The sequence below is a fragment of the Thamnophis sirtalis genome, unplaced genomic scaffold (genome assembly GCF_051295495.1).
Source record: "Thamnophis sirtalis isolate CommonGarterSnake01/CBP01778 unplaced genomic scaffold, rThaSir2_p1.2 scaffold_6, whole genome shotgun sequence".
Classification (NCBI taxonomy): Eukaryota; Metazoa; Chordata; class Lepidosauria; order Squamata; family Natricidae; genus Thamnophis; species Thamnophis sirtalis.
In genome coordinates, this window is record NW_028261386.1 from 12,427,092 (window position 1) to 12,562,968 (window position 135,877).

A 135,877-nucleotide genomic window follows, 5' to 3' on the forward strand; every position below is an offset into this window, starting at 1 on the left:
CTGGCTGGCCCCTCCCACCTTGCTCCTCCCCTCCCAGGAGTCTCAACGTGGCCCGTCTTGGATGCCAAGTAGGTGCACGGAGGGTGAAAAATGGACCTCCCGGAAGCTCCTGAAGTCCGGAAACAGGCTTGTTTCTGGCCTCCGGAGGGCCTCTGGAGCCTGGAGGAGGATGTTTTTGCCCATCCGGAGGATCCAGGGAAGCCTCCAGATCCTGGGGAGGGCAAAAAATGGGCCTCCCAGAAGTCTGGAAACAGGCCCATTTCTGGCCTCCAGATGCTAGGGAGGGCACCCCCCCCCCCAGTGCAGGAGGCCGATTAGGCCATGCCCACCATGGCCACGCCCATCCAGCAACCGAGCAGAAAACCAGTTGCTAAAATTTTTGAATCCCACCCCTGTTGTTAAGTGAATCCCTGCAGTTAAGTGCTTTTTATCAGGGCAACCTGGTCTAACCAAATATGGGAGGGAGCATACTGCTTTCGCTTTCACCTTTCAGCTCCAATAAGATAAGATAAGATACTTTATTTGTATGCCGCCCTTTTCCCTGGGGGGACTCAGGGCGGCTCACAGTTCAGGGGGAGGGGAGGACAAACCAAGTTACATATAAGATAATACATCATTAAAAGCACAACATTCATACTATTCGGGCAGGGTTAAGGTCTTTAGCCCCAGGCCTGTCGGGACAGCCAGGTTTTAAGGGCTATGCGGAAGGTCTGGAGGGTGGTGAGGGTACGAATCTCCACGGGGAGTTCGTTCCATAGGGTCGGAGCTGCCACAGAGAAGGCTCTCCTCCGCGTGGTTGCCAGTCGACACTGACTGGCTGATGGAACTCGGAGGAGGCCTAATCTGTGGGATCTAATTGGTCGAGTGGAGGTGATTGGCAGTAGGCGGTCTCTCAAGTACAATCAGGAGTCTTCGCAGGCCAGTCACTTTCGTAACAACCATTCAGTGCTGGACCTTATGATTCTTGATGAATGTATCTGCTCATGTCTTTTATGTACACTGAGAGCGTATGCACCAAAGACAAATTCCTTGTGTGTCCAATCACACTTGGCCAATAAAGAATTCTATTCTATTTTTGTGTTAAATTTATATTTATTGACAAAGAAATAAAGGGAGACTAGCATAGATCTATTTCAAGCTATTTAGCTCTCATCAGCTAGCCATGGCCAGGTTCGAATCCCAGAAGGGTATGGCTAGCTGATGACAAGAGCTAAATAGCTTGAAATAGATCTATACTAGTCTCCCTTTATTTATTTGTCAGTAAATATAAATTTAACACAAATCCCTGTAGTTGTTAAGTTAATGGGCTTTTGTTAAGTGAATCTGGCTTTCCTTCATTGGGCTTGTCAGAAACTGGCTGGGAAGGCCAGAAATGCAAATCCTGATTCAGAGGTGGTATTCAGCCGGTTCGGACCGGTTCACTGAACCGGTAGCAGAGATCACGGGTGGGCCTGCCCGCCCTGGCTCTATGCCAACCTATTTAGCCATGTTTTTGAGGCCGGGTGCATGCGCAGGAGGCCAGGTGCATTTGTGCCGAACCGGTGGTAAAAGTAAGTGAAACCCACCGCTGATGTGATTCCAGCAACTGTCATAAACTAAGGGGGATGCTTCCATGATTGTAAGTCCAAAGACCAGATGTAAACCACTTTTTTCAGTGCTATTGTAATTTTGATCACTAAACAAATGGTCGTAAATCAAGGACTACCTCTAACTGATAACTTCCAATTTTTTGTACCAATAATATCCCGGAAGTCCTCAAATTACAACCATTCATTTACCAAGCATTAAAGTTACAACAATAAAGGAGTATATTTGTAGCTCAGGGGTTAAATTAGGGGTCCTTAGTGGTCTCTGAGCTTGATTGATAGAGCCGAGGTGGCGCGGTGGTTAAATGCAGCACTGCAGGCTACTTCAGCTGACTGCTAGATCAGCAGTTCAGCGGTTCAAATCTCACCGGCTCAGGGTTGACTCAGCCTTCCATCATTCCGAGGTGGGTAAAATGAGGACCCGGATTGTTGTTGGGGGCAATATGCTGACTCTGTAAACCGCTTAGAGAGGGCTGAAAGCCCTATGAAGCGGTATATAAGTCTACTGCTATTGCTATTGATTGTTTTCTTGCAGACATTTCGTTACCCTTAACTAGGTATCAACTTCAATGCTGGTTTAGGATGATGTTACTGTCAGGCCATCTTTTACACTGGGCCTTCAGGCCTGCCACATTTTCTACTGTGGGAAAATGGGAGGTGGGGATTATATGGATCATAGGAGATATATAGTCTAAATAACATTGAGTCAAGGACATCTTGCTCTGTTCATGGAGTGGTGTGACTGGGAGGCATCTCCAATTGGGACAGTGCCTGATTGGGCCATGTCACGTGATGGACATGTGGGTACTGGGCAGGGACACCAACTTTTGTTTGGGTGGGGAAAACCTAGAAGCTTTCAGATTCGGGTTTTCCCAGATGTGCCAATATGACATCTCTAATAAAATGGAACTTTGAGGAAACACAAGCCTTGGAGTCTTCTTTCGTTAAGGGTGTTACTTGGAATCCTTATATTTACTTAGTTAAGTGTAATGAAACGCCTGCAAGAAAAAAACAAGAAGGAAGAAGAAGGAGAAGAAGAGGGGGGGGAAGAGTAGGAAGAGAAGAGAAAGAATCCTTTCAAAGAGCCTCCACCTCTAATATACACTACGTAAACATGACAAAATAAATAAATACAAAATTATACATTTACCCGCATATATTATACGACACAGAGAAACAACACAGTGTAGTTTGGATGTATTGTTTACATCTACATGGCGAGAGAAACCAATCAAACGAATTTACCAGAAAGCACTAAGGACTCCTCAAAGTTAGAAAAACACGAAAAAAAGGGACTTACAACCAGTCCTCACACTTACAACCTTTGCAGTATTCCTGCCCATCAGATAATCAAAATGTGGGCACTTGGCAACTGGCATGTTTTTACAACTGTTGTAGCATCTCAGAGTCACATGATTGTCACTTGCGACCTTCTCGGGCCAGTTTCAGAGACAAGTAAAATCAATGGGGGAAGCTGGATTTGCTTAGTGACCGCATGATTCACTTAACAACTGCAGCAATTCAGTGAACCGCCATGGCAAAAAAAAAAGATTGTAATATTGGGTGTGGCTCACTTTAACAACTGCCTTGCTTCGCAACAGAAATTCTGGTTCCAATTGTGGTCATAACTTGAGGACACCTGCTGATTTCAGTGTACTCTTCCTGGTGATGCCCACCTATATAGCAGGGGTGGGTTCTGGATTCTTTTACTGCTGGTTCCCTCTGGGACGCGCTTCGGGCTCTGAGGAAAGAACTGGTTCGGAGGTGTGGGTGGCCAAGTTACTACCTACTCAGCCAAACTGGGCCGAACCGGGCCGAACCAGTAGGAACCCACCTCTGCTATATAGGCATCATTTAGGTTAGTTGAAAACTCTTGTTAGTAATGATGCAATAATTAGATTGGCAGAAGTTGATATGTTGTTCCTTTGCTGCATTTCCTGGGCCACACAGTCCAGCTACAATACATTTCTTCCTTAATATTTCCAGTTTTGGCATTCTCATCTCCAACCACAAGCAGAACATCTTGCTTACATGCTCTGTTGATTTCAGATTGAACTTGACCATAAAACTCATCAACTTCTTCTTCTGCATCAGCAGTCGGGGAATAAACCTGGATAATCTTAAAGGGCCATCCATGGAGTCTGAGTGATTTTATTTGGTCACTGAGTGACTACAGATAGTCCTCAACTTACAACTACGGTTGAGACCCCAATTTCTATTGCTAAGTGGGACAGTTGCAAGGGAGTTTTGCCCCGTTTTGCATGTTCAGTAGATCACTTCAGTTGTTAAGTCAGGAACACAGTTGTTAAGTGAAGTTGGCTGCCCCATTGACTTTGCTTGTCAGAAGGTCGCAAAAGGGGATCGCATGACGCTGGGACACTGCAACCGTCATAAATATGAGTCAGTTGTCAAACGTCTGAATTTTGATCACACAACCTTGGGGCTGCTGCAACACTCCTAAGTCACTTTTTTCAGTGCTGTTGTTACATTGAACAGTCACTAAATGAACTGTTGTAAGTTGAGGACTACCTCTATAGCCAAAAGTTGACAGAAAAGGCAGCATCATTTATTTCTTTATTTTTTTCATAGTGTTTCTCAACCTTGGCAACTTGAAGATGTCTGGACTTCAAGTCCCAGAATTCCCCAGCCAGCAAATTCTGGCTGGGGAATTCTGGGAGTTGAAGTCCAGACATCTTCAAGTTGCCAAGGTTGAGAAACACTAAATAGTATACAGTATGGTCCTCTGACTCGTGTTCAATCCCAGCCCATCTCAATTTAGGGTTTCCTGCCTAAACAGGGAGGTTAGACTAGAAGACCTCCAAGGTCCCTTCCAACTGTGTTATTCTATTCTGTTCTCTTCTAATTCTATTGCTGTCAGTGTGTAGCTGACTCATTTTGCCTTTTATTGTGTTGAGTTTCCCCATCTTCATGCTGCTTACATCACATGTTCCCACTGTCATTCTCTTTGCAGCTTCTGATTTTCTTTCCCTGCATGACAACATCAGCAACTAGACACCCCAAGAGCTTTAATCTACCCATGTCATAAACACCATCACTACTCCAAAACATCCTCAGCTCGTCCTCAGTAGCAACGTTGGGTGTTAGCTGGCCTGAGAGGCCCATCATCCAGCACTCAATGTGCTTTATTGGTAAAAACAGAAATGGCTCACCATTATATAAAATATATATTTAGACTCTAGAAAGAGTGCAGAGAAAAGCAACGAAGATGATTAGGGGCTAAAACATATGAAGAGCGGTTGCAGGGATTGGGTATGTCTAGTTTAATGAAAAGAAGGACTAAGGGTGACATGATAGCAGTCTTCCGATATCTCAGGGGCTGTCACAAAGAAGAGGGAGTCAAGCTATTCTCCAAAGCACCAGAAAGCAAGACAAGTAATCTAGAACCAAGAAGAAATTTCCTGACAACTAAAACAATTGATCAGTGGAATAACTTTCCTCCAGAAGTTGTGAATTCTCCAACACTGGAAGTTTTTAAGAAGAGATTGGACAGTCACTTGTCTGAAATGATATAGGATTTTGTGCCTGAGCAGTGGGTTGGACTTAGACTAGAACAGCGGTCTCCAACGGGTGGTCCGTAAGAAACTTTTGGTGGTCCGCAGAAAAATTATTTGCATTTTTTATATTGCATTAAATTAGGGGTCCTCAAACTACGGCCCCTGGGCCAGATACATGCAATGAACACTTGTGTTGCTTCAGAGAGTCTCCTCTTAGAGATCTTTTTGTGTGGGTCAGAGGAGGACAGAAATTACAACTTGGGGTCTGCTTTAGCCTCCTGGTGCAGGGCTTTGGGCAAAGGCCGCTGGTGGCGAAGAGCCAGAGGGCCTTGTTCCAGTGGGACTGTATCATGGCCTGGAACTGGCTGACCAACTCAGCCCACTGAGCCTCCAGGATGCGGCACTGGCCTTGCCCTCCCGCAGGTCTTCCCTCTGCTTGGAAAGCCTACGCTCGTAGTCCTCGAGAGGTGCTTCTGCTGAGCCTCCTCTGGGTCAGAATTTGAACTGAGCCAGCTGTTTTGCCAAGTCTTCCTCATGGTGGCTGCTTAGCTTCAGCAACTGCTTTCTGTTGGGGCGCTAAGGAGGCCGGGCAGGCAGGAGACGAGTGACGAGTAGATGCTGGCAAGGCGCCCCTCGATGTGAGTGACATTGAGTTGCCACACCCACCCAGTCACATGACCACCTTGTCATACCCACCCAGTCATTAGGCAGATCATATTAGTCGTCCATGGGATTTAAAATTATGAATTTAGTGGTCCCTGAGATCCAAAAGGTTGGTAACCCCTGGCAGGTCAAGCACACATGCGCAGGGGGCATGGCACGGTGGGTGGTGGCATTAAATTATGTGGTGGGCACGCGAGCACATGAGATAGCATGCCCACCCCCTCTTTTGGCACCTGAGGCGAAAAAGGTTCGCCAACACTAGTCTAGGAGCTACTCTATCATTTTCCACTCTTCACAAAATTCAGGCACTAAAGTTGCACTTAACATAGTATTAAGAAAACCATTTGTTACTTTTCGTAATTTTTTAAAAAAACAAATCTTGAAACCGCGACAATTGACTCAGCAAAAAAAAAAAAACTAACAGAGAAAGATATCATGCATCCTTTTATTTTGAGAAGCAACCGCCCTCTTTTTCAATTTGCTTATTTAAAGGAGGGGCGGAAAAAAAAAAGCTTAGCTGCGCTCCGCCCTTTGAACTACATTTCCCACAAAGCTCCGCTCTACGCGCATGCCCACTGGGGCTTCGTTTGACTGGCAAGTTGTTTGTTACATTCTGAAACAGCAGCAGCTTTCCTGCACTCTCGAGCTCCCAACTCTCTTCCCAGGTTCTGCTGCCCCCCCCTCCTCATTTCCCCCCCTTTCTCCCCTTTGCTTTTTTTTTCTTTCCTCATTCCTTCTACTTCTGGACTTAGCAATAACTCCTTCCCTGCATTTCCGCCCCCCCCCGTTCCTTTCTCTCCCTTTTTATAATAAATACCATATCCCACCCCCTTTCTAAAGTCATTATTAGCCTCCCCCCCCCTCCCCTGCTTCTCTCTGCCTGCGCTGGAAAACGTAAAAGGAAAGACAGTGGAAAAATACTCTGGTTGAGTAAGGGGAGGGGGGCGAGAGAGAGACAGAGAGAGAGGGAGAGAGAGAGAGAGAGAGAGAAACAGCCCACAAGAAAGCGGAGAATCGAAACAGATGAACTACAAATGAGAAAGAAAAAAAAGATGGAATTGCACATTTTAGAGCACCGCTTAAAAGTAGCGAGCATAGCGAAGGACAGCATCCAATTGTTTACCTATGGATTGATCAAACTGGCGTTCCTCTCCTCCAAGACCAGGTAAGCCGGCTAAGGGAACTAACAATTTAATTGTTGACACAGAATTGGTTAAAAAAAAAAATAAGGTGAGAAGCAAAGGAAAATCGCCCTGCAGAAGAAACGACACAGAAAGAGCCTTTTTAAGATAACAATAATGCTGATAATGATGATGATGATGATGATAATGATAATAATTACTTGCAGGCACCAAGGGTTTTTTTGGGGGGGAGGGGAGGTTATAGAGGGTTTAGTTTTAAGGAGATGAACCTCCCCCTTTAACACACTTGTGTGTGGCTGCGTCTCCACACATAGGTATCTCGTACCCCAGTCTGTTTGCTTAGAGCCCTCAATGGTTTCTTTCATTTTCTAGTATCTTTTCAATAGAGGCTCTTGAGTTTCTGCACAAACACGCCCCCTTCTTCCCTTCCCCCCCCCCCAGCGGAGTCGATTTTTTAAAAAATTCTTTAAAAGATGTTGCTGAAGGGGAAACTGGCTTTAGGATTTGGGGCTCGCTGTTCCATACATGTCCAAACTCACCTTTAAAAAGAATCGTAATAGTAATATGAATAAGGAAGTGTAAGTGTCTAAACAACAACTCAAAGAGAGGGATCAGCGCCCAGGACAACAAAGAGCAGCAATAAGAACGGGAGGAGGCAAAACGAGAGATATTTGTGGGTTGCCTATTTTATTCCTATCTGTTAAAATCAATGTCAGGTTTGGGGAAGGGGAGGATTTATTGATAAATGGGGGGGGGGAGAGGTTGTTATATTCTCTGCAACATTGCCTTATTTTTTTTTTCCTCTTTTTGAATAATGTTCTTTTTGGAGGAAGTCAAGAGGTCTGGATGAAATATATGTATGTATGAACAAGAGGAACAAAATAAAAATGTTGTGTTTTTTTTGTTTTTTGGACCGTTGAGTTCAATCCCTGGATTCCTTCCTCTCCCTCCCGCCCCCTCCCCCCACAAATTATTTGACTTGCAAATGCATAGTAAATAGAAAGATAGGTTTCCTCACCCACCTCTGCTCATTTCGTGCAGTTGGAACAGGAGATGGGAGTTTAAGAAAAACCATTTCTGAACTCAGTCCTTTGCCTCTTGACGGTGGTAGCCTTTTTAAGTATGCGGAGAAGAATCCCCCTTCAAAAAAACCATTTTTAATAACCACACACCTCTAATGGCTCCAGGGAAGGCTGCTAATAGAACTGAGTGTGCGTATTCATGTCGAAACTAAATTGCAAATTAAAAATGCAAAGATAATCTTTCTTCCCCCCCCCCACGCCCCCCCACTCCACCCTTTCTTTCCATCTTACAATCTGCCTGGTTAAATGGGGGTGTTTTTGCAATTGAATTTCATTATTGTCCTTTATCTCCAATGAAAACTTCACTGGGTTGAAATTTCCCTTTGATTTGTGGCTTGGCAGTTGATGTGGTTTGCTGTGTAATGTTACCACGGCTAACTTGTTTACAGCTTCTTTTGAATAACTCAACTGAGTATTATGCCTACAGTACAACAAAATTGTTTTTTTTAAAAAAAATACAGGTCTGTTGATGGACAGCAACGGAACTCCCTTTTTTCATTGTATTCTTAATCTTTGGTGTTATGGGAGAGGGGAAACCATCCCAAAGGTTGGTTGTTGTTTTTTTAAATGTCACCAATAACCTTTAAATCCTCCTTGTCTAAAAATATTGCATTTCAGACCTCGGCAAGCAGCCTTTTATATCCTAGCTTAACGCATTGCAAATCCTTGAAAACACATGCCAAAGGGAATGCAGAAGTTGGATTCTTTGCCTTGCTAGGAGCTGGGTAACTGCTAACTTTTTTTTCCCCAGCGATTTTCTTTAACTTTTCAAATCAGTGTCTAAAAAGGCAATTTATTATCAATAAGTTTTTTACTAGGCTGCCCCCGCTCAGTTTCTTGGATGAAATTGTTTAAGCTTGTGATGGAATGCTTAACTCTGATGTTATAGGCTTGCCAGTAGAGTTGTTATTCTCCCTTGTGCTTTTCAATAATGTAATTGCTCTAGGGACAGAATAATTATTCTATGACCTGGACAGATGCAATTGAAAAACAGACTCCTGACTTGTGTTAACAACTGCATATTTCTCTAGAAAGTGCAATAGACACTTTGATCATTGGTAACTATTTGCTTCTGAAAGTGCTTTGCCATTGTCTCCTGAGAGGTGGTGGGGGTTTTGTTGTTGTTGTTTTTTACAATCTAGCCTACAGCTCTGAGATTTCCTAGTGGTGTTCCATCCTAGTATTACCAGTTTATAACCTTGTACTCGTTTAGATTCTCCATCAAGACTAAATTGACCCAGTGCTGCCACCTACCGAAAGAATTCTGCAGTTCCTTCATGAAAAACAACTCCCTGTTCATTCAGAATTAAGCCAAGGGTGATCCTTTCTCTGGCACACTAGTGCTCTCTGAATAGAAATCGTGTCCACTCAGCCTGTTAAAAGTGCATTGAAACATTTCAGCTCCCACCATCAGTCTGATGTGGTACAGCCAGGAACTGCTGCTTTACCAATCCTTTCTGCTGGATACAGCCATTAACCAATAGAATCCTGGATTGTACCAATTTGTAGTGTAATGCAGGTTGAAATTCTCAGATTTGAACACTTCATGTTTTTTTCTTAAAACTTATGAAGTTAGAGTATTATTTAAAGAGAGAGAGATTTGGGTTTTCTTTCATCTATTGGGGGGGGGAGAGAAAACCCAAATCTCTTTTTACTCATCTCCTTCTAAGGAAGGGCTTCTCCCATTTTAATATATTATCATTATAGAATGTTTTTATTGTATGGTAGAGTTTGTAATGAGCTCCCTTCCCTCTTCCTTTTTATTCATAACAACAGCCTTGCAAGTTGACTAAAGGCCAAATCATCATTGTGACTTTATTTCTATAAAATAAAGGCACTTCAACAAGCTCAAAATAGAAAGGCACATCTCTTGTCCTTTTTCATCGCGCTTTGCAGACAATTGTCTTTAAGATATTTTCTCTCTAGTCTCAGCTCAACCTGCCTCGCAGGGTTATTGTGGCAAAAACAAGGGGCAGGAGTATTAGTTATGCTTGTCAGTTTGAGTTATACGTATAAAAATGATAATCTAATAATAATAAACTGACCAGCCTAACTTTTCTGATAGCAGCAAAAATTGGCTAGCTATTTCAAATTAGAAAATATATTTAATTCTCTTCAAATTAAATTTTGTTTTGACTCTGATCCTGTCCTTGACAGATGAAATGTTGGATTGGCACCAGCAAGACCCAGGTTCAAATCAATTGCAGAAGGTCAGTGACTTTAGGCTGCTCATTTGCCCAACCTACCTCACAAGGCTGTTGTGCTCTCAAAGGAAAGGCATGATGTAAATCACACAGATCTATGATCTTCAAGCTTAAAAGAGGATGCTGTAACCCCAAATAGCATAGTATATATTCTGTAAAAGTATAGGTAGTCCTCGACTTACAACCATAATTAAGCCCAAAATTTAGGTTGATAAATGAGAAATTTGTTAAGCGAGTTTTGCTGCATTTTACAACTTTTCTTGCCACATTTGTTAAGTGAAGTTTTTTTCTTACTTACCTCTTCGAAATCTTGGTGCGACTTACACACTGGTGCTCCTGATAGTCTGAAAAATACGGTAATGATATTTTAGAACTAATGGTATTTTCATTAGTTGTTTTAAGGAGTAACTCTTTCATTTAAAAAGAAAAAGGTTTCTAGGACTCAGATTAACTCCTTGTTTCTTTTCCCTTCCAAATCACGTGGCTTTAGACTGATAATCTGATGCAAGGTGAAAATCAAATTCCCCACTCCAATTTTCTCCAATCCTAAACAAGCCACAATGTTTATGCGCTCTAGCTATGGTAGATTATATGTGACAGAAGAGAAGAGAAGTTTCTGTGTAATTCTAGAAACTGAAGTCTGATGCATCAAGAGGAAACCAGTCTTAAACAATAACTCATTGCTTCCCCATACTTAGCATTCTTTGCTAGAGGTAAGGGAGACAGGCAGAGAATGTGATAGCATTTGTTTTAGTAGCTACAATAGGCTGACCACCTATTCATCTGAATCTTTGGCTTTTTATTTATTTTATTTTGTTTATATTCCGCCTTTATTATTTTTGTAAAATAACTCAAGGCAACAAACATATCTCTTTCCTCCTCCTATTTTCCCCACAAGAACCCTAGGAGATGGGTTGGGCTGAGAGAGAAGGACTGGCCAAAAGTTACCTAGTTAGCTTTCATGCCTTAAGTGGGACTAGAATTCACAGTCTCTTGATTTCTAGCCTGGTGCCTTAACCACTAAAAGGCTCTTCCTTTTCTTAGAGATACTATAAATCCCAGAATTCCCAGTTCCCATGACTGATTTTTAAAAGGGACGCGGTGGCTCAGTGGCTAAGACGCTGAGCTTGTTGATCAGAAAGGTCGGCAGTTCAAATCCCTAGCGCCACGTAATGGAATGAGCTCCCGTTACTTGTCCCAGCTTCTGCCAACCTAGCAGTTCAAAAGCACGTAAAAATGCAAGTAGAAAAATAGGAACTACCTTTGGTGGGAAGGTAACAGTGTTCTGTGTGCCTTTGGTGTTTAGTCATGCTGGCCACATGACTATGGGGACATCTTCGGACAGCGCTGGCTCTTCGGCTTTGAAACGGAGATGAGCACCGCCCCCTAGAATCAAGAACAACTAGCACATATATGCAAGGGGAACTTTTACCTATGACTGATTGTACTGTGTTGGAATTCTAGCTGTTGTAATCAGATTAGATCTGGTGTGTGCTGAGTTGGGGAGAAGGAAGTAGAAAACCTTGGCATAGAATTTCTGGGGAAAACAATTTCATAAATCAAAGTGAGACAAAAACCAGTGATTGTTCTGTAGAAGATATGACACATTTTGTGGGTTTTTTTCCCCCCACTGGTGGAAAAACTTGATACTGTCCGGGCAGAAGTAACTACAAATAGTCCTCAATGTACGACCATTCATTTAGCGACCATTTGAAATTACAACAACACTGAAAAAAAAGTGACTTACAACTGGTCCTCACACTTACAGCTGTTGCATTCAGCATCCTCATGGTCAGGTGACCAAAATTTGGGCACTTGGCAATCACCATGTATTTACAACACTTGCAACATCGCCATTTGTGACCTTCCCAGCTGGCTTCCGACCAACAAAATCAATGGGGGAGACCAGATTTGCTTAATGCCCATGTGATTCATTCAGCCACTGCAGTGATTCGCTTAACAAGCATTGCAAAAATAATTAGCATGACTTATTTAACAACCACCTTGTTTAGCAATGGAAATACTGGTGTGGTTGTAAGTCAAGGACTACCCATGCTATAGAATACTTGTTATGTGCTGAAATTGATTGATTGTATCATCATGTTCTTTTAATGACCCCATAATCCCTTGCAGGGTGGAGTCTGGGCAAATGAATGGAGCTAGTAGAGTATTTTAATGGCCGGATGCCCTTCCTGTCGCCAGTGCGGAGTTTTGTTCAGCGGATATATTCTCAGTGTGCTCAGAGAGAGAAAATATCTGCCTCTACCTGGGATCAAACTCACTGCCGCCTGACTGGCGAGAGCTCCATCTCTAGGCCACCACAACACTCCTGAAATTGATTATGCCATGAAGATATTAACTCTTAGTGACCACATAGACCTTCTCCAGAAGATCTCTCCCTATCCAGTCCTACACGCCTTCCAATACTGCATTGATCATTATTGTAATTTATTCCATCCACCTTAACTATTGGCTGTCCTTCTTTTCCCAGGATTATGGGACTGGCCCACCCCATCCATGTCAGCAGATAAGGAATGCTGTGGACCCTGGATCCTGTCAGTCAGGGTATTCTGGCTAGCAGGGTAATAGAACAGCAGAACAAAAGAGTTGGGAGGTCTTGGGAGGTCTTCTAGTCCAACCCCCTTGCGCAGGCAGAAAACTATATACCATTTCAGACAAAAAAACTCAGCAACTTTAAGATTCATGGAGTTCAACTCCCACCCTGCTGGATGGGGAATTCTGGGAATTGAAGTCCACACCTTTTAAAAGTTGCTGAGCTTACGAAACACTGCCCTGTACCATTTCAGACAAAATTAGGTCCAAGAGAAGAGCTTTCTCTGCCGTGGCTCCTGTCCTTTGGAACACCTTACCCCATGACGTGAGATTGGCTCCCGTCCTTCTGATCTTCCACAGGAGCCCAAAGACCTGGCTATGCCATTTGGCTTGGGACCAGGGATGGTTTTCACTTACCTACCCTACCGGTTCGCAAATGTGTGTGCTCGCACATGCCCCGTCTGCGCTTGCGCCGGGCCTTCGGTCTTTGCTCGAAAAAACATCCCTACATAGGATGAAATAGAGCAGTGGTTCCCAACCTTTTTTTGGCCGTGCGCGGTTATATATAATTCTTACTTTACTCAAAAAGTGAACTTTACTCATGCGGAGGAAGCCTAAAAGGCCTAAAACTTGGTTTAAACAAGGTTCAAACTGCCCCCATTAAAAATCAGATTGCCTCCCTATGGGGTGTGGGCCCCACCTTGGGAACCACTGAAATAGAGCCAGGGCTGGTGGGCGGCCATCCGCGATTTCCGCTACCAGTTCAGGTGAACCGGTCCGAACCGTTAGAATACCACCTTTGCTTGGGACCCCAATGGGAGAGCATCACACTGGAGGTGGTTGATAGACCAATAGCAGATCCCACCTCTCCCCCACCCCCATACACATTCCCTCCCTCCTTCCCCGTCTTTTAGTTATAATTTGTATTCTTATTGTGCTTAAATATATTTTTTCTCTATAGTGAGGGAGGAAGAGTATCCAGACTGGGTTGACCTTGTCCTCTCATTGATTGGATTGAGTCAAATAAGCTCTTTGGGCTCCACCCCCTGGCCACCAGGTAGACCCCAGGTATTGACTCCATCCACTCACTGGAAAGTGCACCATTCTGGATCTCCAGCAATTAACAAAGGGTTAAAGGGAAATTAAATTGGACCCGACGAATCTTGCCTCCCTGCACCGTGTACAGCCTCCTCCTGCAGGAACGGGACTGCCACAAGCCCCCTGGGGCGGCACGAATTAAATATATAAAAACTAGAACTTTCTCCAGAAAGCTGAGTTGGGGGGGGGGGGGGAGTAATAATTCTTATCTTATTGCTTACTCTTTTAACTGGCATGATTTAGATACACTGGTGTGTGCCTTTAAACTTTAAATAACCAGAACAGTAACTAGCACCAGCAGTGAATAATCTGTATATTACCCAATCTGTAGTTTAAACAGTTTAAAAGCCATAAGATTATTACATTTGCATTTTTATGGTTATTTTGAATGTGTTGGTTCGAGATCCTGCTTTACAAGGCCTAGTAATAGAATGCTTGGGTATAAATTATTTCAGTAAGTACAATCTTCTTTCAACTTTCACTACCCCAAAACTGACTCGGTAACCTAGAGCATTCTTCCATAAAAGAGCTTATTTTGTAAACCTAACTCTTGTGGTTGGCAGGCTTTTGATGAATGTAACCTGTGAGATTATACTATGACAAAGCAAATCATGGACTTAGTGGTTAATTTGGTCCAGTGGTTAAGGTAGCAGCAGGATGGAAACCGAGAGACTGTAAGTTCTAGTCCTGCCCTTAGGCATGAAAACTGGGTGGATGACTTTAGCCAATCATCAGGAGACAGTTAGATCTTATCCTGCCTTAGGCATGAAAATTGGCTAGGTGACTTTAGCCAATCACCAGCCAACTGTGAGTTCTAGTCCTGCCTTAGGCACAGGGGTGGGTTCTGGCAGGCACTACTGCACGCATGCGCAGTGCAATTAATTTTTTTCTGCACATGCGCAGAACTATAAAACAAGATGGCGCCAATGGCACCGCTCGGAGAACCGGTTCGGGGGCATGGCAGGCCTGGATTGCTGCCGGTTCCAGCGGCCCAGGCCACCAAACCACTACCTGTGAAAACCGGCTGGGTGACTTTAGCTAATCACCAGCTGACTGTGAGTTCTAGTCCTGCCTTAGCCATGAAAACTAAGCTGGGTGACTTTAGCCAATCACCAGGAGACTGTGAGTTCTAGCCCTGCCTTAGGTATGGAAAAGCGGCTGGGTGACTTTGGGCCAGTGTATTCTCTCTCAGTCCAGCTCACCTCACAGAGTTGTTTTTGGAGAAAAAGGAGAAAACAGGAGGAGGAAGGAGTACTAGGTATGTTTGCCACCTTGGTTTATTTATAAATTAATAAAGTTGGGTTAAAACAAATCTTAAATAAAACAGTGTGCAGAGTAAATCCAAACCTAAGCATGGCATTGGATTGGGTTGAGACGAGTTTTTCCCCTAATTCTAAGATGCTTTTAACTGCTTGTAGAGAATAGAATCTACAAACAGCCCTTGATTTACAATCATTTGCTTAGCAACTTCAAGCACACTGAAAAAAAGGGACTTTATTATCATTGCGTTATCCCCACCATCAGTGGATGGTTGCAGTATCATGGAATCATGTGATCACCATTTACGACATTTTCAGCTGACTTCCAACAAGCAAAGTCAGTGGGGGGGAAACTGGATTTCCTTAACAGCCGTGTGATTTCCTTAAGAATTGCACCGATTTGCTTAACAGCTCTGACTCACTTAACACGTACTTGCTTAGTAGTAGAAATTCTAGTCCCTGTTGTGGTTATAAATCAGGATTATCCGAATCCCTGCATAAGCGCACCAGTGTGCCTACCGTCCCGATTCTACTGTCCCCCATTTATTTGTACTCATTTCCTTTGTTCATGCCCAGGTTTATACTTATACCTGTTACCTTGTAACATGTTTGACAAACTAAATAAACAAAATAAAATAAATACATAAAATCTGGTAAGGAGGAATTTGGTTTGGGCTTTTTCTGGGCCGCTGGATATTTCAATTGGTGCTTTGCAAGAAAATGATGTCTCTAATTTTTTTTTCTATCCCTATTTCTATTCATAAAGTTACAATGTCTGGTTGCTTTCTTTCTGTATTTATTATCGTCTTTTTTCAAAATTTCATCTCCTGAATCAGAATAAAACCCAACTCTCCAACTTCATAAAACAAAACAAAGCAACATAAAAGAGCAGCAGCATAGGGGGGGTTGATGGTAACTTTTTTGTTGGTGTGTGCCAAAAGCGCGCCTGCACCCATATTGCAATGCACGCATGACCCCCTCCGCGGGCCCACCCCTGCACATTCGTGTACAACTGTCCAGCCCCCCCATGCCCATGTGACGCCCCCCCACATGCTCATGACACTCCCCATGCTCCCCACACATGCAGGCATGACTCCCCCCCACGTGCACATGTGACACACACACCCGATCCCCTTGCACGTGAGTATGTCTCCTGCATGCACTCTGTAAATGCGCAGCAGAGACCTGAAGACCTGGCTGGTTGGCGGGAAGCACACCCGCACGCGCGGTAGAACTGAGCTGGGATTACGGCTCGCATGCCTGCAGAGAGGGTTCTGCATGACACAGGTTTGCCATCACGGGCATAGGGCAAGGAAAATAGAAGAAAAAGAGAAAAAAGAGCTAAAAGTATGGTCTATACCATTCAGGCCTGGATAGTCTCTCTTTGTTCAGGTCCTTGCACCAAAGATCGATTAGTGGTGCCTATTCCTTTGCAGACAGATGGGGGCATGGGCTGTCTCCTTCATCCAGAACAACTGAAAACTCTTCTTTCTGACCAAGACAGAGAAGTAAGTTCCTTGAAACATCTCTTTTTATCCAGTGGATGGGGGCCAGGTGTTATTCTCCAAGCAGCCCCATCTGAATCCTAATATTCAGTGCTATTTGTTCTTCCACTCCTTCTTCCCGTAATGCAACTTCAATCATAAAAGGAACTTGAGCCAGCAGTGTGATGAAGTTGCAAGGAAGGCTAATATGATTTTACATTGCCCTACCAGAACTGATTGTGCTTCCCACTTGAATAGGAGGCGCCTTGCGAATGAGTTACTTGAGGATGATCTGGGTTTAACTTTTACTTATTCATTAAAAATATTTGCAGTTTACAAATGGTCCTTTGCGTACAACCACAGTTGAGCCCAAAATCTCTCTTGCTAAGCGAGACATTTGTTAAGTGAGTTTTGCCCCATTTTTACTACCTTTTCTTGCCATAATTGTTAAGTGAGTCACTGCAGTTAAGTTAGTAACATGGTTATTAAGTGAATCGGGCTTTGCCTATCAAACAGTCACAAAAGGGATCACATGGCCGCAAGACACTGCAACTGTCATAAATATGAGTCAGTTACCAAGCGTCTAAATTTTAATCATGTGACCATGGGGATGCTAATGGTCAAAAGTCACCTTTTCCAGTGCCGTTGTAACTTTGAACGGTCACTAAACAAATTGTTGTAAGTCAAGGACAACCTGTATGTCCTCCCTTAAGGACAGAGATGCTACCACTATGGGTGGGTTACTTATAAACGTACAATAAAGCGGTGGCAAATATTGCAGCATTTTATTGAAAGAAGCGTCAGTTAAAGCTAAAGTCAGAAAATATTCCAGTAAAATCTTTCAAGAAAAACATAAGGGGAAGCTTTATTAAAAACTTCAAATGATGGGGCCACGGTGAAAAAGGCCCTGTCTTTTGTGTTAACCAATAGCAGCAATAGCAGTTAGGCTTATATACCGCTTCATAGGGCTTTCAGCCCTCTCTAAGCGGTTTACAGAGTCAGCATATTGCCCCCAACAACAATCTGGGTCCTCATTTTACCCACCTCGGAAGGATGGAAGGCTGAGTCGACCCTGAGCCGGTGAGATTTGAACCGCTGAGCTGCTGATCTAGCAGTCAGCTGAAGTAGCCTGCAGTGCTGCATTTAACCACTGCGCCACCTCGGCTCTTAACCAACTGGGTAGCACTCAGAGGAATGGAAGGAGAAGGACTTCAGTTACTCATTTTAAAGGGTGACTAGGTTGGTACAACTCTGCTCTTTTGGGAAGCACATTCACCTGAGAGGACACACAATGTATTTAAACTAAAGACTCCTGGGCTACAGCAATGGTGGGGAGCATTCTCATTTATTTGCTTTTGGGTAAATGAATGTTCACAACCCTCCCCAAATTCCAGATACGCCCACTGATTCTAAACCAGGGGTCGGCAACCTGCAACTCTGGAGCCGCATGTGGCTCTTTCATTCCCCTGCTGTGGCTCCCTGTTGCCGGTCGGCTCCACAATTGATAGGGCTTTCGGTTAGGACAGGTAGAAGAAAAAGGATGCTGCCCTAGGAGGGGATTCAATGGAGGGGGGGCTTCCGGTTAGGACCTTTGTAGCTCTTTTGAGTGTTTAAAGAAAAAGGATGCTGCCCTAGGAGGGGATTCAATGGAGGGCTCCGGTTAGACCTTTGTAGCTCTTTTGAGTGTTTAAGGTTGCCGACCTAAACATTGCTTCAACTTAGCTTAGTTCCAGAACAGGTAGGAGAGAAATGTGGTGGACTTTTCTCTATTCTTCTTTTCCCTGGCTTGCTAGTTTTCTGTTTCATTTGGTTGGTCATCTTAATAATTTACCAATTGGAATACAATAAAAAAGGAATGCAAATCAACAAACATTGGAAGTAAACAGGACATTGGTGGTGTTTTTAAAGGAAAATCCATCAGAAGCACCGTAAAAACAGTAGGTTTCTCATTAAAAGCTAACCTGAAAACAGACTTGGTATCCATTTGCAAAACAGGAAATATAAATCTTCTTTCTGTTTTAGATGGTAAAACAAAACATTAAAAGGGTATTGATTTGATAACATTTTATCAGTAAAGTACAAAGATATGTATATTTATTAGTCATTCAGGTACTTGGATGAATAACATCACACAGCCTTGGCACTTTAATCTGGGCTTCTCCAATAAGACGTTGTCCTCTCCTGATTAGGCCACCCAGCTACCTTCCCCTAGGAGAGAGGCCTACATAGGTAGTCCTCGCTTTATGACCACATTTGGAACCAGAATCTCCCATCACTAAGCAAAGAGGTTGTTAAGTGAATCGGGCCTGATTTTTCTGTCCTTTTTACCGCAGTTGTTAAAGAGAATCGCTGCAGTTGTTAAGTGAATCGGGCCTGATTTTTCTGACCTTTTTGCCACAGTTGTTAAGTGAATCATGCAGTCATTCATTGTCTCCAGCTTCCTTCATGGAGTTTGCTTGTCAGAAACTGGCTAGAAAGGTCCCAAATGCTAATCAAATGACCCTGGGATGCTGCAAATTTTATATATACTGGCTGGCTGCCAAGCAGCCAAATTTTGATTATGTGACTGTGGGGCTGCCAAGACAGTGTTATGTACAAGGACCATTTGTAAGTTCCTTTTTTCAGTGCCTTGTAACTTGTAACCAGGGGTGGGTTCCAGCTTCTTCTACTGCCGGTTCATTCAGGGACGCGATTCGGAAGCACAGCAGGTTAAAAAAAATGCTTCTGCGCATGCACAGAAGCAAGAAACAAGATGGCGGCACCTATGGCGCTGCCAATAGAACCAGTGCGGGGGCATGGCCATCCGAGTTACTACCTACTCATCCGAACCAGTCCAAACTGGTAGGAACCCACCTCTGCTTGTAACCTGTAGTGGCAGTACTGTACCGGCAATGAAAGCCCACTCAATTATTCTTTGCCAGCCATATTTTATGTTCAAAAACTCAAGCAGGTTCTTAAACAGCTACTGTAGTTTGCCCAAGAAAAGTCAAGGCCAGAATCCTTTCAGAAGTTGAGCTCTGCTGAATAGATCATCATCCTATAACTCCCATCCCTCTGGCCAAATAGCAGTAGCACTTAGACTTATATACCGCTTTGCAGTGCTTTTACAACCCTCTCTAAGTGGTTTACAGAGTCAGCATATTTGCCCCCAACAATCTGGGTTCTCATTTTACCCACCTTGGAAAGGATGGAAGGCTGAGTCAACCTTGAGCCGGTGAGATTTGAACTGCTGAATTGCAGCTAGCAGTCAGCTGAAGGAGCCTGCAGTACTGCACTCTAACCACTGCGCTACCTATAATGCATTTATAAGAACTACAGACAATCCTAGTGACCACAATAGAGCCTCAAATTTCTGTTGCTAAACAAGACAGTTGCTAAGTGAACTTTGCTCTATTTTATGACCTTTCTTGCCACCCTTGTTAATCCCTGCAGTAGCTAAATTAGTAACACGGATGTTAAGTGAATCTGGCTTCCCCATTGAAGGTCACAAGAGGGGGATCACATGACCCCAGGACACTGCAACTGTCATAAATATGAGTCAGTTGCTAAGGGTCTGTATTTTGACCACGTGACCATGAGGATGCTGCAACGGTTAGTTAAGTGTGGAAAATGGTCATAAGTTGTTTTTTTCAGTGCCGTCGTAACCTCAAACGGTCGCTAAGTGAACTGTTGTAAGTTAAGGACTACCTGTACAAGCTTGGACTGAAGGCTGAAAGAGTATTTCCACTGTTGCTTCCCAACAACTAATATTCCAGGCCTCATTATGCAGTAAAACCTTGATTTTTCCAGAATTTGCATGCAACACACCAAATTCTGCTTCAATTTGTGTTATTTGCATAATGATGACATTATGCAAACGACATATATTCTTTGATTCAGTGGACTTTCAGGAATAACAACCACCTCTCCCCTAGTTAATCATTTGAAACGAGGTTTCACAATGGTATTAATGGCCATTGATAGTCTGATCCTCCATGAATTCATTGCGGTCTCTTTTAAAATCTTCCATAGGCATAGCAATTGGCTGCCGTAAACACAGCTGCGGGCAGCAGATTGCATTCTACTTCCTATTACACTTGCTTTGTGATATGCAGGAGCTTCAGATTATATATGGAATTTATCTTAACGATATCTATGAAGTCACCACCAAGCTGAAATGCTGCCTTTGTCTTTGCACGTACAATTGAAGTAGCAACCCTGAATCTATTTACTGGAGCAGTGTTTCACAATGTCAACAACTTTTAAGGTGTGTGGACTTCCATTCCCACAATTCCATTCTGAAGTTGAAATCCACGGATCTTACAATTGTTGAGATTGAGAAACACTGTGTTAGAGTCAGAGGTGGGTTGCTCTTACCGTCACTACCGATATACTGCTCGCGGTCCGTTTGTGCATGCGCCGGATGTGCGCTGTGCATGTGCCTGATGTGTGCTGCACACACATGCACAATCCACCGCCCCTGCGACTACCTGCTGCTTGTTGGGGCTTGTGCAGGCACCACACGCTGTGCGCTCGTGCACACTTTGCCATTTCCTATAAAAACAGTCTATAGAGCGCGGGCAGGGTGGCCCAAATGAGCCACCGTACCGGTACATTCTGCTGGCCACTGCCCATATGGCCATACTGGGTCGTACCCGGAGCAACCCACCACTGATTAGAGTGTAATTCCCATTGAATCCAGTGAAATCAGCTTTGGAGTAAACAGATTTGAGGTTGCAAGCAGACTCGTATTCTTAATTGTTTCATTACAACTCTTAAATAATTGGTAGCACTGATCACAAAGCCCTGATGATGTTACATAGTTTGGTAATGAAACATCTGCAAAAAGCCAACCAAGCTCAGAGAGCACCAAGGACCTCACATTCTTAAATAACTTTTGAATTCTTAACTAGATCAATTGAAGAAAATGTTGCCCACATAATTGTTCCATGCCCAAATAGCAAAAAAGTACAAATAGAAAGTTGGGGATGTTAAGGTTTTTATTGCACATGACTGATACAATGCCAGTTGCATTGAATGTGATTAAGCATGGAATGAGAAGCTGCAACAGTGGGTACACGCAGAAATAAATATCCTGATTTCCACCAAAAAGAAAAGAAGTATGTCTCAGAGGCCATTGTCTTCTCTTGCTTGGCAGGCAAGATCTGGATTTATGTATTTACTTATTCCTTCCACTGCTTGGCTTTGTTAAATGCAGCCAATTTAGTTGCTTGACTTGGTAAGTGAGAAAAATATTAGCAAAGGCCAAAAAAAAAAAAAAAGGCTTGGCAGGATTAAGGATGATGAAGTTTGCAGCCAGCCAACACCCCATTTTAGAGTTTATGTTGGATCTTCAGTAAACCTTTTCAAAATGTTTGGGGTTGCTGCTAGTCGCCAGTGTCCTAACTATTGGATATATTGGACATCAGCATGATGAAATAAAGATGGAAATCTGTGTTTTTACCTTGGAAAGAGAAAATGAGGGGAAAACAGTCTGGGATTTGGATTATTTTGGATTGAAAAAGCTGTCATAAAGAAGAGGCAGAGACACACTATCTCCTGGAATTTTATGGGTGTAAATTATAGGTGGACACACTTGAGTTGAATCTTAAGAGAATTTTCTTGATGCTAAAAGTAATTTGGCAACAGGAAACCCTTGGCTAGAAGAAGCACTTAACTTTAAAGCTTGGACAATTATGTGGCCAAGGTGTTAGAACTCAGTTGAGCCACCAGCTGTGCCCCCCGATACGAGTAATGTCAAGCTGGCCACGCCCTGCACCCCCACAGGTCAAACACAATGTTGATGTGGCCCTCAGTGAAATCGAGTTTGACACCCCTAATCTAGAGGGCACCAGACTGGAAAGGACTGTCATATGGGTAGTCCTTGACTTACGACCACAATTGGAACCAAAACCCCTGTCACTAAGCATGCTTATTAAGTGAATCACACCTGATTTTATGGCCTTTTTTGTCGTGGTTGTTAAGTTAATCCAACTTCCCTTGTTGACTTTGCTTGTCCAAAGCCCCTGGGAAGGTCATAAATAGTACTCACGTAACCTTGGAAAGCTACAACAGTCTTAAGTTTGGTTTGGTTTGGTTTGGTTTATTGGATTTATATGCCGCCCTTCTCCCAAGGATTCAGGGCGGTGTACAACATTAAAAAAAACACATATTACAAAAGCTAAAAAAAATTAGATAGAATATCCAAAAAACAAACCCAATTAAGATTAACAATAACATTTTTTTTAAAAAACGATTAAAATTAACAATAATCAATAATTTATTTTGTTTTGTTCAGGCCAGGCTGGCTTGCTGGAAAAGCCAAATTTTTAGGGCGCGTCGGAAGGAGCGGAGGTCGGGGATTATATGAAGCTCTGGGGGCAGCTCATTCCAGAGGGAAGGCGCTCCCACAGAGAAGGCTCTCTCCCTGGGGGTCGCTAGCCGACACTGTCTGGCCGACAGCACCCTGAGGAGGCCAACTCTGTGGGATCACACTGGATGGTGGGAGGCTACCGGTGGCAGTAGGTGGTCTCGCAGGTACCCTGGGCCTAAACATGGAGCGCTTTAAAGGTCATAATTAGTACTTGAATCGCACCCGGAAGACAAGTACATGTCAGTTGTGAATTTCCCAAATTTTGAACACCTGACCATGGAGATGATGCAATGTTGTAAGTCACTTTTTTCAGTGCTGTCATAACTTCAAATGGTTGTTAAGCAAATGGTCATAAGTCAACAACTATATGTGTTTGAAAGTAGGACTGTGGAAGTCTGTGGAGGTTCTTAGTCATCCTGGTCGTAAAAATCCAGTTGCCGCCTGTAAAAGCACCTTTAGGACTAGAAAATTTAGTAGGAAGATAAAGGATTGATGCCGAAGCACCCATTGGCACATATCTTTTCAATATACCATCTTACAAACATTATTCTGTGAATATTTTTAACAGCATCTGGTTGATGCAAAGATGTCATAATATTCTGAAGGGCTCACTTGCAACTGGCATGTTCATTACTCAGCAACAGCTAGTTTCTTACTTGTTAAGTTCAGGAAAGTTCAAACTGCATGCTATTTTTAAATTACCTTCCTTTTCCATAGAAATAGTTTCAAGTAAATAAGTTCAATCTTCAGTCTGTGAATGTTCAGGCTGCAATAAATAAATGTCTTTAGACTCCGGAACATTCAATCTCTCTCAAAACACAAATATCTTTCCTAAATCTGTAACGCTGCAATTTTAAATTTTGAATTTCACAACAATTCAGCGTGTGTCGGGGACTCACTAGGCTGCAAAATACAGCTTCCTGCTCTATAGATGGTTGAGGACAGAGGAGCATCCAGGACAAAAATTGAGATCCAATTGGATTGAAATAGGATTGATGTTTGTTTTCACACTGCAGAGTTCAGGCAGGAGGTGTTTTTTTTCCCCTCTCAGATCTGTAGGGAGATTCCAGGAATCCAAGATGATATTTTCCACAGACAAAACAAATACTTTGCCTTTTTGTACTTTTGCCTCCTTCAGTGACTGATTTCAGAGGAGCTTCAGCAGAATGCAGCATATGACCGTAGGGCAACATTATAAAAAGTATAATAATAACAATTTATTGAATTTATATGCCACCCAACTTCCCATCCCAGAGGGTAGCTATGCAGGTATCCAAAGAGCTACCTTGTAAGCAGATGGAAACACCTGGCCAACCTAGGATCAATTCTGGTTAGTACTTGGATGGGATACAGGTAGTCTTCGACTTACAACAATTTGTTTAGTGACGGTTTGAACATCACCACTGAAAAAAAATGACATGACCATTTTTGGCACTTAAGAAGGTTGCAGCATCCCCATGGACATGCAATCAAAATTTAGACGCTTGGCAACTGATTCATATTATGACGGTTGCAATATTCCAGGGTCATGTGATCCACTTTTGCGACCTTCTGACAAGCAAAGTTAATGGGGAAGCCAGATTCACTTAACAACCAGTTTACTAATTTAATAACTGCAGTAACTCACTTAACAAATGTGTCAGGAAAGTTCATAAAATGGGACAAAATTTACTTAACAAATGTCTCACTTAGCAACATGATTCAAGATTTAATAAATTTGTATGCCGCCCAATCCTGAAGGACTCCGGACGGCTTACATAAAAACAGTTTTAAAAATACTAAGAAAATTTAAAATACAAAGACAAGCAAGTTAAAAGAACATAACATGCACTCAAGCTTAGTGGGGCTGGAACTCAAATCAAGTGTCAACAGCCTCAGGCCTGCCGGAATAGCCAGGTTTTAATAGACTTTCGGAAGGCCGAGAGAGTGGGGAGGGTCCGGATCTCAGGGGGTAGATCGTTCCATAGGGCCGGGGCTGCTACAGAGAAGGCTCTCCCCCAAGGAGCCGCCAGACGACATAAATTTGGGGCTCAGTTGTGGTTGTAAGTCAAGGACTATCTGTACTATAAAGTAATCTTAGATCTATAGGTTAGAATAGGATTTTTTTTAAATCCCAGAAAACTTCAGACATTAACATTAAAACATTAAGAAATTATTTGGAGTTTCTATCAAGTCTCCAGGAATCAAGGTTGATTTGGAGAGTTTATTTCCAAAAATGAAGACAATTTGAGCCTTCCCCCCTCCCTTTAAAATCTGCTTTAAAATAGTTGTTTCAATATCCACTAATCAGATCAGTTCAGCCGATGGGCGTAAGAGACTGATCTCTTATTATTCTTCTCAGTTATATGCTCCCAAGTGGATCAGGGTTTTTTTCTCTTAAAACAACTCTCTTTTAGGCATTTTTTGAGAATATATTTTGTGCAGCTGTGTGATTCCTAGCTGACTATTTTATTTATTCTTTGGAGCTGGCGGATACATTTTGGTCATTAGCGAACATTTGATGTTCCTGAATTCCTATTGCGTTATTCTCTCTGCTGTTTTTAAAATATTTTTCTACTTTTTTAATAACATATTTTGATGAATTGCTCACCGCTCTGAGAACTATCATTGGGTAGCATAAGCATGCGATAAATACACCAGCAAATCAAGTGGTGATTGCATTGAGCATCTGTCATAAAATGTCTGCCACCCAGGTGGGTCCTTTTGCACAAAATGGCTGCCATATTGCATGTGCTCAGCCACAAAATAACCATTTTCTACAAGGAAAAAAGCAAACAGGTGAGCTAAAGATCTTCCCAGAAAGTTTGAGTACAGGTAGTCCTCAACGTACGACCACCATTGAGCCAAAAACGTATGTTGTTAAGTGAGAAATTGGTTGAGTAAGTTTTTACAACTTTTCTTGCCACATCACTACAGTTGTTAAGTTAGTAACACCGTTGTTAAGTGAATCTGGTTTCCCCATTGACTTTGCTTGTAAGGTCGCAAAACAGGATCATATGACTCTGGGACACTGCAACCATCATAAATGTGAGTCAGTTGCCAAGCAACCAATATAAATCACATGGCCATGGGGATGCTGCAACAATCATAAGTGTGAAAAATGGTCATAAGTCGCTTTTTTAAAGTGCTGTTGTAACTTTAAACAGTCCCTAAATGAACTGTTGCAAGTTGAGAACTACCTGTACTAGAAAGAGAACATTATGAATCAGGAAGCAGATCTGTTGAACTCCTAATTTTCTTTTCATACACCCATTTTACAGACACATGCTAGTTTTTTCCCAAAGAAACTTTCCATTCATTCTGTCCTGCGGCATTTTGTCATTTTGATCTTCCGTGAATGTTTCGGTGGTCTTTATTTTATTTGGAAAATAAAAACTGCCGCTACAATTTAGACGTTCATTTTGGAGCATGACCACTTTAATCAGCAAGGATCCATGGAGGCTTGCAGATATTAAGAAAGGTACTTTAACTTTGTTCATACCCACGAGCATCACTTTGGGAAGCTCAGCTTTAAAGAAATGCTTTGCTTTTGAGTATTAAAATATGTTGCAATGTGTTTCATGAATGCTGCCTCTTAGCATATGACCCTGAATTGGTTTTTTTTTGGGGGGGGGGGGGCGAATCACCTTTGAGCAAATAATGCATTGAAACTGGAAGCACAAAGAGCACAAATACTTCAGTAGCATTTCTCATGCTTTAGATCCTGGTTTTCCATTTAAAAGAGGTTTCAGCCTCAAGGATTTTAGTTGCTAGAAAATTATTACTAAGCATCATTGCTGATGCTGAACTATATTTTACCCCACTTCTGTGTGGAAAGTATATTGCATATAATTCCCAGATCTCATTCTGATATGGGTGATGTTGTTGGCATGCATAAGCCTGTCCTAGATATGAGATGTTCAAGGGCTTTACCAGAAACTCACCTCAGAGTTGAAGGATGCCATTTTTATGTGGCGTTGAACACATTTGGGGAGATAGTGCTTCTCCAGATGATGCTGGGCTGTGATTGGAACTGGTGTGAAATTGTGGTTGAACTGTGGGGTTAGAGTTGGAAAAGCACAGCTTTAGTTCCCCTCGGGAGCTCACTGGGTGACTTTGAGCCAGTCTCATGCTCCCAGGCTAAAGCATGGATCAAACGTCTCTGTCGCTGCACATCAGGAAATGTAGCATCTGTCATTCGGAAACGGTTGCATTGCTTTTGCATCTATGCATCTAAGAATGTTCATTCTGGCTAGGGGGAGCTCAAACAGCAAATCATGGGACAGAAAGTCTCATCAACCAATCAGCAGGCAGGATTTGCACCTCTGCACATTGCACAGTTGAGGTGTGTGCATCAGCCCACCTGCAGCTATCTGCAAACTAGGTGGTCTTTTCCTTCTCCTTCTGCTGTGGCCCTCCGGCGGCCAGCAGATCTTGCAGCAGAGTCAGACAGTGAAGAGGTTGGGGCGGAACATGGGCCAGTCCTGGAGGCTGGGGAAGGCTCGGACGAGGGCTCTGTGTCGGAGGCAGAGATGGGACCAAGGCCGTCTGACAGTTTTCAGCTGCCTTCAGAGCTAGACAGCAGTGAGGCAGAGGAACAGCTGGAGCCTGTTCCCAGTGAGTGCATGCACAGAGCTGCCAGAAGAAAAGAACAGCTAAGAAATCAGGATCAACTTGGGAGTAAAGCCATAGATGGACGGTGAATGGCCCCTCCCATAGGAAATAAAAGAGGGGCGAAAAGGTAGTGAGTGGGCTTTTGCAGGAAACAGTTCGTTCTTTCGTTTCAGGAGTGTGAATCCAGGAATCTCAGAGACTCTGTGTCAAGTCTTTCCTTGCACAGCACTCCTTGTGGGAAATATTTACATGGCAGCTGTCCCAGCTAGATAAGGTCTGTGGTCATAAATTCACCTTTGAAAGACTGTTTGCTGAATGTGAATGAGATGAATTCACATTTGTTTAATATAAGGGGTTTTGTCGGGACCAGGAATCTGCTTCGTGCTTTTTGGGGAAACCTAGATCAGAAGAGAAGGTTGCAAAAGTTGATCCCATGACCTTTGGACAATGCAAACGTCATAAATATCAGCCAGTTGTCAAGCGACTGAATTTTGACCATGGGGGATGCTGCAGTGGTCATAGATGTGAAAAACTTTTTTCAGTGCCATTGTAACTTTGACCGGTCACTAAACGAATAGTCATAAGTCAAGCAGTACCTGTAGTTCAATCTGAGGTAAAGAGGCTAAATGCTCCCATTATGGAAATAGAAGCAATTTGGGGAAATTTGGGTTCTGTCATAGACCAGAAATCTGCTTCCTGCTTTTTGAGGAAGCTTAGGTCAGAACACCTTCACCTTCTCCTCCTCCTCTAGATCAAGCTTTAAACTGCCACAATAAAGCCACCTTCTTGGCTTTGTTGTTGGCCAAAAATAAGCCATTATTGGTACACGTTTCTGGTAGTAGCCAACATACCAGCAGATGGGCTGGGCTCTGTGTGTCTCCACATTCACATAGCTTGCTTTTAATCTGCTAAGAGCCTCCACTTGAGCACATTCATTTTACATTCACGAACTCCAACTCTCAACCTATTCAGGGTCCTCCAAATAATAATATAAGGGAGGTCAGATCCTTCAGCCATATCCTCCTTCAATGCTATTCCTTGCTAGATTATTCCTTACCTAGGCTTACTCATCAAGCCCTTTGCAGCTTGAGTATGTAGCAATGCCAACACATAGTTATGAGCTACCCTAAATCAACCATAAGAGCCAATGCAGTGTAAGGATGAAGATACTGGACAAGGAACTAATTGGTTGATTGATTGGTTATATGCTATCAAGTCAATGTCAACTCTTGGCAACCACATCAGTACAGTTTCTCCAGGAGGATCTATTCCAGAGGTCTCCAACCGTGGCAACTTTAAGACATGTGGACTTCAACTCTTGTTCAGTCCACAAGCCTTAAAGTTGCCAAGGTTGGAGATCCCTGATCTATTCCAACCTAGTCCTTCAGGTGTTCCAGCTGTTCACCCATCTCTGCTATAATTGAAGTCCTCTGAAGGACCAAGTTGGGGATGGATCATTATGGAGAAATCATTAAGAGTTAACACCTTCTTGATGACACAATCAAAAAAGGTCAGAGATGGCTTTATTTTGAATCCAAGCCAGACCAAAATACTTAGGTATGCATACACCAGGCTACTTCTGCCAAGCTGTGTAAGACGATTCCTTTGCAAAAATAGCTGAAGCATTTGGGTAAACAACTTGGGAAGCTTGATGGAAGTTTGCAAAAGGAGCAAATAACTAATTAAGATAGGCAGAGAGATAGTGTTTCCCACAACCCTTGGAGGTATCTGGTGGAATTCGTGAGAAGGAACTAGAGAAGGAGAAGAAAGCGTGAATCATGATTAACCTGTAGAACTTGCAGCCACAGGATACAGTAAGGATTACTGGAGATAAGAGTTTACACTGCTGGATTAGGGCACTATCTGTTTTAGAATTCCCTCTTTAAAAACTGAGGTCCCCACATTTTGAACTAAGCAATGTCCTAAACATTTTAACCCAGATGGATATGGATTGCAATGCCTGAAGCTAGTTATAACTTTAAACTATCCCAGCAGCTCTGCTGGGAACATGTAATAGAGTTGAAATACTGCTTTAATCCCTGGCTTGTGATATCTGATTGCTCACTCTTGGAAAGCCGTGCAGTGAATAGATGGACCTTTTGCCTGATTTATCCTGGCTGTTTTGGGGTATGTTTTGAAGCCAGGGAGATGGGAATTGATCGTTGCCTTAGTCCATACAAACTTCTGGTGTCTGCAATTTCCCCCTTTTAGATGTGCACTTTTTACATATACAACTTTTGAAATTCAGCCAGCCACAACCAAACAGTTCGGGAGTTGTGTGCACGCACAGCTAACACATTCCAGGTGCATAGCCTGGTGGCATTCATACAACTTGGTTACAGACTTCACTTTGAGTTTACAGAACAGACTGGTGTTTCATCATCATCAAGCTACCCAAAAACACTAAACAGGTTCTGCAAATGTATTTGTTGGTTCTTAACCACAATAAATATGTTTGTGGGAAGACAGCCTTTTAAGTCTTTGCACTTACTCAGGGTATATTTGTCCTTTTTTTGGCTCCTATTTGTTGCTGCGTCTTTACAGCGGAAAGGACTAACTCTCTTTGAATGGCCTGGCGTTCTAAGTGGAACTCCAGGCCAAGTGGAACATATGGTTTATCTTTATCTTTCATTTTGTATGTGTACTTTTGCATTGGAAGAGCATGTCGATCTGACACACTGGGCTACTATTTATCTCCATGCAAAGAAGTATTTCCCCCACTCTTTAAGAGATCTTTGGAAACTTGGCTGAGAGAGCTTGAATTAAGTCAAGTCACCACAAGGGCCTTTTCCCACTTTCCTCTTTATGATCCTTTTTCATTTCAAAAAGCAAAGATTGAACTTAGGACCTTCTCAAAGTCAAATAAGATGATTTACCTGCTGAGCTACAGTATATCGTGCATCAGTACAGGTAGTCCTCAACCTAGGACCACAATTGATCTCAAAACTTCCAATGCTAAGCAGGAAAGTTGTTAAGTGAATTTTGCCCCATTATACAACCATTCTTGCAACTTGTTAGATGAATCACAGTTCTTAAGTTACCAACCTGGTTGTCAGGAAAATATGGCTTCCCTGTTCAATTTCCTTGTCAGAAGATGTTGTGGCCCAGGAGCGGCCCCTCAGTGAGGAGGTTGGGGAGGAACATGGGCCAGTCCTGGAGGCTGGGGAAGGCTCGGACGAGGGCTCTGCGTCACAAGCAGAAATGGGGCTAAGGCTGTCTGGCAGTTCTCAGCTGCCTTCAGAGCTGGACAGCAGTGAGGCAGAGGAACAGCTGGAGCCTGTTCCCAGTGTGCGCATGCGCAGAGCTAGCTGGAAAAGTATAGGCCAAACTTCATGGAAGAAGAGCCCACCTTGATACGAAGCCACTTTTCATTCTTATGCAAAAAATAATATGATGATGATGATGATGATGATGATGATGAAGAAGAAGAAGAAGAAGAAGAAGAAGAAGAAGAAGAAGAAGAAGAAGAAGAAGAAGAAGAAGAAGAAGAAGAAGAAGAAGAAGAAGAAGAAGAAGAAGAAGAAGAAGAAGGAGGAGGAGCTAGATGAATCAAAATTTGGAATTAAGATTGCCGGGAGAAATATCAACAACCTCAGATATGTAGATGATACCACTCTAATGTCAGAAAGTGAAGAGGAACTAAAGAGCCTCTTGATGCAGGTAGACAAGGAGAGTGCAAAAGTTGGCTTGAAACTCAACATTAAGAAAACTAAGTTCATAGCATCTGACCCTCTCAATTCCTGGCAAATACATGGGGAAGAAATGGAGCTAGTGACAGATTTTATTTTCCTGGGCTACAAGATCACTGCAAAGGGGGACTACAGCCAAGAAATTAAAAGAGGCTTGCTCCTGGGGAGGAAAGCTATGGCAAATCTAGACAGCCTACTAAAAAGCAGAGACATCACCCTGCCAACAAAAGTGTGTCTCGTCAAGGCTATGATTTCCCCAGTTGCAATGTATGGCTGTGAAAGTTGGACCATAAGAAAGGCTTGAGTGACAAAGAATTGAGGCCTTTGAACTATGATGCTGGAGAAGACTCCTGCGAGTCTCTTGGATTGCAAGATGATAAACCGGTCAGTCCTAGAGGAGATCCATCCTGACTGCTTCTTAGAAGGCCAGATCCTGAAGAGGAAACTCAAATACTTTGGCCACCTAATGAGAAGGAAGGATTCACTGGAGAAGAGCCTCATGCTGGGAAAGATGGAGGGCAAAAGAAGAAGACAGAGAATGAGGTGGCTGGATGGAGTCACCAAAGCAGTAGGCGTGGGCTTAAATGGACTCCAGAGGATGGCAGAGGACAGGAAGGCCTGGAGGAATGTTGTCCAGGGGGTTGTGATGGGTCGGACATGACTTCACAGCTAACAACAACAATAATCAGTGGCTGCAGCAAAACTTCACAAACTTGATTATAAGCAGAGTCATGACAAAATTCCCAGAATTATTCATTGGCAACTTTGCCAGAGGTTTGGATTTCAATGTAGTAAAAGCTATTGGGACCATCAAGTCGGGAAGGTTTTGGAAACCTTTTGGAAAGTTTTGAGCAGGTTAAGATTCCAAAGGAGTTCAAAGTTTGAGAGCTGGACCAGATTTCTTGTATATCCAAAGATTCTGGAACTAGGAGTACATTATCTTTGCCTATAAAAGTTCCAGCTTTAGCTATTACAGATTAATATCAACCAGAAGATGCTTACTGGATCATGCAGAAACTTTATCTGGGATTCACTGAAAATTTGGAATTTCAAGTAGAACGTGAAGACAGTACGTCTCCGTTATCGGCAGACTGTCCCTAAAGGGGAAAGTTTTGTGGCTAGTGGACATTGAGAACCTCCTTCTGTTCTGACCCAGGCTTCCCCAGCGGCACGAAGCCGAGTCCGTGTCCCAATAAACCTCTTTTATTTAATGTACAGTGAATTCCTCTCCAGCAAAGTCTTTCCTCTCCCACACTCTTTCAAGTTAGTTCACAATTACCAACCTTTCTCAGACTTGGAGAGTGGCCAGGCCGAAATCTTTCAGACGCCGCAATACTTGGCAAGAATGCAGGAATGAACTAATTGTCTCCTGCAAACACCCCTCCCCTTTCGCTCCTCTTTTATTCCCTATGGGAGGGGCCATTCCCCGTCCACCTGCGGCCTTACTCACAAGTCAACCTTAGCTGTTCCCTTTGTCTGGCAACTCTGCGCATGCGCACACTGGGAACAGGCTCCAGCTGTTCATCTGCCTCACTGATGTCTGACTCTGAAGGCAGCTGATAACTGTCAGACGGCCCTGGCCCCATCTCTTCCTCCGATGCAGAGCACTTGTCTGAGCCTTCCCCAGCCTCCAGGACTGGCCCATGATCCTCCCCAACCTCCTCAATGTCTGAATCTGTTGCCAGCTCTGCTGGCAGGCCACAACATCTTCCTAGTCTTTTGAAAGTCATCTAAGCTGTCAGCTCTTCATGAAAGTTGGAGGAGCAAATTCCAAACATCAGTTATGCAGTGCATGAAGAAATGGTTTCTGAATCACTGAATGTCTTTCAGCATTGTAGGGGTATCCGGGAGGGCGGGAGAGAGAGATATTTTCCTGCCTGCACTTTTCCATACTGTATGCAATGCTTAAAGTTATACAGTAGGAGGTTAGGAAGGAGAAGTGAAAAAGGAAGAAGCATTCAAAGATTGTGTGTAAGGGAAGAAGGCGATTCAGGTTTGCAAGCTAGAGGAAGGACGGAACCTGATGGTTGTAGGTAGACCTGAGTGCCATAGACTCCATATCAGCTCCATCTTCCTGTGTAGGTTGTGCACTTAACACACAAGTCATTCCACTACAGAGGTGGTACGCTATGTGGTAGTTTTTAACCTTTTGCTAATGATTGGCTTGAAATTACTTACGTTCCACTTGTTTATTCATTCTTAATCTGTAGTTGGCATGTCCCTTGAGCTATTTTTAATTCATCCTCTTCCTCTGTTGTTGCTTATTTGGCTGAAAAGGGCAGTGTGGCTTCCAAGCTGTTGCCTCAGGAAGAGCAAATGAATTGAGTTATTTTGTATGGCTGCAGGGGAGCGGGGCGGGGGGAAGCTTTCCAGTTTAGCTTGATTTGGTTTTGCTTTTTACGATTCTGTTTGGATCTCAAGCCGCAGTGAAGTTTCAATGTGATGTGTCACGATGCCAACTCAAACTGTGGTTTCCTACCAGTCAGAGAAAAAACGTGGTTTGAACTGGGTGGTGTTTGTAACTATGATTTGGATTGGCTGCCTCCGAAGAGAAGTCTGGATTAGCAAGAGAAAACATTGGGTCATGAAAACATGGTAAAATTGATGAGAAAGTAATAAACAAAAGTGCATATATTGGTCTAGATATGTGATGGCGAACCTGTGGCACGCGAAGCCATGTCGCCCGGCACGCGTGGCCTTGCCTCTTGGTCTTCCGGATTTCTGGTGAGCATTCACACACCATGATCAACTGTCCTTGTGCGCAGCAATGCCAAAAACCAGTGTGTGCATGCGTGCTGGCCAGCTGATTGTCAGGCGCGCATGCGTGCCAGAAACCTGGAAGTTCAACTTTTCCGGGGAGTGATCCCTTCGCATACGTGGCAGTGCCGAAAACCGCCCTGCGCATGCGCGCTGACCAGCTGAGCATTGCATCCGCATGCACGCTAAAATCCGGAAGTTCAGCTTTTTCCGAGTGTGGCCCTGATGAGCATGCACATGCGACGTTTCCGCGCAATCTTTTTTGCACTCGGTGTCAAAAAGGTTTGCCATCACTGCTCTAGATTAGCTTGAAATATAATTTTAAGTTCTAAACTAAAGCTACCCTAATCTGTAGTCTGATAAACCAGATTTCCCCATTGATCTGAACTTGATCTGCACGTAATTGTCAACTTACAAGCATTTATTTAGTGACAGTTCAGAGTTATAATGGCACTGAAGAATGTACACTATATTGCCAAAAGTATTCGCTCACCCATCCAAATAATCAGAATCAGGTGTTCCAATCACTTCCACGGCCACAGGTGTATAAAATCAAGTACCTAGGCATGCAGACTGTTTTTACAAACATTGGTGAAAGAATGGGTCCCTCTCAGGAGCTCAGTGAATTCCAGCATGGAACTGTGATAGGATGCCACCTGTGCAACAAATCCAGTCGTGAAATTCCCTCGCTCCTAAATATTCCACAGTCAACTGTCAGCTGTATTATAAGAACCTGGAAGTGTTTGGGAATGACAGCAACTTAGCCATGAAGTGGTAGGCCACATAAACTCATCCAACATCAGTGTGTGACCTCACAAATGCGCTTCTGGAAGAATGGTCACAAATTCCCATAAACACACTCCTGAACCTTGTGGACAGCCTTCCCAGAAGAGTTGAAGCTGTTATAGCTGCAAAGGGTGGACCAACGTCATATTGAACCCTATGGATTAGGAATGGGATGTCACTTACAGTAAGTTCATATGCGAGTAAAGGCAGGTGAGCGAATACTTTTGGCAATATAGTGTAACTTACAACTAGCCCTTGCATTTAACAACCATTGCAGCATTCCCAGGTCATATGATCAAAATTCAGGTGCTTGGCAACTGGCATGTATTTACAATGGTTGCAGATCCCAGATCACATGATCACCATTTGCAATCTTCCCAGCTGGCTTCTGACAAACCAAGTCAACAGGGGCGTTGGATGCACAACCAGATGATTCATTATTAACTGCAGTGATCCTCTTAACAACCGTGGCAAAAAAAAGGTCATAAAATTGAGCGTGACTCACTTTAATAGCCGCCTTGCTTAGCAATGGAAATCCAGGTCCCAAAAGTGATCATAAGTACTCGAGTGACATTAAGAAATCATTAAAATGAAAGACTGCTAGGCTGCATTTGGCGAAAACCTTTTGCTCACTCTGTTGAACAGATACCAAATTTCTGCTCCAAAATCCTCCTCTGACGGCACCATCAACTAGGCAGCGTCCATAAATATGTTTGTCTGAACATTAAAGGAAAAAGAATGTTTTATTTTCTAGAGAAATTGGAAGGGGAAAAAAACTGAGCTGTGTGAACAATTTTAAACACTCACTGAAAGATGCATTGTGAGTTAATAATTGCTGCTTGCTAATCTAACAAATTATTACTCAGAATTAAGTGAACGACAGTTTCCTGAGGTGTGCTGTCAATCCAGGTTTTAGAAATTGTGCACCCTTCCCCTTCTGAGTGAAAAACTGGCAACCTTCATTTGGATATCTTCTACTAATGGAAAATGAACAAAAACTTCAAAATGTACTGTATGCACATTTTAATTGACAGGAGAATAAAATGATTGCTCTCCAGGACTATATGTAATAATTTCTTTGTTAGGCAAATTTTACAGCTCCAGCTTGGTTGTTTAATTATTGTATGTATGTATGGAGGGTCATAGTTGGGCTGAAAATTACGTCGGGCAGAGCTGACTTCAGTCAGGTACATAATGACATGTTGCTCCTAATAAATAACTGGATTTCTTTTGAAACTTGGCTCGAGGCTCATGAGTTAATTAGGGCATCTGTGAGAATACTTGACAGTATGTATGAGCCCTCTCTGTGGGCACGTGCGCCAGTCACCCCAGTTCAGCTCTCTGTGGCGTTTCTTTCATGAGTTTCCATTTCCCTGCGAACGGCAAAACAGAAGCTCATGAAAGAAAAAGATCTCACCTCTGGCAGAGCTGCTGGTGTTGGGATGCCCTGCCTCCCACTGGCCAGCTGGTCTTTGGGTCTCTGGTGCACATGCGGGCATGTTCGCGTATGCGTGCGCCTTGCCGTTTGGGCACATGCACATGCACAGTTTGGGCACTCGGTGCCTAAAAGGTTCGCCATCACTGCACTAGACCAAAGTAGCTCTCAAATAATCTGACAATTATCTTTCTTTCAGGTGCTTAAGATGGTACCCATACCATCTTCTGGTGATGGTTGTTTTTTCCACAACAATCCTGGTTCCACCAAAATGTGCGAACGACAAAAGCGCGTCTGATTAAACCGCGGTGACAAAACCGCGCCGTCAAAACCGCGGCGACGAATGAGCGCTGAAGCGCGCTGACAACAGCGCGCCGACAGAAGCGCGCTGTAACATAACCCTAAACCTAACCCTAAACCTTACCTTAACTTAAATCGCGCTTCTGTCGGCGCGCTGTTGTTGGCGTGCTTTTGACATCGCAGTTTTAGCACCGCGGTTTTGTCGGCGCGCTTTTGACGTTCGCGCTTATGTCGTGCCACGAACAATCCTATGCGGGAAGTTTGTCTGAGAAAGAATGAAGGGTCTAAAGTTACGAGAGACCTTCCATAAAGGAAAGGGGATTAAAACCTGAGTCTCCCCACTCCCTGACCGACACCTTAACCATACCATGGTACTATACTATACTGGTTCTTAGGTTGAATAAGAGTGCCAGGCCCAAACTTAGCCAGTGAGCTTCCATCGCTGAGGGTGGACATGAACTGTTCTGACCCCCCCTCCGTACGGTGAGTCACGCCGACACAAGCTTACTACTAGACAATTTATTCACAGTAAATTAACACACTGACAAGACTTTGGCAGCAACCCAGACTTCCACAGATAAGAAATACACAAAAGAGCTTCTCCAGCTTTAGTATAACGGTTGTGTCCTGCAAAAAGCCTCCTCCCAAAGTCTCTTCTTATATACTCTCTTGGGAGGAGCCTAATCACAACCACCTGGCCCCAATTATCTTCTATATCTCCGTAGTTGCTGTCGGTGCTTATCTGCCCGTCTTTGCCTGGCACCCAGGACCACCTCCCTTAGCTCCTCCCCACTGCTCCAAGGCCTGACATCAGGGACAAACTCCCTTTGGCTTTCACTGCTGGTGCATGCCTCAGGCACCTCCTGGTGGCCAACCAGCCCCTCTGGTCCCTGCTTGGAGCCTGAACCCTGTCCAGGGCCCTCCACATCTTCCAGAGCCGACTCATAGGGTCCCTTGCTATCGGAGTCTGTTTGCAGCTCCAACGGCTCCTGCTGGGCCACAACACAAACCTATATCTCTCTGATGTCAATCAAATTCCTTAACTATTATACCACTTGGCTTCTCAAGTTGTGCATCTCCAACTTAAAATAATGTGCAAATCCTGAATTTGTTCTAAATGGCAGACTTTGTCTGAGCAATCTTGGAGTTATCAGTAGAAGAAAAACACATTTTTTTTTAGTTCTGCAGTCCATATCACTACTGATGTAGATGTCCAAAATGTTAAAGTCAACATAGCCAACCAGGCTAAGAGTCAACAGCCATTATTGGTGAACATGGGATGAGGTACATCTGAGACATATTCATAAATCAACTGTTGTGTCCAGGCTTAAAATAAAACTTGTTTCTGATCTTCAGTCTGGTCTTTTCTTGAGAATGCAGGCAGAAGAAAGAATAGTGGTGGACACAAGAGAAGTCAGATCCATTGATAATAAAGCAGATGGAAGAGAGCAGTGTGTGATGTTCCCCCTTTGCCATACGTTCTACCCAGTGGTGGGTTTCAAACTTTTTTACAACCTGTTCTGTAGGTGTGGCCTGCTTTGTGGGTGTGGCCTGCTGGCCATGTGACCAGATGGGAGTGGCTTGCCAGCCATGTGACTGAGTGGGAGTGGCTTGGCAGTCGTGTGACTGAGTGGGCTTGGCCAACTTGTAAAATGTGGTGAAACTCAACGCTCTTGCTTGTTGGCTCAAAAACTGGCATTTGAAGCATGCAAGTCTTAAAACTGTCAAGTTACAAGACCCTTGCACCCCTAACCCTTTAGAAAAAAAACCCCAGGGGTGTTCAAACTTGACAGCTTTAAGACTTGTGGACTTCAACTCCCAGAATTCCTCCTCTCGCTCTTTATCTTGATAATGTGCAGACGGGCGTCAGGAGGGAGCTGGAACCAGTTCTAAATGGCACTGTAGATTTGTGGAACCTCTTCTATAGAAGAGGTTAGAACTGGCAGGAACCCACACCTGGTTCTACCAAAAGCAATGATGCCTCTTATGTATGGAACCTTCTTAAACAACACAGTTTTCTTCTCAAGTGCTTTCTTTATGAAATTATGACATTTCCTAGATCTTTTCCATAGCTTGATTTGTAGCATTTTATTATTCAAGGAATGAAGCTATGCCTGAAAGCTGAAGGAACTGCTGACCTTCAGCTGGTATCTGAGCTCATAGGCGTTTCTTCCCTACAAACCTTTGTTCTGGTAGGGATGTAAAGTTCATCTGTGTATTCATTTCTCATATTTTTCTTGAGCATCCTCTATAACTCTAGTTTCTTCTACTCTGGTTGAAAACAGGAAATCCTTCCTTGCTATAACTAAATCAACAACAGGAGGAGGGTGATTAAGCCTGTAGAACTTTACTAAGTCCAGGTTAAATCTCATTTAGTACTTTGAGTCTAGCTTCTGAGTAAATGTGCTTCCTGAAACATGCTAATTAAGCCAAAATCCATTACACGTAATCCTCGACTTTGCAACAGTTTGTTTAGTGTCCATTTGAAGTTACAGTGGCACTGAAAAAAGTGGCTTATGACTGTTTTTCACACTTATGACTTACAATCGTTGCAGCATCCCTGTAGTCATGTGATCAAAATTTGGACACTTGGCAACTCGCTCTTATTTATAATGGTTGCAGTGGCCTGTGATCATTTTTGTGACCTGGGAAGCCAAGTCAACGGGGAAGCCAGATTCACTTAACAACTGTGTTACTGACTTAATAACTACTATGATTCACTTAACAGCTGTGGCAAGAAATGGGGCAAAATTCACTTAACTGTCTTGCTTAGTAACAGAAATTTGGGGCACAATTGTGCAAGGACTACCTGTACTTAAGTAAAGGTTCCCCTTGCACATATGCGCTAGTCGTTCCAGACTCTAGGGTGGTGCTCATCTCTGTTTCAAAGCCAAAGAGCCAGAGCTGTCCGGAGACGTCTCCATGGTCATGTGGCTGGCATAACTCAACACCAAAGGTGCACGGAACGTTGTTACCTTCCCACCAAAGGTGGTTCCTATTTTTCTACTTGCATTTTTACATGATTTTGAACTGCTAGGTTGGCAGAAGCTGGGACAAGTAACGGGAGCTCACTCCATTATGCGGTGCTGGGGATTTGAACCACCAAACTGTCGACCTTTTTGATCAACAAGCTCAGCCCTTGACTTACAACAGTTTGCTTAGTGACCAAAGTTATAAGGGCACTGAAAAAAGTGACATGACCATTTTTCACACTTACAACCGTTTCAGCATCCAGACGATCAAGTGGTTTACATTCGGTTGCTTGGCAACTGGTTCATACTTAGGACTTTAGCAATCTTCTGCCAAGCAGAAGCCAGATTCACTTAACAACTGCAGTGAATCACTTAACAAATGGGACAAGAAAGGTCATAAAATAAAGCAAAACGTCTCACTTAGCAACATAAATGTTGCACTCAATTGGGGTCCTAAGTTGAGGGCTACCTGTACATTGAGTCTGGCTTCTGAGTAAACATGCTTTCTAAAACATGCTAAGCCAAAATCCATTACTTAAGAAAGCATCTTTACAGTCCAGTCCTCTCCTTCCTTTCCAAAATGTAGAAAGAATAGAATAGAATAACAGAGTTGGAAGGGACCTTAGAGTTCTTCTAGTCCAACCCCCTGCTTAGGCAGGAAACCCTATACCATTTCAGACAAATGGTTATCCGACATCTTTAAAACTTTTATTAATGGTTTTAATCTCTGTTTTATGGATTTACTAGCCAATAACCCGGCATTGCCCAGGTATTTATTTATGGGGAGAAATGTCTGGACCAAAGGTACTGTAATTTCTAATGTTGGATTTTCCCCCTTACCAGAGGGAGCCCCCTTGTGGAGTACTGTGAAGCCGTTACCATGCAGCTCCACTGCTGTACAATAGAAGCCTTTTTATGGCAGTACAGTAGAAGCTATTTAAAGGCACAACAGGATGCATCTTAACAGAACACACACCCCGAGGGGTGTTAGGGGTGTCTTACCCCCACAGTATTTTTTTCCAGAGAGTAAGCTATCTGTGTATCAAGTTTGGTTGAAATTACTTGGGGCGTTCCAGAGCTTTGTTGGAACATACACACACACAGCCATTTATTTATCTATCTATCTATCTATCTATCTATCTATCTATCTATCTATCTATCTATCTATCTATCTATCTATCTATCTATGTATGTAGTGTCACAACCCCTGGTATGCCCAAATATGGGAGGAAGCCTACTGCTTCCTATCTCTGTCTATCGCCTCGTCACAAGAGACTATCCAGACAGAAACCCAATATTTTTACTGTTGCCTTTGTTACATTTTTGTTGTATTTGTGCTGATAAATAAAGGGAGACTTTATTATATTATATTCGTGTGTGTGTGTGTGTGTGTGTGTGTGTGTGTGTGAAAGAAGAAGATGGTGGACCACCTTGAGATGTTTTTAAAGGTGAGTGGTATAGAAAGAAAATAAATAGGTAAGGAGCATGCATTTTTTTAAAAATGCAGAAAATCACCTAGGAGAGATCCACATTTTATTTGGCCATGCTGGCACAATAGCATCTGTCTAATTCATGATTTTCATGAGGCCTTGCCCCACTCATCATCTTGGCAATATTTTGTTTTCTTATGTCTGCTTGCTTTTATGACAGTTCTGCGGTCCAAGAGTGACTTTTGCTGAACCTTGTAAAATGAATTTCTGTGTCTCGCAGGAGCAATTGGGAAATTCTTAATCAGAAAAGCAAAAGGAAGCTTCTGCACAGTGTTTGCCATTAGAGGAGAGGAAGGGAAGCAATTGGGTATGGTGAGGGCAGGTGTGGGGGCATCTTCTTTGATGGGGTGGTTGGGAGTGATTCACCAGCAGTTCAGAGTTCAAGAGAGCTAATGATGTCTGGGAAGTTCATCAAGATAGTCTCCACTTCCAAAAAATAAATAAAAGCTTGCAGGTTTAAGGACAGTAGACATTACCTTCAAATGAGGAGCAGGTTGGCTTTTATGCCAAAGGTGCTTTTTCAAAAGGTAACTGGATTTTCTTTGGTTTTGCTTGAAGACATTTCACTTCTCACCCAAGAAGCTTCCTCAGTTCTGATTGAATGGTGGAGAATGGAAGGAGTTATATTCCTTGTAGTCATCTGGTCGTTAGCACTCTTCTTGAGAATCCCTGAGGCCACTTGGAGGTTTATCTGTGCCCTCAGGGTCACCAGAATAATGCAAATGGATATGGAACCTTCTTGGAACTGCTAAAGCAGGGGTGTCAAACTCGATTTCATTGAGGACCGCATCAGGGTTGTGTTTGACCTCAGGGGGCAGGGGTGAGCTTGGCCAGCTTGTCAGGGTAGCCTGTGGTGGCAAGAATGCTGTGCCAGCAAAAATGAGCTCCCGAGCTCCGTTTTCAGCTACAACGGCCTCCTGCAACCCTCTGGCAGTGAAAATGGAGCTCAGGAGGACCACTTGCGACCCTTCTGAGTTCTGTTTTCACTGACAGAGACACTGCGGGCCGGTCCTTTACTGTTTCCAGGGTGGCTCCGTGGGCCGCATCTAAACACCCTGCGGGCCAGATCCAGCCTCTGGGCCTTGAGTTTTACACCACTGTGCTAAAGGACTGTGTTGTAAGCAGGAGATAGGTGATGTCATATCCCTCCCCCCTCTGTTGAAAAAGGGCTGTTCAATCTTAATATAGATGGCCTCTTTGACCCCACTTGCAAACCAGTGGTCCTCTCTGTCCAGAATGTGGACTTTGCTGTCTTCAAAAGAGTTATCTTTGTCTTTCAAATGCAGAGGGACTGCCGGATCTTGTCCTGATGGGTTTGTTCTCCTATGTTGTGCCATGTGTTTGTGAAGTGGTTGTTTTGTTATTCCAGTGTACAGATCTGCACATCTCACTGCATTTTATCAATTCTTGAGCATGTGTAAGTTCTGTAATTTGTTCCCAAGAATGTCAACCAATAGAAGAAGCTGAGGTTTAGATGTGTAGAAGAATATGGGCAAGGGGTCACCTTCAATTCAACCCTTTAGAGACATCCTATTCATAAGTCTTGTCCTGGTGTCAAGCGCTTGCTAGACCTGTGAATGGAATGGATTTTCAACTGCATTATTGTATGAGTTCATGGAGTCGAACTAGGACGTCAGCAAGATTCTACCACCTATCTGTCCTTAACTGAATTACCATATTGCTAATTTTATGCAAATCTGAGCTTGTGTCCTGTTTCTCCATTCCGCTTCAGCAATGCCATTACTCTCTTTTTTGAATAATGAGTAACTAGCTGGAATATGCATGCTGAAATGTGTTCTTAAATAGCAACAGCAATAGCACTTAGATTTTTCACAGTGCCTTTACAACTCTCTCTAAGTGGTTTACAGAGTCTGCATATTGCCCCCAACAATCTGGGTCCTCATTTTACCCACCTTGGAAGGATGGAAGGCTGAGTCAACCTTGAGCCCCTCAGGATCGAAAATCCAGGTTGTGGGCAGAGTTAGCCTGCAATACTGCATTCTAACCACTGCGCCACCACGGTGCACTTTTGAAGGTGCGCTTGTAAGAAAATAATCTGTTGCAGAGTAAATGGGTACGCATAAATGCAGACAGTAACACAGGGAAGTTAGGCACGCTGGTGCGCTTATGCACGCCCCCTTACAGAGCTCTTAGGAATGGGGTGAGGTCTACAGTAGACAGTGTAAGGTTACAATTATGGGGGTTTGGGGATGTAACAACAGAGTCAGGTAGTGCATTCCAGGCATTGACCACTCTGTTACTGAAGTCGTATTTTCTGCAATTGAGTTTGGAGCCGTTTACTTTGAATTTGTATCTGTTGTGTGCTTGTGTATTATTGTGGCTGAAGCTGAAGTAGTCATTGACAGGTAGGACATTGTAGCAGATAATTTTGTGTACTACATGTAGGTCAGACTGTAGGCGGCACAGTTTTACATTGTCCAAGCCCAAAATTTCAAGCCTGGTGGCAAAGGGGATTCTCTTATGAGTAGAGGGGTGAAGTACTCTTCTCGTGAAATACCGCTGGACTCTCTCAATTGTATTAATATCTGATATAAAGTGCGGATTCCAGGCAGATGAGCTGTATTAGAGAATTGGTCTAGCAAAGGTTTTGTATGCCCCAGTTTGCAGTACAATATTACCAGAGAAAAAGCTTTGCAAGGTTAGGTTTGAATTTGTATCTGTTGTGTGCTTGTGTATTATTGTGGCTGAAGCTGACGTAGTCATTGACAGGCGTGGCACGACAAAACCGCGCCCGATTAAGCCATGCCCGATTAAACCACGTCGCTGACGTCATCAACAGGGCGACAACAGCCAGCGCGGAGAAAGAAGGGTGCTTTAAATAGCGCTTTGAAAGCAAGCCGATTCAACTTAAGGTAAGGGTTAGCTTTAGGGTTAGCTTTAGGGTTAGGGTTAGGTAAAGGGTTAGGTAAAGGGTTAGGTTAAGGGTTAGGATTAGGTTTAGAGTTAGGTTAAGGTTAGGGTTAGGGTTAGGGTTAGGTTAAGGGTTAGGTTTAGGATTAGGTTTAGGGGGGTTAGGTTTAGGTTTAGGGGTTAATTTTAGGTTTAGCATTTACAGCGTGCTTCTGTTTCCGCGCTGTTGTCGCCCTGTTGATGACGTCAGCTACGCGGTTTCGTCGAGCGCGCTTTAGTCGAACGCGGTTTTGTGGTGAAACCATTGACAGGTAGGACATTGTAGCGGATAATTTTGTGTACCATGCTTAGGTAAGACCAGAGGCGGCGTAGTTCTAGATTGTCCAAGCCCAAAATTTCAAGCCTGGTGCCATGGAGTATTCTGTTGGGAGTAGAGGAATGGAGGACTCTTCTCGTGAAATACCTCTGGACTTTCTCAATATCCAATTCCACTGAGATCTATTGGATGAAAGCCAACTGGGCAACTTTGAGCCCGTTACTCTCTCTCAGCCCAACCCACCTCACAGGGTTGTTGTTGTAGGGAAAAAAATGGAGGAAGGAGTATTATGTATATTCAACTACTGTACCTTTGGTTACTTATACAAAAATAAAGGAAGGATAAATACTTAATAAACAAAAAAAATTGGAGAGAGTGGTTTCTGTTCTGACCCCCCTCGTCCTACACCAAAGCACGCCAAGACAGATACTTCAAGGATTTATTAACACAGAGACAAGACCTTGGCAGCAATCCAACACAGTCCAGACGTTGGCAGCAATCCAGCACAGGCTAACCTTGGCAGCAATCCAGCCTGCCAAGCTAGCCACGAGAGTTCTCCAGCTCTAGTGAATATGTTGACTCCTGCAACAGGCGTGTGCACAATCATTCCTTTTATAGTCTTGAGAGGAGCCTAATTACCACCAGCTGAGTGCAATTATCTCCTGTAACTGCGTAACTGTTCCTTATGCCTATTAGCTCTCCGTTTCCGGGCATCCAGGACCAACTCCCTTGTCTCCTCCCCACTGTTCCAATGCATGACGTCACGATCACACTCCCTTGTCTCCTCCCCATTGGTCCAAGGCTCAGGCGCCTCCTGGTGGCCAACCAGCCTCTCTGCGCCCTGCTCGGAGTTGGAACCCTGTCCAGGGTCCTCCACATCCTCCAGAGCCGACTCATAGGGCCCCTCGCTGTCGGAGTCTGGTGGCAGCTCCAACGGCTCCTGCTGGGCCACAACAGGTTTCTAAATTAATCATGTATTAATCTTGATTGTTGGATGAGAGTTAAACATGCCTTTTTTTCTCCTGATTTTTCTCTTCCAGGTGCAAATTTTTCAGCCTGACTGAGACACCTGAAGACTACACGGTCATAGTGGATGAAGAAGGATTTTTAGGTGAGATACCGCATTCCTCTTCCGTTTATTGTGTTAGCCAGCCGAGAAGATTATAATGTTATTTATATTGTTAGACTAAAATATATAAAGAATGGTTGTCAACTCTGAAGTGGGCCTGAGCGAGGCCATTTTCTACCTTCAGCGTTGCCACACTGGAGCTGAGGGTTAGGGAGGGGGGAGGAGAGATAGAGGGGGTTTGTAGCCAAAACAAAATACTTTCTCTTGGGAACCAAGGACATTCCCATAGGTGGTCAGAGAGAGGCAGAGTGACATTACCAGGCAACCGGACAACACAGTGATTGGACCATGTGACTGTTTTAGGACAACTATTTTTCTGAAATATTATAAGCTGCGATGGCGAGCCTTTTTTGGCGTGCGTGCCATAAGTGGGGGGAGTGCAGGGGGGTTGTGCATGGGCGTGCCACACCCATAATGCAACGTATGCCCCCCCCATTGCGCATGCAAGGCGCTCCCTCCCCCATTTTTGCATGCTTTTTTTGCCCTCCCCAGGCTCCATAGGCTTTATAGGAGTCTAGGGAGAGTGAAAACAGCCTCCCCCCCCCCAAGGCCCTCTGGAAGCTTCAGGGATGTTCAGGAGGCTTCCCTGAAGCCTCCAGAGGGCAAAAAACAACCCTACGAGCAAACCGGAAGTCAGGGAAGCCTCCTGAAGGTCCCTGAAGCCTCTGGGCGGCTTAAACCGACCCTATGAGCAAACCGGAAGTCCGTTCCAGAACTTCCAGTTTGCCCATAGGGCCGTTTTTTTGCACTCCGGAGGCTTCAGGGAAGCACCTCCCGGGGGGGGGGGGGGGTTCTTTTCACTCTGGAGCCAGGGGAGAGCGAAAAATGGCTTTTAAAAAGGCTGAACTCAGCTGACAGGGCAACGCCTCGTACCATAAGTTTGCCATCCCAGTTATAAGGTTTTCTGAGCAGCGGCTTGGACTAGAAGACCTCCAAGGTCCCTTCTAACTCTTGTTATTCTTTTCTGCTATTCTACATTCCATCTTCACCCCCAACTGATTCCCTTCAGTAAGTTTAACTGCCTTTTCAGTCCCAGCCAGCATGATCAGTGGTCAAAGGCAACAGGAATATATCGGAAGAGCATACCGATTTAAGCTCATTCCCCAAACCTGAATCAATTCAGTAGCCAAGAGACGCCATTAATGCAACAGTGGATGATTTAGGAAAATATTTAACATTTTCAAAACTGTAGCATGAAAAATCATTAAGATAACTCTTTAAAGAAGATTCCCTCCCACCCAAGAATTCAGCCGAATAACCAAAATACAATATTTTGAGCCAGGTCATTTGTGTCTTGGCTAAGAACTCTGGATTGATTTGTTCTATGGTACATTTGTTTGTTTTCTTTGCTAGGATGATCATTGCATGATAAGAAAAAGTTCATTATTATTAAGACCTTTGCCAGATGTTTAGACTTTATTTGGCATTTTTATCGATCTACCAAGTATTTCCCCGAAAGCAGATGGTGTCTGAAGGTATTAAAGGCATCATGGCAGGATGTAAGTTACTGTTTCAAGTAAAGCTGTCATTTGTAATTGAGTAGGGTTTTGTCAGTGCCAATGGTGTTCAAATAATGCTCCAGATGTTTTGAGGTTGCACCCAAGGCACTTATTTATATTGGTACTATCTTTGCTTTCTTTTGTCATAGTCATTCTCTTTCCATTTACGGGTCATTGTATTTTGTTATATTCTCCAGTTCTTTCTCTCCTATTTTGCTCTCTCCAAGTTCTGCCACTTCTACTATCCAGACTTTATTGTCTTTCTTATCAACAGTTGTTAAGTCTGGGTTGTTATGTGGCAGACGCTTATCTGTTTGATTCTAAAGCCCTAGAGCACTTTAGCTTCTTCATTTTGATTGCTTTCTCTATTTTGTGGTACCACCAATTGTTGCTTGCAGGTATTCCTTGCATATATTCCAAGAACTGTTGCTACTTCATCATGCCGCAGCCCTCCCGAGCTCTGTTTTCGTTGGCAGAGGGTTGCAGGAGGCCGTCTCAGTCAAAAACGGAGATTGGGAGTCCGATTTCGCTGGCAGAGGCACCGTGGGCCGAGCTTTCACTGTCTTCAGGATGGCCCGGAGGGCCCAATCTAAGCACCCCGCGGACCAGATCTGGCCTGCGGGTCTTGTGTTTGACACTCCTATTTTTAACCAGTGGTTTTGGTTTTCTACGTCATGTGAACCTTGCCCTTGTAAACTATAGGTCAGAGCCTAGTGTTTTGCCCAGCTCCAGCTGTGTGAAATATGATATAACTATAGTATTCCTGATATTATGATACTATACATTACTATCATAGCAGTGGTGGGATCCTGCCGGTTTAATAACCGGTTCACTCCACTCATTTGACACATAATCTGACACACGCTCTGCATGCATGCGCAGTTTTAACAAAATGTAACATCCACATTACTTCTGGGGAGTAACACAGCTGAAGCGCAGCAATTTGCTCTGCCGCACAAATCAGCTGAGAGGATATAGGTAAGTAAAGCGCAGGGGCAGGAGGGAGAGTCAAACTGATCGTTGGAGCAAACCGGTTCCCTCCCATCTGATCGTCGGAGCTAATGGTTCACCCGAACTGGTCCGAACCGGCTGAATCCCATCCCTATATCATAGCATTACTCAGGACATCAATAGTCTAAAGATGTTATCATTAAGCTTTCTAATACACCATCATCCCTGGTGTATTCTTCGAAGGAGGTCTGCTATATTGTGTAGCTTTTAATGAAATAGATATAGCCAAGAAGAATGATGTAGATCAGTGTTTCTCAACCTTGACAAGTTTCCCCAATGCTGGCTGGGGAATTCTGGGAGTTGAAGTCCACCCATCTTAAACTTGTCAAGGATGAGAAACACTAATATAGCTCATTGAGTCTTTCCCCCTATAAGTGGCAAAATTAGGAGATCTAGAAACGTAGAAATCTAGGGGCAAACCTCTCTGCTAATAATATCTTTTTGTGTATAGTCAGAGAAAAAGCATCATGTACTGAAGCATATGAAATAGATGGCTACTACTGTTTCTGATTAGAATCAAGCTACATTTAGCAAATGAGAGGAAATAGATTTTTTTTCTTTTCTATTTATGAATGTCAGGGAGAAATTATGTGGAAAATTCTTTAAACTAATGGCCTGAGAAATGCTCTGCTAAAGCTATTTTTTACCCCTCTTCTAATTGCATCTTAAACATTAATAGCCTCCGCAGCCAGAAAGTCGCCCTCACGCAAGAGTCACACTTCACTTGGAACAATTTATTTCCCGAGATAATGAACTGGATCAGGAGAAGTTGGAGGAGGAAGAGGAAGTGGTGCTAATCAGTTGGCCCTCCTGTAGAAGTGAATCTGCTGAGCTTATAAGGAAACAATACGGAAAAGTTTAGAGGAAAACATTCTTGTCTAGCTTCAAATGAGGTTGGATTTGATGCAACACATTTATGTGTTCATCCTTCTCTGTTCCCTTCCAAGTATGGTCTCATCCTCTGGTGATTCAATAGGTGACAGAAGTCTAGACAGAAGTCTGAAAGCTTCAGAAAGTCTGAATGAGAAGCGAAACATCTTCAAGGGAAAACAAAGAAAGTCCAGTTCCTTTTGAAAAAGCATCTTTGGCTCAATAGATAAGAGTTCCAAGTGAGCCTAGACTGCTGTAGGAAGCTAAGCAGGGTCCATTTGGTTAGATTCAGGACCAGCAAGTATTCCAGGACTGTATGCTAAATATCTATCTATCTATCTATCTATCTATCTATCTATCTATCTATCTATCATCTATCTCTCTCTCTATCTATCCATCTATCTATCTATCTATCCGTGTGTGGATGTTCCAGCATAACTTTGTAACGCCCCAACAATTTCAACCAAACTTGGTACACAAATGAGTTACTCTCGAAATAAATACTGTGGGGGTAAGACACTCCTAACACCCCTTGGGGGCTCTGTGTGTGTGTGTGTGTGTTTTCTAGAATAACTGCACTACCTGGGTCGCAGAAATGAAAAGAACTGAATTATATCTATAGTGTCAAGTCACAATAATTTTGACAGTGATAGTGTGCATTTTAGATTCAAGTTCTGTTAAGATACAGCCTGTTGTGCCTTAAAATAGTTTCTACTGTACAGCACAGTGGAGTTGCCATGGTAACGACTTCACAGTACTCCATAAGGAGTTTCTCACTAATACAGGATTTGGATAAATGCATACCCAGGCAACGCTGGGTTATCAGCTACTAGTAGTGACTAAAACTCCACAGAAGCAGACAGTGGCAAGCCACTCCCATACTGTTGCCAAGAAAAGTAGATGAAAATATCTATGAAGACATTAGGAGTTAAGTTCAATTCCAAGGGGACGTTACTACTTTATCATTAAATTTTCAGCTGAGAGTCAAAAGGCTTACCTCCTCCACTGCTTTTTCCACATCTCTGTTCTTCATCAAAACAGTGAATAGTGAAAAAGGAATTGGAAGCAGAAGTTGGACTTTAAAGAATCAACGTAGTGAATTTACGTTTTCAAACTTCGATGTTGGGCGAAGCCTCCAGAAAATATTGTGGATGCCCAAGAAAACAACAAATGGATCACAGAAAACATCAATCCAGAATTTTTATTTGAGGCACTAACAACTAAGCTCAGATCATTATATTTTGGACACATTATTCAAAAATCCAGTTTTGATAATTCCACAATGCTGGAAAAAGTGGAAGGAAAGAGAAAAAAGAGAACAATCTGCGCCGAGATGGATAGACTCAATTTACCCTGGCAGTGGTAGTGCACCACTGGAAAACCTGAAAGATCTCCTGGAGAAAAGCCGCCTATGTGGCTCCTAAGAGTGGACATCAACTTGATGGGACAATCAACAAATCAGTGGTGACTTTTCATCACATTTTATGGCAAAGGCTGTGGATTAGATTAGCTTTACCCATCCAAGCATTCTCTAGGTTTGTTGGAATTGCAGTTTCAAGGATGCCTAGCTATTGCTTTCTTTAACACACCGATAGCATACCAGATTAGTGAAGGTTAAATTAAGTCGCGTGTATCCTCTATTGTAGAGTCTTAGACTTAACTTTAAAGAAAAAAAAATCTACTTAGATTATGAGAAGTATTTACTAGATCAAGGCAAAAAAACTGTAATTACTATTTTTAATTAAAACGGTGTTACCCATCCTTTAAAAATGGAGGGGAAAAAAAATACATTTTGCAAGTCCCTGCAATTTTCTTGCTGAGATTTTTTTCAAAAGTGGTTTGCCCTTGCCTTTTTCCTTGGGGGGGGGGGGGAGAGAGCTCACTCCATTACGCGGCGCTAGGGATTTGAACTGCCGACCTTCTGATCGACAAACTCAGTGTCTTAGCCACTGAGCCACCCTTAGGCATTTATTAGTCAACAAAAAATAAGTATTTTTTCATGGGAGTTTGTAATAAACAACTTGTTTGCCAGGTTTGAGATAGCAAGCAGTTCTGGAATAGGAGTGTGTGAGGAACTGATAATAATAATAATAAACTAATAATAGGTGTGTGTGAGGAAATAGACATTCCTCCTTCATATGAAGACTTGGAAGCTGTAGTTCCACGAGTATAGGTAGTCCTCGACTTAGGACCACAATTGAGCCCCAAATTTCTGTTGGTAAGCAAGACAGTTTAGTAGGTTTTGCCCCCTTTTACGATCTTTTTGCCACAGTTATTAAATCACTGCCGTTAACTTGGGGACACATTTTTAAAGTGAATCCGGCTTCCCCATTGACTTGGCTTGTCAGAAGGTCGCAAAATGTGATCACATGAACCCGGCATACTGCAACCGTCATAAATGAGAGTCTGTTGCCAAGAGTCTGAATTTTGATCACATGATCATGGCATCAGTTGTAAGTGAAAAAATGGCCGTGTCACTTTTTCAGTGCCGTCGTAACTTCAAATGGTCACTAAATGAACTGTTGTAAGTCAAGGACTACCTGTATATCTTCTCATGGAAACTTGTCAAATATATCACCAGTACATGTAATCCTTGATTTACAAAAGTTCATTTAGTAACCGTTCGAAGTTACAACAGCTCTGAAAAGCGTGACTTGTGACCCTTTTCCACACTTACGACTGTTGCAGCATCCCCATCGTTGCATGATCAAAACTCATATGCTTGGCAACTGACTCACATTTTTGACCGTTGCAGTCTCCCAGGGTCATGTGATCGCCTTTTGAGACTTTCTGACAAGCAAAGTCAATGGGGAAGCCAGATTTAATTTAACAAATATATAAGTACTGCAACTTCACAATTGCAGTAATTTACTTAACCACAGTGGGGGGGGTTGTAAAATGGGGCAAAATTCACTTAACAGCCGCCTCACTTAGAAACAGAAATGTTGGGCTCAATTGTGGTCGTAAGGACTACCTGTATGGCAAAGTTTCTGATGTTTAGTGTCCTTTTAACAATGCATTTTTCTCACTGGAGCTGGGAACTCGTGGTTAATCATTCAGAAATTTCAGGGTTTGCAAAGGAGTGGCTGATGAATAGCATGTCTTTGTAATCTCTGTGCCTTTCAGGTGATAAGTTGTTGTTTTTTTAGTCAATTATATATATTAACTATTGATGTACCATACTACCATAAAATCCTGCTGAAGAATTTGCTTAGAGCAATAAAAATTGAGACGTGCCTGATCTGCTATCACGATTGAGTTTTTTGCTGGCTTTGATTCAACTTGTCCTATTCCAGGAGCTGTGAGGAGCCTATGGCTAATTTTTAAGTCTTTTTCCCAAGAACCTTGTCTACTACTGATATCCACTTAGATTTAGAAGGGCCTTTGTAAAGTGCTGTGTAATATAAGAAAGGCAGGACAAAGTGGATGACAAAAATTAAATCTGATTTATTTTAAGTGAAGTGGAGTTAATGTAATAAATAGGTTCATTTTCCAAGCATTTACAGTAATACATTCCTCTTGTGTCACTTGGAGATGACAATTTGGAAGCAATTTTTAGAAGAGACAGATCCGATTTTTACCAGGGAAGGATGGTTGTGGCCCGCCAATGGCCACAGATGTAGCAGCAGATTCGGACAGTGAGGAGGTTGGGGTGGAACGTGGGCCGGTCCTGGAATCTGGGGAAGGCTCAGACGAGAGAGCTGTGTCAGAGGCAGAGATGGGGCCAGGGCCGTCTGATAGTTATCACTTGCCTTCGGAGTCAGACATCAATGAGGCAGACGAATAGCTGGAGCCTGTTCCCAATGTGTGCATGCACAGAGTTGCCAGACGAAGGGAACCGCTAAGGAACAAGTGTCAACTTGGGAGTAAGGCCGCAGATGGACAGTGAATGGCCCCTCCCACAGGGAATAAAAGAGGAGCGGTATTTGCAGGAGACAATTAGTTCATTCCTGCCTTCTTGCCAAGTATTGTGGAGTCTGAAAGATATCGGCTTGGCCACTCTCCAAGCCTGATAAAGGTCAGTAATTGTGAACTATTTTGAAAGACTCTGCGCCAGGACTCTGCTGGAGAGGAATTCACTGTAAATTAAATAAAAGGGGTTTATCGGGACGAGGACTCAGCTTCGCGATGCTGGGGAAGCCTAAGTCAGAACAAGGATACTATTCTGTACGGGCCCCTTCTTACTTCTTGCTGCTCAAATAAGTTCAGATGTATATGAGGAAAGGAGGAGTATTTTTGGATTTACAGGTAATTACAACCATTCATTTAGGGATCATTTGAAGTTACAAAGACACTGAAAAAAGTGACATGACCATTTTCCACAGTTATGACTGTTGTAGCATCCCCATGGTCACGTGATCATAATTCAGCCGTTTGACAACTGGCATGTATTTATGATGATTGCAGTGTCCTGGAGTCATTGACATTTGCGACTTTCTGACAAGCCAAGTCAATGGGGAAGCAAGATTCACTTAACAACTGTGTTACTAACATAACAGCTGCAGTGATTCACTTAACAGCTGCTACAAGAAAGCTTGCCAAAATTTTTTTGGGGGGGGATCACTTAATAACTGTCTTGCTTAGCAACAGAAATATTGGGCTCAGTTGTGATCATAAGTTAAGGACTATCTGTACTGTACCAAATAGTAATTGGCCCACATTTGTGCTGCAGTGTGATTGTGATAGCAACTGGTTCAACATTCATGTGCTGGCATGAATTTGTTGTGTAGATTAGTACTATCCTGATAAGATCTAGTTATGCCTTTAAGGAAATGCCCTACAATTTGAAGGGATGGAAAGTCACACTTATTTATAGAGTAGATGGCGGTCCCAAAGTGAGTTTCAGTAAGTGAGTTAATTGTAGTGCAAAATGAAAACATATTTTCTTCTCCATCTTCTTCCTTCCTTCGTGTCCACAAACACTGGTGCTCAGGGCCAGCGACCTTCAGGTGCCTTTAATATGCAGGAATCACATTTGGTGCAGATTCTATGTCTCTCAGTCTTCTGTTTAAATTGAAACCTGATAATAACTGGCAAGCAATAGGATGGGGGATGAGCCCACCCACCTTTCTTCTGCTGCGACCGATACATTTTCAGAAAGACAGGTTTACTACGGCTACAAAGAGAAATCCAAACAATAAGTAGAATTTTGGGGGAAATTGGATTGGTATAGGTCAGTGATGGCTAACCTTTTTTGCTGTTGCATGCTGAAAGCTCATGCCCACACCCATAATGCAATGCGTACGTGACATCACCTACTGCATCCCCACCCTCGCACATGCACACAGGACCCCCTGTGCTCCCCACCCCCCCACACATGCGCGCCCCCGTGTCCTGTTTTGCACCTAGTAGGCCTTCCTGCAGCCTTCTGGGTGCATCCCATTTTGTAAAAAAAAAAAGATAAGCAGAGTTCCAAAACTAGCTTGTAGATTCCCAACAATTTCATTTTCTCTTTGCAGGGCTCAAAAGCATCCATGCATCATTATTCCAAAAGCTCCTGCTGCTTTGCAGCATGTCAGATTTCCATTTAATCTCACTGTTAATTTAAGATCTAAAAAATAAATAAACTTAAAGTCAAGGGGAACAAGGAATCTGCTGGCAGCCCAAGGTTAGCATGGGAATCCATCATCATGCTTCATTATCCTTCAGTGGGATTATTAACATCATGGAAGATTTCCAACAAGATCAATATTCTCATGGATTCTGTGGCTGGATAGGAGGGAGTACAAGTGGTTCTCAATTTACAACAGTTCATTTAGCGACCGTTCAAAGTTACAATGACACTTTCTAAAAGTGACCTAGGACCTTTTTTCACAGTTACAACCTTTGCAGCATCCCCATGTTCATGTGATCAAAATTCAGATGCTTGGCAACTGGTTCATATTTATTACCGTTGCTGTGTCCCAAAAATGTGGGATCATCTTTTGCGACTTTCCAACAAGCAAAGTCAATGGGGAAGCCAGATCCATTGAACAACTGGGTTGCTAACTTATTAACTGCGGTGATTCACTTAACAACTGAGGCAAGAAAGGTAGTAAAACAGGACAAAACTCATTTAATGTCTCACTTAACAACAAAAATCTTGGGCTCAATTGTGGTCATAAGTCGAGGACTACCTATAGTTCTCCAACAACTGTGAGTCACCAGCCTCCCTCTAGTTCAGTAATGACTAACCTAAACCTGTGTGCGCATGCCTGTGCGTGCCTACAACCATAGGGCAATGCGCATATGATCCCCGCTCCTCTATGCATGCACACATGACCCTCCACCCCATTTTGGGCCTAGTAGAGCTCCCTGAAGCCTCCTGGGACCAAAAACTGGCTGTGGGGGGGAGCAACTCCCCCCACGCTTCCCTCGCCCACACATGCACACGCGACCCCACCCCACCTCATCGCGCATGCGTGGCAGTCCCAAAAATCAGCTGGAGGCGCGCGTGCATGCACAGGGGAGCTGAGTTGAGGCAATGGCTCACATGCCCGCAGAGAGGATTCCGCGTGCCAGAGGTTGATCATCACAGCTCTATTTTTTCCTCTCTGTAAACTGAGCACATATACTATATTGCCAAAAGTATTCGCTCACCCATCCAAATAATCAGAATCAGGTGTTCCCATCACTTCCATGGCCACAGGTGTATAAAATCAAGTACCTAGGCATGCAGACTGTTTTTACAAACATTGGTGAAAGAATGGGTCCCTCTCAGGAGCTCAGTGAATTCCAGCATGGAACTGTGATAGGATGCCACCTGTGCAACAAATCCAGTTGTGAAATTTCCTCACTCCTAAATATTCCACAGTCAACTGTCAGCTGTATTATAAGAACGTGGAAGTGTTTGGGAACAACAGCAACTCAGCCACGAAGTGGTAAGCCACGTAAACTTGTCCAACATCAGTGTGTGACTTCACAAATGCACTTCTGGAAGAATGGTCAAAAATTCCCATAAACACACTCCTAAACTTTGTGGACAGCCTTCCCAGAAGAGTTGAAGCTGTTATAGCTGTAAAGGGTGGACCGACGTCATATTGAACCCTATGGATTAGGAATGAGATGTCACTTACAGTAAGTTCATATGTGAGTAAAGGCAGGTGAGCGAATACTTTTGGCAATATAGTGTAGGAAGCCTTAATGAGTTTTCCAGCGGAAGTAGGCAATCAGCACCAGGTGTGATTTTCTATAAGGCAACCCTGTTTTCCATAAAGGGGGGGTACCAAGGCGATAAGGATGTGGCAAACAGAAGAGCCAATCAATCATAGAATTATAGATCATTCCCTGGCACATTTCTAGGCAAATCTCAGTATTTATAATACGTTACCAATGTTTGGGAATCACTGATCACACTGATTTCCCAGTTTGGTTCTGCTTTGGTAAAGAAGACAACAGAGCCAGACGGTATCAGGGCCGCTAAAGTAATATTGAGACAATAAAGTTTAAAGTCCTCATAAAATTTCATCAGCATCAGAGAAGAATCATTAAAGAGCAGAGACATTGTTCAAGCGGTTTAAAAATTGTGGAGAATAAACAGGTGCACGACTTGTGTCTGCTCACTCGGGAACAAATCCCATCGCCTCTGATGGAGATTAAGGTGAGAAACGATTGCAGTCTAAAATGGCACCTAAAAATCAGTGTTAGGTATTTGCTTGTAGTGACATGGTGATCATTGTCAAATGCAAGAGTTTATACACAAGGTAACTTCCAAAATTATTCTCCCAAAGAAAAGCCTAGAAATAGGCAGGCAGGCAGGATGAATACATGTATATTAATTTATTTAAAAGAATACAATTAATACTCAATTTGCAGTTGTAAACTGAGATGGTAAAGCAAACACTGCTTTACACTGTAAGTAAACCAATTACAAACTGATTTTCTATGGGTTGGTTTTACTAAAAACCAGAAGTAAGTACCAGTTTTTAAGCAAAAATGTCATAAAACACAGTCATGTAACCATACTGAATAGCACAGGCGGAATACCTGAAATGCAGTCATGTGACTGCAGGGGGAGTGGTTATCGGAACTTTGGAACTGGGTCGGAAATATCCCTGGGGAGAACTTCAAATGGTTGTTAAGTAACCAATCATAAGTCCAGGACTACCTGTATGGCTAGATCCGTGATGGCGAACCTATGGCATGCGTGCCACAGGTGGCACTCTGAGCCCTCTCTGCGGGCAAGCAAGATGTCATCCCAGCTCAGCATGTATGTGCGCCTCCTGCCAGCCAGCTGATTTTCAGGTCTCTGCTACGCATGTGTGGGACGCATGCAGGAGACACACACTAATGCATGAGGGGCAGAACACATGAGGGGGTCACATGCATCCGTGGGTCGTGGGGCACATGGGAGGGTCATGCACACATGCGTGGGAGTGCACATGGTGGCACGTGTATGCGCCGGGGCGGGGGGTGCAGGAGGGACACATTGCATTCGGCACTCGGCAACAAAAAGGTTAGTGATCAGTGGGCTAGATGTTCCACTGTATGCCCAATTTTCTTTGTGGTGCGTATGTCTGTATGCCTTCTCTGCTGTTTATTTAGATGGCATGCTAATTTAAAAACCACATCATAAAAACAGGCCTTACAAACATGGTCATCTGAAGCAACAAAATCTAATGGAACAGTGCAATTAATTCCATGATGTGTGATTGCGAGGTTATGCATAGTTATTTGAGAGTAAACACTGGAACTCAGCAGAGCCCTTGATATAACCTATTAATTCATCTTCCCAGAACCATAAACATTACTAAGCCAATCAAAATGCAACCCTGAGTTTTTAATTAGAAACATATTATTATTGTTGTTGTTGATGATGATGATATTAATTAATTTAATTTAGGCTGCAATTATTTTCCATCCTATATAGATCCAGACAGCTAAATTTCCTTTTTACAACCCTGTAATCCCTTAATTCAGGGTAGAGTCAGGGCGGCTGGATGGAGCTGAGCATTTACTAGCTGGATCCCCTTCCAGATGCCACATAGGGTTCTAGGGCAATTCAACATAGCCAACTCTCCACGGGATAAGAATTGCACTAATATCAAAGAAATGATGGAATAGAATCATTTTAAAAAGGATGCAAAAAGAGGGACAAAATGAAATGTGAATGACACAAAATGTTTTTTAAATTAGTTTAAATGCTCAAATGCTTAAATTGAATCACTGAATTGTCCTGCAGCAAATTGTCCTGCTGTGAGTTGGCCACGACAAGTTGTCCCAGAGTGAGTTAGTTGTCCATGCCGAGTTGGCTGCGGTGAGATGGCTGCAGCAAGTTGTCCCCTTCCTCTGTGTCAGTGGTTCTCAACCTGTGGGTCAGGACCCCTTTGGGGATCAAACGACCCTTTCACAAGGGTCACCTAAGACCATCGGGAAACACATATTTTTTTAAAAAAAATACGGAAAACATAAAATAATTTTATGGTTGGGGGTCACCACAACATGAGGAACTGTATTAAAGGGTCATGGCATTAGTTTCTCGCCCCGTTCCAACCGGTTCGGTTGGAATGGGGCCGGCGGCGTCCTCGCGCACGTGCACGTCACAAGCATGCGTACTAGCATCTGTGCGATGCTCCAGCTGCTCCTGGAGGATTGCGCAGGCGCTGTATGCGTCCTGCGCATGCGTGGAAGTGCAGAACTCGTCAAAACCGGGTAAGGAACGCGGGCGCGCGGGTGGGCCCTTCACCGTTCCCGGAAGTTACTTACTTCCGGGTTCGCCGACCAACCGGTTCGCAGGGACCGCCGCGAACTGGTTGAAACCCACCCCTGGTTTGCACCCACTGCTCTATGTGGAGTTTGCAGTAGATAATTTTTCTTTGCGCCCTAGGAGAGGAACATCTGCCTCTACCTGGGATTGAACTCACAACCTTCCGAATGGGAGACGAGCGTCTTCACCACTAGGCCACCACACCCTTTTAGGATGTTATGAATAAACAAATAGAAAATAATCCTACAAAACATGTTGCAATGTGAATTCCTCTGGTGAAAAATTCCATCAGAGAAACAAAAAGAGCCACGTTTGGGGGCACGCACACCCAAAAACTACTTGACTCTTTTCCCAGTCTCTTCTCTTTAGTTAACTTGAAATACTCACTCCAGTCTCCTTCCCTTGCCACAGCAAGGAGAACTTGTCAATATCCTGGGAAGTGATTTATTGCTCCTGTTTCAGAAAAACCTCTGGAAGTTCATCCTGATAATTGCCCAGTCCTCTGATGTCAGAGGCCACTAGAAAAAGTTTGGGGGAATCGATCATGAAGAAGTGATAAGCTTAATTATCAAAAGCAGCCCTTTTCAATATTATTGGCTTTGAAATCCGGTAACAGAATTGCGCTTGTTGATGAAACCTTCATTTAGTAATAACGTGGTTTTTATTTTTAGATCACCAACACTGAAATAGCCCCTTCTTGAAAACGGATGTTTTCTACATCTGATTTGTGTTAAAATCTCATGCGTGGTTCGGGGCCAATTAAATGTGCTCCAATTTGCACTGCTTCCCATGAACATCTGGAGGGAACCTGTTCCTCCTGCTAAATCTCTTTCTAAGTCAAGAACGTGCTTGTCCTTTCATGGTTGGTTTTCACAGATACCAAACCTACTCACAGGGCAATGTCAAGCACAGAGTAGCTTTATTGAATGAGGCTGCCCTTTGTCCTTTGATTAGTGTGTAGTGCTAGACAATTCAACCACTTCCACATGACCTGCCTCGTTAGAATGCTGAGGATCTGGTGGCAGAACAGGGTGCCAGACACAGAAGTCTTCTCCAGAGCAGGCCAGCCATCAGTTCACACCCTGCTGATGAAAGCCCTGATATGCTGGGCAGGCCACGTTGCAAGGATGCCAGACCCGTTCCACCACAAAACCGTGGTAGACTAAAGCGCGCTCGACAAAAGTGCGTACCTGACGTCATCACAGCGCGACGAAAACATCACGCTGTGAGCGATAGTTAAAATTAACACGAAAACCTTACCCTAACCCCCCCCAAACCTAACCCTAAACCTAACCCTAAACCTAACCCTAAACCTAACCCTTAACCTAACGCTAAACCTAACGCTAACCCTTAACCTAACCCTAAACCTAACCCTAACGCTTAACGTAACCCTAAACCTAACCCTTAACCTAAACCTAAACCTAAACCTAAACCCTTACCTTTACGTGAATCGGCTTGCTTTAAAAGCGCTTTTTAAAGCGCCCTTTTTTCTCCGCGGTCGTATTTGTCGCGCTGCTGATGACGTCAGGTACGCGCTTTAATCGGGCGCGCTTTAGTGGACTGCAGTTTTGTCATGCCACGGCCAGACCATCCCATCCCTAAACTGCTGCTCTATGGTGAGCTGTCTCAAGGAAAGTGATTGTGATCGGGGGACAAAGAAAGTGATGCAAAGGCACATTGAAAGCCTCCTTCAAGTCCCTGGATATCAACACCACCTCCTGGGAAACCCTGGCACAAGATCGATCAACATGGCGCACGCTGATCCACCAAGGCTGCCGGACATCTGAGGACAGAAGAACAACCACAGCACAAGAGAAGCGAGCACTCCGCAAAGCCACCGCTGCAAATGCTGCAACAATGGTGCCCACACATGTCTGCCCGACATGTAGCAGAACATTTTGTGCCCGTGTAGGTCTTACCAGCCACTTGTGGAGACTTCGTGGACAGCCCACAACCTGTTAGATGGCAAGGTCGTCTTCGAACATGATGAACGACCATCATCATCCTAGTGTGTAGGGGGAAAGATGGAAAGGCCAAAGGCAGGACAGAAAACTAAACTACTATTATAACTACTGAATTAAATGAAGTACGTTTAAAAGCTTTCTATTTAATGTACTTCTGTCCCAAGTGCGATTCAGCAAGCAATGTGCTGGGGAGTGTAATTAAAGACTTATAGAGCACACACCTGTCTTATTATTATGGTTGGTCACGCAGTCAGCCAGATGTTTAGAGTGAATTTGGCATTTTTATCCACCTATTGAGTCCTTCCCAAGGTTATTTGATGGTGTTAAAAGGTAATCGTACCAGAATGTAAACTGTTCCAACTGAAGCTGCTTTTTACAATTGATCTTGACAATGTTGATGGCGTTCAAGTGGTTTGGGGATTAGATGGATTTAAAACATATAAAGAGAGACAAACAATGTCATGAGGATAAAGAACAAAGATTAAGTTGCAAATAAATAAGGGATTTAACACATCATGGAGATCAATGTACCTTTAATTATTGTATCTGGCCATCCACATAGAAAGCAAGATAGTGTCAGAACCTGGGACTGGAACCTGGGGGAGGGGGGGAAGTGTCATAACTTTTATTATAAGTCAAGGACTATCTATATGCAAGTTTGTGTTGCCAACATCATCTACACTAGGTTTACTAGTGGCCTTAGCTGTGTGTGTTCTACTAGGACTGCCTCATAGCTAGTCAGTCTTCTGCTAGGCCAGCGATGGCTAACCTTTTTGTTGTCAAGTGTCGAAAGCGCGTGCACGCCCATAATGCAATGAGCCCATGACCCCCACATATGCATGCGCCCCCTGCATGCATCCCGCACATGCGTGTGCAACCCCTGCTCCCCTTCGCTGCCCCCGCACATGCATGCATGATCCACCGCCCCATGTATGCATGCATGACTCCTATACATGAACAGCCCCCTGCGCATGCACATGTGTCTCACACATGCACCCCATGCACATGTGGTAGAGACCCGAAAACCAGCTGGCTAACGGGAGGTGCGCGCGCCTCATGGAGGAGCTGAGCCAGGGCGATGGCTCGCATGCTTGCAGAGAGGGCTCTGCATGCCACCTGTGGCACTCGTGCCATAGGTTCGCCATCACGGTGCCAGGCTATGTTTTAAGATAGGACCATGCTCTTCAAATTAAATCAGATCAGCAACTCCCTAATATCAGACAAATTTGATACCGTGGTGAGCACGGTATTTCAAAATAAAACGTTTTCAACTCTCAAGTTGACGTTGTACTGGGTGAAGAGAAAAGGTGCATGGATCAGAGACGCTGGACTTAGGAAAAGGGAAATTCAAGTGCTCAATTAACCATATTGTGCAAAATTGCCCACAATGTGCATCTTCTGGTTCCCTAGAAGATCTGCACTTCTAGGTGCAGATCTTCTCCTCCTAGTAGAACACCAGAGATGATCACCTGGATAGCTGACTTGGACATCCAGTCATGAGGCCACTGTCGTACCTCTTTAGCAGTTTTGTATATAATTATGTGGACTGTGTCTCTATGTTTACTTCTGTCATGTTCTCCTCATGTGCTAAATAAATAAATAAATAAATAAATAAATAAATAAATACTTCTGTCACCATTTTAAAATATCCTTATTTTGTTTATTTATGTTTTAAAGTTCTTTATTTTATTTTAATACAAACATACCATTTTTCATTAAACAGTGTGTATCCAGGTACAAATATTTTGTGCAATAACAATTAAATTTACAGCCATATTCATTATTTTAATCTATTCTTAAATTAATACTGATACATAACATACTATTATAACAATCCCCTTCTTAATTTATTTAACTTAATACAATTTCCCTATTTCATTCCTAAGCTTTTATTTCTAATTTTAATATTGATTCTCTAACCATTGATAGAATAGATCCCATATACTATTATGGTCAAATTCTTCCTTTTCTTTAATTGCAAGTGTTGATCTATTCATTTCTGCGCATTCTAATATTTTCTTAATCATTTTCTCATCCGTAAAATATCCTTATTTTATTATGGCTGCATCAGAAAGCAATAAAGATGGACTGTTTTTCAAGTTGTACACGTTCTGCACGTGGATGCAGAAAGCAAAAATTAAAATCCATGACTGCTGAAAAAATCTTGGCCATTTCTCATAGGATCTTTTTGTTTTTTCCCCTCAGTTTTTCATAAAGTTGACACCTATATCAGAAATAGAGCTGACCTTCCCAGCGATCCCCAAAGATATAAAAGTCAGGCTTAGTCACAGTGCTGTAATTGGCAAAACTAGGCTATGAAGTTGGTGTAACAAGCAATCATCCACCCTGGGGTGATGTGGGAATTTGCTGTGTTCAAATTGATCCACTAAAACTGGACTGCAAACTCTATATTTAATACACCTATACCTCCTTTGCTGGCATCTGATAGTCATCACGAAGAGCCAAGGTGACTCATTGGTTGGAATGTGGGATTGCAAGTTACATCTGCTGGCCACCAGGATTTCGATTCTGACCAACTCAAGCTTGACTCAGCCTTCCATCCTTCCGAGGTCTGTAAAATGAAGACCCAGATTGTGGGGGAAATGTGCTGACTCTGTAAACTGCTTAGAGAGGGCCGTAAAGCACCGTGAAGCGGTATATAAATTGCTATTGCTACGTAGATTGCTGCAGTTTGCCAAAGTGTTCAGCAAGTGAGTATGTCCTTTGAATGGATTATTCAATCCAAATAGGACAGGGAAAACTATTGTTGGAATAGGATATTGAGGAGACAGGATATTCAGAGTGAAGATTTGCAACCAAATTCCACCAGGGAGAAATGAGGAGTTGGCATGATTGACTTCATCTTTTGCGTGTTCTTCTACTGATCTTTTGACAATGACATTTAAAGAAGCTGTATTTTTTTCTCTTCATTATCATATAGTCCAGGCTAGTCTGATTAATTTTATGTTGGGTAAGAACATTCTTATACATAATTTTGCATAAAAGACATGAATATCTTTAAACTGCCAACTTCTAGCTACATGAGTAATATTTTTATTTGGACCCTTTGAACTTTTTTTCCTTTATTTGTTTCTGATTGTAATAAAATCTAATCTAATCTATCTTTCCATCCATCCATCCATCCATCCATCCATCCATGTATGTATGACTAAGAAGACCCATTTAAATTGCATGTAGATGCTAGTAGTCAGTGTGAACAAATACTTAAATTGCTTATCTCTAGACCAGGAGTTTCAGATGTTTGAATTGACTTTTCAATCAGAAATACAAGGCCTAGAATATATATCTTTTTTTTTTTAAAAAAGCAAAAGTTAGCAACTTAACACATGTTTTATATAATTTGAAAAAAATCCTTAGCATCTTCTGACGTAACTACAGTGATCATATGTTCTTGGAAAAAAATAAAGGACAACTCCCGAAAAGGGGGCAAAACTGAAAAAAGCTTGTAAGAATTAGGAAAAAATGTTAATGTTTATAACTCTGCTTTGCAAAGGAAAATTCAAGAAGAAAACCAGGCAAATAAATAAATCTAAAGGACAGCTTTCTGAAATAAAAGATTGTCCTATATCATGAAAGACAATAATCACTAAATATAGCACTGAAAGATTTTGGGAAATCTTGGGAAATTTCTCCTTTCACAACCTTTGTGTCCTTCAAATATATACATTTCAGCTCCCAGATTTCTAACATGGCTTTTACTAAGAATTCTAGGAGTTAAGGTGTTTCAGTGGTTGTATTCTTATATGTAAAACAGATTTAGACTGGAAGAGCCGGTTTTAAACCCCTTTTCAGTCCTAGTTAAATATTTCTCTCTTTTTTTTTCAGTTTAACTATTTCACTAGGCTGCTTTATAATTAAAAAGGGGTCTAAAGCAGCTCAGGGTGGGAGCTTAAGCCATCTTACCTGGTCTGAAAAATTGCTCGGCTTCATCAAAACTGGTTGTCCCAAATGTGCTTTTCAAAGGTGCCACTGGACTTTCTTTGATGATGTTGTTTTTCTTGAAGACATTTTGCTTCTCATCCAAGAAGCTTCTTCGGTTCTGAACGGAAGCAGTTTCTTCGATAAGAAGAGAAAGATCTTCAAGTGAAGAAAAAAAAACCAAAGAGAGAAAGTCCAATGGCCTTTTGAAAAACTCCTTTGGGACACCCATGAACTGAATGACTGAGGATCTCCATAAACATCAGAACTGATGATATGCTTGGAGAAGAACATTCTTTGGAATTATAGGGCAAATTGAGAAGTTGAACAGTTGAATGGTTTTCCCAGAAGGCAAACGCATACCACTTCAATATTATTACCAAGATAACGATTGGGAAATAGCCATATGGTCACCAGAGTTCAACACAGATCTTACCTCATCTTAATTCTTAAAAGATGACATGTTGCAGACTTAGCTGCACCCCGACCCTGTTTCTTACAGCTGTTTCTTTTAATCTATACATTAAAAAAAATGACTGTCTGTGTGTTCCATCATAACTCTGGAACGCCTCAAAGAATTTCAACCAAACTTAGTACACAGATGACTTACCTTCTGGGAAAAAAATATTGTGGGGGTAAGGCACCCCTAAAACCCCTCGGGATGTGTCTTCTGTTAAGATACAGCCTGTGCCTTCAAATGGCTTCTACTGTACTGCCGTAAAATGGGCACTGTACTGCGCAGTGGGGTTGCCATGGTAACGGCTTCACAGTACCCCAATAGGGGGCTCCCTCTTGTGACGGGGAAAATCCAACATTAGAAATTACATTTGGTCCGGACATTTTCCCCTCTATAAATAAATACCCAGGCAACCCCAGGTTATCAGCTTGTATTCTCTAAAAGCAATGGCTGAAAATTAGTGGCAGAATGTTGTAAGGAACAGGTTAAAGCTAAGGGAAAATCTGAAAAAGAACACACTTTTCCAAAACAGGAATAAAAGGGTAAAAATCTAAAAAACAGTAAAAGAAGAAGGGTGATTCAGCCCCACCGGTTTGAGGCCATTGCCCCACCTCCCTTCATCTTCCAAACAAAACACCACACATAACCCCCAGCCTTTCGAAAATGGTCCGAACTGAATTTAAAAAGAAACTGCCCTTTAAAATTCAGAATGCAACCGCTTCTTCTTCCAGCTCCCGGCCCCTGTGGGGGTCTTTCAATATGGGGACAGATGCCAAGAGAGGCTGCCTAAAGATAAATTGTTTTTGGAGGCTGAAGAGCAAATATCCTGTTTGTAAGATAGGTACCAAAACTGGAGAAGGAAAATGTCTCCAAATTAAGCTTTCTATTTTTGGTCTGGATAATTCCTTTTTCTAGGCTAAAGCTGAGTGAGGTTAGAGGGGAGGGGAGGGGAAGGGCTTATATGTGTCTATCTGTGCATACACATGTACACCTCAAGTATTTGGTCATCTGGTCAGAATGTTTACATTGGACTACCTGTGATTCCATAATTAAGGTGCCTCAAGGAACTAACTGGGTTTTTTTGAAAAGCTGTTATTTGGACAGCAAAGGCAAAAACTTGCCATGCTTTAAGTCAAACAAACAAAATGTTCCTAACTCTAGGGTTAGTTACATAATAAGCTTTTACATAATCAAGAGGCAACCAAAAATATACTTTGGTTTAACTTTTAATTCCGGGAAGCGTGCTCCTCTTTTTAGGGAAAGAAATGAATATCTGTTTCTCTCTCAATTGGGGAGATTGATAAACATGTCTGACAGAAGTGGATTTGCATACTCATGGGTTGCTAAACGTATGAGTACAGCATCTTTAAGGCTAAGGAGAGAGTCAAAAGTACAGGTAGTCCTCAGCTTGCAACCACAATTGTGTCCAAAACGTCTGTTGCTAAGCGAGACATTTGTTAAGTGAATTTTGCCCCATTTTACAACCTTGACACAGTTGTTAAGTGAATCACTGCAGTTGTTAAGTTAATAACACGGTTGTTGAGTGCATCCGGCTTCCCCATTGACTTTGCATTTCAGAAGGTCACAAATGGTGATCACATGACCTTCTAGAGCAGTGTTTCTCAACCTTGGCAACTTGAAGATGTCCGGACTTCAACTCCCAGAATTCCCCAGCCAGCAAATGCTGGCTGGGGAATTCTGGGAGTTGAAGTCCGGACATCTTCAAGTTGCCAAGGTTGAGAAACACTGTTCTAGAGCACCGCAAACGTCACAAATATGAACCAGTTGTCCAGCACCCAAATTTTGATCACGTGACCATGTGGGGATACTGCAGTGGTGTGAAAAATTGTCATTAGTCACTTTTTTCAGTGCTGCTGTAACTTCGGCCACTAAACAAATGGTTATCAGTTGAGGACCATCTGTGTAGCCTTAGTATGCATTGTGCCCAAATCCATGCAGCTCTGAAGTCCAAGACAGCTGTGTGATAATATAAGGACCCAGGGTCACCACGTTTTATCTATGTGACTTAGATGGACCCAGAAGCAGGAGTGAAATCCAGCAGGTTCTGTCAGGTTCTGGAGAACCGGTAGTGGAAATTTTGAGCAGTTCGGAGAACCGGCAAATGCCACCTCTGGCTGGCCCCAGAGTGGGGAGAGAATGGATATTTTGCAGTATCCTTCCCTTGCCACACCCACCAAGCCACGCCCACAAAGCCACACCATGCCCACCAAGCCACATCCACAGAACCCGTACTAAAAAAAATTGAATTTCACGACTGCCCAGAAGTGGGGGTTGTTTGTTTGTTTTGTAAATTAAGGCAACACTACAATCACTTTCCTTTGTCGTATGCCAGCTTCCCTTTTAAAAAAATGGAAGGGGAATGGTGGCTAAGAACGGTTGCTGGAATTGGTTATGTCGAGTTTAATGAAAAGAAGGACTAGGGGTGACATGATAGCAGTCTTCCAATATCTAAGGATCTGCCACTAAGAACAGGGGGGGTCCACCTATTCTCCAAAGCACTGAGAGCAGGACAAGAAGCAATGGGTGGAAATTAACCAAGGAGCGAAGCAACTTAGAACTCAGGATAAATTTCCTGACAGTTAGAACAATTAACCAGTGGAACAACTTGCCTCCAGAAGTTGTGAATGCTCCAACACTGGAGGTTTTTAAGAAAATGTTGGATAACCATTTGTCTGAAATGGTCTAGGGTTTCCTGCCTGAGCAGGGGATTGGACTAGAAGACCTCCAAGGTCCCTTCCAACTCTGTTATTGTGTAATTTTACACTTTAAAGGCAAAAAAATATTTTTAAAAATTAAGTCAGATCCTTCATGGCTTCAGTGATTCCAATCTTCTCTGCGTGGTTCCATATCCTCAGGATCTCTGACCTAAGGGAACAAAGAGAGATTTCATTGCTCTTCTTCCTTCCACCCTCCCACCCCCCTCCCGACTTCAGATTGATAACAACCTGCCTCAGCCTAACCATTACTGTTTACCCATAGCTCTCTGGGTATCTTATCAGATTAGTAGAGCTTGAAAGCAGCTTGCATGTGTGCTTGGGGGAAAAATCTGCCACTTGGCTGGCAGCTGGGCTGCCTCTTGGCTTCTGCAGATTTAGGGTTTCATGTAAACACATTCTTGATCGGAGGAAGTAGTGCCAGCCAAAGGTGAGTTATCTTTCCAAGTCTAATTATAGCAACACTGGGACCTGCTGAACAAGTTTGGATGGTATGATGTGGTTACCTCAGCTTCACTTATCTTGGGCATCCTGTCCTGAGGCATGCATTTAAGAGGGGATAAGGAATTGATCACACCCAGGGTGAGATCTCCTTTGACCTCAAGGGCACAGGCAGAACCAACCGAGGAAACTTCAGATCTGGTTTGTACACTTTGAAGTCAGTGAAGTCAGTATCCAACATGAATGGATGCATCATTTCGGATCAGACTGGATCTGGGTGTTTTAAACACACCCTGCCTTGTATAATGGGCCCTGAAGAAGGATTTAGAAAGAAGAAAGGGTTAGAGAAGGGTCACGAGAAAGACCGGGAAATTGTTACCTCTCTTGAAGAAGGATGGAAGATGATCAATAGGTTCCACCTTACCGAAAGAATTGGCACATCTCCCGTACCCAAAAAAAGGATGTCATACAGAAGTTCAAGAACTTATCTCCCTCATTCAGAATAAAGGAAAAGGATATTTAAGAGGACATGATAAGGACATTTAATAAACAGGAAACCAGGTTTCAGTGAATAGTTTAAAAACAACAGTTTAACTTAGAAAATTCTAATTGTTACCTATAGGTAGTCCTTGACCAGTGGTGGGTTCTGGATCCACATGGATGCGTGTGGCGCACGCATGCTTTGTAGCTGCCAGCGACGCTTCCGCAAGCCTCTGCAACGCTCCAGCTGCTCTGGGCAGGCTCTGGTATGCCCGTACCGGGGCGTACCACCTGCATCCCACCACCGTCCTTGACTCAACCAGCTTCTTAACAAATGGTTTTTTTTTTAATTTTTAATTTTATTTACTTTGTCAAACATGTAAAAGATAACAGGTATAAGTATAAACATAAATAGGAACACAGCAAATGGGTACAAATAAATGGAGACAGTAGGACAGGGACAGCAGGCATGCTGGGGCGCTTATACACACCCCTTACAGACCTCTTAGGAATGGGGTGAGGTCAACAGTTGACAGTCTAAATTATGGGGGTTTGAGGATGAAACAAACAAGTAGTGCATTCCAGGCATTGACCACTCCGTTACTGAAGTCGTATTTTCTGCATTCAAGTTTGGAGCGGTTTACCTTGAGTTTGCATCTATTGTGTGCTCGTGTATTATTGTGGTTGAAGCTGAAGTAGTCATTGGCAGGTAGGACGTTGTAGCAGATAATTTTGTGTACTACGCATAGGTCAGACTGTAGGCGGCGCAGTTCTACATTGTCCAAGCCGAAAATTTCAATCCTGGTGGCAAAGGGGATTCTGTTGTGAGTAGAGGGGTGGCGTACTCTTCTCGTGAAATACCGCTGGACTCTCTCAATTGTATTAATATCCGATATACAGTGCGGATTCCAGGCTGACGAGCTGTATTAGAGAATTGGTCTAGCAAAGGTTTTGTATGCCCCAGTTTGCAGTACAATATTACCAGAGAAAAAGCTTTGCAAGGTTAGGTTGACAACTCTTAATGCCTTTTTGGCAATGTTGTTACAGTGAGCTCTGGCGCTTAGATCATTTGAGATGAGTACTACAAGGTCCTTGACAAAGTGAGGGTCGTCTACGAGGTCTTATCTGTCCAGCTGGTATTTGGTCTTCTGATTTTTTTTTGCCAATGTGTAAAGACAGAGCATTTGTTGGTTGAGATTTGGAGTTGCCAATTTTTTTGACCATTCTGACACATAGTCAAGGTCACTTTGTAGGGCAACAGCATTGTCGGTGGTGTTGAATAGTGTTATGTTAAGTTACATTGGATCTCCCCAAAAGATACTTAAGGTCTGGTTTCAAAGTTCTGATGCTACCTGCTCTTTGCAGTCACATGACTGTATTTTTGACAGTTGACAATCAATCCACATTTACGGCCATTTCTCACAATCGTATGACTGCAATTTACCACATTTTTGTCAAAAATGTGCTTAACTACTGTGGGTTCAGTTTACAACCAGAACAACTTATGACCATAATGGATAGACTCCAAAATGGTTGTAGGTCGGGGATTATCTACCCCTGCATTTTCCAATGAGCTGATCAGCACAAACATGTCTGGTATAAACTTACATCATGTTTTCCAAAAGTTGTTTGTTGTCTTTTCTCACCAGAATTCTACCAAACAACATCTAACTAAGTTTAGTAAAGTCCCCTGTAATTAATTATCAGACTAATAAAAATTTTACTTTAAAATTTTTAACATCTTCCCCCTCAAAATTCATTCTATTAGCATCGTTCCAAGGAACCTAACATGTCATTTTCACCATCTAATGAATTCCTTACATTCCCACACAACGTAGATTATACCAGCTCAACATTTGGACATATATAATAGTCTTTTCATTCATAATTTAAACCTACATGTTCACTTCCATGCACATATTCCTGAGTATTATTCTATAAGACTAGGTTATCATCTGTGATCACACTCGTACCGCATTTCTTGATAATGGAATGTATCAGTTTTTTGCATATTTTGGCTAGTATGCCCCAAGCACAGCCAAATCCAGTTTTATCCCAAGGATGCTCATGTTATTCTTGGCAGGCCACTATTTTTAATCTGGAGACTATCTTGCAAGCCAACAGTCTGGTATCTATATCAGAGGTGGGTTGCTAATTTTTTTACTACTAGTTCAAGCGTGGCACTCGCACGTGTGACACTTCTGTGCATGCGCAGAAGTGTCCGGGCGGGTGGACAGAGCCTCCTGCTGCCGCTACTACTGTTTTGCCTGTTCCCGGCTTAACTGGCAACAACCCACCTCTGTTCTATAGCCCCCCCAAATGTAATCAATAGACACACATTGAAGATCCAGAAAGAAGAATTTCAAAGTACAAATCAGTCCAAGATTAGATGAATCATCAGGCCTTCATCTAAGATACTTCTGTCCCTTTCAGTTCTTTGACGTTGTTGTTAGTTGCGAAGTCGGGTCTGACCCATCGTGATCCCATGGACAACATTCCTCCAGGCCTTCCTGTCCTCTACCATCCTCTGAAGTCCATTTAAGCTTATCGATCAGAAAGGTCAGCAGTTCGGTGGTTCGAATCCCTAGTGCCGTGTAACGGAGTGAGCTCCCGTTACTTGTCCCAGCTTCTGCCACCCTAGCAGTTCAAAAGCATGTAAAAATGCAAGTAGAAAAAATAGGAACCACCTTTGGGAAGGTAACAGCGTTCCGTGCGTCTTTGACATTTAGTTATGCCGGCCACATGACCACGGAGACGTCTCTGGACAGCACTGGCTCTTTGGCTTTGAAACAGAGATGAGCACCGCCCCCTATAGTTGGGAATGACTAGCACATATGTGCAAGGGGAGCCTTTACCTTTATGTGTAGGGAACACAAGTGAAGCAGTGGGCTTCCTTTCACTGAAGCTTTAAGCAGAGTCTGGATGCCCGGTCTGTCTGAGAAATTTCCTGCAAGAGCAGGGAGCTGAAATCAATACTCTACACAGCTCTTTCCAGTTTCAAGATTTTAGAATTCCAAGTACATCTTGCAGTAAAGTTGAAACTCGATTTCTATAAACTATTGCATCATTGGTTCTTTTTTTAACACCAAATGGATTAAACTTGGATCATTGTTGGACACTCTTTTTTTTAAGAACTGTGATAAAATTTAAACACTTTTAGCAGTTAACAGTGTATTAAACTGAAAGGATTACACAGTATATTATTTCCAGTGGACCTGTAAAAGTATTGGGAAATTATTTAGAAGGAAGTGCTACATAATTGAGGTTACCATTTCATTAATAGCAATTAAAATGCAAAAATGAATGTATTGGAAAGAATGGATTCTCCCTTAACTGGTTCTACAGGATCTAATTTATGAGCTTAAAATTTGCCTTTTGTGTCCCGGCTTGTAAAGATTAGTTTATTAAGAAATAAATACATTTCAATCCGAACAGAGCTAGAAGGGACCTTGGAGGTCTTCTAGTCCAACCACTGCTCAACAGGAGATCCTAAATATTTCAGATAGGTGATTGTCCAGTCTTTTCTTAAAAACCTCCGGTGATGAAGCACCTACAACTTCTGAAAGAAATTTGTTCAACTGGTTAATTGTCCTCACTGTTAGGAAGTTTCTCCTTAGTTCTAGATTGCTTCTTTCCTTGGAATAGTTTCCATCCATTGTTTCTTCCCTTCCCTTCTGAAGCTTTGGAAAATAAGTTCTTTGTGGCAACCCTTCAAATTCTGGAATACTGCTATCATGTCATCCCTAATGCTTCTTTTCTCTAAACTGGCCATACTCAAATCCTGCAACCGTTCTTCATATGTTTTAGTCTCCAGGCCCTTAATCATCTCAGTTGCTCTTCTTTGCAGTTTTTCCATAGTCTCAACATCTTTTTGTAATGTGGGGACCAAAACTGGATGCAGTATTCCAGGTGTGGTCTAACTAAGGTTTTATAAATAGGATTTATTTATAAGTAAAGATAAGTAAGGATTTATTTATAAGTAAGATTTATTTCAATAGGATTATATTTTATTCCTTTCCTCTATTTAGGTTTAAAGGATGTTAGAGAGAGAGAGAATTGTTTACATTTATTTTATACCTATAAAAATGGAATTCATAGTTTTGTGGAGGATTCTGATTTAGAGCTAGGTGAATTCAGGCTAGGTTGGAAAGACAAGTTTAATAAGTTCCTCTATAATCTAGAGAAATTCAAAGCAAACGGAGGAAATGTATGGAGAAGTGATTTCTCAAGGACTGAGGACCAGATGGGGCTCAGTCGCTAAGATGCTGAGCTTGTTGATCAGAAAGGTCGGCAGTTCAAATCCCTAGCGCCACGTAATGGAATGAGCTCCCGTTACTTGTCCCAGCTTCTGCCAACCTAGCAGTTCAAAATCATGTAAAAATGCAAGTAGAAAAATAGAAACCACCTTTGGTGGGAAGGTAACAATGTTTCGTGCGCCTTTGGTGTTTAGTCATTCCTGCCACATGACCACGGAGACGTCTTTGGACAGCGCTGGCTCTTCGGCTTTGAAACGGAGATGAGCACCACCCTCTAGAGTCGGAAACGACTAGCACATTTGTACGAGGGGAACCTTTATCTTTACATATAGGGAACACAAGTGAAGCAGTGGGCTTCCTTTCACTGAAGCTTTAAGCAAAGTCTGGATGCCTGGTCTGTCTGAGAAGTTTCCTACTGAGGGCAGGGAGCTGAAATCAATACTCTACAACAGCTCTTTCCAGCTTCAAGATTTTAAGATTGCAAGTAAACCTTGCAGTAAAGTTGAAACTCGATTTCTATAAATTATTGCATCATTGGTTTTTTTTTAACACCAAATAGATTAAACTTGGCACGTGGTTTACATCAGGATCGTTGTTGGGCACTCTTTTTTAAAGAACTGTGATAAAATTTTAAACACTTTTAGCAGTTAACAGTGTATTAAACTGAAAGGATTAGAGTATATTATTTCCAGTGGACCTGTAAAAGTATTGGGAAAGTATTTAGAAGGAAGTGCTACATAATCGAGGTTACCGTTTCATTAATAGCAATTAAAATGCAAAATGGATGTATTGGAAAGAATGGATTCTAGAGTTGCCCCCTGGAGTTGGGATCAACTAACACCAATGTGCGAGGCGAATTTTTACCTTTACCTTTAGGGACTTTGAGGAGAACCAGTTTGATGTAGTGGTAGGGCATCAGTCTAGAAAGTCTGAGATTTCTCATTCCGCTTTGGGCCTAAAGCCAGTTGGGTGACCTTCGGCCAATCACTTTCTCTCAGCTTTAGGAAGAAGGCCATGTAAGTCACTTCTTAAAAACCTTGCCAAGAACAACTGCAGGGACCTGTCTAGGCAGTCTCTGAGAATCGGACACGATTGAATGGATTTTTTTAAAAAAAAAAGATTTTGAAGTCTTAATGTTATCTTAAGGTTGAGAGCAACATGTATTTTAATACCAGCTGCAGGAGGACAATTACGGGAGAGAATCTCCATGGACAACTACAGGAGAGAGGAATGTCTGCATCTCCTGCTTGAGAGCATCCCGGAGGCATCTATTTGGTCTCAGTGAGAATCAAAAGGGGTGACTGAGATGAATGTTGGCTGGATTCAGCAGGATCTCTGGATTTTTGTGTGCAGAATAAAATGGAACATGGAAAAAAACGTGCCAAAAATTTAAAATTAGTTCTGGTCTTCACATTTGGAAAGAAAAGAAAAAGCAATTATTTGGCTGCATAGAACAGCTAAGGAACAAGGGCCAACTCGGGAGTAAAGGCACAGGTGGACAGTGAATGTCCCCTCCCATGGGGAATAAAGAGGAGCGAAAGGGGAGGGGAGTTTGCAGGAGACAATTAGTTCAATTCATTTGAGTGATGGTCTGTCCCTGACTTCTTGCCAAGTAATTGCTGCTACAGCATGGTGTTTGGAAGATATTGGCCTGGCAACTCTCCAAGCCTGATAAAGGTCTGTAGTTGTGAAATCTCATGAAAGACTGTTTGCCGGGACTTTGCTGGAGAGGAATTCCCTTTAACCTAAATAAAAGAGTTTTTTTGGGACGAGGAGTCTGCTTCATGGTCTTGGGAAGCCTAGGTCAGAACAATTGACTGAAAAGTAGTAAAGTCTTACCTGGGATGATTGTTCTCTTCCACTGAAAACACACTAAGTCACACACGGAGTGCGGAGGGAGGGCGGAGACACCTGCCTAGACAGCCAGATCAGCCGAATGAACTCTGATGATCAATGGGATGACAGATGTTGCAGCCAGATTGTCCTCACATGTGTAGCTGACGGCCTAAATCCTTGCAACATAATCCAAACTCTCTGCCAAGACAAACCAAAAAGTGGCACAGGTTCATTGCCTCCGTCTGAATGCAATCAACAGCGTCTGCCTACACAGTTGTGCTTTGGCACCAACTGTTTGGTTGTGCCAAGTGCCAAGTGTGGATGTGTCAGGAGGAATGCAGCAGAGCCTAAAGTTAAAATTAGGACCTTTGTACCCTGCCTCTGTTTTATCTCGTGGATAAGCAACATATGTCAGCAGTATTGGAATAAAGAGATCGCCAGCTGGAGATTATGAAGAAACAACCAGTGCCTGAAATATTGCTGTGTTCGACTGTTTCGAGTCTCTTGGGGAGCCAAAAGGCTAACTATTTCATTGTGGCTTCATTTTTTATTTCTATTTTTTTTTGGTATGATCATACTGACATGTCAGAATCCTTAATAGGGACAGTGGAAGTTGTAATCCTAGAGACCAGTGGGTTGAAAAGAAGCAGATTCTGATATATATTAGTTATCAGGTTCAATCTTGTATATTTTTAGGAATAAGAAATCCAAAGCCTTCATCCTAGTCTAACACATCCTTTATCTAAGTAGCCAACTAGACATCTTTGGAGTGCACACAAAGAGGATGATGATGATAATGTTATCCATTCAGTTGTGTCTGTCTCATCCTTTGGGACAGATGTCTCCACATCTTCTGATTTGTACTACTTCTTTCAGTTGTTCTATTCTCTGGCTGGCGTCAGCTTTGATGATGTCCAGCCACTGTGTTCTTTGTCGGCCTGGTTTCCTTTCACTGCTAACTCTTCCAAACATAATTGCTTTCTCCAGTGAATTCCCCCACACGACATGGCCAAAATTAGTGGGATGCAGTTTTGTGATTTTACCTTCCATTGACATGTCTGGTGTTATGTGCTTCAGTACTTGCTTGTTAGTCACCTTTGCTGTCCAAGGAATACGCAAAAGCCTCCTCCAGCACCATAGCTCAAATGAGTCGATTTTCTTCCTGTCTTGCTTATTTAAGGTCCAACTTTCACAACCGTAAACAGGGTGAGAAGGACACAGACTTCTCCCACTGTTATTCTCCCTCAACAGGTATTTGCAAGCATGCTGACAAGCTTGGAAACAAGCTCTCAGTAGGCCTGCTATCGGTGAATAGATGCAATCCTCTTTTAAAGCCATTTAACTACCACATTATTGAATTATTGAGTCTGTCATCTGCACCTCTATAACTGTCTGGTTTGGTTCTGCAACCCAACAAGACAGACAAGATAATTAGAACTGCAGAAAAAAACAATTACTACCAACCTACTTTCCATAGAGGACCTGTATACTGCACAAGTCAAAAAGAGGGCTGTGAAAATATTTACAGACCCCTCACATCCTGGACATAAATTGTTTCAACTCCTACCCTCAAAACGATGCTATAGGGCACTGCACACCAAGACAACTAGACACAAGAACATTTTTTTCCTGAACACCATCACTACTCAACAAATAATTCCCTTAACACTGTCAAACTATTCACTAAGTCTGCATTACTGTTAATTTATTTATTTATTTATTTATTTATTAGATTTATATACCACTTCATAGGGCTTTCAGCCCTCTCTAAGCGGTTTACAAATTTTTTAGCAAATTGAGTCAGCAACTTGCCCCCACAGTCTGGGTCCTCATTTCACCCACCTCGGAAGGATGGAAGGCTGAGTCGACCTTGAGCCGGTGAGATTTGAACCGCTGAACTGCAGATCACAGTCAGCTGAAGTGGCCTGCAGTACTGCACCCTAACCACTGCGCCACCTCGGCTCAATTAATCTTCTCATTGTTCCTCTCACCCATCTCCTCCCATTTATGACTGTAACTTTGTTGCTTGTATCCTTACGATTTATATTGATTGTTTCCTACTATGATTTAATTTGTACCCTATGACTATCATTAAGTGTTGTACCTTATGATTCTTGAAAAATGTATCTTGTCTTTTTATGTATACTGAGAGCATATGCACCAAAGACAAGTTCCTTGTGTGTCCAATCACTCTTGGCCAATAAAGAATTCTAATCTAATCTAACATCACCTTCTGCTAAAGAATTCAACAGATTATAGAAGAGAAGAGAATGTTTGTTGCTCAAAGTTGAATTGTGGGGTCCTTGCTTCTCTCTGAGCTTGGTGGTTTTCTTGCAGAAGTTTCATTAACCAAACTAGATAACATCACAGTTTGGTGATAAAGAAAACCACTAAGCTCAGACAACAGCAAGGACCCCACAATTTAAATTAATTAGAACTATGGGAAGAAGTCCTCTCTTTGGTCTGTTTTAAATCTCCTTCCAAGCAGCTTCATTGAATGGGCCTTGGTTCTCGTGGCACGACAAAACTGCGCTCGTCAAAATAGCGGTGATAAAACCGCGTCGCTAAAGCCGCGACATCATCACCGCGCGTCATCACCGCCGCGACAACAGCGCAGCGACAGAAGGGCACTTTAAAACAGCGCGGCGGCAGAAAGCCGATTTAAATTAAGGTAAGGGTTAGGATTAGGTTTAGGGGTTTGCTTTAGGGTTAGGGTTAGGTTTAGGGTTAGGGTTAGGTTTAGGATTAGGTTTAGAGTGCTGAGTGCTTCGGAAGGCGCGGATTTGCCCTCCGCGATTATGTCATCGCGGTAGGGTCGCGTTTTTCCTTAGCGCTTCGAACGGCGCGGATTTGCCCTCCGCACTTATATCGGCGTGGATAAGGGCTTCGCGGTTTTGTGGTGGAACCCTTGGTTCTACTGTTTGGAGAGAGGCAACCTCTCCCCACCATGCCATTTTCATCTAGTTTGATGAAAAGAAGAACTAGGGGTGACATGATAGCAGTGTTCTGATATCTCTCGGCGGTTGCCACAAAGAAGAGGGAGTTAAGCTATTCTCCAAAGCACCCGAGGGTAGGGCAAGAAGCAATGGGTAGAAACTAATCAAGGAGAGAACAAACCTAGCTAGAACAGGATACATTTTCTGACAGTTAGAACAATTAATCAGTGGAACCAGTTGCCTCCAGATGTTGCGGATGCTCAACCTAAAAACTGGAGGTTTTTGGGAAGAGATTGAAGATAACCATTTGTTTTAAGTGGTGTAGGGTTTCCTGCCTAAGCAAGGGGTTGGACTAGATGACCTCCAAGGTCCCTTCCAACTCGGTTATTCCCTTCTCCTGACAGTTCTGCGCATGCGCACATGTTCCAGCTGTTTTTCTGCCCCATTGATATTCGACTGAAGGCAGTTGATAATTGTCAGACAAGCACTCATCAGAGCCTTCCCCAGACTCCAGGACTGGCCCATGTTCCTCCCCAACCTCCTCACTGTCTGAGTCTGCCACCATCTCCGCTGGCTGCTGGAGGGCCACAACATCAAAAGTATATCTAGGTACAAGAATTTTCCTGGCTTATGTCAAAGTGAATTGGGCAAGCATTGAACCAAGCACGTTTTTAGTTTCTGTAATTTTGAAGTCAACTTAGCTATTTTAAAGAAAATTAGGGCATCGTTAAAGACAAGACCATAAAGAACATACTGTGTCTTCTCCTCATTTTTAGGACACAGAGATCCTAAAAGTTTTATCTATTTTACAGAAGAGATAAAAAATTAATATCACGCACCTATTCCTTAAAATCAAGAGACTAAGGTTTGTTGCGATTGCATAAAATATATGCTCTTGCCATGCCCCAGTTTTGATAGAGCCAACATTTTTCATAAGATGTCAAAATCATGTTTTAGGAATCTAGTTCAACAATACATTGCGATTATTACTATAGTATGTCTTCTCAAAATGGCCACTGACAAAGGTTGTAATTTGAAATCAAAACGAAGCTAAAGCTGGACAAGACCAAATCATATATGACCAAATTAAAGAAATTTCTTAACAGTACAATATCTTTTGAGATGCCTCCCCTAATTTCTACTTTTAATGAAGAGCCAATTTGGTATAACCTTCTTGTGGCATAGGAGGCATTGGGGATCAGCATTAATGAATTGGTGGAACCTGCTGATGAATGAATGAATGAATATACGTGTGTGTGTGTGTGTGTGTGTGTGTGTGTGTGTGTGTGTGTGTGTGTGTGTTCCAGCATAACTCTGGAACACCTCGAGCAATTTCAACTTGGTACACAGATAACTTACTCTCTGGAAATAAATACTGGGGGGGGGGGACACCAATAACACCCCTTTGGGAGGGTGTTCTGTTAAGATACAGCTTGTTGTGCCTTCAAATGGATTCTACCATACTGCCGTAAAATGGCTTCTACTGTACAGTGCAGTGAAGTTGCCATGGTAACCGCTTCACAGTATTCCACCAGGGGGCTCCCTCTGGTAAGGGGGAAAATCCAACATTAGAAATTATGTTTGGTCTGGATATTTTCCCCCTAATAAATAAATACCCGGACAATCCCAGGTTATCAGCTAGTATTCTCTCAAAGCAATGGCTGAAAATTCGTGGCAGAATGTTGTAAGGAACAGATTAAAGCTAAGGGAAAATCTTAAAAAGAACAGTTTCCAAAAGAGGAATAAAGGGGTAAAAATCTAGAAAACAGTAAAAGAAGAATGCTCGTTAACATCTGTGATTCAGCCCCACCTATACATCCTACATCAAGAAAAAAGCAATGCCATGTAGTTCACCAAGCAGACTTACAATCTTTACCCTAGAACTTTCTGGAAGATAGCTAAGGGTCTTCCAGAAGGGTCAGGGTAACTCACGACAGACAACTCTCCACAGCCACCTCGCTGCAGCCAACTTGCAATTCAATGCTGTATTAATCATTTCATTCAGTTACTTTTATTATTGGTGACCACGTGTTCGTCGAAATTATTGTAACTCTTGTATTTCTGGATTGACTATTTTATTTTTATTGGCCATGGTTCCGTTGAAATTAATGTAACTTTTGTATTTGTTGAACTGTCCTGTGACAAGTTGACTATGGTGAGTAGACCGTGGTGAATTGTCCCATTCTGACTTCAAAGCAGTTCTTTTATTTTTAATAATTTTATAAAAGTTTACAAATACAAAGATAAACTAATGCAAACTAAGAAAAAAATTAAAAAGCAGAAAAAATAAGGAAAAAACAGAAATGAAAAAGGAAAATATATAAAAGATTACCTACCCACCTCCCAACAAATATTAATAATCTGGCTAGTTTACAGGTAGTCCTTGATTTTTCTAATTCCACAACTGGAATTAGAAGTTCTGTCATAAGTCGTTGCAGTTAAGTCAGACCCAATTTTACAACAATTTTTACAGTGGTGGTTTTTTTCCAGAAAACAGCAAAACTTGAAAATCAAATCATGTGACTGTAGGATGTCCCAGCTGGTTGTAAACATGAGCCAATTCCCAAGTATCCAAATTGCAATTATGTGGATGTGGTAGTGGTATGACGGTCATAAGTGCAAACCAGGGGTGGGTTTCTCGCCCCGTTCCAACCGGTTCGGTTGGAACGAGGCCGGTGGCGTCCTCGCGCACGCGTGCGGCGCCCTCGCACACGCGTGCGGCATCCTCACGCACGCACGCGGCGTGCACGTGCACGCATGTGGCGCGCGCATGTGTACTAGCGTCTGCGCGATGCTCCAGCTGCTCCTGGAGGATCGCGCAGGCGCTGTATGCGTTCTGCGCATGCGTGGAAGCGCAGAATTCGTAAAAACCGGGTAAGGAGCGGGCGCGGGTGTGTGGGCGCGCGTGGGCGCGGGAGGGGGGGCTTCGCTGTTCCCGGAAGTTACTTACTTCCGGGTTCGGCGACCAACCGGATCGCAGGGACCGGTGCGAACCGGTTGAAACCCATCCCTGGTGCAAACACAAGTTTTCCAAGGCTGTCGTAACTTCAGATTGTCATCAAGCTAGCAGTCATAAGTTGAGGACAACCTGTAACACCTTCTCTAGTATTCAAATTTCTTTTTTTTTAATTCTTCTTCCCATATCTCAATAGTCAATACTCAAATAGTCAAATTTAATATTATAAGTCGCTCAGAGCTATCCTGAGATAAGTTGGGCAGCCAATGCATTTGATAAATAAATAAATAAGCTACCAGAAATACTAACATTTATATTTTAATCTTAATTAAAAAGTTCAATTTTATACACAATTTTACACTTGCCATTTTCTTCCACACCTCTCCTGCCTTATCAAAATCTGGAGAAATTTTGAATGGAGCTAAATATGGATGGTCCTTGTCTCCTCCTTAATCTGAGGAGGAATTCTGAGCCGCTGTGCCCTTTCACCAGGTCCTATTTCAGCCCCTGCAAAAGCAGTGTTTCACTCAATCCTCCATGCTCTTCCTGAAGCCCCGTCTTCAAAGTTTTTTCTAAATAACAACAGGGTCAGGACCTTAAGGAATTAGGAGGAATGATCATCCATAGGTTCAGGATAGCAGCAAAGAAGGCCTGACTTTGGATCCTGCAAGGGGCCTTGATTTTGCTGAAAAGACCTAGAACCGTGATGGCTAACTTTTTCCAGACTGAGTGCCCAAAGTGTGCATGGGCGTGCGCAAATGCATCATGCGCCAGAACCCCCAAAATGTAATGTGCGTGTGGCCCCCATGCTTGCGTCCTGCTGCCCCGGGCATGTGCGTGCACCCGACACGCCCCTATGCATGCATGCATGCCCCCCTATGCACCTGTGCATGCGCGGCAGAGACCCATTGACCAGCTGGCTGGCGGGAGGTATGCACGCATGTGCAGCAGAGCTGAATGGGGTGACAGCTCCCGTGCCCAGATAGAGGGCACTGTGTGCCACCTGTTCACCATCATGGCCCTAGAACCTGGTGACTCAGTTAGATCTTGCCAGGTAGACAGAGACAATTGGTGAGAAGCACTCTAGTAGATGAGAAGGTTCTAACGCGTATTCTACGCATAGATGAGAAGAAGAGGACAACCAGCAGCAAAGTGGATGGACTCAGAGTGACGATAGGTGTCCCTACTGGAAAACCTGAAGGAGCAGCTTAAGGACAGATCAGCCTGGAGAAAATCTGTCTATGATTGCTAAGAGTCAAGGACAATTTGATGACACATAATGAATCAGTTAAAAGTCCCCTAGGCCCCCAAGCTCTTTCCTTCCCAACTATTGTTTCTTTCATTATTGATTCTCTTTTACCTTGATGAAAACAGAAGTTTGGATTTTCAATAACTCAGCCGAAGCTTAAAGCTGAAAGAATAGACTCCTAATTTAATTATTAAGAGTCTTTCCCCCCCTGTTCTTCTTAGAAAAAGAATCTTAAGGTACAATATGTACCAGATGCTTGTGGCATTTATTGACTTTCTGTTATTATTAGAACTCAACAACTACCAACCAGAGCTTGATGCAAAAAAGACCTCCACTTCTGCAGGACCCCCCACCCCACCACAGTGGCTTATAGGGGCTTCTAGAAGAATAGAATAGAATAGAATAGAATAGAATAGAATAGAATAGAATTCTTTATTGGCCAAGTGTGATTGCACACCCAAGGAATTTGTCTTTGATGCATATGCTCTCAGTATACATAAAAAGACAAGATACATTTGTCAAGAATCATAAGGTACAACACTTAATGATAGTCATAGGGTCCAAATAAGCAATCAGGGAACAATCAATATCAATATAAATTGATACAAGCAACAAAGTTAGTCCTGCAGTCATAAGTAGGAGGAGATGGGTGATAGGAACGATGAGAAGACTAATAGTAATAATGCTGTGAATAGTTTGACGGTGATTAGGGAATTATTTGTTTAGCAGAGTGATGGGGTTCAGGGGGGAAAAACTGTTCTTGTGTCTAGCTGTCTTGGTGTGCAGTGCTCTATAGCGTTGTGAGGGTAGGAGTTGAAACAATTTATGTCCAGGATGCAAGGGGGTCTATAAATATTTTCACGGCCCTCTTTTTGACTCGTGCAGTGTACAGATCCTCAATGGAAGGCAGGTTGATAGTAATTGTTTTTTTCTGCAGTTCTAATTATCCTCTGAGGTCTGTGTCTGTCTTGTTGGGTTGCAGAACCAAACCAGACAGTTATAGAGGTGCAGGTGCAACTGTGTAAGAAGAACAATATATTTTTAATCACTTCAAGGATGGTTGGGAAATCCAACAAGATGGCAAATGTTGCTAGTATTCAAGCAGCTCTAGAATTAAATAATCCTTTGCCCAGGAATTTGTTTGAATGGCTCCCTCCCACACAGAGAATGCCACTTCCTGTTCCCTAAGCTGTTATTGCGTCCCAGCAGTGCGGGTAGTTCTCAGTGAACAACTAATCGAGCCTGGGAACTCCATTGCTAAGCAATACACCGTAAAGTGAAAAAATGACAGAATTGTGCCAACTTATAACAGCTGTTCTGGAAGTTCCACTTGTCATCATTAAGTGCAACATGACTTGCTTGCCACCATCATAATCACATGCCAGTTGCCTTGTGCCCAAGTCACAACACTCCATCACATGATGATGAGGAGACCGTGACAGCTGCAATTTCAAGCACCAATCATAAATCTTCTTCTTCAGAGCCAGCTTTGAGCAGTTGCTGAACAAGTGGTCTCTAAGTGAGGACTAACTACATATTTTAGGGCAGGAGAGAAATTATTTTGTCGCTAGCGTTAACAACTGAGATCCTTTCTCATTTCAAAAAAGTTACTTGAAGTTCAACCACTAGATCCCAATGGGTAACTTCTGTCCACAAGAACGACACAGATGCCTTACATTTGAAGGTTGTGCATTTGAAGGGGAAAGGCAGAGAAAGAAAGGCTGCCAACATAACATCTGTTTGCAGTGCCTTAAACCAGACATCTCATTTCTCAGCAATAGAACTTATATGAATATACTGCTTCACAGTGCTTTACAGCCCTCTCTAAGCGGTTTACAGAGTCAGCCTATTGCCCCCAACCATCTGGGTCCTCAGTTTACCCACCTCGGAAGGATGGAAGGCTGAGTCAACCATAAGCCTGGTGAGATTTGAACTGCCAAATTGCAGGCAGCCAGCAGGCAGCAGAAATAGACTACAGTACTGCACTCTAACCATTGTGCCACCGCAGCTCTCTACTATAGGATTGTACTATTACTGCAGAGGGTCTGTCTCCATGTGATTCCAAAAGAAGACATAGCTGCTTTAATGAGTTGTAGGAGGGTTCATGCTCATACCTGCATTCCAAAACATCTTTTTGCTATATCATTAGTGACCTTACATCTTTTATTATAATGGACAGCTTTGTTTCATGCCAGTTGCCAAGCATCCGAATTTCGATCATGTAACCATGGAAATGCTGCAATGGTCGTAATGTGAAAACCGGTCATAAGCAATAGCACTTAGCAATAGCACAGACTTATATACCGCTTCACAGTGCTTTACAGCCCTAAGCAGTTTATAGAATCAGCATCTTTGCGCCCAAACAATCTGGGACCTCATTTTACCCACCTCAGAAGGATGGAAGGCTAAGTCAACCTTGAACCGGTGAGAATCGAACTGCCAAACTGCAGGCAGCCAGCAGTCAGCAGAAGTAGCCTGCAGTACTGCACTCTAACCACTGGGGTTATTCATTTTTTTCAATGCTATTGTAACTTTGAACAGCCACTAAATGAATAACTTAAGTTGAGCACTATCTGTGTATATACACTCTTTTCCCCCCCAAAAAAATATATTCTTATTCTGTAATACCTGTTTCCATTATACTTCATAATGGCAGCTCATGAAAATATATAAAACTAGTCATGTTTCAAGGAAATTAGTCCACATATTTGGCTGTCAGGGCTGATTTAATCAAGTGACATACGTGTGTGGGTGAAACAGCCCTTATTAAATGTTGCCACTGTTGTTTGCTGTAGTTCAGATTCATGATATTCATAATAAGATTTATGTAACAACAAATAATAACCAAAAAGAAAAAGAAAAGGTTGTAATTAAAGTTTGCACAAAGCAGGTACACCATGTGTATAAAAAATTATGAGGTATTAAAAATGCTTATATTATTTATAAGATTCTTTTTTTACAGCCTATGGCTTCAGTGCAGTTCTAGAAAATTCAGTATTTCTTGTTAGCAATGTAAATAAGGTAATAGAACCAAAGTAGATGTATTTTATGCATTACCCAAATATATGGGATGCATTTCAAAATATTTTCTTAAAAAATTAGCTTGCTGGGTAGTATTGTGTCTGACTGACCTGTTAATCCATTCATTCATTTCTAAATTATGTAGCTCAAAACTATTGTATTGCTTAGAAAGTGTTAAATTTTTCAATGAACTCTTGAGAATTTGAGTCCTGGAGGGGAACTAATGCTTCAAAATTAAATATACTATAGAATATTACATGCTAAGTAAACAGTTTTAGCTTTGATGCTTGCATGTTTCTTGCCAGGCATATGAAAGTTAATACATTTGGATAGTAATTATTCAGGTTTGAAAATTAGAAAAGCAAGCATATTTTGAATAGCAGGGAATAAGGATGGAGTGGATAGGGTTGTGCCAGTGTAATTATTTAATTTTGTATGCCGCTCAACTCTCATGGATTCAACTCTCAAGGATTCTGGGTGGCTCATGACCACCCAACAAACAAATTACAATCTAATCAATCCAAGTTTGCTTGATTTATCAATGCTGATGATGTTTCAAGCGGTGCTCCAGTGTTATTATTAGTTTTATTTATTTATTGGTTCAATTAAAAACGGCAAGCAGGAGTCCCTCTCTCCCTCGCCAAAGGCATTTGAGGACCCTGGTGGTTTACTTCCTTTTTTAAATAAATTCTTCTGCATTTTGGACTCCCCCCCCCCCCCCGCCCCCAATCCAGTAATGCTGTGCTTTGGAATTCAGGGCACTTTTTGTACTCTGTATATTTCACAGTCTCTTGAACACAAAAATCCACCCACACATTCAATTAGGTCATTCTCAGCTCCCGCTTAATCACTCTCTAAATTTTGTTTGTTTTACTATAAACCTGAATTGTACTTTTCCATCCATCAAGCCTGCCAAGAACAGTATCCAGAAATTGCAATTCAATCATTTTCTATTATTATTTTTTTCCTTTTAATAATAGACGCCTTGTTTAGGAGATGTCGTCTGCTTAGGCAAATGAGAGGGTAGCCAGCTTTGGTTTCAGAAGTTGTAAAATCCAATTGTAACATATAAATACAGGCAGTGATAGGTTGCTAACCGGTTTACTACCGGTTTGCTCACATGCATGATCTACACATACGCAGAAGCCAAGGTGGCGCAGTGGTTAAATGCAGCACTGCAGGCTACTGCTAGATCAGCAGTTCAGCGGTTCAAATCCCACCGGCTCAGAGTTGACTCAGCCTTCCATCCTTCCGAGGTGGGTAAAATGAGGACCCAGATTGTTGGGGGCAATATGTTGACTCTCTGTAAACTGCTTAGAGAGGGCTGAAAGCCCTATGAAGCGGTATATAAGTCTACTGCTATTGCTATTGCTATTGCTGCGCATGCACAGAAGCATCCAGGAGGGCGGGTGGAGCTTCCCGCCACCGCCACTACTGGTTCAGCTGAACTGGCACTAACCCACCTCTGCATACGGAGGCAAATCAGTGGTGGGATTCAAATAATTTAACAACCGGTTCTCTGCCCTAATGACCAGCTGAGTAGGTGTGGCTCAGTGGCCATGTGGCTGGGTGGTGTGGTCAACTCAACCTAACTCATGTCCATGGGTGCTTCACCTTAGCTGTTACAATGTAATAAGGGTTAACCGGAGAGGCTGTTTCTGTAAGCAGGGCAAGAAAGATTAGGCTAGAAACAACACCAGAATGTTTCCTTCCTGCCTTCCTTACAGGATTAGCCATGTAAAGTGGGAAAAAACAAAATGAGATTTCTTCCAACAACCGGTTCCCTGAACTGCTTAGAAAGTTAACATCTGGTTCTCCTGAATAGGTGCGAACTGGCTGAATCCCACCACTGAGGCAAATATATACTTATGGATGCATTTCATACATTGTTTTTTGATTACCAAAATAAAGACACATTTATTTATTTATTACATTTGCTTGCTGCTCATCTAGCCACTAAGACTCTGGGCTGCTTACAACCTAGCAGTATTGGTCTAAGAGAAAATTGAATATCATTTTGACTTTTTCAATGAAAGTTGTTAGGTAATCAATTTCCACCTATCCAAGGAAGCTAATGCAGAATATGGTTTTCACTTTTGGACTATTTTTTAAAGAAAGAAACATTTTAATCATTATTTGGATGCAGGGCTCGTAAGGGAAGTTGCTAATAATATAAGCATCAATCAGAGAAAATACAACATTATTTAAACTTAGTTTGTTTTCTTTGTAAATATTGACTCTTAATGCTTGAATCATTACTGTTTGGGAAATAGTTATGGAGCCCTTTTCTTATGCTGGGTGCGTGACTCAAAACATGTGGGATCAATTCTGTTTTTACTACAATCCAGCAACCAAAGGTTAGAGGAAACACACTAAAACGTGTGTGCATGTATATTTATACAAGCCTGTTTGCTCCAGAACTTAATAAAAGTCTGTCTTTCCATAAATAGAAAATTGTTTCTGTTTAAACTAAGCTGTTCTAATTTACCCTTGGAAAAGTAACCAGAAGCTTCAGCTGTTACAAAAGCAATCTGGCCAATCTTGGGTACACCAAGGATTGCACATATATAACACCTTGGCTGCGCAAGTAATATTGGATGCTCCTGCCAGGCCTGCAGCCATCTTTTTTTTGGGGGGGAGATGTCTTTGGCCTGCCACACTTTCTATTATTCTACTATACATTTTCTATTGTGGGAAAATGGGAGGGGAAATTGTACAGAGTGAGATGCTATGTAGCCATAACAAAATTCTTTCTAGAAAGCCAAGGTCACCCTTTGTCTTTGTACCTCTGCACCTGACCGGAACTGGATGGGTGGAACTGCCAGCGTGGCAGTGGGAGATTGGACCATGTGATGGACTTGTGGGTATGGGGGCAAGATCTTGAACTTTCAACTTGGTGGGGGAAAATGGGAAGCTTTTAGATTCGGGTTTTCCCAGATGTGCCAACATGGCTCTCTTAATAAATTGGAACTTTGAGCAATACTTTGCCTTGGACTCTGATTTAATTTTGGATGCTCTTTGGAACCCTGACAGCTGCTTTGCTTCTGGGTTCAATTGAAAGTGTTGGTTATGACCTTTAAAATGCTACATGATAAAACCGTCTTCATCCCATTATGTCAGTCAGGTAGGAAGGGTATGCAAGTGGACTCTGTCAGTTAAAGAATTCCAACATTTATCTATTTATTAGATTTTTATCCTGCATTTATTATTTTTATAATAATATTCCTTCCTCTTCCTCCTTTCTCCACAATAACAACCCTATGACATGAGCTGGGTTGAGATTGATTGTCTGGCCCAAATTCACCCAGTGGAACCGGAACTCACTGTCTCCTGGTGATTAGCCCCAAGTCACCCAGCTGGCTTTCATGCCTAAGGTGGGACTAGAACTCTCAGTCTCCTGATGATTGGCCCAAAGTCATGCAGATGGCTTTCATGCCTAAGGCGGGACTAGAACTCTCAGTCTCCTTGTGATTGGCCCAAAGTCATGCAGATGGCTTTCATGCCTAAGGCAGGACTAGAACTCAGTCTCCTGGCTTCTAGCCTAGTGCCTTAAACGCTAGACCAAATTGGCTCTCAGCAGCATAAATAGCAATAGATGATTATAGGTGGGCCAAGAGGTCCAATCCAACAGGGCAGTGCTTATGTTCTTCTCCTTAAAAGGCAATAAATAAAATTGTTTTTCTGTGCTTTTTCACCCTTCTGTTTCAGAGCTCCCTTCATCAGAACATTTGAGTGTAGCCGATGCAACATGGCTGGCCCTCAACGTCGTCTCGGGAGGAGGTGGCTTCTCCGGCTCTCAGCCTATCGGTGTGACCAAAATTGCCAAATCAGTCATAGCTCCACTAGCCAATCAGAATATCTCAGTGTTTATGCTCTCCACCTATCAGACAGACTTTATTCTGGTAAGGAAAACTTGAGGTGAACAAATGCCGGGAGAAGAAGGCACATTCTTTCCACCAAGATCCTTAGAAGAGTCCCAACAGGTGCTTTTCAAAAGACAGCTGGATTAAGAAAATTATCTTTTGAAAAGCAACTTTGGGACATCCATGACCTGGATGATTGAGAATCTCTATAGACATCCTAATAAGAATTAATCCCACATTTGAAGGGGTGAAGCTAAATTATCATTCTATTTTCACATTGATTTTTCCTTGGATTCATGATAAATTATTATAATTTGCATGGTACGTTTTGACACGGCTGGTTGTTTTCTTGAATTCAGCTGAGCCAAACCGCTGGACTCAGAAAACCATAGTTTGCATTTTTCCCCTAATTGACCAGAATCACAGTTTAACCATAGACATTAGCATGCCCATTTTGAAACCATCTGTTAATCTGTGATTGTTGATTAAATGTTTCGAATCTTATATTGTTATCCTTCAGATCTTTCTCAATTTCTTTGAGTAAGCAGGACAATGCATTTTTGTCTTTTGGAAAATACGTTTCATGTCTTTGCTGCTGTTCTGACCTAGGCTTCCCAAAAGCATAAAGCAAATTCCTTGTCCCGACAAAACCCCATTTTATTAATTTACCATGAATTCTGCTCATTCACATACAGCAAAGTCTTTCAAGGGAAGATTTACAGTCACAGACTTTATCTGGCTTGCAGAACTGACAGGCCAATACCTGCAAAACTTGGCAAAGAGTCTCGGAAAGTCACAGGGCAATTAAACAAACTAATTGTCTCCTGCAAACTCCACCCCCTTTCCCTCTTCTTTTATTTCCTCTGGGAGGGGCCATTCATCGTCCACCTGTGGCCTTACTCCCAAGTCAACCCCTGTTATTTAGTTGTTCCCTTCATCTGGCAGCTCTGTGTATGCTCACACTGGGAACAGGCTCCAGCTGTTCGTCTGCCTGACTGATTTCTGACTCTGAAGGCAGCTGATAACTGGCATACGGCTCTGGTCTCCTCTCTGCCTCCGACACAGAGCCCTCAACAGAGCCTTCCCCAGACTCCAGGACTGGCCCATGTTCCTCCCCAACCTCCTTACTGTCCGAATCTGCTGTCAGCTCCACTGGATGCTGGCGGGCCACAATAACTGCTGCCAGTCTATTTTTAGCACTTTTTAAAAAATGTTTTCTAATAAAAAAAGTTGAAACACTGTATTTCCAAGCAACAAATGACATTAATTTTACATCAACCATGCAGAGCAAGGACCCAAAAATATTCATGCATTGAATGCTGAGTGCTTTTTGAGTACAAACAGTCCTCATTTATCAACCACAGTTGGGACCAACAACTTGGTCATTTAAGTGAAGCGGTTGCTGAATGAAATCATGATTGTGCTTGTAATCTTATTTCAGCTTTCCTTTGCTTTAGAGACTTGTGAAAGTCATAAATACAAGGATCGGGCACAAAGTTACTTTTTCATTACTGCTATGGACAGTCACTGTACGAGGCAGTCTCTAAATTAGGATTGTTTGTAGAAAAATGGGAAAAAACCACTTGGTAGCAATAAAATATTTGATGTGGGTTAAGGACAGGAATTGGAAATGGAAAAGTAGGAAGACTTAATGCTGTGCATCAGCATTTGTATTGCAATATTTTGTGACACGTCGTTGTTCCAGGCTGCTTTCCTCTTTGATTAGTTTCCAACCAGGACAAGGAACAATGGCTGGAAACTAATCAAAGAGAGAACCAACCTGGAATTAAGGACAAACTTCCTAACAATGAGGACAATTAACCAGCAGAATAGATTGCCTTTAGAAATCATGGGCACTCCATCACTGGATGTTTTTAAGAAGAGACTAGACAGTCACTTATCTGAAATGGTATAGTTTCTCCTACTTGAGCAGGGGATTGGACTAGAAGACCCCCAAGGTCCTTTCCACCTCATTTTAGTCTAGTCTAGTCTAGTCTAGTCTAGTCTAGTCTGTGATCTGTGACCTCAAGACTGGATTATTGTAATGCGCTCTACATGGGGCTGCCCTTGAAGAGTGTTCGAAGACTCCAATTAGTCCAGAATGCAGCCACGCGAGCGATTGTGGGTGCACCAAGGTACACCCACGTTACACCTATCCTCCGCGAGCTGTACTGGCTACCTATTAGTCTCCGAATCCACTTCAAGGTGCTGGTCGCTACCTATAAAGCCCTACATGGCATCGGACATGGGTACCTGAGAGACCGCCTCCTGCCGATTACCTCTCTCAGACCAATTAGATCGCACAGGTTGGGTCTCCTCCGGATTCCATCTGCCAGCCAATGTTGGCTGGCGACTCCCCGGGGGAGAGCCTTCTCTGTTGCAGCTCCGGCCCTCTGGAACGAGCTCCCTGTTGAGATCCGGATCCTTACTACCCTCCTGGCCTTCCGCAAAGCCACCAAGTCCTGGCTGTTCCAGCAGGCTGGGGGGAGCTGAGAAGCATCTACCTCCACAGAAATTGTGAATGTTGGTTTTGTTTTTAATATGTCGTCTTTGTCTTGTTCCCCCCTTTCCCTTGTCTTTTGTGAGCCGCCCGGAGTCCTCCGGGAGTGGGCGGCATACAAGACAAGACAAACAAATAAATAATTATCATATGTGTATTCAACAATTTCTTGCTTAATATCCATTGACCAATTGCAAAATTGGAACAGCGGGTTTAAGGAATTTAATAATACAGGAAAGGTTTGGTTGCTAAGTAATAGTGAATAAGGCACGTGAAGTGCTTTAGAGAAAGGCCTACTTAATTGTCATTTGTGAAGTTCAGAATGCTGAACGCTTACTTCAATGCAGAATAGTTCATCAATAGTTTAGAAGTCTTACCTGATCAGTCAAACATTGCAAGAGACCCAAAGAAGAGGCATAGTTCAATATTTGTAATTATTCAGGCATAGCATACATACTGTGTGAAGGCAGCAACTGTATTTTTTTAAAGAAGAGCTAAGAGTTGAGCATCTTATGTCAACCCACCCATGATAATTAAAAAAAAAAGATAGGAACAGGGCAATAAACCTGGAATACAAACATGGCCCAGTTTGGTGGTAGCTTTCACACACAAAGTGCAAATGTTTGTGATCTATAAGAACTCCCAGCTCCTATGCCAGATCAATTGATTCCATTGAGGAAGAGTTAAATTCCTGAAAGTTGACATGATGTTCGTTCCCCTCAGGAGATTTTAATTTTTTTTTTCTCCTCAGGTACGCGAGAGGGACCTGGCCTTTGTCACTCACACCCTGGCTTCTGAGTTCACCATCCTCAGAGTCGTGAATGGGGAGACTGTGGCAGCCGATAACCTTGGGATAACCAACGGATTTATGAAACCAAAACTGGGTAAAGAACTCCCTTGCCTTCTTCAGCTATCCCACTTCAGGGCTAATGCTTCTTTTCTCATCCAACCCACAAAAGCTGATTGCCTAAGGAGAGAGAATATATTTCAAACACCTTGATAGGTGCCTAAGAATCCTTGGTTTTCAACACCTTCCCTCTGAGAAATTCAGTTTGACTCCCTCTTCTTTGTGGCAACCCCTGAGATATTGGAACACTGCTATCATGTCAGCTCTAGTCCTTCTTTTCATCAAACTAGACATACCCAGTTCCAGAAACCATTCTTTACATGTTTTATCTTCCAGTTCCCTAATCATCTTTGTTGCTATTCTCTGCACTAAGAGTCTCAACATCTTTTTTACATCATGTCGACCAAAACTAAATCCAGTATTCCAAGTGTGGCCTTACCAAGGCATTATAAAGTGGTATTAACACTTCACGTAATCTTGATTCTATCCCTCTGTTTATGCAGCCCAGAACTGTGTTGGCTTTTTGGGCAGCAGCTGCACACTGCTGGCTCATATTTAAATGGTTGTCCACTAGGACTCTAAGATCCCTCTCATAGTTACTACTGTTGAGCAAGGTACCACCTACACTGTACCTGGGCATTTTGTTGTTCTTGCCTAAATATAGAACCTTACTCTTTTCACCATTGAATTTCATTTTATTAGATAGTGCCCAATGTTCAAGTTTGTCAAGATCCTTCTGTATCTTGAGCCTATCTTCTGGAGCGTTGGCTATTCCTGCCAGCTTGGTGTCATCTGCAAATTTGATGAGTTCCCCATTTATTCCCTTATCCAAATCATTGATGAAGATGTTGAAGAGTACCGGGCCTAAAACAGAGCCTTGGGGTATTCAACTGCATACTTCCCTCCATGTAGATGCAGTTCCATTGAGGACTACACATTGAGTGCAGTTGGTCAGCCAATTACGAATCCATCTAGTGGTGATGCTGTCCAACCCACATTTTTCTACTTTTATCTAGTAGCAGGTTATGATCTACTTTATCAAATGCCTTACTGAAGTTTGTGTCATTCCAACCTGGAATTTAGGTGTAGCCTAATGGAACATGGCTTTTTTTTTCCTCATTCCTATCCCACTTTTCAGCTATCTTTTTAAAGAGCTTCTTAGCACTCTTCCTTTCTCTTGCCTCCAAAGGGATGCAGAATTAGTGTTCCTATTTTGGAAGGCTGTCATTTGTTTTCTTCTTGTTGGGGCATGTCGAAGAAATGAGTGGATAATGAATTCTGCAACTCAGAAATGTTCCTCAACATTCTACCTTTTTTATTACCAGCATCAATAGCAATGATGGTGAAAGGGCTGATAGGCCTGCACAGGGTTTTTCAAGGACAAACTTGTTTCTCAACCCATACAGTGAAAAATAGAGCAGGAGATCATAGTTATGGTTGTAAGTCAACAACTACCTGTAGTAGATACATCTGACCTATAGTCCTCAAGATGCTTTCCTTTGGCATATAAGGTAGCAATCTTTGGCATTACAAACAAGTTGCCATTGCATGCAATCTGCCATTAATCTTGCAACTGCAGGATATGGGGATAGTTGAATACCATTGTGTTGCATGTAGAAAACTGGCATGCCAAGCAAATGTTTGCTGTCATGTTAGTTTTGTCTCTGTAAAAAAATATTTGCATTATTGTATTTCTAGTGCTGCTAGAAAGGTGGAATCCATACTGCAGTTTTATTTTCATTATGCTTTCAGCCTTTCTGTCTCTCTCTCCCTTTTCTTTCAGTGCAAAGGCCTGTCATCCACCCCCTTTCCAGTCCGAGTAACATGTTCTGTGTCACCAGCCTGGACCCTGATACCCTTCCCTCTGTTGCTACACTCCTTATGGATGTCATGTTTTACTCCAATGGGTATGTTCATACTGGGTTATTTTCTATTCTAAACTTGCTTATCTTAATCCCATTAAGAATATTTCTCACAGCAGTGAGATAAAGTTAGATCTTTCCTCAGTAAATATGTCCTCAAACTAAACCAGCCTTCCCTTGGCCCTGGTGTCTCTTGGACTATAGCTCCAGTCATCCCCAGCCAGCAAGTGTTGTTATCCAACCCCTTCAGAGGGAAGGCACAGCTACATGTTTTTGTTTTTCATATAAAGCTGCAATACGTTAACCATGTTACTCAGATTTGGTCAGCTGTCTCGAGTCAGGCTCTTAGGAAAGAAAGTATGCTTTACTAAGGCAAATTGGTTGCAGCGTAGCAAAGCCGGATCTGAGTTTTCGCGCCCAAAGCATATGGTTAACTTTTCCCCTTTCTCCGTCTCCCCCTTTAATTACCTGTACTTGTCCAATTACATTTCAACAAATTGTTTTATTGGATTGGTGAGCAAACATGGGGGTTTATCTGTATCCTCAGGGTCACCTGAATCAGATTATAAATGGGTCTGGAATCTTTTTGGGACTGCTGAACACTTCCTCACCAGTATTGTTGGATGAGAACAGTGGTGGGTTTCCAAAATTTTTTAGAACCTCTTCTGTAGGTGTGGCCTGCTTTGTGGGAGTGGCTTGCTGGCCATGTGACTGGGTAGGCATGGCCAACTTGTAAAATGTGGTGAAACTCACTTAACAACGCTCTTAGCAACCAAAATGTTGGCTCAGAAACTGGCATTTGAAGCACAAAAGTCTTAAAGCTGTCAAGTTACAAGACCCTTGCACCCCTAACCCTTTAGAACCCACCCCCCCGGGTTTAAGACTTGTGGACTTCAACTCCCAGAATTCCTCCTCTCGCTCTTCATCTTGATGATGGGGAGGGAGCTGGAACCGGTTCTAAACGGCACTGTAGATTTGTGGAACCTCTTTTATAGAAGAGGTTAGAACTGGCAGGAACCCACCCCGGATGAGAAGCAAAACTTTTTCAAAGGAAAAAAGCCAAGAAACAACTATGACCAGGATGATTGAGAATACCAAGGGAATGTGGTCCAGAAAATAGGTTCTCAGACTTCTTAATTCTGGGATATCGTTGAAAAGGTTAAAAATCCTTGAATGGCTCTTACTAGTAAGAAGGCTGGAGCATCGAATAATTATTACTGAAAGATTGCCCTCATCTAATTTTGTGAGGACAATGTTTTAAGTTTAAATTCAAGTAAAGAATAATATTTTTATTATTTTAGATATCACATCTTCAGGCCATTTGCCTAGAGCAGGGCTGTCAAACTCATGGCTCACAGGCCAGATGCGCACACGCTGGCCACAGCCATATCCGGTTTAGCGGGGGGGGGAGGAATTGTGATATACCACATGACGCACCATGACAAAGCGAGTTTGACACCTCTGGCCTAGAGTGTCTTCTCTCAACTGCTATCTAGGAACCAATAGGACCCTTCTAGGCAATGCTGAAATCCAGTGGTGGCTGCAGATTCACAATTTGAGAAATGATGCTTAGAAAAACTCCTCTCAACTTTCTATGACACTGAGAAAAAAGTCCAGTATAATATATCTCCAAACCATAATAACTAGGAACAGTAATTTGACAACCCACAGTCCATTTCCAGTAAACTTTGCGTAAGCTGGATGGGCCCTAACTATGCTTCTCCTTGCCTCTTGTCTTTACTCCAGAGTAAAAGATTTAGTGGCAAGCAATGAAGATTCTGAACACATTCGTTTTTTCTCATTTTCTCTCATTGAGGGATACATTTCTTTGGTGATGGATGTACAGACGCAGAAAAGGTAAGAGCTGAAACAAATCTGAAATACTTCTCAAGATTTTGGATGTCTTTATGTGCATTGTCGAGAAGGGACTGAAAAATATCCCAGAATAATTAAGAGGTTCTTGGTCAGATTACCATTTTTTTACAGGAATTTCTTTTGATGCCTCCATAACTCTCTTGGTCTTTTATTTTAAAAAAATCAGATAGAAAGATGCATGCTGCTGCAGAGTCAATATGCTAGTCTTTAGAATCACACTTATCTTCAAGAATGTGTTTAGGTTTCCCTAGAGTAGGATATATGTTGATCTATAACTGTAATAAATATTTGATTGATTGGAGTGAGATAGAGAGTATTCTGAGGATCTCCTCCACCTTCTGAAAAATGGATGTTTCATAACTAGCCATGCCCCCACCAAGACAGCCATTTTACAAAAAGACAAGTTTCTCTTGGCAGCCATTTCCTGAGATAGGCTCAAAATTCCAGTTATATTCCCAGTCCATAAAGATTGCCTCTTACTGGGCTAAACCAAACAATCCTTTCAAAAAGAGGATGCGATAGATGGATGGATGGATGGATGGATGGATGGATGGATGGATGGATGGATGGATAGATAGATAGATGGATAGATGACAGACAGATAGGCGATAAATAGATAAAGATAGATGTCTGTAGACATCCCTCAGCTACCATTGAATTATTGATTCAGAATTGATTGTTAGAATTGGTTGTATATTTATATATATTGTTTTGACACCTCTTTCTTTTTCTGCTATTTTCTCTATGTCTGTTTCTCTGTTTAGGTTTCCTACTAATCTGTTGTTTACAAGCGCATCAGGAGAACTCTGGAAGATGGTTCGCATTGGAGGGCAACCTCTCGGCTTTGGTATGTTACATCATACTGGTGGGCCGCTGCTTTTCTCTGTTGTCCCATCTGGATCAGGAGAAACCCCTCTGTTCCTTTTGCAGTTGTTGTGGGTTTTTTTAAAAAAAAAAACTTATTGCTGATACCCATCCAATAATGTCAAAAAGTGCATCCCTCTGGGAAGATTATCTGCCCTTGTTGCTAACTGGCCCTCCAAGCTGATGTTAAGGAATCATTATTCTGAAAGTATTACAGGTAGTCCTTGCTTAATGGCAGTCATTGGGACCTTTGCTAAGCGACACAGTCATAAAATGATGGACAGGCAAAAATCAGTGGGAGCAGGCATGATTTCCAACTTCTTGCCAGCTTCCCCCACCATTAATTTTCTTATAGGAAGCTGGCAGGGAGCATTAGAAATGATGAAGCTTGCAACTTTCAATCCGACATGAGTCATGGCTCTTGAATTTTGGATGCATTCTGTAAGTGAGAACATTTGAGATATGTTGATTAAAAATGGTTGCTCTGTGATACTCCATTTTGCTTAGTCAAAGGCTACAAACAAATAGACAGACAGACACAAGAGTTTTAATGGTTTTGATGTCATCATCATGCCCTTCCCTTCTTTAGAGGTTCTTTTTTCTCCATATTTTCTCCAAATACATCTGTGGTAACTTGAGAAGGCAGAACTTGGGAAAAGTATAAAATTGCACAGTCACTTGGTTAATTGGATCCCTCGTTTAAACATTAACTTTATTAAATCATTTTAAGAGTTGGAAATTTAATGTCGCTCAGAGAGATGAACGTTTTCTTAAGCTCGGAATCTGACCTTCCCTCCAACCCGCACAAATCTCTCTCCCCTTAATTCGCACCTCCCCAAAAATATAAATGGGGGGGGGGGGAGAGGGAAGTACTCTGTGTTAATGTGTTTTGATTGGCAGTTCTGTTACCAAATCATTTCAAGCTATAGGAAAGTATCGTGTTTCCCTGACAATCAGACTGGGTCTTATATTAATTTTTGCTCCAAAAGATACATTAGGGCTTATTTTTGGTTAGGTCTTGTTTTGGGGAAAATACAATAGTAAATGCATCCGTCTGGTTGATGATCTTAACTGGGGCTTATTTTGGTGGTAGGGCTTAAATTACGAACATCCTGAAAAATAATGCTAGGGGTTATTTTCCAGTTGGGTCTTATTTTGGGGAAAACAAGGTGACTCAGAGAGCTTCATGACCAAAGGGTGGTTGAATCCAGATCTCTTTGGGATTTGAACATTGTTTTAGGATTAAGTTACCCTTTTCCAGGCTAAGAGCCACACTGATCTTTGAACAGTGTGCTGGAGGGGCTCACATATAAATTTGATTTCCTGCCAACTCAGTTGAATACACAGTGATTACACAGAGTGAACAGCATTGTACCTTATGTGCTTCATAACTGTCATCTCAGGTCATACTGGTAGTCCTCAGCTTACAACAGTGTATTTGAAGTAACAATGTCACTGAAAAAAGTGAGTTATGACCATTTTTCACACTTATGACCATTACAGTTACAGTATTCCAGGGTCATGCAGTCAACCTTTGCAACCTTCTGATAAGCAAAGTCAGTGGCGAAGCCAGATTCATTTAACAACCTTGTTACCAACTTAATAACTGCAGAGATTTAATTAACAACTGTGACAAGAAAGGTCGTAAAACAGAGCAAAATTCACTTAACAGTTAGCAACAGAAATTTTGTGCTCGGTTGCGGTCATAAGTCGAGGACTACTGACATAGAGAGGCCAGAGGGATAAATGGGCTGACTCTTCTTCATGAACAATGTCCCTGGAGAACCTAATTCCAGATGACTTCTACACAGCTGGGAGCAGCTGTTGCAACCCAGAATGGGACAACCCACCACAGCCTTCTTGCCATGGGGGACTTTTTAACAATTCAATTTAATTATTTAAAATAAATTTAAAAATCATTTTGATTTATGTCATTTACGTTTCATTCTGTCCCTCCTTTGGCATTCTTTCTTTAATGATTCGATTCCACCATTTCTTCGATATTAATGTAACTCTTGTCCCACAGCAAGTTGGCTGTGAGGAGTTGATCATGGCAAATTGTCATAGACCAGGGGTGTCAAACTCAAGGCCCGGGGGCCAGATCCAGCTCACGGGGTACTTAGATCTGGTCCGTGAGACCACTCTGGAAACAGAGAAGGACTGACTCGCGGTGCTTCTGCCAGCGAAAATGGGCTCCTGAGCTCCATTTTCACTGGCAGAGGGTTGCAGAAGGCCGTCACAGCCGAAAATGGAGCTCGGGAGCCCATTTTCGCTGGCGGAGTGCTCGGGCCACCACAGGCAAGAGTGACGTTGAGCTGGCCATGCCCACCCTGGCCCCTCCACCCCAGCCCCCCAAATTCAAACACAACCCTGATGCGGCCCTCAATGAAATCGAGTTTGACGCCCCTGTCATAGATCCTTGCAACCAGGCCCAGTCAAAGACATTTTTAGTGTCTGGGCAAAAAAGGTAAGATATATGATATACAGTTCCATATGCTGAGGATGTCTGAATAAGTACATTGAATCCACATTTTGGTGTCTGCTGCTTGAGGCAGTCATCTCACTCTGTCTAATGATAGGTTAGGTCTGGCCCAGATTGTGGCCTGCTCCCTATTATCTAAAGTTCTGCATCTCAGCTTCCTCTGTTATTTTCCCTCCGAGGAATTTTTAACAGTATTAAATCCCTCATTATTAAGTCTGCAGGCTTCCCCTATTCTCCCAGCCGTTCTTTACCTTCTCCTTGCAATAAAGATTATGTAATTTGTAGCCTACATGGTTGTTTATGCCTTGTTTTAACTGCTCTCCCCTGCATGCCAGACTAATCTTATTGCATTCTTTGATAATGTGACAAAATTAGTAGACCAGAGGAATGCTGTCGATATAGTTTACTTGGACTTCAGTAAGGCATTTGATAAGGTAGACCATAACCTACTACTAGTTAAAGGAGAAGAATGTGGGTTGGACAGCATCACCACCATATGGATTTGTAACTGGCTGACCAACCGCACTCAACATGTAGTCCTCAATGGAACTGCATCTTCATGGAGGGAAGTAGGCTCTGTTTTGGTCCCAGTACTCTTCAACATCTGCATCAATGATTTGGAGAGGGAATAAATGGGGAACTCATCAAATCTGCAGATGACACCAAGATGGAAGGAATAGCCAACACTCCAGAAGATAGGCTCAAGATACAGAAGGATCTTGACAAACGTGAACATTGGGCACTATCTAATAAAATGAAATTGAATGGTGAAAAGAGTAAGGTTCTACACAGGCAAGAAAAACAAAATGCACAAGTACAGTATAGGTGGTACATTGCTCAACAGTAGTAACTGTGAAAGGGATCTTGGAGTCCTAGGGGACAACCATTTAAACATGAGCCAGCAATGTGCAGCAGCTGCCAAAAAAAGCCAACACAGTTCTAGGCTGCATAAACAGAGGGATAGAATCAAGATCAAGTGAAGTGTTAATACCACTTTATAATGCCTTGATAAGGCCACACTTGGAAAACTGCATTCAGTTTTGGTCACCACAATGTAGAAAAGATGTGGAGACCCTAGAAAGAGTGCAGAGAAGTGCAACAAAGATGATTAGGGGACTGGAGACTAAAACATATGAAGAACGGTTGCAGGAACTGGGGATGTCTGGTTTAATAGAAAGAAGGACTAGGGAAGAACACTAGCAGTGTTCCAATTTCTCAGGGATTGCCACAAAGAAGAGGGAGTCAAACTATTCTCCAATGCACCTGATGATAGAACAAGAAGCAATGGGTGGAAACTAATCAAGGAGAGAAGCAACTTAGAACTGAGGAGAAATTTCCTGACAGTTAGAACAATTAATCAGTGGAACAGCTTGCCTCCAGAAGTTGTGAATGCTCCAACACTGGAAGTTTTTAAGAAAATGTTGGATAGCCATTTGTCTGAAACGGTATAGGGTTTCCTGCCTAGGCAGGGGGTTGGACTAGAAGACCTCCAAGGTTCCTTCCAACTCTGCTATTGTATTGTATTGTATTGCATTTACAAATGCTTTGAGGCCAAAGAAATGCCAGTATGAGAAGGACAAGAGCTCAGAGCAAGGAATGGATGACCTTCCTAAAACATCCCTTTTTCAGAGACAGGAAGAAAAAGAAGGCAGATTTGGCCCATTAGTTTTACATGACAGCTACCATTAATTCTTCTTGCAGGCCAACTTACAGGATCAGTTAGAAGAAAGTAAGATATTTTTTTTAGACAGTGATACTGTCACTGCTACAATCTCCGCAGTCTCTTCTAATATACACTCCTGACAGTTAGAACAATTAATCAGTGGAACAACTTGCCTCCAGAAGTGGTGAATGCTCCAACACTGGAAGTTTTTAAGAAGAGATTGGATAACCATTTGTCTGACGTGGTGTAGGGTTTCCTGCCTAAGGAGGGGGTTGGACTAGAAGACCTCCATGGTCCCTTCCAACTCTGTTATTCTACTCTATTCCATTCTATTCACTTGGCTGCCTTTGTTTCGGTGGAGCTGGGAAGGGAGGAAAGTCTCATAAATCTGAGGCTTCCTTCAGCAGTGGAGAGGAGAAGGCCTCTGTGAGAGTGTCAGAGTAAATTGGCCATTGGTGCAATGATAATAAGGCTTTCCAAAGGAGAGCAGTGGCCTCACAAGGTTAGAACGCTGTGCTGACAATTGGCAGCCTCGTGTTCAGGACCCGTTGCTGCCGCAGGGCAGGGTGAGCTCTTGCCACATGCTCCACCTTCCACTGACTCAGCAGTTTGCAAGCATGCCAGGAGATTAATGCATACCACTTCAGTGGGAAACTTTGTAGGGACATGGAAGGAGCCTCCAACTGGGCATCCCCTGGGCAACGATGGTGTCACCGGCAAATCCTTTCATCACAGAAGCACATTGGTGCTTCCGACGCAAAAGCAGGGGTGGGATTCAGCTGGTTCGGGTGAACCGGATGTTAATTTTACATCTGGTTCAGTGAACCAGTAGTTGCAAGGAGTAGCTGGCCCCTCCCACCCTGCCCCTCCCAGGAGTCTCCACATGGCCCGTTCATCATGCCAGGTAAGTGCAGGGCCCACGCGGAGGCTCCGGAAGGGTGCAAAACGAGCGTCCCGGAAGTCCGGAAATGGGTCAATTTCCAGCCTCCAGAGTCTGGGGAAGGTCATTTTTGCCCTCCTGGAGGTTCAAGGAAAGCCTCCAGAGCCTGGGGAGGGCAAAAACACACCCACACCCCGCCATGGTGCAGGAGGCCGAGTAGGCCACGCCCACCATGGCCACATCCACCCAGCAACCAGGCAGAGAACCAGTTGCTGACATTTTCAATCCCACCCCTGCACAAAAGTATTAATATTAATGAGGCTTTCACATTTTTACTATTGCTTGTGACCGTTTTCCATATATAGAAAGTCAGTAAAATAATCCGGCCACTGTTAGATGCTCTGAATATAGAGAATTGTAGCTTCGGTATATCTATAACACCTTGGGGAAAAGTGGAGACTGAAATAGCATATACCAGTTAACTGAATCACATCCATCCATGTTTCATTTTTAGCCCACTATTTTCTAGCATTTTGGACTGCAGTTCCTCTAATCCTTGCTCGCTGAGAGGTGCTCCTCCCTGAGGCACGTCATGCAGATGGATTGGCTTTGCTTTGTTGCAAAATCGGCAAACAAACAAGTTCTGAAGATTTAAATCCTAATTCTCGCTCTAAAAATAGTTGCAGAACTATGCCATCCCCCCACCCACCCCCGACTAAATCACCTTACATATATCTGTGTCCACATGATAAGTAGGACTAAACTACCGTATTTTTCGGAGTATAAGACACCTTTTTCCCTCAAAAAAGAGGCTGAAAATCTGGGTGCGTCTTATACACTGAATACAGCATTTTGTTTGCCTCCAGAAACTATGCCCACTTCACCAAAATGGTTGTGCAGAGCCTTTAGGAACCTTGCAAAGTGCTCCTGGGGGCTGGGGAGGGTAGAAATGACCGAAAAATGGAGCGTTTTTTTGCTCAATTTTGCCCCAGCCCCCAGGAGCACTCTACAAGCCGCCTAAAGGCAATTCATGCCCTTTTGGGGAAGAAAAATAAAACGGGCCCATTTTCGCAAAAAAGCGGGCCGTTTTTGGGAGGTCTGCAGAGTGCAAAATCTTTTTTAAAAAAAATTTACCTGTTCAAAATCTTAGTGCATCTTATACTCTGAAAAATGGAGCGTTTTTTTGCTCAATTTTGCCCCCCCCAACCCCCAGGAGCACTCTACAAGCCACCTAAGGGCAATTCATGCCCTTTTGGGGAAGAAAAATAAAACAGGCCCATTTTCACAAAAAAGCGGGCCGTTTTTGGGAGGTCTGCAGAGTGCAAAATCTTTTTTTTAAAAAATTTACCTGTTCAAAATCTTGGTGCATCTTATATTCTGGAAAATACGGTAAATATCTCTTGGAATGTATTATTCACCTCTTATCCTTATTGCCTTGAAGGGCTGTAGCTTCGAAAAGACAGGCAGGGAAGGACAGCTCTTTCTGTCTCCTGCTACAGGGCTGATTTTAGCAGCCACTTCTTAGTGTCTTCCATCATTCCATTTTTATGAAACAGGCAAGCTGCTGCTGCAACTGTCCACCATTTTGTTTTATTTTTCCGGCATATCCCAGAGGGACCAAAAAAGAATTGCTACCATAGTCCAAAGGGAACTGTCCATCCTGCCACTAAACTAATAATGGCCTGGTAGAAATGATAAAACACATGCCACTATTTATATCCGTTTGTTATATTTGGCATCCTCCTTGGGACAAGTGAAAATGTGGGCATATGCAGATTGAAACAAATGCGTGCTTCTGTTTTAAAATTTGATTTACCAACAATGCAGCACCTAAAAGTGGCCCTTTGTAAAGCTCTGAAATTAAAAAAAATGGTGGTGGGTGGAGGTGGAATGTCTGGCAAGATTTCACTAGTTTTGCCTGGCAGCGTGACCCGTCAAAACCGCGCTCGACTAAGCCGCGCCCGATTAAACCACGTCGCTGATGTCATCAACAGGGCGACAACAGCCAGCGCGGAGAAAGAAGGGCACTTTAAATAGCGCTTTGAAAGCAAGCCAATTCAACTTAAGTAAGGGTTAGGTTTAGGGTTAGGTTAAGGGTTAGGGTTAGGGTTAGGTTAAGGGTTAGGGTTAGGTTAAGGGTTAGGGTTAGGGTTAGGGTTTGGTTTAGGGTTAGGTTAAGGGTTAGGGTTAGGTTAAGGGTTAGGGTTAGGGTTAGGTTAAGGGTTAGAGTTAGGGTTAGGTTAAGGGTTAGGTTTAGGGTTAGGTTAAGGGTTAGGGTTAGGGTTAGGGTTAGGTTAAGGGTTAGGTTTAGGGTTAGGTTAAAGGTTAGGTTAAAGGTTAGGTTTAGGTTTAGGGTTAGGTTAAGGGTTAGGTTTAGGGTTAGGTTAAGGGTTAGGTTTAGGGTTAGGGTTAGGGTTAGGGTTTACAGCGTGCTTCTGTCTCCGCGCTGTTGTCGCCCTGTTGATGACGTCAGCAACGCGGTTTAGTCGGGTGGGGTTTAGTTGAGCGCGGTTTTGTGGTGGAACCGCCTGGCAGATGTGTCTTCTATAGACTCTATGACAGGGGTGTCAAACTTTCATTGAAGACTGCATCAGTGTTGTGTTTTACCTCGGGGCACTGGGGTGGTGGAGCCAGGGTGGGCATGGCCTACTCAAGGTCACTCCTCTTGGGGGCGCTTGTGGTGGCCTGAGCGCTCTGCCAGTGAAAACGGGCTCCCAAGCTCCATTTTCGGCTGCCCCGGCCTCCTGCAACCCTTTGCCAGTGAAAACAGAGCTTGGAGCTCCGTTTTCACTGACAGAGGGTTGCAGGAGGCCGTGGCAGCCAAAAATGGAGCTCAGGAGCCTGTTTTCACTGGCAGAAGCACCGTGGGCCAGTCCTTCGCTGTTTCCAATTCGGTCCCGCGGGCCAGATCTCAATACCCCGCGGGCTGGTTCTGGGCCCCAGGCCTTGAGAGCTCTGCCAGTGAAAACAGGCTCCTGAGCTCCATTTTCAGCTGCCGAAAATGGAGACACTCCTGCTCGATGAGCTTTGAAATTTCACAAGGTCTAGGACAGCAGCTCCCAGTCTTTTGGGTACCACGGATGGTTCCGTGGAGGGAGGTTTTTCCACTGACTTCTGCGGGCGTGGTTTTGCATGCTGCCTGCATGCCGCAAAGGGGCTTCACTTGTTTGTGAGGACCGGTTTCAGGCACCAGGCCACGGACCGGGGGGTTGGGGCCCCCTGGTCTAGGAGACAGAGGAGCGTTGCTGAAATGTCTATTGCAACGCTCAAAGGGGTTTCTGATTCATGAACTAAGCAGAGGTTTCTGAATAATGTGAAATAGGCCACTATGCAGAGTCTTTGTCAGGGTTCCAACTAACGCCTCCCCGAACAAAAGAACTTTGAGACATGAGGTCTCCTCAAAGAACATTTTATTAGAGCATGTCATATTGGCAAGATGCTGGTGAAAACCAGATCTAAAAGTTCCCGCCAGTTTCCCCCCTAATTAAAAGTAAAAGTTTTTCAATTCCCCAGAGGCATCAGTCACATGGTCTAATCAGCACACAGTCCAGACGTGGTAATGACCTTAGTCTCTACCTCCCAACCACCTGCGCACATGACCTTGGTTCCCAGGGGAAAGAATGTTCTTTTGGTTATAGCACCCCAGCTATCTCTGCACTCCCCTCCCTATCCCGCGACTCCAGTCTGTGTCAGCACTGAAACCCCAGTAGAATAGTAAGATGGCCATCATCTAGCCAGCTTCAGAGTTGACGGTGCTGCTGTAAATTAATTTGGGGTCTTGGAGAACTACATCCAAACTTCTCTTTTTGCCATTGTGAAGTTGTAATGCGCTTTTTCTTCTCCCCAGATGAGTGTGGAATCGTGGCTCAGATCTCTGAGCCTTTAGCTGCCGCAGACATCCCTGCCTATTACATCAGTACTTTTAAGTTTGATCATGCACTGGTGAGTTGATTGAGATGAATAATGTCTATGCTACTCTCTCTCTCTCACTCCCTTTCTCTCTCTCTCTCTCTCTCTCTCTCTCTCTCTCTCTCTCTCTCTCTCTCTCTCCCTCCCTCCCTCCCTCCCTCCCTCGAGCAATTTCAACCAAACTTGGTACACAGATGACTTACCCTCTGGAAACAAATGCTGTGGGGATAAGAAACCCCTAACACCCCTTAGGGTGTGTGTTCTGCTAAGTTACAGCCTGTTGTGTCTTACAATGGCTTCTACCATTCCGTACTGCCATAAAATGGCTTCTATTGTACAGTGCAGTGGAGTCGCCATGGTAACAGCTTCACAGTACTCCACAAGGGGGCTCCCTCTGGTAAGGGGGAAAATCCAACATTAGAAATTAAGGTGGTATCACTTTTCTTGACGCTTCTGGGGGCACAGGGGAAACATTTGCAACTGATTTAATTGTTGCTGAAATCAGGGCTTTTTCTGTCTAATACAGGATTATGATAAATACCCGGGCAACGCCGGGTTATCAGCTAGTCTTTCTTATAAAAAGTACAAGATTCTGAAGGACATTGTATTGCTTATGTGTATGGGGCTTATAGAGGAAGTATACCTAACAAAATTCCCTCCTGCGTTTGGCTGAAGGTTTGAAACCTTTCAAAATGCCCCTTGTCAGTAGGGATGACTTTCCATTTTGTATTGATTGCCATTTTCTTTAAAAGTGCAATCTCCCCCCTCCAAACAAAAATGAGAAAAGTTTGGATTTATTTTTGAAAAGTGCATGAGTTGGCTGTGGGAATTTTATTCCTTTTTCCTTATTAAAAAGCCAAGAATATCTGAAACACCTGGGGGCTTTTTGAAAATACTAGTTTCTTCTCCAATACCTCCTAGAACAGGGGTCCCCAAACTTGGCAACTTTATGACTTGTGGACTTCAATTCCCAGAATTCCCCAACCAGCTATGCTGGCTGGAGAATTCTGGGAGTTAAAGTCCACAAGTCTTAAAGTTGCCAAGTTTGAAGACCTTTGTCCTAGAATGACCCTCCACCATGCTGCATACTTTAAAAAAGAAATATAAAATATTTTCCCCTCAGGGAAGAATCAACTGAAACCAATTTTTGCCCACCTCACATTCACCCAGCAAAAATCTCACGAGGGTGAAGTGTGCAAATTCACTTCCAACAAGTTTCAATGCCAAAATCTATTTGCTTACCATTCTTTACCTGATCATTATGGGGAGGTGTTGAGAATTACACAAATTCTCAACAGTTTTTCTCTTCTGTTTGACACCACGCCCGGACCATCTAGCTTTTCAAGCCAGGCACTGTATATTTCTGCCCTTACCAACACACCCTCTTCAATTCTCACGGGATGTCCATTATTTTTCCTGTTAACAAGGCATTAAGCGCCTTTCCCCCGTTAAAAGCTTGAGCAGAAAAGTCAAAACTGCACCTCCTTTTTCCCCACTGTCTCTTTGCTATTAGCATCACCTTCTTTTTCCAGCTTGGAAGCTGTGGTGTGTATTTAAGAGCAGAAAGTCAACATGATCTCAGATAGCGAAGGTCAAATGATTAGATCAGTTGGGTTTACTTTCCTTGAACATTAACCATAGCAGTGAGATAAGCCCATCCACTCCTATCTCAAAACTAACACACTGACCTATTTCTCACTCATGTGATACCGTCTACATCTGGCCCTACCTCTTCAGGTGAGGCTCTCACCTTACTAATGCTCATCTATCCATAAATAAGCTCCAGGTGGGGAATTTGTTGAGTCAAGGGAGAAAACTAAGGTAAGCCCTTGTCTCCACGTAAATTACTTTTCTGCTAGAGCAACACCAAATTCTCAGGCTTGGAAGCTACCTTTCACATGGGGCCTTCAGACCTGCTGCATTTTCTGATGTGGGAAAACTCTGACACAAATCCTTATTCCAGTTTTGGTTTTGATCATTTCCCTTCGGCTTAATAAAAAGTAACTTGTGTACCTTCCAAAGGGAAGAAGAAGAAAAATTGTGAAATGTTAATGGGAGACGTGTGAATCTGTCGCACTTACTTGATTTCCAAGGGATTGGTTCATGGCATCATACAGCTGGTCCTTGACTTATGACCACACCTGAGCTCAGAATTTCTGTTGCTGAGCAACATAGTTGTTAAAGTGAATTTTGCCCCATTTTATGACTTTTCCTGCCACAGTTGTTAAGTGAATCACTGTGGTTGTTAAGTCGGTAACTCAGTTGTTAAGTGTATCTGGCTTCCCCATTGATTTTGTTTGTCGGAAGGTTGCAAAATGGTCATATGACCCCAGGAAATGTCATAAATATGAGTGAGTTGCCAAGCTTTGAATGTTGATCACATGTCCATGGGGATGCAGCTATGGTTGTGTGAAAAATGGTCGTAAGTCACTTTTTTCAGTGCTATTGTAACTCTGGTCACTAAATGAGCTGCTGTAAATTGAGGACCTTAACTTCCCACACACTCCAATGAAAATATAAGGGAGCTTCAGATCAGAGGTGAGCAGAGGGTGAGGTTTCTTCATTTTCTTTTTCCTCTGCGGACAATTTATTGGTGGTCTAAATACAGTGTTGTATTAGGTTAGGTTTATTTTTCTAGTATGCTTTAGATCAGTGTTTCTCAACCTTAGTCAATTTGAGATGAGTGGACTTCAACTCCCAGAATTCTATGCTGGCTGGGGAATTCTGGCAGATGATGTCCACTCATCTTAAAGTGGCTAAGATTGAGAAGTACTGATCTAAAGCATACTAGAAAAATAAACCTAACCTAATACAATACAATCCAAAAGATGTGGACCAGAACTATCATCCACACACCAAATGTCCCATCAGAACAAGGTGACTATCTCTGCTCTGCAAAATGCAGGCAAGAAGATACTTCACAAATGCAAAGTTTGTTATAACATGTTATAACAGAGAACCATCTTAGAGCTCCCACTGCTGGTTGGGACCTAGAACAGCAGAGTTTGAACACACTGGTAGGCTGAATTTGATCAGGAGAAACGATCCCTGGTGGCTCAGTGGTCAGAAATGGTATTCAGCCGGTTTGGACCGGTTCGAGCGAAGCAGTAGCGGAAATTTTGAGTAGTTCGGGGAACCAGCAAATATGAACTCTGGTTGGCCCCGCCCCTGTGGTTTCCTGTCCTATATTCCCTTGTTTTTTTAGCTCATCTGATTTGCAGTAGAGTGGATTGCTGTGCCTCGCTGAGCTAAAAAAACCAGCTCAGCTCAGCAGCGCTGACACCAAGGGGGGTGTTTCAGTGCTGCGCGCGCAAAGCACACTCTCGTAGAACTGGTAGGAAAAGATTTGGAATCCCACTACTGGTTAAAGTGCTGTATTGCAGGCAAATAGCCAGGAGTTCGATCCTGACTGGCTCAGCCTTCCATCTTTCCAAGGTTGGTAAAATGAGGACCCCGATTGTTGGGGGGCAGTAGGCAAATAATGCTTACATTGTAAACCACCCAGGGAATTCTGAAAAGCACAGTGGGGCAGTATATAAGCCTAAATGTTATTGCTATCCAACCTCTGATCTTTCTTTGTTTGTTTTTCCCTCTCATAGGTTCCAGAAGAAAATATCAACGGTGTTATCAATGCACTCCAAGTCAGTCAACCTGAAAAATATTAATTTTTTCCCCCCCAGAATGGGACCTAGGTGTATTTTAAAACAAAGAATTCTTCTCAGTATTTCCTAGCAATGGGGTGGGTGGTTCTTTCTTTCTTTTCTTTTTTTTTTCTTTTTTACTCCAAAGAGAGCACGGGAGAAATATTGCCATGCCACGAAGAAGTGATGAAACAAAAGACTATTGCATAGGCAAACTGACTCCCAGTAGCTTTTTACAAAATAGTAATAAATATATATAAGCAGGGAGGAGATGAAGAAAGAATCTTTGGGATTAAAGCACTGTGAAGGTTTTTTGACATTGCGCTCTGAAAGCGAAATGTCACTATTATGCTATTTGTTTTTTTTTGTTTTTTCCTTTGGTTGGTGTAGTTGGCATATGCCACAGTTGCATTCTCACTGAAAATGCGAACCTGGAATTGCTGGTGGTGCCATTTGATCAGGAAAAGAAAAAAAAGCAGCGTGTCTCATGTTGTTTGGAGATCTTCTTGCTAGCCGGCTTGGGTCAACGTACCCAGAAATGACTGGAACAGGAAGTAGCATTTTTTCAATCCGGACTTGTGAATGTGTTGGACTTCAGCCTTCCTAACTTCTCAACCCGACGTGGCTTTCCAGGAATCGGCCACAAGCTCTTACGGATACTCTCCGGCCTGGGGCATGCCTTGTTGGTGCCCACAAAACTCAAAACGGCCCTCAAAACATTGCAATTGCCATGGCCAAATCTAGCAGGATTTCGTAAGATCTCCTTGAGAGTTCAGGTGACAATGCCAAAACCCACCTCTTTGTGTATGTGTGCGTGTGCGTGTATGTTCCTGCTATCACGAGTGATTAGATCCGTCTCATTGAAAGGTTGCTGAGTCCTGATTAAGCTTCATGCCCATCCTCCTATCTCTTGGTTTGTCTCTGCAAATCCTGATCTGGACTTGATTTACAAAGCTGGTCTGATTAGAAGAGCAAGGAGCCAGAGCCCACGTTTAGATTATAACACTAAGATTTCCCTCTCTGATAAATTCATGTTAGCCTGGGACCATGATGGTGAGCCATGTGTGCCAGATGTAGCACGCAGAGTCCTCTCTGTGGGCATGCGTGCCATCGCCAGCTGCTCTTCTGGTTTCTGGCACTGGCCAGCTGGTCTTTGCAGGTGCCGGGCACCAGAAAACGGCTTGAAAACAGCCCAAAACAGGCTGTTTTTTAGGCTGTTTGGGGGCCTTTTTTGGCCGCTTTTCAGTGCTCCAGCACCCATGAAGAATGGCTGAAAATGTCCCCAAAACGGCCTTAAAATGGCCCAAAATACAGCCTGAAAATGGTAAAAAAACCAGGCATGTGCCTGCCGGCCAGCTTGTCTTCAGATTTCCCGCGCTCCAGCGCATGCACATGCATACATGTGCGTTCCAGTTTAGGCACTTGGTGCCGAAAAGGTTCACCATCACTGGCCTAGGAACTCAAAGATTGTCCCCCTTCCCTCAACCCTTGGATGCAACACACACAACTCTTCCAAACATTGCCAATTAGTCAATTTAAGATTGTTCATGTGACTGATAGGGAAACGTGTTTAATATGTAGGGAGTAATCATGTGAATGGAACAGATTTAAAGTTCATTTAAATTAAACTAAGCCAAATATATAGCAGTCTTTGTTTTGGCTCTGACTTGCCCCCAAGGGAAAAGGGTGGCTCTTGATCCTGGCAGCTGTGCTCTCACCAGCTGCTGATTCCAAGATGACCCAGCCTGGCTGGCAAGTGCCAGCGTGCTGGTTAGCAACCAGAAACTAGATTGTATGGACCGATGGTGGAGTAGCAGACTTAAGGAGAAGAAAATGTTGAATAGTGTTGCTTTCCCTTGAGCAAACCAAACATTTTAGACTATAGTCCTACATTTAGAATGAAATCCAGGAATATTTCTGGTTGTGCTATTAACATTTCAGCTGAAAAATGAAATTGAATGCTCTGGTTTTTATTGGGAAGGGAGTAGAAAAATAAAAGATGCATTGAGAGGAAAACAGAGGAATAGAAAGCCCTGGATTTGCAAGCAAATCAACACAGACTGGGGGACACTGGATCACACATGTTAAGACCTCCCGGGAAACCCCATCATGGTTAAGAATAACTTTGTTGTGATTAATACCCCAAACAGCTCTTCAGTAATAGCAGTCTTCACAAATTGTATGGGTGGAAATACCAGATAACGTGTGTAAGCAAATGATTTGTGAATGGCCTTTTATCCCAAACTGTTGGCTGAAATAGTATGTATGACCATTGACAAACGTTTGCACGAACTGAGACTAGAATGAATGTGAAATATATTCTTTCTGGCTGGTTAATTTGCAATGCTATTGTGCTAACACAGACAATTGGATTAATTCTGAAAACACGGGTGACGTGCATAGCTAGACTGTTCTCCTTGCTGTCACAGCAGGCTTCCTTCCACAGCAGATTTTCTTTAAAACAAAAACAAAATTCTTAAGTCAAAAGGCAGCTGGCAAGCAGGAAAGTTCACCCACTGGCTCCTTTATGTGTTCTCTCTGATGAATGATTTGCGATAGGTATACCTGTGTTATTTGCGGCTGCCATTTTGTGGATGAAGAAACACACGGACATATGCCCCAGTGGCCATTTTGTAATTGCAGCTCCCACAGGCTTTCGCATTCCCAAAGGGTCAAAAAGATTGCCTCATTCTGGTCTCTTGAAAGTGTGGGCGCGGGGGGGGGGGGGAGTCTATCTTGGGACTTTTGTTTCTCCCTGCTTTCCTCCAGATTACAGAAAGGAAAGGAAGCCTTCTAGATTCCAAAAAAAGGCATATGGTATTTCCTCTTGTATTCTTGTTTCTCCAACAATGACCATGGAGAGGCCTTTAGCTGCAAGGTATCATTGGGTGATCAGCTCTGGCTGGCACATCAATTGGCAGGAATAGTTTGCACATTGAAAAAGTTCCAGGGCCGGTCCAAGCAAAATGATCCTTCCCGATGCGAAGTCTTGAAAGCCACGACAGCCAGAGAAGACGAGGCTGAACTGCTTGTCCAGGTAGCCTAGCCCAGTCTTGGCAAACTTTTTCGGCACCGAGTGCCAAAACGGGAGCGTGCGTGCACATTTGCCAGAAAGCAGAAGAGCAGCCACCAGTGTGCATGTGTGTGCCCAGAAAATGATCTTCCAGTTTCTGACGTGTGGATGCACAGTGGCCAGATGGTCTTTGCGCATGCATGCGCACCAGAAGACCACACACACATGGGAAACCGGAAGATAATCTTCCCTATGTGCACATGCGCACCGGGCGACTGCTCTTCTGGTTTCTGGCACTCCCCTCTGCACATGAAGGCGAGCTGGCCAGCACACCGGAACCCGGAAGAGCAACGGGCAATGTCTTGCGTGCCCAGAGATGGCTCTGCGTGCCACTTCTGGCATGCGTGCCACAGGTTTGCCATCATGGGCCTAGCCTAACATAGAATTTTTTCTTCTTGCCTGCAGCATTTCTTTGTCTGGGTGAAGGCTGCTTAAAACAGCAGTGAATTTTGCACCTGTATGTTTCTACTTAATCCACTAAAGGTGCTCTCCAGATGTGCTGGACCACAGCACCATTAATTCTCAACCAGCATGATCTAGCTCATTTTTCACCAGCTTGGGAAAGGGTGCAACAACAAGTATAATAATAATAATAATGGGCAAGGTATGGGCTCAGGTTGCCCAAGGGGTAGCCTTCACCAACCTGGAGCCCTCTAAACAAGATGGGCATTACGACTCTCTTAAATTCCTAGCCCCCTCTCAAAGCACTTGGATTATCTTACATCCAGTTCAGTTGCAAGGAGGAAAAAAGGTACTTTAATTTTTTTTTTATGTAATTCCTAAGGGCTGAGCCTAAGCTGTGGTGTTTTGGAAATGTAAAATATGATTTCTGAATACTTATACTTAGAAATATCTCCTCTGTGTTGCTGCAATTGTATACCTCTAAGAGAGCCTTCTGCGGCCTCCCAATACATCTTTGGTGCAAAATTTAAGTTTTGGTGTCCTTCTGAATGTTTTCTCCCCTCTTTTATCTACTAGATAGCAAATAATAATCTACTAGTGAATGAAGGCAAATGTGTGTGTCCCAGAATCACGTTGCAGGATCCAATCTGGGTTGATCCACCAGGACCAGAGATTTTGTCTCACCAGAATGTGTGTATCAACAGCCACTTCACGCTTTTGCTTGAAGAGCCATGGTGATGGAGTGGTTAGAATGCAATACTGCAGGCTGACACTGCCCAGAGACAGCAGTTCAATCCTAATGCGGCTCATGGTTGACCATGGACCATGGGATCATCTTTTGTAATCTTCAGACAAAGTCAATGAGGAAGCCAGATTCACTTAACAACTGTACTAACAACTAACACTTAACAACTGTACTAACTTAACAAGTGCAGTGATTCACTTAACAAATATGGCAACAAAAGTCATAAAATGGGGGGAAACTCACTTAACCATTATCTTGCTGAGCAACAGAAATCTTGGCCTCAATTGTAGTGGTAAGTCAAGGACTAACTCTACACTGTTCAGTAAAATCTAAACACGCTTAGTCGGCCGTGAATTTAGCAGCCAGAAATTGGAAATAGAGCAGCAATTAAATTTATTCTGCAACACATAATTCTGGTGCAACTCCCACCAGGTCATGACAGGACTACTGAATTCCAGGATTCAATGTGATTTGATGTTTTTTTCTGGTCTGAGAATTTCCAACCCTATAAAGCACTATTATTGTTATGAGTCATGGTGGTGCAGTGGTTAGAATGCAGTACTGCAGGCTACTTCTGCTGCCTGCCTGGAATTTGGCAGTTCCAATCTCACCAGGCTCAAGGTTGACTCAGCCTTCCATCCTTCTGAGATGGGTAAAATGAAGACCCAGAGTGTTGGGGGCAAGATGCTGACTCTGTAAACCACTTAGAGAGGGCCTGTAAAGCACTGTAAAGTGCTATATAAGTCTTATATAAGTCTTAAGTGCTATTGTCCCCTCTGATGGTGGGGACAATCGTTTCAATGGAAGCTTTTCCCGCTTCCTAACTAGTTTTATGAGTCAACTGTAAGGAAGGCCATTTCTAGCTTCCATTTCAATTAACAGCTCAGCCTTGTGCAGGAAACATAATTGAGCGAAACAAAATCTCCCTTCATATTCCTTGACTTGAAAGTAGCTTGTTTCAGTAAGCCGCAATTAAAAGACTACTCATTATTTGTTCTGGTTCAAATCTTGAGTTGGTCATGTCAGACTAAGTAATGGGGATGCTGACGAATACACTGGCTGCGCTGGCATAAAAGTAAATGCAAAGTTTTCCAACATCATGTGTTCCTTCCAAGTTGATTCCAACATGGAATTGTCTCAGCCAGGGGATTAAAATTATATTTCTCTTGCCGGGAAATTTTGGAAGCACTGGTATCTGAGATAGAATAAGGACACAACTGCCTGTGATGAAAATGACATCAGTGGGGACAGGCCAGGAAAGAATTCCATAAAAATAGTCTTACAAAGAGAGAGGAATGGCCTTCAGGAAAGAACAATAATCAAAGAGCTACCCTGTTTCCCTGAAAAATAAAAACTCTCCGGATAATAAACCCAATCGGGCTTTTCAGCGCATGCACTAAGCCCTCCCCCGAAAATAAGCCTTCCCTGAAAATATTGCAACACAGCAGCAGCAATGAAGTGACCATGCTTGCTGCCTCCTTAACCTCAAAAATAATAAGACCTCCCCAAAAATAAGGCCGATCCTTTATTTCGGGGATCAAAAAAAAATAAGACCCTGTCTTATTTTCGGGAAAACATGGTATTTGGAAGCAAGGTTCATCTCCCAGTATTTACCCTTAAATGAAAGACTGTTGAATCAGCATCTTTTTGGCATGAGATGCATAATTTTATTAACCAATGGCATAAGTCTTAATGGCGCCACCAAAACTGACTCCCAAGATTTCACATGATTACGCTGAAAGCTCATGAGACTCTTGGTGATCTGGTAAGACTGTTCATTTAAAAAAATAGACTCTTCCCATACTTAAGGACTATTTACAGTTGTTAGAAACACCCTGCAATGTAGCACATTTTCCTTTACTATTAAATATTTTTTGTGCTATTTCTGGACCTCAACGGTAGCAACATGCTTACAACACCCAGGAAAACAGGAGTGCTTTTCAAAAAACAAATTCAGGATGGCTGTCATTAGCAATAAATGTCCAACTGCAAAGGCTACACTTGATCCTGTTTGCCTTTCCTTCAGCTGCTCCTCGGGCTTCAGTTACTGCATGCTCAGTCTCTCCCAGACGGCTTACAAAGTGTTTCCTAGCTTCGGTGAGTTCTCCACCCTCAGGCCAACCACAGGGCCGCAGCAAAGGCTTGTACAATTTGGCCTCCTGCTCATCTGGAGAGGCACTCGTGCGCAGGCACGCTACTAAATGTAAGATTTAACCAGGATGACCATGTGATCAACGCCACAGGCTACGTCCACCACCTCACCTGGCACTGTCACCTGAAAGGGAAAAGGAAAATTAAAATCCACTTGCAAACATCTTTTTTCCCCGCCTTTACAGCGAATCCCAAGAATCTCTCTCTCTTTTTAGCAGTCTTGCTCACTGTCTTCCCGTGCCAGGCTTCGGAAATGGCAAAAGCTTGAAATTTACAAATTTGCCTAGCAAAAAGCAGCATGTTCAAGTAGTCTCATGGCCCCTAAGATGGGCCACCCTCTTCTATTCAGGGTGATCCAGTAGAAGGTTCCTGGAGTTCATCTAGATCAGTCACTCCCCCCCCCCCCAAAAAAAAAACCCAGGTCTAGCATCCTGCACCTTATCCTTTCATATTGGATGCCATATGATTTTGCAAAGACAGATTTTGATTGCCAAAATAATGAGTTTGGGAGCCTCAAGCACAAGATCCATACATCCCTGGGTAAAATAGCCATAGCACATAGACTTATATACCGTTTCATATTGCTTTACAGCCCTCTCTAAGCGGTTTACAGAGGCAGCCTATTGCTCCCAACCATCTGGGTCCTCATTTTATCCACTTCGGAAGGATGGGAGGCTTTGAGCCTGGTGAGCCTTGAATCGTGAACTTTTGAGCCTGGTAAGATTCGAACAGCCAAACTGCAGGCAGCTGCCAGTCAGCAGAGGTAGCCTGCAGTCCTGCACCCTAACCACTGTGCCACCACGGCTCATATTAGGGCTGCACATGTTTCAGAAACAACTAAAAAAAGTGCTTTGAAATTTGCACCAGACAGCACCCATCTTCATTTTAAGAAGTGGATTCCATAAACCAGCGGCAGCAACATATTTTTTTTCCAAGCTCATGAACAAGGCTGCAAAAGGCTGGGCTGCTTTAGAAAGAGCTAAGAGGCACTGTTTCCATGAGGTCCAAATCACTTCTGAAACATTTTTGAAATGAACATATTGCTACTAAGTAGGTATGGAGGCTCTTAAACCAGTTGGAGCATTTTAGACTCCCATTCCACACACACGCACACAGAGACAGACAGAGAGAGAGAGAGTGTGTGTTTCTCCACCAATATAACTAGGATGTAGCCAGTGGTGGGATTCAAAATTTTTTACTAGCGATTCTGTGGGTGTGGCTTGGTGGGCATGGTGTGGCTTGGTGGGCGTGGCAGGAGAAGGTTACTGCAAAATCCCCATTTGCTCCCAATCAGCTCAGACTTGGGAGGCAGAGAATAGATGGGGGCAGAGCCAGAGTCCGAGGTGGTATTTGCTGGTTCTCCGAACTACTCAAGCCTTCCGCTACCGGTTCTCCAGAACTGGTCAGAACCTGCTGAATACCACCTCTGGATGTAGCTTTGGGAAAGTTTCCCATGTTGAACACTGAGCCCAAAAAACCAGAGTTGACCTTCAGGAAAGCAGGTTTCAAAATTTCGAAGTCCAGCTTTGTAGTTGCTTCAAACCAATAAAGCTTGTAATAAGGACCAAAACCAAATAGCAAAAAAAAAACCACATTAGCAAAAAATAGTATCTGCTGGGTTGGTAGGCAAGCTACAATTAATCAAAAGCAGGAGCATCCCAATTTATCTCATGGAGCGCAGGATGCTGGAATACAGATATTATCTGCTGATTTGACATTTTTATTTAGGCAGCTGCCGCCCAATCCTACAGTTGCAGTAAGATCCTGTTGAAAAGCAAATACTCTTCAAAAGACTCTGGAATGAATGAGGCTCCCCCTCAAGATCTGAATGAACACCACCCCACCTCCAAAACCCTGTTGGGATTATGAAGGGACCTGAAGACTAAACGCTTCATCCAAGTCTTTGGTGAGATTGAATGAAGCTTCCTTTTAACCTAGACTATTTTGTTTCTACCTGTCTGTTTTTCTACAATCTCCACTCTTCTTTTGTTTCTTGTTTTCTATTGTCTGTTTTTCAAATTTATAATCGTTTGTAAACAGCCCAGAGGTGCTGGGAGCTGAGTAGCATAGAGAACCCACTGACATTGACAACATCACCATCAGTCAATTGCAAAAGGCAGCTCTACTTGGAACAGCTGACATCCCGTGACGATGCCTTTTCGCACCACCAAACAAGAATATCTGCCTACCCCAGGTTCTTGGGAAGCACTCGATGGGTAGGTAAAAATGCCAAGTCCAGTCTAAACATCTGGCTGACTATGTAACAAACCATAACAAGGACATTTCTTACCCTCCAGGGGAAGTACTGGTCTTCCATCCTGCCAATTCCCAAGCATCCTCGCACATTTTTGCCCCATATAAAGAGTTCTCCATGGTCTGCAAACCAACAGAAAAAAAATTCAAATGTCATTCAATAGCAATATCACTTTGACTTACTTCATAGTGGTTTTACAGCCCTCTCTAAGTGGTTTACAGCACGGGTCCTCAACAGGGGTGGGTTCCGGCTTCTTTTACTGCCGGTTCACTCAGGGACGCGCTTTGGGGGCATGGGCACTTCGCGGGGGGGGGGGGGCAGCAGAAGTAAAGTACAGTCAGTCACAAAACAAAAAAAAACCCGACAGAACCGGTTCAGGCCCGTGTCCAGCGGAGTTACTACCTACTTGGCTGAACCAGGCTGAACTGGTAGGAACCCACCTCTGGTCCTCAACCTTTTGGACCTCAGGGAGCACTAAATTCATAATTTTAAATCCCATGGACCACTAATATGACCTGCCTAATGACAGGCTGGGTGGGCATGGCTAGGTGGTCATGTGACTAGATGGGCACGGCCAACTTATGTCACTGATATCGAGAGGTGCCTCCCTTTCCAGCCACTCCTCGCCTGCCCATCCGGGCTCCTTAGGGCCCCAACAGGAAGCAGTTGTTGGAGATAAACAGCCACCAGGAGAAAGAGTTGGCTCAGTTCAAGTTGGATCTGACCGAGAAGGAAGCTCAGCAGAAGCACCTCACTGAGGACTACGAGCACATGCTTTCCAAGCAGAGGGAAGACCTGCGGGAGTACAAGGCCAGGTACTGGCGGCTGGAGGCTCAGCAGGTTGAGATGGTAATCCAGTTTCAGGCCATGATGCTGTTCCACTGGACCAAGGCCCTCTGGCTCTTTGCCACCAGCAGCACTTCCTTCCAGCCTTCACCCAAAACCCCACATCAGGAGGCTGAAGCAGATCCCAAGTCGGAATTTCTGCCCCCCTCTGCCCCTCCATCCCCCTCTGCACGTATATGGCCCAGGGGCCGTAGTTTGAGGACCCCTGATTTCGTGCAATATAAAAAATACAAATAATTTTTCTGCAGACTACCAAAATTTTCTCACGGACCACCAGTTGGTGACCGCTAGTTTACAGAATCAGCATGTTGCCCCCAACAATCTGAGTCATCTACAAAAGGACTTTTGAGTACTACAAAATATTATTTGGGATTAATATACTTATGCAAAGCAATATAATTTATAGAAGACAAGGGGAAAATGACTCTAGATTTAGAAACAGGATAGAACTTTAAAGGTTTGCAGATAATACACACCCCTTACATAAATAGATAGAAGTAATTCTCACTAAAGAGACTTCTTTTTCCTAAACAGATGGACTTACAATTTTACTCCAAGATACTTACTAGTGATCGCCGCAAACTGGTTTAATCCACAACGGATCCGGTCCACACAAATATCAGGGTTGAAGTCTGACAAGCCAAACAGGGAAGGTGGTATCATCTCAGGAACGGCTGTTTCCATAAGATCTGGTCCTTTCCCAAGAATTCCATAGCCCCACACAAAAACATGGCCTTCCTCTGGATTATTAGAAACAAAAATAGGTAAGATAACAACAGCTGGCTTTAGACAAGTCACTAGTTTATACAGAAATGGGGCTAGGTGGGCAGGCCATGCTTGGTTCAGTGTTGCTGAAATCCCACTTTTGCACTGGCACAAAATCAGTGTGAGCTTCATTGTGTTTCCCTGAAAATAAGACAGGGTCTTATTTTCTTTTGACCCCCAAAATAAGCACTTGGCCCTTATTTTTGGGGAGGTCTTATTATTTTTGAGATGCAGGAGGCAGCGAGCGTGGTCACCTCATGGCTTTTGCTGTGTTGCAATATTTCCAGGGAGGTCTTATTTTGGGGGGAGGTCTTATTTTAGCGCATGCACTCAAAAGCCCAGTTGGGCTTATTATCCAGGGAGGTCTTACTTTCAGGGAAACTGTGTGTGTGTGTTTGTGTGTGTGTGTGTGTGTGTGTGTTTGTGTGTGTTTGTGTGTGTGTGTCCCTGTATCCCGTATATCTCTTTGCCGTATGCCATTATAGCACAACATATAAGCACTAGGGCTACACATTAGATGTTTCCCAGGGACTGCATGACAACTCAACCAACTTCACAATTTGGGAAGGGCTATAAATTGCCTTCATTTATCTTATTCTTCCATTTGACTTCTCCATTTTCTCCGCTCCCTGAAGCTGTCAGCTAGACGTTGTGATGAAGAAAAGCAAAAGGATTGTAGGAAGCTTCCACAATCAGGCTGCCTCGCAATGAGCACCAATCAGCATGAGTTACTATTTACCATCTGGGTCATCTTGGTTTGGTTTGGTTTAATTCCAAGGATATTTATGCCCTGGCTTTTAGATCAGTGTTTCTCAACCTCAGCAATTTCAAGAAGTGTGAACTTCATGATGGCTGGGGAATTCTGGAAACTGAAGTCCATATATTTAAAAATTGCTGAGGTTGAGATACACTGAATTAGATTGTTTTAAGCCATTTTTAGGACCATGCTTCCCAAAGCAGCACACAAACCAGAAAGCAGTCAGCTAACGTAACCAGCATTCATGATACTTTACAAAGGTGCTTTGAGCCAAGAGCTCAAAGAGCCAAGGTGGCGCAGTGGTTAAATGCAGCACTGCAGGCTACTGCTAGATCAGCAGGTCAGCGGTTCAAATCTCACCGGCTCAGGGTTGACTCAGCCTTCCATCCTTCCGAGGTGGGTAAAATGAGGACCCAGATTGTTGGGGGCAATATGCTGACTCTCTGTAAACTGCTTAGAGAGGCCTGAAAGGCCTATGAAGCGGTATATAAGTCTACTGCTATTGCTATTGCTACTGCTATTGAATCACAAGCAGAAAAATCCATCTTCTGAAAAGTAGTCTTTCACTTCCATCAGCCTCGGCCAGCACAACACATGCTAAAGGATTGCAACTTACAATATTGCTCACTTCTATCTTATTTTGGGTTGGGGGCAGGGTTGGCGGGGGGTGACCAAGAGGCTCACCAGTTAAGATGGCATTGCCAGTTCCACCACAGGAAGCTTCCTTCACTTTCCCAACACCGAAGTGCAAATGTCTGGGCACATTGACCTGCAATGAACAGAAATATGGAAGGCGACAAAGTTGTTATTTTAAGACTTTCAGAAAAAAGAGCTTTACGTACTGGTTAATGACCATCAATAAATTGTATTGAATTCAACTGAAAGAAGAGCATCACAGTCTCTTTTCGTGGCACGACAAAACCGCGCTCGTCAAAATAGCGGTGATAAAATCGCGTCGCTAAAGCCGCGACGTCATCACCGCGCGTCATCACCGCCGCGACAACAGCGCGGCGACAGAAGGGCGCTTTAAAACAGCGCGGCGGCAGAAAGCCGATTTAAATTAAGGTAAGGGTTAGGATTAGGTTTAGGGCTTTGCTTTAGGGTTAGCTTTAGGGTTAGCTTTAGGGTTAGGGTTAGGTTAGGCTGAGTGCTTCGGAAGGCGCGGATTTGCCCTCGCACTTATGTCAGCGCGGTAAGGTCGCATTTGCTTTAGCGATTCGGACGGCGCGGATTAGCCCTCGCGCTTATGTCTCCGCGGATAAGGGCTTCGCGGTATTGTGGTGGAACCGTCTCTTTTACAAAGACAAATCCAAAGCTTGACAAGTTTGAAATTTCATTTACACACATACATACCCAACACACACACCAAGGATGAACATTGTGCCATCCTGAGCTCTGCAAAAAAAATGCAGCCCAGGTATAGGTAGTCCTCAACCTACAACTACAATTGAGCCCAATAGTCTATCACTAAGCAAGACAGTTGTTCAATGAGTTGTGCCCCGTTTCATGACCTTTTTTTGGCCACAGTTGTTAAAGGAATCGCTGCAGCTTTTAAGTGAATCATACGGTCGTTAAGCGATTTGGGCTTCCCCCCCATTGACTCTGCTTGTCAGGTGCTGGCTGGGAAGGTCACAAATGGTGATCAGATGACCTTGAGATGTTGCAACTCTCATAAATACACGTTCCAAGTGTCCGAATTTTGATCATGCGGCAATGGTTGGGTGAGGATTGGTTATAAGCCATTTTTCAGTGCTGTTGTAACTTCAAACAATTGCTAAATGAATGGTTGGAAGTGGAGGACTGTATTCAGCCACCAGCTCTTCATTTGAACCAAAGGAGAGCAATGTGTATCCAACATGAAGATATCGCTTTAGGCATCTCCAAAATTACAGAGCTCTGATTTCTTTTTACTATGCCTCCAGCCTGATCTTTAGCAGATGCCAGGAAAGTTATGCTGTGCCTAGTAGGGATCACTGCTTTATGGAGCTTTAGGATAGACCTTCTCGTTCTGCCTAATGCAGAAGTTCAGAATTTGAGCACCCAACCTGCAAAAAACTTGGCTGAGCCGAAAAATTATTAACACACTCATTATTTTAATTAATGTAGTAATAGCAATAGCACTTAGACTTATATACCACTTCACAGGGCTTTACAGCCTTCAATAAGCGATTTACAGAGTCAGCATATTGCCCTCAACAATCTGGGTGCTCATTTTACCGACCTCAGAAGGATGGAAGGCTCAGTCAACCTTGAGCCGGGTGGGATTCGAACTGCCAAATTGCAGGCAGCCAGAAGGCGGCGGAAGTAGACTGCAATAACACACTCTAACCACTGCGCCACCACAGCTCATATGTAATTCTAACTACCCTGACATTTCAAAGAAATCAATTCCCCCCACTCTCACCTGTCAATCTTAGCCATGCCTAGAGTTCTGGAGAAGGTGACCTTCAGCATGCACCCCAGAGGATGAGTGCATGCGTGACCCTCTCAAAAACATGAATCCCCCATCCCCACCAGCCAATCCAGCCCCCCTCTTTTCCTGTGGCACAAATGGCTTGTCATGTTGTGCAAGTGGCAATCATTCTAACCTGGGTTGTCTCAGTAACAGAACTCAGCTGAAGATATTCGGAGTTTCCCCAGCCAAAGAGCTCGCCGGCCTCGGACACAGCCAGGCAAGAATCTCCATAAGTTGTGACCTGTGCAATGCGGACACCTGCAATGTCCCCACCCAGTTTTGTGGGAACACTCACTATGTCGTAGTGGCCTAGGCCTAGTTGGGAGAGAAAGAGAAGGAAAGTCAGTGCATTATATGCATACTCATGAAAACCAACCAGTTAAGAAATAATTAATAATTCCATACAGGTAGCCCTCAACTTGCTATTTGTTTAGTGATAGCTCTGGTCCACATCTTTTGGATTATATAGTATTAAAAGGTAACAGTAAAGGTTCTCCACGCACATATGTGTTAGTCGTTCCCGACTCTAGGGGGCGGTACTCATCTCTGGTTCAAAGCCGAAGAGCCAGCGCTGTCCAAAGATGTCTCCATGGTCATGTGGCCGGGACGACTAAATGCCAAAAGTGCATGGAATGCTGTTACCTTGATTGATTTAATTGATTGATTTATTACATTTATATGCCGCCCTTTTCCTCGAAGGGGACTCACCTTCCCACCAAAGGTGGTTCTTATTTTTCTACTTGCATTTTTACATGCTTTTGAACTGCTAGGTTGGCAGAAGCTGGGACAAGTAATGGGGGCTCACTCCGTTATGCGGCGCTAAGGATTCGAACCGCCGAACTGCCGACCCTTCTGATCGACAAGCTCAGCATTTTAGCAAATGAGCCACCGCTTGGTTTCTCAACCTTAGCTACTTTCAAATAAGTGGGCTTCAACTCCCAGAATTCCCCAGTCAGCATAGCATACCTGGCTGGGGAATTCTGGAAATTGAAGTCCATATGTCTTAAATTTGCTAAGGTTGAGAAACACAGATTTAGACCGTCAATAGATTGTCTGCAGAGGAAAAAGGAAATGAAGAAACCTCAGTTTTGTTGTTAGATCCAGTCTCTGTTCACCTTCTCTGATCTGGAGCTCCCTTATATTTTCACTGGAATGTGGTAAGTTAAGCACTACAGGTAGTGCTCAACATACAACAGTTCACTTAGTGACCATTCGAAGTCACAATAGCACTGAAAAAAGTGACAATTTTTCACACGTAGGAGCATTGCAGCATCCCCGTGGTCATGTGATCAAAATTCGCCCGCTTGACAACTGGCTCATATTGATGATGGTTGCAGTTTCCCGGGGTCATGTGATCAGCTTTTGCAACCTTCTGATAGGCAAAGTCAATGGGGAAACCAGATACACTTAACAACCGTGGTACTAACTTAACAAGTTCAGTGATTCACTTAACAACTGTGGCAAGAAGGGTTGTAAAATGGGGCAAAACTCATTTAACTATTGTGCTGCTGAGCAGCAGAAATTTTGGCCTCAATTGCGATTATAAGTCAAGGATTACCCATACTGCTCTTTAAGCAGGTAGAACTCCACCCTGCCAGTTGTATCCTCACAACAATCCTGCAAGGTAGTCTCTCTCTTTTTTTTTTTACAATGTATCCCTTTCTTCATACCTAACTCAAGGTAATGAGCATGTCAATATTCCTTCCTTCTCCTATTATCCCACAACAATATAGACTATGAGGCAGTGGTGGGTTCTGGATCCCGTGGCAACCAGTATGCTGTTACCATGTATGCTGCGCGCACATGTGCACCCACTGCCCGCGATGCTCCAGCTGTTGGGTGGAGCGTTGCGCAGGTGCCATATGATCTGTGTGCATGCGCAAATGCCCCAGTCGGCTTAAACAGAGGTAAGGAAAGCAGGCAGGCAGGTGGACTCTCCGGAGCACCATATCGGAACGATACCTGGTGCTCCCAGCAGGCACCGGTACACCCATACCAGAGCGTACCAGTCGTAACCCACCACTGCTATGAGGTGAGCTGGGCTGACAGTGTATCACTGGTTTAATGTTGCCCAGTGGTTTTGCTTGCCTAAGGCAGTAGTAGAACTCACAAATCTCTTGGTTTCTGGAACACCACTTTAACCACTAGACCAGGAGTGTAAAACTCAAGGCCCTGGGGCCACATCTGGCCCGCAGGGTGCTTAGATCTGGTCCGCAGGGCTGCCCTAGAAACAGCAAAGGACTGGCCCATGGTGCCTCTGCCATCAAAAATGGAGCCCGGGAGCATTTTCACTGGCAGAGTGCTCAGGCCACTACAGACGCCCCCAAGTGATGTCAAGCTGACTACACTCACCCTGGCCATGCCCACCCCAGCCCCCCGAAGTCAAACACAACCCTGATGTGGCCCTCAATGAAATCGAGTTTGACACCCCTGCACTAGACAAACTGAGCAATCTGGGCTAATCTAATGGGACCTCATGAGCTTTTTCCTGGTTCTCGTCCACCACAACTGATCCCACACCCCAGGAGCTGGCCGGAGGAGCATTTTATAGGGTGATTTTCAGTTCTACTGAATGGGAGAATCCGCAGGTTGTGCTCCACAGTCAAGATGGCATCAACACAAACCCAAAATAGGTAGAGCTTTGAAGTGAACTTTGCAGGCACTGCCTTTTTTTTTTAACCACAACTTGAGGACACTTTGTTCACTTCTACAGAACATGAACAAGTGGAGAGAGGCAAATGCATGCATGATGCCTCAATTATTCAGGGCTTTAGACTTTTCATTATAATGGCTCTATTCAAGTTACTGCTATATATGTATTCCTGGAATGAATGAAGCAATGCTTCTAAATTATGTTGTTTTAATTTCTAAGACCACTAAAAATGATAAAGGACTGTTTGCGGATCATCGCATAAACCATGTGTGCGTCCCTCTTTGTATGTATGCACATGAACCCATGCTACAACTTAAAGCACAGCTATTGTAATATTTATAACCATAACCTTGCCTTTAACTGATAAATAATGTTTAGGGCAAAATTAAAGGATTGAATTAAGTTATGAAAATCACCAGAATGTAGTCAGCCTGTGGTTAAGATTCAAAAATGTTTGCTACCGGTTCTATGGGCGTGGCTTAGTGGGCGTGGCATTTCTTGGTGGGCGTGGCAGGGGAAGGATACTGTAAAAGCCCCATTCCCTCCTGATTAGCTGGGACTATGAGCAACAGTTTGACTACCTCTGGTCTATTTCATCCATGACTCTAAAAATATTGTTCCTTAAGGTAAAGGTAAAGATTTCCCCTGTCCAGTCATGTCCAACTCTTGGGGGCAGCATTCATCTCCATTTTTTAGCCAAGGGGGTCAGCATTGTCCAAAGATGTTTCCATAGTCATGTGGCCAGCATGATTGTATGCTGTTACCTTCCCAGCGAATTGGTACCTATTTATCTACTTGCATTTGCGTGCTTTTGAACTGCTAGGTGGGCAGAAGCTGAGGCAAAGAAGGGAGCTCACCCCATAGTGTGGCACTTGGGTCTTAAACCCAGACTGTCAGCTTTGCAACTGACAAGCTCAGGGTCTTTAACCACTGAGCCATTGGGGAGCCTCCCCATCTTTCTTCTTTAATTAATATATTTCTTTTGCAAGTCAGAAGTGGTGTAACCCATTTCTATGCCTTTCCTTCACTTTATACAGCAGTCTTCTGTCTTCCAAAGGGACTTGCTCAATAGGTACAAAATAAATTAAAATCACTTCTACTTCAGAAGCAAAATCAACAATGCTCCAGTCTCCATTTGTATGGCTTTGAACAGATTCAAAAACACTGCTGGCAATGCAGCTATCAGGTTGAATCATTCTTTATACGCTTGGTGGCAATGTCACAAAACCTCAACCATTCTGGAAAATGATTTACCACAGAATGAAACAATGGTAAATATCAACTTTCCCATTTCTTTTGTGCCAGCTCTTTTTCCACTGAACATTAAGAGGCTTAGATTCCTACAAAGTTATACAGAGTTGGAACTATATCTTGACAGCTGCTAGAATACTTTGCTTCTAACTTGAAATTACATACAATTCCTTTTTAGAAGGACAACAGAGTAACTTCAAAAGTTGGCACTGTTGTCATAAAAAAAACACAACTTTTTGTGTTTGACAGTGAAGTTAATTGCCCTGGAAACCATTTATAGAATATAAATTCTGCACATGGAATTACACCATATACAAAATTCAGGTTTCTCTCAACATAACTATGCAGTATTAGATTTTGTTTGACGCATTATAAGGACATAGTAGATCAGATTGGATCAATTGCTATTGTTTATTCCGATTGACAGTTTTGACCATATACTGGCTGCCTCTGGTATGACTCAGTTGATTTTAACAAGTGCAAAATTGATTTTAAAAAATCACCCTTATGTGAAGCATTAACCTAATTTGAAAATTCCTATTCAATTTTATGCAGCTTATAAACCTCGTTTTTGTGTTTCTTCCTTGTTCCTTTTTCTTTTTCTCCTGGTTGCTAAGTTAGGTTTAGGTTTATTCGATTTATATTCCGCCCTTCTCCCAAGGACTCAGGGCGGCGTACAACATTAAAAGAAACACATAATACAAAAGTTAAAAAGAATTGCTAAATTCAATTCAATTATTAAAACAAGATTAAATTAAATTAAATTGCTGGCACGATCCATCTCAGACATTTTACCTGTCTGGCCATCGGCTCCCCAACCACAAGAATAGACATCTCCCTTCTCCGTCCGGAAGAGGCTATGGTCCTGCCCACAGGCAACCTTTAGGCAAAATAAAAAATAAAGATTTATTCAAACATTTAGGATTTAAACGCTAAGCTTGCTGCTCAAACAAACGTTCCGTTTTGAGTCAAAGTTAAATAGGTATGAGGAGGAAACCAGGCAGAGGTGGGTTGCAAATCCCAGCGCTATCGGTTCGCTCATGCTCTCATGTGCAGAAGCGTCCAGGCGGATAGGTGGAGCCTCCCGCCGCAGCCACTAACCAGGAGCAACCCACCTCTGAAACCAGGATTAAAACAATCTTCTGTAACCAGGTGTTTCTATTATAACTTGGCATTTACAGGTAGTCCTCAATTCACAACCAGCTGCTTAGCAGCTACTTGAAATTATGACAAACCTCCCCAGAGCTACTTACAACCTGGATTCAAAGTTTCGACAGACAGCGCCCCTGGCAGTCACATGATCACATTTTGGGGGCTCAGTGAACAGCCCACTTTTAAGGCTGTCTTGCAGCATCATATGGTCACTTCTTTGCTGGAAACTAGCATTTAGTTCCTATTACTATTCACTTAACAACCGGCCGTTCACTTTATGACTCCAGGGTTCGCTTAATGACTGCTGCCAAAAAGGTTGTAAAATCAAGGCAGAGTCATGTGATGAACTGCTAAATGGCCATCATGACTTACAACTGTAATTCCGGGTTCAATTATAGTGGTAAGTTGAGGACTACCTGTAGTTCGCAAACATTATTGTGGAATTATTAAAATTTAAAAGCTCTTCTGCGAGAACCAGAATCATATATGACTGGAGTGGCAAAGGGACCTAAGGGGGTGGGGGGTAGGGGAGGGAAATAAATCAATGAAACCAAGACTTCTGTGACTAAAACAAATAAGAAAACAGTTGTGGGGTTGCTATTTTTTACTGGCTCTGTTTCAGGGGTGGGTTCCTGCCAGTTCCAACCTCTTCTATAGAAGAGGTTCCACAAATCTACAGGGCCATTTAGAACCGGTTCCAGCTCTCTCCCCCCCGCCGGTCCGCACATCATCAAGATGAAGAACGAGAGGAGGAATTCTGGGAGTTGAAGTCCACAAGTCTTAAAGCTGTCAAGTTTGAACATCCCTGGGTTTTTTTTTCTAAAGGGTTAGGGGTGCAAGGGTCTTGCAACTTGACAGCTTTAAGACTTGCGTGCTTCAAATGTCAGATTTTGAGCCAACATTTTGGTTGCTAAGCAAGAGCGTTGTTAAGTGAATTCCACCACACTTTGCAAGTTGGCCATGCCCACTCAGTCACATGGCTGTCAAGCCACACCCACCCAGTCACATGGTTGGCAAGCCACACCCACCCAGTCACATGGCTGGCAAGTCACTCCCACAAAGCAGGCTACACCTACAGAAGAGGTTCTAAAAAATTTTGAAACCCACCACTGCTCTGTTTGCACATTTACTGTAAGCTGTTATGAATTAAACCATTTCCTGAGTTCGCATACTGTAGTACAGATACCCCCAAAATAAATGAACCCAAATTTAATACTAACCCAACTTAGCATGTTGTAATATGCAGTGACTACATTTTTAGCTGAACTGGTTAAGCCTGCTTATTTGAATGTAGTCTGTGTGGGCCAGCCTTCTCCTGACCTGGATCCTTCCTAATTTCATGGACTACAACTCCTATCATCCCTAGGCTGGCCAGGGAAGCAATGGGTGCTGGGCAGCCAAAATCTTTGTGAGGTGCTAAGTTGTAGAAACACAAGGAAGATGATAAAATCCAAGCTTTTAAGAAGCATCTCTTATTTCTCGTAAGCCCAGAGAAAAATTCTAGATGGCAGCTAAAAGTTGGCTTTGATTAGTCAGTTGCATCTCCTCTGAGGTCATTGTGGGCAGAGCTGGAAAAAATGGGACCCCAACCAAAAATAAACAAAAACACTATATTTTTTAAAACTTTTTTTCATTTTTGGCATCTTTTTCTATGCAAATTCTGAAATGATTTCTTTGCTTTAGGGCAAGGATGTCAAACTCGATTTCATTGAGGGCCGCATCAGGATTGTTTGACCTCAGGGAGGCTGGGGTGGGTGTGCCCAGGGTGGGTGTGCCAAACCCGACGTCACTCCTGTTGGGGGGGGGCTATGGTGGCCCAAGCACTCTGCCAGCAAAAACAGGCTCCCAAGCTCTGTTTTCAGCTGCCACAACCTCCTGCAACCCTCTGCCAGTAAAAATGAGTCCTCCCAAGCTCCATTTCCACTGGCAGAGGGTTGCAGGAGGCCGTGACAGCAGAAAACAGAGCTCAGGGGCCTGTCTTCTCTAGCAGAAGCACCACGGGCCGGTTCTTCACTGTTTCCAGGGCAGCCCCACGGGCCAGCACTAAGTACCCTGCAGCCGGATCTGACCCCCCGGACCTTGAGTTTGACACCCCTGCTTTAGGGGTCTGAAATTGTCAGTGGGTCCTACCTGAACTGCATGTCTCGAGGGTGGTGTGGGAGCAGTCACTTAATGGGTATTGTTATGACCCAATTGCCTATTCAGAGACTCCTCCCACACCCCATCTTGGAGACTAGGCCAAAGGCCACATGAAATTTGACTAGGGTCTGGGTGCTAAACTAGACTGATCCTTGGTCTAATTCAGCCTGTTAGTCTCTTCAAAGACACATGCAAAAATTTTTCCTTCAAAAAGAGGATACAGGTTTTTGGGCACGACTTACTTGGACCACTCTGTCTTCAAATCCTTGTAGTTTGTTAATGATCTGGCTCTCACTGCATTTTGCCCAGAAAAAAGAAAAGAAAGTCATAACAAGAAAGTGAAACAAGCCATCAAGAAAGTAAACAGCTGAAACTTTTAAAAAAGGCAGTTTGGGCAAATGCCGATTATCGACAAAGTTTCAAAGTGTTTCCTGTATTTATTTAGCTTCCTGTATTTTAGCTTCCTGTGTTTTCCAAAGCACATTCCTGACACTGCAATAAGGGCTTTGGGGTATTTGAAACTGTTACATGGAATTGTTCTGAGATTTAAAGCATCCCAGCTGAATATTAAGTTGAAATCACAGAGCACTCCCAGCAACAGACAGAGGGGGGGGGGGAATACTTGAGGGGCAATTGTTCTGTTTTTTGCCTTAAAAGTTCCAATAGGAAGAAAATAGTCTACATCAGTTGTAATATTAGAACAACTCTTCCTCCAATCCAGGGACATGTTATGAGCTCAGGGAAATCTTGTGGATCCTTTAGAACAGGAATAGGGCTCTGACCCTCAGGTGTTGCTAAGCAACATTTCTCTGCATCCTTCATCATTGGTGGTGCCTGTTGGAACTGGTGGGAGATGTCATGAAGCAATAACTAAGGAGGAGAGCCAATGGCAGCATATCATGCATTTTTACATAACTTCTGATGTCAACATTTCAGAATGCAAAGTACCAAGTATGAAACTTGAATCAGGATTCCAGTTAAAACAAAGTCAATCACTCAACCCCTAGCCTTGCTTAAGAGACACACTTCCATCATGAACCATTATATGAAGCCAAACAGGTTCTCTCACCTGTATATTTCACCTTCAATCACTTTTCGGCCACACTGGCCATAAGCGTTGTTGCCCATGCTAAAGACTGAAAGAAAAAAATTGAGACACCGTCAGATAAATATTCAATATTCTGCTTAGCTGGAAAAAAATGTCTTTTCAGAAAGATCTTCCTTTTGATAAATATGGAAAGGGAACATGCAATTATTTTTTTCTTTCAAATACTCCAAGAACAATGTTCATTTAAATTCATTTATATATAGATTTTCATACAAAGACATTGAGAGTTTGGTTCTGGAAATACAGTTAAGGAAGATGTAACATGTCAAATAAATTAACCATCCCTTTTCTCCACTGCCAGTAAAAGTTTGAGAAAATGGACACCCTAAAATCCATAATCAGGGAAGATGTACTGAACATAAATTCACCACTACCCAGCTTAATTTTTAATCTGTCCAGGTTTGTATGACATCTAATGCTAAGCATTTATTTTTACCATACTCTACAGCTTTTAGTTTGGTTTTGGTTCAGCACAATATCAAACCCAGATGATATGATTGCTAAACTCTGGATTATAACTTATCATGATGCAATAATGCAGCCACTTGTTCATGAATCAACAAATTTATAATTTTATCCTATCTTTCCTCTGGGAGCCTAAGAGAGAGAGATCTCTCCATAGGTATCCGCAAATGAGGAAACCACATGACATCACTGCGCAATTTATGGACTAGAATTGTTCAGACAACTGAACAATTTGTATCATTTTTGACCCGATAGTATTTTGACATCATTATGGCTGGTAATAGATTACTATGGAGCTCCCGTTATTTTAAGTTCTAGAAAAGCAATTGCATGAGATAGGCTGGCCTGAGAAAGAATGATTGGTTCAACATCACCCAATGAACAGCCACAGCTAAGGATGGGATTGAACCAGGATCTCCCAGGTCACAGCTCAATACTTAACTACTACACCACATTGGTGCATGTAAACTGGTACTTTAAAAACCTGACAGGTTTGTTTATTTATTTATTTTTTATGCTGCCCATCTCTCCCATAAGTTGACAAAGTTATGTATTAACTTTAGTGTCAGACTCTTTCTATAAAGTATAAAAGTACCATCAAACCTCCTTCTTCTGTTAACACCAAAGAATGTGCTCTCCCACAAGATACTTGCAAAACTCTGCTGTGCTGTGGCTTGGCCAGTGGCAAGGGAACAGGGCTTGGCTCCAAGACATATTCATAGCCTTTAGCTTAAAAATAAAGAAACAGACAATGTATTTTCAATGTATTACAAAGAGAGTACTTTTAATATACTACAGAAGTTACTAACACTTAACAAATGTCACAATTAATGGATTTAAATTATTTCAAGATGCTCATTTTCAAACTCCCTTTAATTTATGGTATAATTACTATTATTTGTGGCTAGGCACACAGTCACCACCAGTGCCATGCACATTTTTTTTAAAAGACCCATTCTAGGTGGGCTGTTCATAGTTAGCATAGTGCCTTGTAATAAAAGGCAGAAAGATGTTTCCACAAGACCACCAATAACTATATTAGGACAACTACTGTCCCCAATCATATACTTTTGAACACATGCTCTATTTGTAGGTACCACCCATAGAAAGATTTACTGGGTCATGCCAAATGTTTTATTTGGTCCAAATGTAAGATTAGCCTGCAACAGATTTGCCAGACAACTGCCCAATGGTTTTCCATGCCATGCAAAGACATTTTATATATTTATTAATTTATTAAATATATATTGCCGCCTATTCACCCATGGCAACTCAAAGCGGCTTACATAATTTTCCCAATCTTTTGAGAATTATAGATATTAATTTTAAATTTAAAGACTGCTTTTTAGCCTGACTTCACTATCCGTGTTTATTTATAATGTTGTATAATTTTAACAGTTCACTTTTTTTTCTGCCAAGCATTCTGAGAAGATGACTGAAGAATGGAATAAATATGTAATAATTCATTAAAAGCATGGGAGTAAAAGAACAAGGATAGCATGCAGCCTTTTAAAGTTAGCAAAGTTTTACATACTTTTATTTTTCCTGCTCCTGTGAAATCCAATCTGAGAATCTTTATTCAGCCCCATTCCCCAGATCTTGTTAATATCCATTGTTCTGGATGACAGAAGTGTGAACCCGTAGCCACAGGCAGCAGAAGAAATCTTTAAAACAATAGATAAGCAGTTTAGCCGCAATTTGGTATAAACAAGCATACAATAAAGATGGGGAACCTGTAGTTCACTATTTTTGGATCCTAATTCTCATCAAAGCTAACAGGCTAATTATCATGTATAACGAGAAAGACACTCTTAATATTATTTTTAGAAAACACAAATTCCGCATTTCTAATGTCAAAAAAGGAAAGAAGTCAACCAACTCTCTGAATAAGAAAAAAGCAAAGAATACTGTATACAGAAACTTCATCAGGCTCTCATTCAGCAACTCAAAAAGTCACTTATTTTTCTCCTTTGCATTTTCAAGTATAGGAATGCTGATCAGAGATATCAAAAGCTGCCTTCACACTGACTTCAATCCTGCCATCTTCAGGATCTGGCCTTCAAAAGAGCAGTCCTCTAGGACTGACTGTAGGTTTGATCACCTTGCAGTCCAAGGGACTCGCAGGAGTCTTCTCCAGCACCATAGTTTAAATGCCTTAATTCTTTGGCGTTTCTTTCTTATAGTCCACCTTTCACAGCCATACATTACAAATGGGAAAACCATGGCCTTGACTATATGCACTTTTGTTGGCAGGGTGATGTATCTGCCTTTTAGTATGCTGTCTAGATTTGCCATAGCTTTCCTCCCCAGGAGCAAGTGTCTTTTAATTTCTTGGCTGCAGTCCCCATCTGCAGTGATCTTGGAGCCCAGGAAAATAAAATATGTCACTACCTCCATTTCTTCTCCTATTTGCCAGGAATTGAGAGGGCCAGATGCCATGATATTACTTTTCTTAATGTTGAGTTTCAAGCCAACTTTTGCACTCTCCTTGTTCACCAGCATCAAGACGCTCTTTAGTTCCTCTTCAGTTTCTGCCATTAGAGTGGTATCATCTGCATATTTGGGGTTGTTAATATTTCTCCTGGCAATCTTAATTCCATTTTTTGATTCATCTAACCCTGCCTTTCTCATGATGTTCTCTGCATCTAAGTTAAATAGTTTATAAATAGTTTGCATGAAAATGGCTGTCTGAGGAAGCTTTGTAAATAGCTGAGGAAAGAAGGGAAGTGAAAGGCAAGGGAGAAAGAGAGGTACATCCAATTGAATGCAGAATTCCAGAGAATAGCTAGAAGAGATAAGAATGCCTTCTTAAATGAACAGTGCAAAGAAATAGAAGAAAATAATAGAATAGGGAGAACCAGAGATCTCTTCAAGATCCTATCTATTATTTATTTGTTAAATGTATTTACTATCACAAAAGTAATAGTACTCCTGTTTTAGTTTCCCAATTAGACTATCTCAAAGAGCTTACACCGGCTTTCCTGTGATTTCTGTGATAGTGGTCACCCATCCCAACCCTTATTGGGTCTGATTTTGGCTGGGGTTTCAGTGGCAACTTGAAGTAGGTGCTACCCCATCTTTATTCTTGAAACGACCCAACTCCAAGGAAGCAGGAAGTTTTCTCCCCTCTCTCACCTTCTCGTTCATGTCCAGGCGGTAAGGCGTGGGTTGGATCCGCCTTCGAATTTTCCCTGCATCCGGGACGATAAAGGAAGGGATGCCCAGAGCCCCCGAGTAGGTGAAGCCACACACGAAGACCCGGTCCTTCCTTTTGGCTCGGTCTCCCACATATTGGAAAATGGGAGCAGCCTCGTCGGCGGCTTTGGCATGCCGGACGCTCTTTGGCTTGGCAGCTTTCGCGAAGCCGCGATGCCGGCCTTCAAAGAAGAGGCCGAGGGGAAGGCCGAGGAAGGACCAGGGGGGACCATGGGGGGAAGGATTCAGGGATAGCACCCCGGGGGAGGCCCGTCCCCTTTTCAAACATCCCCCAGACAGCCGCCTTGTGCAGAGTCCGCCACTGAAGTCCTTGCTTGTAGGTGGCTGAAGGAGCTGCTTCTTGGATCCTACATATATCACGCAGATCCTTCTCTGGAAGGCAGTCAGGCAGCCAGTAAGCGCCATCTCAGATCTCTTGCCTGGAGAGATCACCGGATCACGTTGAAAAGAATCACCATTTTGGGATCATGGACAGCGCCATCTTGTTAACCTTTCACCCTTGTCCTGCGCAGGCGCAACTCCCCCTCAAAAGAACCGCCTTGATAATATAGGCAAGACTCCGATGTATCGTTAGCCAGCCGGTAGTATACGCAGGCGCAGTGGCGGTGACTTTTCAGTGCAGCTATTCTTGTTTGCGCATGCGCACGATTTACTGTTCGGTCAAAGCCTCTGGGGTACTTTTATCAGGAACGTGTGTTTTTTTTTTCTGATTTTAACAGCGTGGACGCGTCCGTATCTCTAGCGCCCCCTGTGGGAGCTGAGCCGTAATTTCGCTGTTATTTCACTCTGCGCAGGCGCACCAAGGACACCGTAGAGATTGCCGTGATACAGTACTGTTAACCAAGAGACGAATGTAAATTGTCAGTTTCAGCCAAGCCTTTCATTCATTGGACCCAGGGCGCACCAGATGGTTTCATATTAGGCCAGTGACAGTCAGACATCATAAATACAAATCAGTTGCCACCTGTCTGAATTTTGATAAGGGTCGTAAATTTGAAAAATGGTCATAAATCATTTTTTTCAGTGATGTAACTTTAAATGATCGCTAAATGAACTGTTGGAGGACTACCGGTATAGGATTTTTCAAGTTGCATCCCTTTGGGTTAGAAATCCTTTTGGATTATATACAAAGGTTAATAAAAAAGAACTAAATTAGATACAGTTAAGTTTTGATTATTAGGGGGAAAATGTTATGATACAGGATATAATCAAATAAAGGAGGGATAATGATGACAACCTCTGTGTGTGTGTGTGTGTGTGTGTGTGTATGGGTACAATATAAGGAAACTAGATGAAAATTGCAAACAGTGATTTGGAAAGGAGGATTAGAAAAGTTTGTTACTAAATATTATGGATGTTTAGCTAGAATAGGACATAAGGATTCAGTGTTATTGGAGGATTTTAGAAATATTAAATGAAATGCCAGTATGTGGTTATGTATTAAATCT

The 135,877-nt window shown here is 43.0% G+C and overlaps 2 protein-coding genes across 2 annotated transcripts; one reads left to right on the forward strand and one right to left on the reverse strand.

The window, feature by feature from the left end:
• The first annotated feature begins 6,404 nt into the window (after positions 1 to 6,404).
• On the forward strand, positions 6,405 to 109,262 carry CASTOR2 (cytosolic arginine sensor for mTORC1 subunit 2). Its single transcript, XM_087717199.1, has 9 exons — positions 6,405 to 6,929; positions 45,188 to 45,258; positions 88,320 to 88,513; positions 91,726 to 91,858; positions 93,605 to 93,728; positions 95,430 to 95,540; positions 96,323 to 96,405; positions 105,295 to 105,389; positions 108,956 to 109,262. Exons 1-9 carry the CDS (start codon positions 6,799 to 6,801, stop codon positions 109,019 to 109,021), a joined length of 1,008 nt encoding a protein of 335 aa, XP_087573325.1. The 5' UTR covers positions 6,405 to 6,798; the 3' UTR covers positions 109,022 to 109,262.
• A 5,671-nt stretch (positions 109,263 to 114,933) lies between these two features.
• On the reverse strand, positions 114,934 to 134,935 carry RCC1L (RCC1 like). The gene is made up of 11 exons (XM_087717200.1): positions 134,349 to 134,935; positions 132,748 to 132,877; positions 131,817 to 131,942; positions 130,710 to 130,776; positions 129,883 to 129,934; positions 127,145 to 127,229; positions 122,579 to 122,760; positions 120,675 to 120,759; positions 119,035 to 119,208; positions 117,659 to 117,744; positions 114,934 to 115,492 (listed from the first exon to the last, which is right to left on the reverse strand). The coding sequence occupies exons 1-11, from the start codon at positions 134,832 to 134,834 to the stop codon at positions 115,415 to 115,417; spliced, it is 1,551 nt and encodes a 516-aa protein (XP_087573326.1). The 5' UTR covers positions 134,835 to 134,935; the 3' UTR covers positions 114,934 to 115,414.
• Positions 134,936 to 135,877: the final 942 nt, after the last annotated feature.

Coding starts and splice junctions, on each gene's coding strand:
- CASTOR2 (XM_087717199.1), top strand. CDS start 6,799: ATGAGAAAGAAAAAAAAGATGGAATTGCACATTTTAGAGCACCGCTTA. Junction 6,930..45,187: donor TTCCTCTCCTCCAAGACCAG/GTAAGCCGGCTA, acceptor TTTCTCTTCCAG/GTGCAAATTTTTCAGCCTGA. Junction 95,541..96,322: donor GATGTACAGACGCAGAAAAG/GTAAGAGCTGAA, acceptor TTCTCTGTTTAG/GTTTCCTACTAATCTGTTGT.
- RCC1L (XM_087717200.1), bottom strand. CDS start 134,834: ATGGCGCTTACTGGCTGCCTGACTGCCTTCCAGAGAAGGATCTGCGTG. Junction 132,878..134,348: donor GCCTGGACATGAACGAGAAG/GTGAGAGAGGGG, acceptor ATTGTTTTAAAG/ATTTCTTCTGCTGCCTGTGG. Junction 131,943..132,747: donor CAGGAGCAGGAAAAATAAAA/GTATGTAAAACT, acceptor TTTATTTTTAAG/CTAAAGGCTATGAATATGTC.